Raw genomic sequence first — 144,179 nt, 5'->3', positions numbered from 1 at the left:
GACGTTGGGTTGACGTCCAAGGGTTATATATTGGAGTTAAGTAATGTAGTTCCCAAAACCTGATTCCAATGCCCCAAACGACTTACATTGTTTACCTAAAGAGAGAGTAAGGAACACACCTACCACTTCCACCCACCCTGCCATTCCCCATACCCAACCCTGTCCCTATGGAGGTTTGAAACCTTATACCCTAAACCTGTAGATGGGGTGTGAGTGGGGGTGGGTGGTGGTTCAGCTTCAGTGTGCCCCCTCCCCTAACAAAAAACATGGGATGCTGGAGCACAGGAGGATCCAATAGCTCCACCAGGTCATAAATCAGAAGACAGCCCTTTTCACTCCCCTCTCTCATGTGACCTTCGCTCCCTGGGGTCAGGGAGAGGAGGTATAGTGCGCCCCTGTGGGAAACCTGACCAGGAGACACCAGCACACACAGCTAGCTCCTCTCCACAAGATGGATTGGCGTCAGCAAAGACAACGACGATGGGGGATGGAAGGGGTTTGGGTTTGGCTCGTAGGGAAACTTGCAGGAAGAGCAGAGATTTAGGTGTTTTATTTTCTGTATGTGGTTGTGAGGTCAAAGGTTGGCTAGTTCTTGTTGAACCGAAACCGAAACCAAAGGTTATTGAGATGCTGGTGGGTTGGCTTGGTTGCGGTCAGGAGTTTTGGAACTTTAGTGGGCTTAGTCAAAATGTCCCACTCAGACTCAGTAACACCCCCTCACACTCGCTGCTTTGCATCAGCTGTGAAAATGTGATCATGTCATTAGTGACAGCTGCAAAGCCTCAGGAGTCAAAGTTGCAAATTACAATACAAACAGTTTACTAAGTCATCCAAAACATGTCATATAAAAGTGGCCTGATATTGACTAATTTCATCTAATTCCATGTTGATTCAGTGATGTTTTTACAGTGACTGAGAAGACCAAGGACCATGGGAGGTTAAAGAGTAGGTGGTGACCAGCTAATGCCTTATTACTGTGTAATACCCTTAGCCACATCGTAATACGCTGGCTAGCTACCACAATACGCTAATGGCATTACCAGACACAGTACCAGAGGATAGAGTGCCAAAGGAGAGAGGTGAGAAAGTAATGAGCAACACTGTGCCGGTGAACCCTTGTGTTTTGTCCGGGTGGTGCAGAGAGGAGCGAGAGACAGTGTGGTCAGGAGTTGTGAGGTTCAGGCTGCTTTGATGACATGACAGCGTGAAAGTGGAGGGGAAACACAATGCTGGAACCAACGGTGGAACTAACCTGGGTTAGCCTGGGTGTGTTGGGTTTATCGGCTCTGTGAATGTGCAGTGAACTCAAAAGGGATCTGTTAAGACGTGACCCTTATATGACAACACTTATGAAACACGAACAACTGAATTTTCTGAAAGAAAACAAAATATGGTGTAAATGTACTAATTCTTGCTATGTTTGGCTTACATCACTCCTAAATTGTCAGTCATAATATACATTTTATTTACGAGACAAAAAAAATAATCATTGCAACTTGGGTTTACTATATAGTATATTGCTAAAATATACAGCAGCATTCTTAAACCTAATAGTCCGTTAAAGAGGATCTGTGGTGAGGAGAGTTGGCTAATCACATGTTCTGATCTATTCCTATTCATGTGGGAACTAACGTGGAGAAAACATCAGGCAGACAGCTGCTGTAGATGTGTTAGTAGAAACATTCAACTAGACGTTTCATGCTTTGACATTCGACTCCTAGGGAGTTTAAAGTTCATACTAAAACCCTCACAATACAATCTTACTTATTGCCCATTTTATTGTATCCCCGCTGTTTTCGTTTACTCTGTTTCACTTCCAGTTCTTGATGTTTTCTCAGAGCCGGGTTAAACTGTCACTTATCCCCCATATGTTCACAATATGGGCCCGCCGTAACTAGTGAGTGACTTGCTCCTTTTCTTGGTTTGAGCTTTGATGTGTTACCCAAGCCGTTCAATTTGTTTGTGAAATGTACAAAGATGAAACAGGTCTGACTGAGAAACTGTAATATAAAGTCTCCCTATAAAAAAGGGGGGGGACAACAATATTTCTGCTCATAAGAGGAGAATCCATCTAGGCTTACAAGGTAACTTTGGGATTTTGGCAAATGAACTCGTGGATACCATTTTTATGCCTCTGCGTCCAGTATGAAGGAAGTTAGAGGTAGTTTTGTTATGCATGCTAGCAGATACCATAGACTTCCAGTCATTGTGCTAATGCTTGTTAGCACTACTGCTGGTTAACAACTTCCTTCAAATGGCACGCAGAGACATAAAAATGGTATCCACGAGTTCCTCTGACTCTGGGGAAGTAGATAAAGGGACTCATTGCCAAAATCCTGAAGTATCCCTTTAAGACTGTGACCTTGGGGCAGTGTGAGAGAAAGGAGACCAACCACTCTGAAATGTCCTGATTAGAAAGCAGCCAGACTTAGAGGACTGGCCGGCAGGGAGGATTTGGTAGTAATTTACTGTCTTCTGTTTCGCTCCCTCTAATTGTCGACTGTTTATCTGCATGGGACGAGTTGACACATATTCCCACGGATCAGGAAGCTAGGCCAAGTTAGGGCCCAGGATAGGGGGTAGAGAGTGTGACTTCAAACACAAAACTCCCAGGCTTTTTACAGGGAAGTAGGTCTGTTGTCCACTGTCCAATTTAAGTGAATTACTCCGTTTCTGGAGCAAACGAACGTGAGGAAGCCTCGGAATCTAAGCTATGTGTTAAAGGGCATGCTAGTAGATACCATAGACTTTCAGCCGTTGCGCTAAAACTAGTTAGCATTGGCTCGCCAAACGACCTCTAACTTCCTTCATACTGAACACAGATGCATAACAATGGTATCCACGAGCTCCTCCGACTCTGGGGAGGTAGACAAAGGGCATCATTGCCAAAATCCAGAAGTATCCCTTTAATAAGATGTCTAAGCTCAACTTAGAGACAGGTAGTGGAGGTGGCTTTGCGTATGATCCCCATGGGTAAGAGAGTGAGCGTATAGACGGAGAGCAGAGTGTGGTGTCACTCCTCCCGATGGGGTTTCTCCTTAGGCTCCTGTGGGATTGCCTGCTGTGCTCCAGCCCCGACTGACCAACATCAAAACAGACCCGACCAGACCAGACCAGTGTTTGTGTGTGTATGTGACCTCGCCCACAGTCTCCCACTGCTCTGGGGTTTCGCCGTTCCTTATTTAACGCCCGCCTGGTTGGCACGGAGCGGAACGGCCCTCCACCACGGCGCCATGCTGCTTAGGACCTCCCCTGAGATAGCAGCCAAATATGGGCACCATAATATTAGAGGATATCTGCTCACCACACTGTCCACTGTTGAAAACGAGCTCGAGTTAGTGTATGGCGTCCATAGTAGGAAGTCATCAGTTCTCAGGCAAAACTCCAATTGTCCATCATAAGTCACTGATGACCAAGGGATATGTGTCAATGAGTGATATATAGGGATGCACAATCTGAACATCTGCGGGCACTGACAGGGAGGAGTAGGACCCTGATATAGAGCGGAGTCAAGCCTCCTCTCTAATTACTGTATATCTGTGATTAGAAGTCGTCATCTTTGACTTTTTAATTACCTGGATGGCCAGTGAAGACTTCTCTACAGTGTCCTACAGAGGGTAGCTCTATATGTATCAAGTTCTCCAGGGTAAACCACAAAATATTATTTTTATTTCTACATTTATATACAGTGCTTATTCAATGATCAGCGGGAGAACATGCACTGTGGGGTAACTGTATACACCGAACCTCCAGTTCACGAGAAGAAACCAGCACAGAGAGGACAGGAAGAAGAGATGCATAATGCTTTGCAGGGAAGTCTATTTATATGCAACGCTCTGAGCAATTTTGTTTGCTTGGCTGAGAAATATCCTTCATTAACGTGGAAACAACAACAAACATTCCTGTTGCAGGAGATTCGCTCATTTGAACTGGAGAATGAATGTTCATTCAATGGAAAGTAATGTATTGCCTGTGATATTCGTGCATCAAGGCAAACCAAAATGAGCAAACAACAACTGTGCAAAGTGGCCCAAAGATAATTACTCCCTCTAAAATGAATACAGGACATTTAATTCTTCAAATTACAGACAGGAGATGGCTTTGTCTATGCCTTTCTGCAAATGACCCTCAGGCACAGTACGGACGGGCTGGGCTCTGTGTGGTCATGTGGTGTCCTCAAATGACATGGAGGGCTGGGCTAGAGACCGCCCCGAGGGGCCAGAGCTTAACCCAGGTGTCTAATTGGTTAATTAACCTGTCACTCAGACAGGTGTAAAGTTCTTGAGTGACTCAATTAGGCCTTCCTCAAAACAAGTCACCTGCATGACGTCACCTTAGTATGTTGACTGAAGGGATTTGCACAGCACTACTCCAAGCCTTTTGACTCCGAGAGCAGTCGCTCTGTCCAACGTTTGGCCCAGTCAATCTGGGCTCAAAGTCTGGTTTAGAACAATATACAATGAGAATACCAAAAAATTTGGAGCACCTTCCTAATATTGAGTTGCACCCCCTCATTTGCCCTCAGAACAGCCTCAAGTCGGTCGGGGCATGAACTCTACACGATGCCTTTACAGGATGCTGGCCCATGTTGACTCCATTGCTTCCCACAGTTGTGTCAAGTTGGCTGAATGTCCTTTGGCTGGTGGACCATGCTTGATACACACAGGAAACCGTTGATGGTGAAAAATTCAGCAGCATTGCAGTTCTTTACACAAACCGGTGCGCCTGTTACCTACTACCATACCCAGTTCAAAGGCACATACATTTTTTGTCTTGCCCATTCACCCTCTGAATGGCACACATACACAATCCATGTCTCAATGCCTTCTTTTACCCGTCTCCTCCCCTTCATCTACACCGATTGAAGTGGATTTAACAAGTGACATCAATAATTGATCATGGCTTTCACCTGGATTCACCTGATCAGTCTAGGTCATTGAAAGAGCAGTGCGTTAATCTAAGTAACATAATACAAACATCCCCATAAAAATCTGTCAGTTTAAACTAGAGATGTCTTTTTTCTTTTTTTGCAATGGAGGCATCTCAATCCACAGCATCCGCACTTCCCCTCTCTGAAAAGGGGAGACTCTCGCGAGCACGAATGGCGGTAGTATCCGTTCTGACCAGGTACCCAGGTCAGTCCGACATAGAGGCGGAGGAGCTAGTTGGCATGAGGAGGAATTCCTGTCAGGGCCCATGGAGGAACGACTAGCAGACACGCAGACCAGGGCTTTTAATGACAACTTGATGACAGGCGGGACGGACGGGGGGGTATTCATGGCTACCGCAGGAGCAAGGGGGAGTGTGAGGAGGAGAAGGGGTGGAAGACGAGCCCATGGATATATAGGCCTATCTGTCCCCGCCATCCATAGGCTGTTCCAAGGCTCTGATCTCAGACAAGATATGAAGTATTGAAGTATGAATATTATCATCTGGTTCTACCATTCGGAAGACTAACATGACATTTCCTCCTTGGCTCGCTATGTTGAGGATGATGACTTGTTGGTTTGATACTGCCGTATCTTTATGCTAGGACTAAGCATATTTCTATTAGCTGTGGTGGTTCCTTCTCCCTGTGGGGTTTAGGAAGGGGAGAGGGCTGGGTTTGAAAGGGAGTGGGGGAAGGGGAAGGGGGGGGGGGGGGTTCTAGCTGCAACACGGGTGCAGAGCAAAGAGCAACATCCCAAACAGCTGTAGAAACAGAAATGTGACACGGACAGGGATTTTGTGAGGGGTTTCTGAACTCATCCTGCATTCTAGAGCCACCATGTTCCAAATATACAAAGCAAAGACAAAAATTCATAACACCACTTCACGTCACTTTTGTATGTCCAACAACAACCATGACACTGTTTTGGTTTTAATTGCATGATTGAATTGAATAAAATGAATCGTCCTTATTAATTGTCGGAGAAAGATGTCAGTTGCAGTTCAAAGATGGTTTCACTGTGGATTAAATCAAGTTTGCAATAATCCGTACATTCTTTTTCTTAACAGATAGCAGTTCTCTGCTCTAACTCTTTATGCAAAAAAAACATCATGGCCGAGGGACAGTCAATATATCCATGTTAAGCAGGCAGCAGGCTTCAAGACGGCAAAGATGAACATGTACATAATTGACTGAGAATTTATTGACTCGCTGGACATTTAACAGTCAGTCCCTCGACCCCTCGACCCTTGTTACAGACCAATAATAGTCACCACAGACAAATCAATCGGTTTACAGAGCACTGAGGCACCGGTCCCAAGTTTGGGAGGTGGGATAAAATGTCCCAGTGAAAGAGTGGAGGAGGAAAGAGAGAGACAGAGAGGTGGGTGATGGGGGTTGGGGTGGTCGGAAGGGTGGAGAGGCTGGGGGGCTTCTAAAGGCTTGTGTGTGTTGTGGGAGTTTTGGGGGAGGTTGAGGGGTATGAGATGATGGGGGAAGGGAACTTAATGGCGAGATTACCCCTCTGATGGAGATAGTGGGGTAGATATAGAAAAGGGGAGGGGTGTAGGGGGTGTCCCAAATCCACCCCTAAAGGCCCGGGGGATTACAGAGGCTGAGATTGAGTTGGCAGATTACGAACTGAGAGCTGAAAACTCTGCCACTCCAGTTCTGGTGAGAATCCCAGGGTAACGAGAATGGGTTAGAAGGAACAGAAGAGGGTGTGTGTGAATAATTGAACTCCTTTCCACCTTATTTTTCTCTTCAAAACTTTGGAGACTTCTTCACACTCAGCCAGGCCACAGATTTCAGATCAGCTCTCTGGGTTTAAAAGGAAGACAGGAAAAGCAATAGCTGTCAACTCTATGTTTTTTCATATGACTGCACAATTATTTAACACACACACACACACCACACACACACACACACACACACACACACACACACACACACACACACACACACACACACACACACACACACACACACACACACACACACACACACACACACACACACACACACACACACACACACACATCTTCAACACATTATCACTTCTGGATTATGGGTGCGTGACAGAGTTCCTCTGAGTGAGACAGAGGCCAGAACTCAAAACGAAAAGGGAAAGTCAAGTAAACCCTCTCTCGTATCTCGGCAGAACACTTTGATTGGGAGTATGAGTGTTCTGGCTCACACTACTTTGGCTATCTGCTGTTTTTCTTTGATAAGAGCGTTAAGGAGCTGATTCTGCCCATCTGGCAGGTCATCTACCCCTTAGCTGAAATAACTACAACATCAATCATATTTTAGAACTATAAACTGTCAAATAGGAAAACCTGTGAATCCAAGAGTGAATCCAATGATTGGCCTGTGCATGTTACCATTGGAGATGGAAATGTTTAATAAAAGTTCAATTAAAAAGAAAAAGCAAAGCTATTCAAAGGTGACCTCTTGTGAACTGAAGTGCTTTGTCCTCTCCAAGCTGTTATGGGATTATTCCCCTGATTGGCCCTGAGAGTGAACAGCAGGCCAGGTAGACGTCCACAGGGGAGACCCAGGTGAACAGGTCAATAACATACCCTGTCCTCCTCACATCTGTTTTCCCTAAGTGCTTTGTGTGTGTGTGTGTGTGTAGGTGTGTGTGTGTGTGTGTGTGTGTGTGTGTGTGTGTGTGTGTGTGTGTGTGTGTGTGTGTGTGTGTGTGTGTGTGTGTGCGTGCGTGCGTGCGTGCGTGCGTGTGTGCGTGCCAGCGTGTTGTTTCACACACCTTGTTCACACAGGTAGGTTTCCAGATGGGACTGCTGCCTGTGTGTGTGAGTCATCAGGTCTACAGAGACGCCCACCCCTAGTCTGACTGTCACCCGTGGGTGCTTCTAGGGATGTCTGTCTGGTGGAGGGAGGAAAGCTCCTTGTGGAAGAAGTGTGTGAGCAAAACACTGGCTTTATTGTTTGTTTTTACTACGCTTGTAAAAGGAGAGACATTAGAGCCAAATTCAAAAAGGTGGCCTAAGTGTGAGCAATATCATTTCAATATTTTTCCATGTGAGACGAAGACATGAAAGCTTTGGTCATTTTCAAGGTCTGTTTCATACTTAGGGTAGCCTAGTTGGAACTTGTCGAGGTTAAAACAGACAGCCCGTTTGCCTATGCTTGAGGTGTGACTCAAACTGACCAGGACGACTTACAGACTGGACAGGATGAAAATGCAGCGTCAACTTACAGCTATAATCACATAGCAATTTGATTCATACCAATCATTTTGAAATATGTTCTATAAATGACCACAGACGGAATAGTCTCCTGCTGAGCTCATCCTATGATGGATTTAAATAGCTGACCAGTAAAGGGCTTATGGGTAATATCCTCTTCACTGTGTTTGAGTGGATCAGTTTGAGCAAGGTGAGGCACAGTATTACTAATCTTCATCACATTATGGGCAGTTATTTGGGATGCAAGGGGATTTGTGGACCAAGGATTATGCACAGTCTGACTGCCATTTTGTTCATCTCAAACATGAAGTATGTCTACTGCATTGGTCTATGTGCCAGTAGCATTACAAACTGTACTTAGTTAGGTTAGTAGCATTAGATTAATAATTACATTTGCGTTTTTTAGCATTTTGATTAATGCTATAATTAACCAGGTGTAATTTTACACATAATGATAATTACAAAGGGATCCTCACCACAACTGGGCATTCTGGGTGAGAAAGAATCCCTTACAAACTCAGCTCATTAAACTTCAAAACTACCTGCTCCCTTCTTCTCCTGATCCAGGAAAGAGTGGTCAAATAGTGTGGGGTTAAGTGCACCAATTAACACACGCTCACACTGCGTTTGTGGCCTGCTTTTGTTGGCTGTTCTTACTTTATGGAAGAACTCAGGCAGTGTTGTGGACAGGAGTGTTACTGTTAAGTCGTCATTGTTCAGTCATTCAGCGGTTAAAAACGAGAGACAAAAAAAGACCCAGCCTCTGCTGTTCTGAGATCAGGTCTTGGAATGTAGTAGGGAGGGAGGTAGCGGTAGAGACACACCTGCAGGCATGGGAGGCCCAAAGGGAACAGAGCAGGAAACACAAGGGGACAGAACATACATGGGCCATATGGCACAGGACGCAGGGTTGGTAGGGTCATGTTCCAGAGAGAAAGAGCGAGACGGACAGAGCGACAGAGAGAGAAAGAGGGTTTTTAAGTGTCTCCATACACCCCTATGAAAAGGCCTGGTGGTTTGGGTTACATATTTAAACGGGGATGTACAGCTCTCAACAGGGCAGGGCGTCAGACAAGACAACCTGTATGCCTGGGCATCTGTGAGTCATGTAATGTCAAGATAAGATTGAGTACTTCAACCTAAACATCCTAATCTAGGGGTTGGGCTTGTTGTGACTCACTCTGTTACAACCTTCAAAACCCTTCTGATTTTGCTTGCTCTCTTTTTTTTTATCTCTCTCTTTCTGTCACTTTCTCTGTCTCTTTCTCTCAGTCTATCTCAGTCACTGTTGCTGTTGATGTTGCTCTCTCTCTCTCGCTCTCTCTCTCTCTCTCTCTTTCTCTCTCTCTCTTTACAATTTCTCAAATAAGTAAATGAATAACCACCCATTTGAACATATCCACACATATATACACGACAAAACCTATTCCCCCTCAGGAGACTGAAAAGATTTGGCATGGGTCCTCAGATCCTCAAAAGGTTCTACAGCTGCACCATCGAGAGCATCATGACAGGATTTCATCACTGCCTGGTATGGCAACTGCTTGGCCTCCAACCACAAGGCACTACAGAGGGTAATGCGTACGGCCCAGTACATCACTGGGATCAAGCTTCCTGCCACCCAGGACCTCTATACCAGGCGGTGTTAGAGGAAGGCCCTGAAAATTGTCATAGACTGTTCTCTCTGCTACCGCACTGCAATCGGTGCCGGAGAGCCAATTCTAGGTCCAAGAGGCTTCTAAACAGCTTCTATCCACAAACCATAAGACTCCTGAACATCTAATGAAATGGCTTCCCAGACTATTTGCATCTCCCCAATTACCTAGACTAATTGGTGCCCCCGAACATTGACTCCGTACTGACACCCCCCTGTAGGTTTTCTCACTGTTGTTATTTTACTGCTGCTCTTTAATTACTTGTTACTTTTATTCTTATTCTATTCATATATTTTTTTAAACTGCATTGTTGGTTAGGGGCTCGTAGAGCTATTGTTTTCGGCGCATGTGACTAATACAATTTTATTTGATTTGATTCGGGGACCACTATTCCTGTGTACATTGTGTATTGTATGAAATCACTGTTGACTTGTCTTTGATGCACGTTCCCTTTGAGGGACTCAAACATGCTTATGTGACCCAATGCTCACTGACACATATTTGAAGCCTAGACATCCAGTAAACTTCAGCCCACCGGAGATCTGACCTCAACCTCGTTGTGCCCTCATCTCCCCTCACTGAAGAGTACTCTCAGTTCAAACTGTGAACGCAGTCTGTCAATGTGCACTTTGTGATTCCCTCATGCTCTACAAACTCCATGCCCACAGAATGGCTGCATCCTGCGGTGTTTAGTGTCAGAGAGTGCAAGCACGTTACTAGGTTGTGTTTTCATTTGTTTTAACATCAGATAGGCCTATGGTTTGAATCTGGAATAGTCATTTGAGGGAGGGAAGGGGACATGAGGGGTGGGAAGGGGACATGAGGAGTGGGAAGGGGACATGAGGAGTGGGAAGGGGACATGAGGAGTGGGAAGCGGGCATGGAGGGTGGGAAGGGGACATGGGGGGTGGGAAGGGGCCATGGGGGGTGGAAAGGGGACATGAGGGGTGGGAAGGGGACATGAGGAGTGGGAAGGGGACATGAGGAGTGGGAAGGGGGCATGGAGGGTGGGAAGGGGACATGGGGGTGGGAAGGGGCCATGGGGGGTGGGAAGGGGACATGAGGGGTGGGAAGGGGACATGGGGGGTGGGAAGGGGACATGGGGGGTGGGAAGGGGACATGAGGGGTGGGAAGGGGATATGGGGGGTGGGAAGGGGACATGAGGGGTGGGAAGGGGACATGGGGGGTGGGAAGGGGACATGAGGGGTGGGAAGGGGACATGAGGGGTGGGAAGGGGATATGGGGGGTGGGAAGGGGACATGGGGGGTGGGAAGGGGGAAGGGGGCATGGGGGTGCCTTGTTGTGATTCAAACATAGGCTGACAGCTGTGGCATCACCCTTTCTCTGTCAGCTGTCACACTGCCACACGCTACAGAGGGATTGTCGTATAGCCCAGTGACGAAAGGGAATCAATATAAATGGATTCTCTTTTCACTATCGAGAAATAGAGCAAGTCCATAGGGGAAATAAATAGGGGTTGATTGAGGATGTGTACTACTTTTGACCAGGGCCCATCACACTGGGCACAGATGTCAATTCAACGACTATTCCACGTTGGTTCAACGAAATGACGTTGAAACAACGTTGGTTCAACCAGTGTGTGCTCAGTGGGATAGGTCTCTGGTCAAAAAGAATACACAATATAGGAAAAAAGGGTAGCATTTGGGACACAACTCAACCAACTCACCGATGGTTCAAAATCAATTCTCCAGTTGGAAGTTACCGTTACTTCTCCTTTGCCAGTGGATTGAAATGTTTTCAACATAATTTACTAACATTTTGAGACAGGAAGTGTGTCGGTTAGACAGGAAATGGGATTGAGAGCAGACAGAGAGGATATGGAGGAAACAGAATGCTGAGAGGGGAAATAGAAGAGGGGAAAGGAAAAGAAAGAGAGAGGAAAGGAGAGGTACTGTCGTCTGTCCCTGTCTGTAAATGACAATAAAAGCTGTCCATCTGGGAAGAAGTGACCGATAGGGAATATGGGCCGGCCTGTATGTATTTTGGATAGATTATAAATATTAGGGGTTGGGGTTAGGGTTAGGAGCTAGGGTTAGGGTTAGGTTTTCGGGTTAGGGAAAATAGGATTTTGAATGGGACTGAATAGTGTGTCCCACAAGGTTAGTTATACAAGACTGTGTGCGCATATATGTGTGATAGAGGGAGAGAACTTATCTGACATTAAATAAAGAGTAATTGAGAGATATACGGTTGCATAACAGATGACTGCAAGTGAGAACCATCCAGAGTACTTTCCAGTAGTACCATACTCACTGTGAAGTTCACCCATGACTTGGCAAAGATCGCCCCCTGCTGTCGACTGCAGAGTACTTCCCTCTAAAGCACAACCTTGTAGACTCTTCAAACGAACCCCATGCTCTCCTCTCATATCCCCACTTATCTTCTGTCCAACAACAAGAAAGGTTGTGACTTCACTGACCCTGAGGGTGAGCGGTATGAGACAACGGTTGGACCCGTGCCATAGTAACCAGGCCATGATCACAGACAGACAGACGCACAGCATGACCAGCACGGCCACAAGGCTCGAGGTGTGTCTTAGATCTGCCCACACTAGTCCCATAGACCTCATGTGGTCTTAGCACGTAGAAGAGTTCACATGTAAGTGAATGACTCTCCCCGCCGGTCTGGCTGTCATTTGTCTACAATCCTCTGTCATGTTCTCACGTGTGTATTGGCTATGATGTGGTTTGGGCTCACATGCAAGCGTGCATCTTACAGGGTCAATATTAAACAAGAGGCGATATTGTCCCATGTCCCCACCCCAATGTTGAAGTCAGACCTACGCCCTTGCTTGTGCTCTGCCTCATTGACCTGTCATTCTTTACGGCAAATTATTCTCTGTGTTTATTAGAGCACAAGAGGTAGCAACACATCAGAACAAAACTTTTGAAAAAGTGTATTGAAAACAGAAAAGACAGACAGAAAATAACAATATGGACACGTTACTGTCTTACAGACAAGTGTCACAGAGGGACTGCGGTAGGGTCACACTGCAATTGTGTTTTGTTAGGGGCAATAGAACAAGTTACCAGTCTCATGCCCATATAAGTTCATCCCAAGACACTCAAACTATGACCTCCACATACCAGTCAGCCAAAACAGTTAGCCAAATATTATGTCCTGAAAGGCCATGTAATTCCAATCATTCCAATTTTGCACATCCTATTTCCACCATTCTTAATTAACTTCACAAGAAAACATGAGATATTTCCTATAGACATTGCAAAATTGTTTTTACAGTGAAAGCAAATTTGCATCAGCTATGAAATCCCTTTCCAAATTGGTGCCATAATCTCTGTGTGTAATCTGTAATCTCTTAATCTGGTTTTGTTGGTTAATTGATCTAACCCAGCCTGTTTGTTGGTGTCATTTTCAGGTATGAGTCTTATGACATGAACTAAATGCCATTTACTGTATGGGTGCCAGCGCTTGTTCAAATGCTGTACAGTTCAACACTATGGAGAAGGTATGGAAAGGGAGGTGAGAGCTAAATTCCATATCGACCCCTAGTCCCTATTCCCTATACACTCCCTTAGATCTGAAAAGTCAATTGCTACTGGTGTTGGTGTGGTGGGTACAATCTACACCTGAGCAAGTAGAATGAATATGATAACTGGTTAGGAGGAGCCTGGTCCCAGATCTGTTCATGCTGCTTTGCCAACTCCTATGGTCAAAGTCATGCAATGTTTACAAGACAGCATCAACCGATCTGGGACCAGGCTAGGCTAGGAGGGCATTCGGCCCCATGTACCCCCTCATCCCCTGACCCCACTCAACCCCTGCCCCAGACCCCATCCCACCCCCTTACAGCTGGCTTGTTAGTCTTCCTGGCCAGACATGCTCTTGGTCTTCAACTCAGCCAGCTTGCCTGTGACAAAGTTCCACTTGAAGGGCGTGTTCTCGCTCCCTCCTCCAAGCATGGCGTATCTGGAGAAGCTGGTGTTGCTCCCTCCTCCTCCATCTTGACTCTGCTCTCCCTCCGTGTTCTCCCCCTGGAAACTCTCCCCCCCTCCCTCACCACCTCCCTCCCCTGCCGCCTCCTGACCCTCCTCCATCGTGCCCGTCTCGTTTGCTGCGGCTTCAGCCTGTTTTGAGGCGGCCATTTGTTTCCAGTTGGTGGCGAAGCTACCCCAGAATCCGGAGGGTCTGGCCGGTCTCTGCGGCTCCTCAGGCGTCACTGCTAGTGGACTGGGGATACAAGGGATGGAGGGGGACCGTCATTTTGTGTATCATTATATGTTTAACTCAATTAATATAATTACTTTATTTATTTATTTATGTATTTAATTAAGCATTAATTCATTAGACATGGCTGACATTCCCATGTTCAGGAAGAGGAGGTGGAAGAGGAGTGGGCAGGGGAATAGAGAGCTGTGTAGAAGAGTAGAGTCCCACTGACTGGTCTGGGACAGGCGGGCTCTCAGTCTCCTCCAATAGCTGGTGCTCATCCTCTTTGTTGAAGAGAGCTGACATTCTGTTCCAGCCTTTAGCCCCAGCACCCTGCACCTGAACACAGTGTCAAAGGTGTGTGTGTGTGTGTGTGCGTGCGCTGGAGCACTGTCCAATGCCAATCCTTCGGAATGTGATTCATGTGTAACGTCTGCATTAAGTTCCATGCCGTGTCTCTGTGTGTGTGTGTGTGTGTGTGTGTGTGTGTGTGTGTGTGTGTGTGTGTGTGTGTGTGTGTGTGTGTGTGTGTGTGTGTGTGTGTGTGTGTGTGTGTGTGTGTGTGTGTGTGCTTACTCTCTTGGCCAGCTGAGACACTGCATTGGGCCCCTCATCCTCCTGGACAGGGCTCATGTCAATCTCTGCATTATTGACCTGGGAACACAAGCCCAGCAATGACCATCACACATGTATATTGTCAGCCTCAGCACAGCAGTGTTGGTAGTGAAGTATTGAGCTCTGTGTAAAAACACATGCTGTACTCGGCGACCCTGCTTTTCAGTGCATTCGATTTATTGGTAGTGGTTGCCCTCTAGTGGGTTAATATAGACACTACAAGCAATTTCCAGAAAAATAATTACACAGAAAATGTCAAGGAAAAGTCTGTAATTGAAAATGCTGGACAGTGCCCAAATGGAACACAAAATCCTCATTTGTAGCAACATCATTTACTATATTGAAGAAGTCAGATTGGAGTAATCCCTGTGGATTCCTTTTAATCCATTATGCCGAAGACAAAAAACTGAGGGAGAATATACAGCCTACTGTATTTCTGTATTCACTTTAAGAATAGAAAAAGCTGCCACAGAGTTCATTTCCAAGAGGGTAAATATTCTTCGCTTGTTTCAGACATACAGTAAGAACGATGACAGCTTAAGTCCCCCCATAACTCAAAGAACTCTAAGTAAGCGATGTTTTCAGACATCATTCTAACGCAGTATCCTTCACACAAGCCCTGCCACCATGTCAAGGACATAATAATGAAATGTAATATTATTCATTATGATCTACAAGGCAAAACTGATCCTAGATCAGCACTCCTACTCTGAATATGGGGGCTTTCTGTCTTCGTCTGTCTAATCCCCTGTCACTGGAATGCCATCTAATCCGTGTACGCAGCTCCAGTTCGGGATCAGGTTTCCCGACGTTCCGAAGAACTGGGTCATCCTTGTTCCAACAGCCTGTACCAACCCCGGACACATCGGGGGTGTCGAGACGAGAAAAAATCCTGAGAACTCAATCATCCAAAGACCCTTGGATTTTTTTTAACCTGATAGTATGTCTGATAGCACTGATAGCTTGTCTATCATATTAGCTAACATAGGTTACAGTACGAGGGGTGGGTGAAAGTTCATATGAATAAACCAGTAGCTACTGCAGACAGAGTACTATAGCAGCGATTTGGGTTTCGAATTTGTAATTGAAAGCCTATGCTACAGTGATTAGCATGTTTTGGCCAAAACTATAACAAAGCACAAGAGGAACTGCTCTGTAGTTTCCTCAAAGTTCCAGCAGAAATAAGCCTTTGTGAGCGGAAACAAAATGATATAAGTCAAACTTCAACAACAATGAATAAGCAAACCAACAGATCTGTCGCTGTGAGAAGCCACAGCGATCCTAAATGAGAGGTTGTGTGTATCAAGCGTCTCAGGGTAGGAGAGCTGATTTAGGATTAGTTGTACCTTTTAGATCACAGAACAAGACATCTGCAGGGGAAATCTGCAGATGAAAGATAAGCTTTTTATATTCTCTACCTCTTCCTCTGTGTACTCCTCTTGGTCCGGGTTCAGGGTCTTCAGCACTTTGCTCTTGTACACTTTCCATATGGGATTCATGCTTGTTCACCCTAAAAGACCTCTAGAACTGTTGAAACAACTCTCAGTAAGGCCTCACAGCTTTGTGAGGCAGACCGCCCTCCACCAAGTCCCCTCTTCAGGTCTTCTCAGTTTGGCTAATGCCCTTTTCCCATTCGTACACTTCCAGCTCTTAGACAACGACTCAGCCTCAACGGAACTTTGACCTGACTCACTCTAGGCCTGTCTAGAGTGTTGTAGGCCTGTGCTGTTTCATGTTGTATCCTGATTAGATTGTCAATGACTCTTGTCAGGAACACGGGTTGCTGGTAACATCCCTGTGAAGCATCTGATCAGTTAGAGGAATCAAGCAGTTGCCAATGTGAACACACACACACACACACACAACCCCATGCATGTACGCAACCACACACACACCGTCACGGTTCAGGATTCAGGCTGCATCGGTTACCTGGAAACAGGTGTGGGTTTCCTCATGTATTTTTCAGCAGGGCTCTTTCCCAGAGGTAGTGGGCCATTGTCGGATGGCACCGCTAGACTGGACGCTGTAACCCTAACCCAGTGGGCGGTGGCTCCACACTGGTGCCATATTTAGATGCCCGTTACACTCTGATACTGATTAGAGTGTATGTCCCATTTGACCAACATTATGAGAAGACAGGCCCAAAGCCCAATGATGCTCCTGTTCAGTAGATCAGTACACAGGGCTTAATCTTCCTCCTAATTGATTGTTGTTCATTTCTGTCACACGTTATCATGTGGTAGACGACAAGCAAGATCAGCTCAGTATAACATTTGGCACAATTATGGCAGAAAGTTCAGGGCAGACTACTGCTACCAAATGAAGTTGTACCATCGCAACATGTACGTCGATACACGTATAGTTTTGTTAGGGTGGGGTGACTAAAGAGTAGAGTACTTATTGGACTCCAGATGCATTTGAAAAGTGTCGAGTGACAACACTGTATCATGTCTTTCTTGTTTATTTTTTTAATCATCTACCTAATTTACTTTTAGTGCGTTTGTACACAAACTGCAAACTCCAATCCTTACCTGTTCACTTCCTTGGAGAGCTGGTTTTCAAGTACTGGTTTGTTGGCAACCTGAGGAGGGCTTGCCAGTGTAATGTAGATGGAGACAGATATCATAAAGCTTTGATGACCTATACGGTTTCATTGAATACTGAGCATAATACAACCAGATATTTAAAGAAAATATGTTTCTGACACATTTTAATAAACTCTTCTAACAGTTTTTCAAAGTTTCATTATCTATCATCTAACAAAATGTTTTTCTAATTTTCTTTCTAATTTATTACCAAAAAAAAGTGTTGTAAAGTTTTGCATACACCAATCACAATCATAGTAAACATTGCCTCAATCCTAACAGCGCCTCTTCAACCTCAAGAGGCTGAAGAAATTTGGCTTGTCACCTAAAACCTTCACAAACTTTTACAGATGCACAATTGAGAGCATCCTGTCTGGCTGTATCACCGCCTGGTACGGCAACTGCACCGCCCACAACCGCAGGGCTTCTCCAGAGGGTGGTGCAGTCTGCACAACGCATCACCGGGGGCAAACTACCTGCCGTCCAGGACACCTACAGCACCCAATGTCACAGGAAGGCCAAAAAGATCATCAGGGACAACAACCACCCGAGCCACTGCCTGTTCACCCCGCTACCACCCAGAAGGCGAGGTCAGATGTATCAAAACTGGGACAGAGAGACTGAAAAATAGCTTCTATCTCAAGGCCATCAGACTGTTAAACAATGTAATATTGGCAGCCTTGACGATAATCTTGATTATACTACACAGTGGTGTAATCTTAGCATACCTGTAGTTCTCGTGTTGCCAGTTTTGATTACCATATAGAGTTCCGCTTTAATGAGGGGATTGCATACTTCTAAGATAAACTTCAATAATGTATGGGCTTGTATGGGAGAGGCACGTACACACGCACGCATGCACGCACACACACGCACACACACACAGGAACACAATATAGGCTTGACTGCTGATGGATGTTTCCTGTTTGAACAGCAGCCACTGATCTCATGGCTGCCCGGGGTTGGATTTCCTCCTGAGATGGAGATACCCAAATATTTACCTGGGTCGTATTCATTAGGGCACAAGGTTTTTCACTGCTAACCTGTGAACGTTATACAGGCCTAAAACTCACTGATCCCCTCCACTCACAGTGTGTTGTTAGTGTTTGCTGCACCTGATCATCTGCTGAATGGTTGTGTCCTTCTACATTAAAGTTCCATCTGCATCATTCAACAGGGAGACTACTGGCACAGCAAATCAACTCCTGCAGTTATTATGGATTTAGGCTGGGATTCAATCCGAAGGTGTGTTATGGAGCAGTGCACTATACACCCAACACTGCTGCCTTTCTAAGGCATTTTCCCTGATGTGAGCAGAGATCACATTCATGGTAAATGCTGCGCAGATCAGCTCAAACATAATTTAGTTAACGTATCTAGGGGCGACGTCAACTGTATCCAGTTCTAGTCAAGGAATGATCAAACTCACTCATACTGTAGGCATGTAGCCTAAGCTATGTATTGTAGGCTATATGGGCCTTCTAGTTCATGCATTGTCTCCTTATAGACTATAGGCCATAACCCTCCACTTAGCTCCATCCTAAATCAATCCTAAGACGTCAGACTGACCTGATGGCACTTGCCATCTGGAGGTGAAAGAAGCAGCATTGAGTTTCCCTTTACCTTGCGCTCAATCTCACATGGGCCTTATTCCATTAGATGTGCAATGCATCATTCCTTCTTCCCTTCCTTGAAGTTATCGCTGATCTTTAAGTGATTGGATTGGTGTAAGCAAGGTTACCACCGTATTACTTTGACCAATCCAACCAATTTAGATCTGTGATAACAACGAACGTATGAAGGATCTTACATGTGTAGTACATCCTTTGGGCATTGCCTTTCATGGCCACTAGGTGACTCAGGAAGTCTAAACTTTTATATTTCACACTTATTTTTTTGTTTGACTTTATGGATAAGAATGTATTGATTTACCTTATCCTGTTTTACCACTGCTCCTTGCCTCAGGATGCTTTACCCTTTATGTTATTACATATGGGGTATGAAACCAGTTGAAACCGGTGTGTATGTATGAGGCTACCAAACCAAAATTCAATTGTGGTGGGCTGAGAATTTTGAGGAGAAGAAACACCAAATACTATTTTTGCTGATTGTTTAAGGGGATGTTGCATGTGTATGTCGGCTAAAAAAAAGTTATAAAGGACCCTGCATGGATGAAGTGTGTTACACCTTGACAGTCGCTTACTTTCTGGTACATGTCCGCTTAAAGGGGCAATCCGCAGTTGAAACAATAACAAAGCATTGACCCTGCCCCTGTTTCGGTAAAAAAAACTGTGGGGTGGGGCTGGAGAAATGTAACCACTCTCAAATTCATAGACAGAGTTATAGTTTTAACCTTGTTTTGGCGGCCTTATAGTGTTTGTTCACGTTTACTTTGTTTACAAACAAAGCTTATATTTTGACAGTTGAACTAAGCTCATGAGGCATTTATAAGTGATATTCTTCAACAATCAATAGGTACATGTCATTCGTTTATAAGCCCAAACATGTAGCAACTGCTGATTTCCTCTTTAAAAGTCTAAAGTAATCGAAGGAAGGATGTTGGGGTGACATTATTAGTATGGAGAGTATCATATCAAGCTTTGCGAGTAAATGTTCACAAATCAATGTTTATGGAACAATGCCTGCCTCTCCATATGTCGACAAGTAAAGTCCAACCACATAGCAGTAATCGTAATAGGTCATCTAATTCCTGGGACTAGGAACATCAGTAAATGTATAACATACTGTGTGTGTGTACACGTGTGTGCCTGCTTGCCTGCCTTTTTGTGTACATATGTGTGTATGTATGTACAGTACATTTTAACCTCGAGGGCTCAGGGCAGATGCATTTCCACATCCCACCACCACTTGGCGACAGGGAGCCATGTCACTCCTCTTAGCTCTGGGCATGAAGCGCTACCCTAAATGTAGAACAAAATGTACAGAACACAGAGTTCCATCCACACACACACACATCCCAGAGCTTCCCTCCTACCTCGTCTTCCTCCAGACACGCACATGTCGCAGTGTGGATGTGTATGTGTTCAATGTGATCACAGAGAGGGAGAAAGCCTCTGCTCTCTGCCCTCTGCTCTCATCATGGCAGGCAGAGCCACCTTTAACATAGATCCATAGGGCATTGTGATGTAAACATTAGTTGTTCTTAGATTGTTTTACTTGAAATGAAAATGAACAATTCAGTTATGAAAATTAATCTTTTGATTGGCCCAGGATGGCATTTTGGAACGATATACAATGTGTGTATGTATATACAGTACCAGTCATAAGGGGCGGCAGGTTGCCTAGTGGTTAGAGCGTTGGGCCAGTAACTGAAAGGTTGGTGGATCGAATACCCGAGCTGACGAGGTAAAAATCTGTCGTTCTGCCCCTGAATCAAATAAAACATATTTCTATAGCCCTTCTTACATCAGCTGATATATCAAAGTGTTGTACAGAAACCCAGCCTAAAACCCAGGTGTAGAAGTACGGTGGCTAGGAAAAACTCCCTAGAAAGGCCAAAATCTAGGAAGAAACCTAGAGAGGAACCAGGCTATGAGGGGTGGCCAGTCCTCTTCTGGCTATGCCGGGTGGAGATTAAACAGAACATGGCCAAGATGTTCAAATGTTCATAAATGACCAGCATGGTCAAATAATAGTAATCACAGTGAACAGGTCAGGGTTCCATAGCCGCATGCAGAACAGTTGAACCTGGAGCAGCAGCACGGCCAGGTGGACTGGGGACAACAATGAATCATCATGCCCGGTAATCCTGAGGCATGGTCCTAGGGCTCAGGTCCTCCGAGAGAGAGAAAGAGAGAAAGAGAGAATTAAAGAGAGCATACTTAAATTCACACAGGATACCGGATAAGACAGGAGAAATACTCCAGATATAACAGACTGACCCTAGGCCTCCGACACATAAACTACTGCCTGAATAAGGCAGTTAACCCATTGCTCCCCAGTAGGCCGTCATTGTAAATAAGAATTTGTTGTTAACTGACTTGCCTAGTTAAATAAAAGTACATTTGGACACACATACTCATTCAGTGTATTTTTCTTTATTTTTGCTATTGTCTACATTGTATAATAATAGTAAAGACATCAAACTATGAAATAACACATATGGAATCATGTAGTAACCAAAAAAGTGTTAAACAAATCTAAATAGATTTTAGATTTTAGATTCTTCAAAGTAGCCACCCTTTGCCTTGATGACAGCTTTGCACACTCTTGGCATTCTCTCAACCAGCTTCACCTGGAATGCTTTTCCAACAGTCTTAAAGGAGTTCCAACATATGCTGAGCATTTGTTGGCTGCTATTCCTCCACTCTGTGATCCAACTCATCCCAAACCATCTCAACTGGATTGAGGTTGAGTGATTGTGGAGGCCAGGTAATCTGATGCAGCACTCCATCACTCTTCTTCTTGGTCAAATAGCCCTTACACAGCCTGGAGGTGTGTTTTGGATCATTGTCCTGTTGAAAAACAAATGGTAGTCCCACTAAGCACAAACCAGATGGGATGGTGAATCGCTGCAGAATGATGTGGTAGCCATGCTGGTTAAGTGTGCCTTGAATTCTAAATAAATCACTGACAGTGTCATAAGCAAAGCCCCCCCACACCATCACACCTCTTCCTCCATGCTTCATGGTGGGAACCACACATTTTGAGCTGTTCTTGCCATAAAATGGACTTGGTATTTTACCAAATAGGGCTATCTTCTGTATACAACCCCTACCTTGTCACAACACAACTGATTGGCTCAAACCCATCAAACCCACAAATTAACTTTTAACAAGGCACACCTGTTAATTTAAATTAATTCCAGGTGACTACAGCTCTACCCTTTAGCTCAGTGCGAATGCTGCTTGTAATCCACGGCTTCTGGTTGGGGTATGTACGTACGGTCACTGTGGGGATGACGTCATCACTTATTGATGAAGCCAATGACGGATGTGGTGTAATCCTCAATGCCATTGGAAGAATCCCGGAACATATTTCAGTCTGTGATAGCAAAACAGTCCTGTAGCTTAGCATCTGATTCATCTGACCAATGTCACACATTTAACATGCTGATAGTAATTTGGTAAAACTGATTTACGTTTCCCAGCATTAAAGTCCCCAGCTACTAGGAGTGCCACCTCTGGGTGAGCGTTTTCTTGTTTCCTTATGGTGGAATACAGCTCATTCAATGCTATCTTAGTGCCAACCTCTGACTGAGGTGGTATGTAAACAGCTACGGAGAATACAGATGAGAACTCTCTCGGTAGGTAGTGTGGTCTACAGCTTATCATGAACCAGGAGCTGTGCTGAGGTTTCTGAGGAGTCACTGCCAGGACCTGCAGAGGGAGTGGCCCGATTCCTTCACTGGGTGGAGTATGCCTAGAATTCATTGCGTCACTTCTCCACTGGGCTGACTCCCTTTCAGTGTGTTCTTGGTTATCAGCCAACCTTGGCTCCGTGGACCCTGAACCAGACCGAAGCTCCTGCGGTGGAAAAGTGGTTCAGGCGCGCAGAAGAAGTTTGGAACAATGCCCACAGGAGGCTCCAGCGCACCATCTGCCACCTGAAGGCGGAGCAGGCGGATTCGCCACTGCAGTAAGGCTCCCATGTTCCATCCTGGTGATCGTGGCTGCCTCTCCACCAGGAACCTCCCACTTCGCCTGCCATGTAAGAAGCTGAGCCCCCGGGTTTGTGGTGCCGTTCAAGGTCCTTAAGGAGGGTCAACGAGGTGACATATAGATTACAGCTCCACACTAACTACCAGATCTCACCCTCTTTTCATGTTTCCCTCCTCAGGCCGGTGGTTCCTGGTCTCCTGGTTGAAGCTATCCCACATCACACCTATCCATCTCCTATCGAGGGAAGCCCCGCCTACGCCGTCAGATCCCTCCTGCACTCCTAAAGTCATGGGGGTTGGCTTCATTACCTGGTGGACAACATTCGAGATCCCAACTCAATATTAGAATGTCTTCCTAATGTTTTGTACGCTCCGTGTAGATAGATAATAGGCTTCTTGTGTTTGGATTCTTTATCAAGACAAAAAATGCTTACATAGGAAAGTGAACCAAACAGAATGGGTGGCATGTTGATGACTGATGGTGGTCTGTGGTGGGTCACCTTAGCCTGCTGGAGATCTGTGACCCTGGACATTAGGGCATCTCTGTTTCTCTCTACTAGGCTTTATTCAGTAAGGGACACAGTCACACCATGACAAACGTGACTAACGACTTGGAGACTGAAGAGACAGTGAGACAATTTAAGAGCGTTGGAGTCATGGGTTGGGGTTAGAAATCTCCACTAGGACAATGTACTGTATAGCCTTGAGAAAAGCACATTATTGCCTCAAATATGTTATATGAAGAGTACGTTGATCTGTAGGCTAAGGGATATACAAGCCCATTTTGTGTTGGTATCATCTCTCGGACAGCTGATGTGTCCCTGGAGAATAATGACTAACAGATCAACACATCTTTGAGGTACTTTATCCCAAACCCATCTCTTTATCCACACACACACGGATCCTCAGACTACCGATGTATGGTGCGTTTCGCTCATCACCTCAAAACCAAAAAACTCCAACCAAACTGAAGTCATCTGATGACTCACCGTGCATTCACATACACCATGGTCCATTACCCAGAATGCATCTCAGAGTTAGCAGAATACCCACACACCATGGGCTACTGTAAAACCAGTCATTGTTTATGGCTGTGCGCAAAGTATCCACTTCCATACACCTCTAAATTGGTATGAGGACCTTTGCAGATGTCAAAACATCTGCGCTTGTCCCTTTTCCCTCTCCCTTTCGTTATCTGAATTCCTAATCAAACCCCAGCTCCTTTCTAGTCTCTAGGCCCTAATGGACCACCATCAGTCACCAACATGCCACCCATTCTGTTTGGTTCACTCTCCGTAGCTGATGTGAGAAAGACCTTTAAAAAGGTCAACATTCACAAGGCCGCGAGGCCAGATGGATTTCCAGGACGTGTGCTCCGGGCATGTGCTGACCAACTGGCAGGTGTCTTCACTGACATTTTCAACATGTCCCTGATTGAGTCTGTAATACCAACATCTTTCAAGCAAACCACCATAGTCCCTGTGCCCAAGAAAACTAAGGAAACCTGCCTAAATTACTACAGACCCATAGCATTCACGTCCGTAGCCATGAAGTGCTTTGAAAGGCTGGTAATGGCTCACATCAACACCATTATCCCAGAAACCCTAGAACCACTCCAATTTGCATATCGCCCAAACACATCCACAGATGATGCAATCTCTATTGCACTCCATCCACACTGCCCTTTCCCACCTGGACAAAAGGAACACCTACGTGAGAATGCTATTCATTGACTACAGCTCAGCGTTCAACACCATAGTACCCTCAAAGCTCATCACTAAGCTAAGGATCCTGGGACTGAACACCTCCCTCTGCAATTGGATCCTGGACTTCCTGACGGGCCGCCCCCAGATGGTGAGGGTAGGTAGCAACACATCTGCCACGCTGATCATCAACACTGGAGCCCCTCAGGGGTGCATGCTCAGTCCCCTCCTGTACTTCCTGTTCACCCACGACTGCGTAGCCAGGCACGACTCCAACACCATCATTAAGTTTGCAGATGACACAACAGTGGTAGGCCTTATCACCGACAGCGACGAGACAGCCTATAGGGAGGAGGTCAGAGACCTGGCCGGGTGGTGCCAGAGTAACAACCTCTCACTCAACGTAACCAATAAATCAGGAGGCAAAAATAAGCCTGGATGAAAGGTAAAGAGATTGAGGGAGTAAACAATGGAGCATTCTGGGTGAGAGCCTAAATGGCTGACATAAGTGCCCTTTCCATCACAATAATGACCACTCACAGAGTCACTACAAACATAGGATACATTCCTCAAGGCCCCAGCTACTGATCTGTAGAGGTAAACTCAAACACTGGCCAGCCTTCCCGCCCCTCCCCCCTTAGAGCCCCTGTGAGTTACATTATTAACCTTCCCCCATCTTGTCCACCTTGACGTGAAATGTATGTAGCCTACAGTTGAAGTCTGAAGTTTACATACACTTAGGTTGGAGTCATTTAAACTTGTTTTTCAACCACTTCACACATTTCTTGTTAACAAACGATAGCTTTGGCAAGTCGGTTAGGACATCTACTTTGTTCATGACACAAGTAATGTTTCCAACAATTGTTTACAGACAGATTATTTCACTTACAATACACTGCATCACAATTCCAGTGGGTCAGAAGTTTGCATACATTAAGTTGACTGTGCCTTTAAACAGCTTGGAAAATTCCAGAAAATTATGTCATGGCATTAGAAGCTAATCAACATCATTTGAGTCATTTGTAGGTGTACCTGTGGATGTATTTCAAGGCCACCTTCAAACACAGTGCCTCTTTGCTTGACATCATGGGAAAATCAAAAGAAATCAGCCAAGACCTCAGAAAAAAGGTTAATCCTTGGGAGAAGTTTCCAAAAGCCTGAAGGTACCACGTTCATCTGTACAAACAATAGTACGCAAGTATAAACACCATGGGACCACGCAGCCGTCACACCGCTCAGGAAGGAGATGAGTTCTGTCTCCCAGAGATGAATGTACTTTGATGCAGTAAGTGCAATTCAATCCCAGAACAACAGCAAAGGACCTTGTGAAGATGATGGAGGAAACCGGTACAAAAGTATCTATATCCACAGTAAAACGAGTCCCATATCGACATAACCTGAGAGGACGCTCAGCAAGGAAGAAGCCACTGCTCCAAAACCACCATAAAAAAAGTCAGACTACGGTTTGCAACTGCACATGGGGACAAAGATCATACTTTTTGGAGAAATGTCCTCTGGTCTGATGAAACAAAAATAGAACTGTTTGGCCATAATGACCATCATTATGTTTGGAGGAAAAAGGGGGATGCTTGCAAGCCGAAGAACACCATCTCAACCGTAAAGCACAGGGGTGGCAGCATCATGTTGTAGGGGGTGCTTTGCTTCAGGAGGAACTGGTGCACTTCACAGTATAGATGACATCATGAGGAGGAAAATTATGTGGTTATATTGAAGCAACATCTCAAGACATCAGTCAGGAAGTTAAAGCTTGGTCGCAAATGGGTCTTCCAAATGAACAGTGACCCCAAGCATACTTCCAAAGTTGTGGCAAAATGGCTGAAGGACAACAAAGCCAAGGTATTGGAGTGGCCATCACAAAGACCTGACCTCAATCCCATAGAACTGATAAAGCGTGTACGAGCAAGGAGACCTACAAACCTGACTCAGTTACACCAGCTCTGTCAGGAGGAATGGGCCAAAATCCACCCAACTTATTGTGGGAAGCTTGTGGAAGGCTTCCCGAAACATTTGACCCAAGTTAAACAATTTAAAGGCAATGCTACCAAATACTAATTGAGTGTAAGTAAACTTCTGACCCACTGGGAATGTGATGAAAGAAATAAAAGCTGAAATAAATCACTCTCTCCACTATTATTCTGACATTTCACATTCTGAAAATAAAGTGGTGATCCTAACTGACCTAAGACAGGGAATTTTTAATTAGATTAAATGTCAGGAATTGGGCAAAACTGAGTTTAAATTTATTTGGCTAAGGTGTATGTAAACATCCGACTTCAACTATATATGTATATGTGAACTTGTTGACATGCAAGGGAAACGTCTGCATAATTAAATCCTAGCCAGTCTCCATAGGCATGAGGCATGCAGCGACTTGCACCTTAACCTCCGCGAGTCCAGGCTGCGAGCTGGAGCATTTCTCATACTCCTGGTAAAATGTTGTCACTTAAAGTCAAGCCCCTGAGTAACTTTCACCCCTCTTACATAGAACTACAAACACTTGGGAGAGCTTGTAAAAAGCACTCCAATTTGCCAGTGCTTGTAAGAAGCACTATATCGATGTATATTTTACCATTACTCTCTTTTTAGATGCAATGCAATAGAAGTTCTCTTGTTGGCCTTCTAGGATAACTAATAGTCCTTCAGGGATTGCTCCTCTGTCACAACTGGCATACATTCATATCACCATAATGTTTCTGGCAGGTCAAAAGAGAACATTGGCGTCAGGTTTGGCTGGGGAAAGCAGCTCAACCTTTGTGGGGGGTGTTTATTTTCAGTGGAGTTTACTGGGGTGCACACTTGTGTTCCTGTGTTCCTGGGCAAGCTGGAATGACCTTTTGCACTAATTTGCCAGCTTGTTGAGGGAAAAAAAACGGGGGGAGATTCGGGGGTCGCAGTTGCAAAATAGCCCACAGTGAACTGAGAGACTCTGTGTTGGCATCTCTTCTGCTTTTAAACATATTCACGATTGACAGCTCTCTGGACCAATAAGGAGGCAACTCGGCCCATAGGTATCGGCATCCAGTGAATGGCTGTAAATCCTTTGGGCCCACTTATAGAGTTCCCTGCTGCTGCTCACATTTGGCTACTCTCCCCGGGTGAACACCAATGCCTCTCCCTCGGCATGCCTTCCCTACACACGGGTCTGATCCGATGTCTCTCAAATGGCCGTCTGCGCCTGTCCCCTTCAAATGTGCTTTCTTAAATAAACCAGCGCTGGTGTGGAATAAATCACTCAAGGGAGAAGTGCCTGGGTAGAGAAACTCCACTCCACTTAACTGGGCAAGTCAGTTAAGAACAAATTCTTATTTTCAATGACGGCCTAGGAACAGTGAGAAGAACAACAGATTGTCAGCTCAGGGGTTTGAACTTGCAACCTTCCGGTTACTAATCCAACTCTCTAACCACTAGGCTACCCTGCCGCCCAATACAAAACCCACCCAATCCCGGCGGACTATGTGCCTTTGTTTTCCCCTTTGTCAGCAGTGAGGAAACCAGAGCACTCAGCAATGTCACTCTTTGTCACTCATTTTGGGGAAAAGACTGACTGGCCTTGGGAGTGCTATATACTGCACAATGGTTATACAATGATCATTGCTTACTGCTGTCCTTCATTTTTATATAGAGGGGAATGTTGTTGTAGCGATGGATGTTGTGAGAAAAATCCTCAGTTTATGAAGCAATGTGAGTATTACCACCCCAATGAAAGACTGTAATTGCATAATGAGGGGTTATGGCAAGTTGTGCTAACCACAACCACCTCAGCCACACAGTAATAAAAGGCATTGGTGCCACAGCCCAAAATAGGCCCAGCCTCCCAGGGGGTGAAATGGTTCTAGTACCATTAGTAGAGACTACCAAGTCCCTGAATCTGCAGTTTAGCAGTATGTTAGATTCTACCACATGTACAGTATATACAGGTGAAGTTCTACTCTATAGCCACCACTCTCTGAGCTAAAACTATTGCTTGCCTTTGCTCAAGATCCATAGAAACCGTACATTCTAAGTATATGTCCTGCAAGTATAATGTAAACCTTTCTGTAACTAGGCTGACAAGAAGTATAGGGTGTGGTTCCATTTGATCGTATTAAAACAAATATAAGTCACATGTAGCAGGTGTGAGTGAGTGAGTGCTACTGTCATGTCATAACCAAATCAACTGGATCCTACCCTACTGTAGAAACTAGGCTGTCTTCCTAAAGGGTATGTGGGCTAGGTAGGTTCTGTATAGGTCAGCTATTGAAAATTACATGTTTTAGTCAAGGGGGAAAGATCCAGGCTGTATCACAACCGGCCGTGATTGGGTTATCCCATAAAGTGGCCCACAATTGGCCCAGCGTCGTCCGGGTTTGGCAGGTGTATGCCGTCATTGTAAATAAGAATTTGTTCTTAACTGAATTGCCTAGTTAAATAAAGGTTAAATACAAAAAAACAAAAACTATTTTTTAAACTGGCTTCGCTTATCTCCCTGGCAAGCCACATCCTGCTCCCACTTTGCAGAGACTTTTCAGTAAACTCTTTGAACTGCGCTGGACAAAGCAAACGGTTGCTGCTGTAGCCTAGAGAACTAAACAGGCAGAGAAACTGTTGAAAGTTTGGACACACCTACTCATTCAAGGGTTTTTCTTATTTTTTTTTTGTTTACTGTTTTCTATATTGTAGAATTAACAGTGAAGATATCAAAACTATGAAATAACACATATGGAATCATGTAGTAACCAAAAAAAGGGTTAAACAAATCTCTTCAAAAGTAACCACCCTTTGCCTTGAGGACAACTTTGTACACTCTTGGCATTCTCTCAACCAGCTTCATAAGTTAGTCACCTGGAATGCATTTCAATGAACAGGTGTGCCTTATTAAAAGTTCATTTGTGGAATTTCTTTCCTTCTTAATGCATTTGAGCCAATCAGTTGGGTTTTGACAGTTGTGTTTTGTCTCGTCATTTTAGTGTTTTAAGTCTTTGGCTTGTAGTGAGATTTTGCTGGGTGGTATACAGAAGGGTGGTATACAGAAGATAGCCCCATTTGGTAAAAGATCAAGTCCATTTTATGGCAAGAACAGCTCAAATAAGCAAAGAGAAATGACAGTCCATCATTACTTTAAGACATGAAGGTCATTCAATCTGGAAAATGTCAAGAACTTTGAAAGTTTCTTCAAGTGCAGTCGCCAAAACCATCAACCGCAATGATGAAACTGACTCTAATGAGAACCGTCACAGAAATGAAAGACCCAGAGTTATTGCAGCCCAAATAAATGATTCACAGAGTTCAAGTAACAGATACATCCCAACATCAACTGTTCAGAGGAGACTGCGTGACTCAGACCTTCATGGTCGAATTGCTGCAAAGAAACCACTACTAAAGGACACCAATAAGAAGAAGAGACTTGCTTGGGCCAAGAAACCCGAGCAATGGACATTAGACCGGTGGAAATCTGTCCTTTGGTCTGATGAGTCCAAATTTGGCGATTTTTGGTTCCAACCGCAGCGTCTCTGTGAGACGCAGAGTAGGTGAACGGATGATCTCCGCACGTGTGGTTCCCACCGTGAAGAATGGAGGGAGGTGTGATGCTGTGGGGGTGCTTTGCTGGTGACACAGTCAGTGATTTATTTAGAATTCAAGGCACACTTAACCACATCATTTAACACATTATTCTGCAGCAATACGCCATCCCATCTGGTTTGCACTTAGTGGGACTGGCATTTGTTTTTTTGTTTTTCAACAGGACAATGACCCAACACACCTCCAGGCTGTGTAAGGGCTATTTGACCAAGAAGGAGAGTGATGGAGTGCTGCATCAGATGATCTGACCTCTACAATCACCCGAACTCAACCCGATAGAGATGGTTTGGGATGAGTTGGACCGCAGAGTGAAGGAAAAGCAGCCAACAAATGCTCAGCATATGTGGGAACTCCTTCAAGACGGTTGGAAAAGCATTCCAGGTAAGCTGGTTGGGAGAATGCCAAGAATTTGCAAAACTGTCATCAAGGCAAAGGGTGGCTACTTTGAAGAATCTAAAATATATTTTGATTTGTTTAACACCTTTTTGGTTACGACATGATATGTGTTATTTCATATTTTTGATGTCTTGACTAGTCGAAATAAAGAAAACCCCTTGAATGAGTAGGTGTGTCCAAACCTTTGACTGGTACTGTATATCAAATGTGTGTTGGTTAGAAAGAGAAAGAAAGAGCGAGCAGGGGAGAGAGGGAGGGGGATAGGGAGAACATTTATTAAAATGCTTCTGGCAACCTAGTCTGCCCCAATGTAACAAATTAAAAGTGAAGAGGCTTGTTACACGAATCCATTGAGATTCACACAAAGCCTCCAACATTCCTATCTACAGTGCAATGCTAATGACCCTACTTAGAAACAGGAATATAATTTGACTTAACGGAAAACGGAATCTTAAAATGACTGCAAGCCACAATGATAAGACTGTGTTGATGCTATACTCAACATCGCTCCACTGGGAACTTGTGGAGAGTAAAATTCTCTAACCACTGTCTATCCCTGGCACCAGTGTCTATAGCCACAAGTTCTGACAAACAGTATTCCCAAAAAAATCTGGCCTGTGAGACAATCAACTGTTGCTTTAACTCCCTTCGCTTCCAGTTGTGAAATGACAGGACCTGTAAAGAAGAACATGGAATTGACCTACATTTCTTTGTGTTTATTTATTATTATGAACAGGTTTTAGTATGAATCAAGGTGTGAGTCCAGGTTTAAGAGAATAGACAGTGTGTACCTGACAGATGATACTCATAACACTTATGACACCAGTCATAGCACCTTTCAGTGTTTCAATATCGTTCAGAACAACCTTCATAACGCATTTATTCAACATCATTCATAAGGTATCCTCCCCCAGTAAATTGTTACATGTCATGTCAGAGCGCTTCCTGATCAGGTTTAGCAACATCTCCTTGCAATGTCTCTCTGCCCCTTGTGTTTTCTCTCATTTCATGACATGTCTGTGGTGAAGGATTTGTCTAAGCTTAGCTAATCCATACACAGATATCTGTGAAGTTATGGGAGGGCAACCCAGATGGTCACGTTTAGTATGCTCATTCTTACATACCTCAGTGCATGAATTCTTACGGAGAAACAGGGAAACATTGTAAGGACATTTCCCAGCCCAACATTGACATAAGATGTTTGTCATGTGGAATTTTTGTTAAGGATGGGGTTATCCATGCCAAAGATGACAACTGGCAAGACCCCATTCTGTCCTTAGGCCAATCTGGACTTAGTTTATTGTTGGGGTAGATTTACAGCTAACCAAGAATCACTTTTATAACTATTATCTTGATGCTCTTGGGCTCCCAAGTGGCGCAGTGGTCTAAGGCACTGCATCTCAGATCTTGAGGTGTCACTCCAGGCTGTCTCACAACCAGCCGTGATTGGGAGTCCCATAGGGCAGCACACAATTGGCCCAGCGTCTTCAGGGGTTTAGCCGGTGTAGGCCGTCATTGTAAATAAGAATTTGTTCTTAACTGACTTGCCTAGTTAAATGTAAAAAAGAATGCCCAGTACGCTTTCTTTTTCCAGTAACAGGTACCAGACCGTAGCAGGTACCAGACAGTAGCTAACAGTAACATCCACCAGACACGAGCTAATAGTAGCAGGTACCAGACAGTAGCTAATAGTAGCAGGTCCCAGACAGTAGCTAACAGTAGCAGGTACCAGACAGTAGCAGGTACCAGACAGTAGCTAACAGTAACAGGTACCAGACAGTAGCTAATAGTAGCCGGTACCAGACAGTAGCTAACAGTAGCATGTACCAGACATTAGCTAACAGTAACATGTACCAGACAGTAGCTAACAGTAACATGTACCAGACAGCAGCTAACAGTAACATGTACCAGACAGTAGCTAACAGTAACATGTACCAGACAGTAGCTAACAGTAACAGGTACCAGACAGTAGCTAACAGTAACAGGTACCAGACAGTAGCTAACAAGTCTAAAAAGAAAAAGCTAAAAAGATATGTATACATTTACATACATGGTTCTAATAAAACCATGGAAACACCATAACAGGTCATAAATAAACAAGAAAAAAATGTTTGAGTCCGGAGAGATAAGCAGCTTTCACAAAATCCAGATGAAAAAGTAGTGATAGAGAGATGGTAAAAAAAACAGATAGATTATGAAGGGGAACATGCTGCCCTATATTAATGGCTCACCAGGCCAAAGGCTGCCATGGCAGAGGGTGGAAATGATCTAAGGGAAATTTTTGTATTTCACCAGCTAATGTCAAGATTGGGGAGAGTGCACTGATCCTCGATATGTGCCTTGGTAATGGAGTAACAGTGGTGGTGATGCCGCCAGGGTCGTATTCATTAGGGCCCACCGTAGCAAAAATGTTTTGCAACGGAAAACGAAAATGGGCATGTCTTATTGGACTAGTTTAGGTAGTCACTCCCCTTTTCTGTCCCTAAGGACAAAGAAGGGCTCAGTTCAGTGTGTTCCGGACAGAGTGGCAGACTGCAGTCACAACACTGGCAAACTGTCAACCCGGGCACTGACTAGCCCCACTTCTACCCCAACTCATTACATGCACCAGCCCGACACGTGCATCTCGCCATCTCTTCAGCTCCACCACACTGCTGCTAGCAGTGGAGGCTGCTGAGGGGAGAACGGCTCATATTAATGGCCGGAATTGAGCAAATGGAATGGCATCAAACACCTGGAAACCGTGTGTTTGATGTATTTGATACCATTTCGCTGATTCCGCCCCAGTCATCACCACAAAGATATTCTCCCCAATTAAGGTGCCATCAACGTGCTGTGGATTCTAGAGACTGACCAGATGGGGCGAGGGTGCATATGTGAAAATAAAAAGGTCCTATAAAACATTTATAGAATTAATAAGTACATGTCTGTGAGCAGATACTGTGTCCTTTTGAGTGGTATTCATTTTGCAAGCCTTTTCACTGTCCCAGTAGCTGTTAGTTAACTTCATCCATTTGTTTGAGCCAGGTTACAATTTGGAAATAACAAAAACTCAGGACTAGAATCAATGATCACAGAAACAGAGGACTAGCAATACAACAAATAATTTAGTAGGGAAAGGGACTGGGGTTGGCCAACCCACTCAGGCACCACAAAGCATTTGCAGAAAACACACACCCTTTCCTTCATCCCATCTTTTGGGGTGGTGTATATGGTGCTTACACACATTGGTGCCAAAGAGGCTGGGCTAACAGAGGAAGACCGATACTTAATGAGCTAGACAGGGCCATTTGAAACATTTGTCATTTAGCAGACGTGCTTAACCAGAGTGACTTACAATTAGAGACCGCCTAGAGACACCCTTGTGGATTATTCAGTGTTGGCAGTACAAACCAAATTCCCCCAAAACTCTCTCCATACTTCTCATTCAAACTCCACTGCTCTGTTTGGGCAGAGTCTTTTACACAACTACAACAGAGAACAAACTTTTGACGTTGCAACCACAAAATCTATACCATTCACACATATTTCAATGTCTGGGGATAGTTACTTCATTTAGAAATAGTTCAATGTGTTGGATACAAACATAAGTGGATGCATTTCAATGATTGGATACAAACATAGGTGGATGCATTTTTGCACGTTTTCCTTTTACCCCTTGGCTTCATGCGATTGACAGTTTTAGCCAAAGCTAAGCCACTTTTACATGAGTGAAATCGGAGGTTGAATTTACATACCTACAAAACATCTACAAAGCCATTTCTGGAACCTTAACTTACATATCCTATCCCTCAAGAATTGTTACAATTAGACCACTTTGTTCTCACTTCTCTCCTAAGTGCTATTCTTTGATCTCCTCCCTCCCTTATGGTTAAAAAGGAAACATGTTGGAGCATAATAGCAGTAGATGTTTCCCCAGCCCTGAATTTCTCCCCCACCAACCTGAACCCCATCCCTTTGTCTCTGCTGCTCATATCTGGGCTGATTTCTGTGACGCATCACCGGATAGCCAATGAGAACGCTTCTTTTAGGTTTGTTGTTCCAGGCTTGCGTCATGGAGACACCAAAGTGGTGTTTTTGCCCAGTGATGGGCGACACAGGACGTAGGGCGGAGGGGGAGGATCTCGTGCCATGGGCAGAAGGGCACGTGTCACCCAACGAGGCCCCGTCTCTGGCCTGTCACAGGGCATCACATCTGCCAGAGAGCATCTGAGCGAGCAATGAGCATGCATTCTCTAGCATTAGCTTTCGCCCCCGCCCTGACTCGTTAAGGAGGAATCATGCAGAATAGCAGGCTCCAATCTGCCTTCTCTGGGCTTGCGACGAATAAACAAGAGCGATTTTGGTGTGATCCCCAGTTGATCAAGCTATCCGCCTGACTGAAGATGATTCAGGGGGAAAGCGACAATATTTTGCTAAAAGTGTTAACAGTTCCCTTATTGCTATTGGTGGCTTGGGCATAAACAACAGGGGCTAATCTATCAGACTGGTTTCTAAAAGACAACCAAAACAATGACAATTCAGACTTCTCTATTAAGTGACAGGTTAAACCTAAACTATTTGAACACAAATTCAACATGGAACATTCTAAAACAACACATACTTTCTCCTAGTTCTGACAAACATCACTTAAAAGCAAGCAAGCCAACAAGCAACCAATGACCCTTTGATCATAAAAACATTCTTATATCTTTCACATGTTTTCAGAGCTCAATATCTATCTCCTTAATACTCATCATCCTAAACTTTAGGAGGGGGACAATGAGGAAATAAACTATTCCTCAGATCCATTGTGCCAACTCTTGATGGCGCCATTCAAACAATTTTCTTATTTAGTACTGACATTCTTCAGCATTCTTCAAAATAATCTGTATAAAGAACTGGACTTGTGAATCAACAAGCCGTACACAAACAGCTTTCAACCCCTGTCCCTCTTATCTGAAGTCCTCACCAGTCACCACTACCCTCTCACCCTCCCGAACATGGCCATGCTATAAGTATCTAAGACGCATAGCTTCTATACAGTCTACCCAGCTATAGAAGAGAACATTCTGTAGAGATAACATGGAACAGACAAGGAGGGGCCTCAGAATTGCTGATGCTTAACTGGTGCATGAGTCTACCTCCATCCCTCAAATATACTGGGCTGGCAGGATCTCAAAACATGGATTTTGTTTAGGGATTTGACCCTTTTTTTCTCTCAAATTTTTGCCTAAAACGACACACCCAAATCTAACTGCCTGTAGCTCAGGACCTGAAGCAAGGATATGCATATTGTTGATACCATTTGGAAAGGAAACACTTTGAAGTTTGTGGAAATGGGAAATTAATGTAGAAGAATATAACACATTAGATCTTGCAAAAGATAATATAAAAGAAAAACACGTTTTTTGTGGGTAAAAAAAAAAAATTCTTTGAAATGCAAGAGAAAGGCCAATATATGACTTGGGAATCTAGGCACAATTTAGATTTTGGCCACTAGATGGCAGCAGTGTATGTGCAAAGTTGTAGACTGATCCAATGAACCATTGTATTTCTGTTCAAAATGTTGCATCAAGACTGCCCAAATGTGCCTAATTGGCTTATTAATACATTTAAGTTCATAACTGTGCACTCTCTTCACACAATAGCTTGGCATTCTTTCATTGTCATAGCTACTGTAAATTGGACAGTGCCGTTAGATGAACAAGAACTTAAGCTTTCTGCCCATATCAGATATGTTTTTGTCCTGTGAAATGTTCTTGTTACTTACAACCTCATGCAAATCATATTAGCCTATGTTAGCTCAACCATCCCACAGAGGGACACTGATCCTGTAGAGGATAATCTGTACACATTCTAAAATGAGTGCCATTGGAGAACATAACAATTCAAATTTGTGACTGTCTGACAGTTACAGCAAAATATATGAACAAAAATATAAACAATGTAAAGTGTTGGCCCCATGTTTCATGAGCTGAAATAAAAAGATCCCAGAAATGTTCCATATGCAAAGAAAGCATATTTGGGCACAAGATTTGATTACATCCCTGTTAGTGAGCATTGCTCCTTTGCCAAAAGAATCCATCCATCCACCCAACAGGTGTGGCATATCAAGAAGCTGATTAAACAGCATGATCATCACACAGGTGCATCTTGTGCAGGGGACAATTAAAGGACACTAAAATGAGCAGTTTTGTCACACAACACAATGCCACAGATGTCTCAAGTTGTGGGAGCGCGCAATTAGCATGCTGACTGCAGGATTGTCCACCAGAGCTGTTGTCAGAGAATTGAATATTAATTTCACTACCATAAGCCGCCTCCGTCATTTTAGAGAATTTAGCAGTACGTCCAACCAACATCACAACTGCAAACCCCGTGTAACAACGCCAGCCCATGACCGCCACATCCTGCTCCTTCACCTGCGGGATTGTCTGAGACCAGCCACCCAGACAGCTGATGAAATTGAGGAGTATTTGTCTGTAATAAAGCCATTTGTGGGGAAAAACTAAATTCTGTTTAGCTGGGTCTGGCTCTCCAGTGGGTGGGCCAGTCTCCCAAGTGAGACTTGCCAGAGATTGCCCAGCCATGTGACATCCATAGATTAGGAATTCATGAATTTATTTCAAATGACCGATTTCATTATATGAACTGTAACTAGGTAAATATTTGAAATTGTTTATATTTTTGTTCAGTATAGATTAAAACATTGCCCTGTGATTTTGCCACCACTGTTAAAGTGGTGCAGCAGTGGCTACGGATTTGAGGGCAGACTGGTACAGAGACTACAGACAGATACAGATGCCCCAGTTATGAAAAAGATAACGGCTGTTTGGAGGCCTGAACACTTCCTGTTCTGTGCAGCCATCATGCTCCTGCAGACACCCTATGATACAGGAAGTGGTGCTACGACACAGTCTAATATGCCAAATCCAACCAAACAGCTATTGAGTTGAACTGGTGTGGCAACAGCGTCATTTCACAGAGAAATTTAGAGATTAAGAGAAGTTTCCCTTAGTGAAAGATAAATATTGTGATAAAATGGAGCTTGTTCACATCAGTTTTTCCAGAATTCCCAAACACCTTAAAAATCATTACTAAACTGCCCCTGTTCTTATCATTCAAGTCACAGCTTTATTTGATTTTTCTAAACATCACAGAAATATACATTCATGTTATGATTCTTTAAAAAACTAAAAGTGACAGTATTAATGAAATCTTAAGTTTTATGTAGACCCATACAACGTTTACTGAAGTTAAAATATTCTGTGGTAACACCTAGTAGCTATTGCAGATCGAGTTCTTTAAAGAAAGCCAATGTTCTTTATCAAGACTCAAATCGATTAAACTGGAAACATTGTGGGAAAAACAAAGTTGTTATTTGGATAAAGTGCCTTTTCATAGATTTGGATAAGCAAGTTCCTAAAACGTTCAAATACTGCATTTCACTTTCACTGTTTTTTTTTTGTGTCTGACATTAACAGATATTAAACATGTGTGGAATTATTGACCAGTTTGAGACTCCTCCTCCACATCTACTTCACATGGCTCACTTTTATTTAACTATAAGAAATGACAAAAACCTAAGAGAGTTGCTTTCTCCTCACACTATGGGCCTGCCTTCAGTCATTACCAGATACATCTCAAATGCAGATAGCCTTCCCTTAAAAAATGATTACTGTTCAGTTATTTTACACACAGTCATATGCTTGGAGCACTGGCAAGTTTCACAGTACATTGGAATAATTAGTTTGGCATTTTTCTATCCCTTTTTAGCGCAGAACAGTATTGATGGCATCTTGCACGCATGTACCTTGGCAACAACTAAAGCTCAGGCCCAGCCTTACCATAGACAGCTGGTAGTACTTTTTACTCCCCCCCCCCCCAACCTTATCAGGACCACACGAACCCCACCGTGGGCCTTTCTTCACACACACACACACACACACACACACACACCCCAAATTGGTGTGAAAAATTAACAAGATACCGTTAAAAGCAGCAGCCCCCAAACTCTCCTCGCATTGAGAGTGATCCCAGTAAAACTCCAGTGTGTGAACAACGTGACTATGACTGATTGGTTGTGAAAAGGTGTTGTTCTGGACACCGACATCTCCATGTCTCCTCTCCGCAACATCTCTGCGTTGGTTCGTCTTCTCTCCAGGTTCAGGGTGTATGGGGATCTCTTCTCTTCTGGAGCCTCTGGACCTTCTCGGTCATCCGTTTGGCACTGTAGTAGGACAGGCTTAGGCCCATGATGGCCAGCATCATGGCTATCTGGTTGACCACGCGGTCCTGTGGCTGGGTCTGCACCTCACCCGCCACCTGTCTCTAGAGAGAACACACAAAAGGCAAAAAAAAAGGTGAGTGATCAATGCATGGGTCGGAGAAAATATCTGAACCAAATCTGGAAAAAACAATGCCTAAAATTTTGCCTAAGTCAAAGATTGTATAAAAAGATAATTGAGGGAAATGTACAGAAATAGAGGTAATAAAAGCGTCTTCCTTTCATAAACGATACCAAAACCCCAACTTCCCCAACACCACCAGCGTTCCATATATACACAGTGCCCTGTCATGTGCCTAGGGTTGTGTTTAGAACGGTTATTAAACATTTAGAGGGCAAGGATAGATTTGAGCAAAAAAGGGGGCACAATGTTCTTGGTACACGAGACCAAACTCCTTGCACGCTATACCAAAGGGCAGGTGCAGAAAGTTCCCTCACATCAGGAGGGTGTGTGGACTCCGTACAATACAGTCTCCCTCTTTGCACTCCATTATCCCTGGAGGGCCTCAAAGCAAATAAGATAGGACTCCATTTTAAGCTCAGGCGTTTAGAGAGCACTGCCATATCTTCAGTGAAAAAGGCCTCTGGATACACCTGCAAGATAGCAACTACACTACATGGACAGAAGTATGTGGACATCTGCTAGTCGAACATCTCACTCCAAAATCCTGGGCATTAATATACTGTTGGTCCCCCCTTCGCTGCGATAAAAACATCCACGCTTCTGGGAAGGCTTTCCACTAGATGTTGGATCATTGCTGCGACGACATGCTTCCATTAAGCAAAAAGATCACAAGAGAGGTCGTGCACTGATGTTAGGCGATTAGGCCTGGCTCGAAGTCGGCATTCCAATTCATCCCAAAGGTGTTTGATGGGGTTGAGGTCAGGCCAGTCAAGTAATCTACACCGATCTCGACAAACCATGTCTGTATGGACCTCGTTTTGTGCACAGCGGCATTATCAAGCTAGAACAGGAAAAGGGCCTTCCCCAAACTGTTGCCACAAAGAATCGTCTAGAATGTCATTGTATGCTGTAGCATTAAGATTTCAGTTCACTGGAACTAAGGGGCCTAGCCCGAACCATGAAAAAACAGCCCCAGACCATTATTCTATACAGTTGGCACTATGCGTTCGGGCAGGTAGCGTTCTCCTGGCATCTGCCAGATGGTGAAGTGTAATTCATCACTCCAGAGAACATGTTTCCACTGCTCCAGAGTCCAATGGTGGCGAGCTTTACACCACTCCAGCCGACACTTGGCATTGCGCATGGTGAGCAGCTCCCGACCAACAGCTATTGTGCTGACGTTGCTTCCAGGGGCAGTTTGGAACACGGTAGTGAGTATTGCAACCCCTGACAGGCGATTTTTACACGCTATGAACTTCAGCACTTGGCGGCCCCGTTCTTTGAGGTTGTGTGGCCTACCACTTCGCGGCTGAGCCGCTGTTGCTCCTAGAAGTTTCCACTTCACAATAACAGCACTTACAGTTGACCGCGGCAGTTCTAGTAGGGCAGAAATTTGACAAACTGACTTGTTGGAAAGGTGGCATCCTATGACGGTGCCACATTGAAAGTCACAGAGCTCTTCAGTAAGGCCATTCTAACGTTTGTCTATGGCTGTGTGCTCGATTTTATATACCCGTCAGCCTTGGGTGTGGCTGAAATAGCCAAATCCACTCATTTGTGGGGGTGTCCATATACTTTTGTATCTATAGTGTATATATGGAAGTGGGATTGGAGAGGTCTGGGGCTCAGAGGGGTTGGGTTAAATGCGGAAGACACATTTCAGTTGAACTGACTCGGTTTCCCCACTTTCCCTTTCAATGAGGATGTTAGAGACATCTGATTGCCTATGCCCACCTGAAAGCTCTCTCACTAATGGAGAGTATTGATTTAATAACCACATGGATAACTTATTGTATCTGAAAGCATTTTAACCATCATAAATCCAACCATAAATCCAATCAAGAATGCAGAGAAGTCCTCACTTCCATCACACATATTCAAATCCTCCAACTACAAAGGAAATCAATTGTCACAGCAACATGTGGAATTTCACATAACAGCGAGTCACTTTCTCCTAAAGTCTGTACTGGGGTCTTTGTTTTCCGAATGTGTTATTTTTACTGAGAAAACACTTTACACAAATGATGACATGCGTCACATTCATGACTGTAAAGGACTATTGCGGTGGAGGAGGAACAAAAAGGGGGAGGAAATACTATCGCCAACATTAGCGTCGATGCTAATCATATCAGTGGCTTTGTTGATGAAAGCAGATTGTGGGTGTCAGATGGGGGGGGGGGGGGGGGGGGGGGATCCTGGGGAAAGCGGCTACCATTATACACCAGGCCCAGATTCCCGCCTGGCTGAATTCAACATGGACTGACAAGTTAGTGTTGGTAATGCCGTTTTAACAACTGGTCACTTGCCTCGTTTAGAGTCCACAGTAGAACTCAGGCAAAAAGGGGGAAAACACTACTTACATTTTAAGAGGATTAGAGAGGTAGTTTTAATTTGCTTTCAGCTACTGGGTGTGAGCAGGGAACCCATGGCCTTGGAGTAACACTCAAATACTCTGAAGTGGTCCATTTTTCATTTTGCTTACATCCACATCTGAGCCAGGGGGGGGGGGGGTTAAACCTTGTCACACTGCTCTTACATTCCAAGTCAAGTGAATCATCGGAGCTGGCATTTCCTAAGTCAACAAGTACTCTATTGAAAAAAAATCGGTCATGGCCATTATTGTTATTCAAGCCTAAAGACCAGCAAATACAAAACTGTTAAAGGGAGAATAGGAATTTCATTGACTGGGTGGGAATGGACATGGTGCCCAGATGATTGATTACTAATGTATCTGCAACTCTACAACACAATACTGGTAATCAGTTTTTCTGAAATGGAATGTTTTTTTGTACAATCAAGTGTTGACGCTTCCATTTGGACTGCATCTTTACAGGATTCAGTGCTGACTCACCGTAACAAGTCATATCAATAAGTAGACAGAATCGTCAATATATTTCCATGAATTCATACAGTATTAGACACACCCAAAACGAAAAGGTCATCAACGGTTTACAAACCTGTAGGAGGCGGAAGTATCCAGGTGTCAGTCTGCCCAGTCTGATGATCATGTCTGTAGTGGGTCTGGGGTTGGTTTCTTTGTGCGGTGTGTTGATGCAGCTCTGGTCTGGAGACCTGCAGAGAAAGAGATAATGGAGTCACTCCATCTGACCACTAAGCCAATAGGAAACCATAATTCATCCCATGTGTAGAGGCATACTGATGTTTTCAGAACCATCCAAGCAGAAAACAATAGCATCAAACTAACTTTGTTAAAACACTGAGCCCCCCCTCCCCGGGGGGGGGGGGAGAAATGTGCTTACAAGTTAAACCAAAGCCTCTCTTCATGTTTGATACCGGCGACAGACTGGCATAATGAGAAACGAGGCCGTTCTCTATGCTTGCAAATGAACTCAAACCATTTGAATGGCTTCGAGAAAGAGAACAGTTCTTGCCTGAGGCAAAGACTAAGAACAAACCCAGTCTCCCTGATCCGGTCCACTGCAGTCTAGTCTCATTACAGACAAACCCGTCCAGAAAAGAGTACCGTCGTCAGGACTAACATCTGGTCTGGTTTTGGACCTGACACCGTTTCTCAGAACCTTTAAAAATGTTTTAATAATAATCTCAATCAGCACATCTGAACTAGATCTGACGAGGGCAGCAATGCTGCTATTCACGAAGCCGTGAACTTGGCCCGAAAAACGTTTGGGTGGAGGGACCAACACTAAAGAGATCCTAATTAACTCGTTATGCCATCATCTAAATGCATCTCTCCATGACCAATAACATGTGTCCTATGTCGAAGTTCACCAATCCGTGAACATCGCATCAATAACAACAATTTCACTGGGGAGGCCAGGGGAAAAGCTGGCAGTGTGCAGGGAAGGTAGAAACATGTGAGGTATACATCTGCCAACCTGGTTGTGATTACACCCTTTTGTTCATGCAAAAAAGGAGGAATGCACAAAAAAAATTACTAGAAATTTCAGGTTTCCGACTTGCTCCTGGGAAAAAAAGCGGTCCGGAATGCAGTCGTAAAACAAAACAAAAAAAAAACAGTTGGATCCTCCACACCTTCCACAGGCTCTGTGTTAAAGATCCTGTAGCTGCTACTCCAACTGGCCAATCTAAATTCCAACCATCTAGCGCCCAGACAACCGAAGAGCACCTGGTAGTTTGGGTACCCAACAGTGTGACTGGAACTACGGAGAAAGCTTCGGCTTTATGCTCCGCCCTATTATATAGCCCAGTCTCACCCAACCAGATCTGCAGACTTGCCCAACACACACACACAGCTGTCAAAATGCATCACTCTCTGTGGCTTGCGCTCTAACACACTCAAGCCCAACCCTCCTCCCCACCACAATAGTATAAAAACTCTGTGACCTGTCAGATGGTATTTGCTCATCCAGCCAACACATTGGAAAGAGAGAGGAGGAAACGTGTTTATAAGCTCAACAGCACACGTCTAAGGAAACGTGTGTGTCAACGCGTTGGATTATGTAACAACGTTGATCTGCCCTCTTAATCTCCAACAGTAGCAGAAATATCAGGATTTTCCTTCCAGAACTGACCACTCCTTGTTCATGTTGACTTGGAAGAACAACATCATTCACATTAGTGGGTCATTTCGCCTTTATGATTGTGGAGTCTGTGTTACATAAGCTCCTTCCATTTCACTGGGCTAATATTTGCTGTTTCTCTTCCAGAAATCTTCCAAACAATGATGTAACCAATGTTGACTCCACCTAATCGTTGAGTCTTCACCAGAATCTTACTTTTAATTATGTTCATGGCTTCATGCCAAATTATGGCATTGCTCGACATCCATACTGTTGATGGACAATGACCTCACAACCTTGTAGTAGTATCCCATCGTGCCATGCTAGATCAATGTCCTTTTGGGCAATGCTACTTGATGTGTTCTATATCTGAGGGGTTCCTTCACTACTCAACTATCAAAGATGTGTTACTACGGAGATTCATGGCCAAAGCCAGCTCCATCACTTTGTGGCCAAGATCACACAGTAGACCAATCAAAAGCCTTCTTTAAATCTGCCAGCAAAGCAGGGGTCCGATAAACAACCTTAAAATAATCTGATTGTTGGGTCTCCATTCAAGTAATCCAATTAAGTCAATCTATGGTTTTGAACAGGTTCTCTGTCGACATTCTCAAAGCTAAAAAAAATAACATACCGATATCAATTTATCCAATGTAATTAAATTTACAAAATCAGGGACAGTTGTCTGGTGAACCAATTTTGGGAATTGGAACTCTGGAAAGTTTTGAGGTCGAGGTTTGGTTATCGGCTAAATCTATTAAAAATATGAGTACAGTGAGAAGACATCCACCCTCATCAATACATCCTCTCAAATGACATGGGAATTGCCTGCCCTTTTTGGGTTCTGATCTTTGCAGTGGACATGGCTTCGGATCACGCTATAAAATGCCTGCTTAAGAGCTGCTTTCAGACCAGGAAGAAAGGGACAGAGACTGCGAAAACACACAAAAGGAAACTCTCTCCAGAAGTTCAGTGAGGATCTCTGAATGATCCAATGTTGACCTAAAAGACTAATGATGATAAATACAATCCACCTGTGTGTAATCAAGTCTCCGTATAAATTCACCTGCACTGTGATAGTCTCAGAGGTCCGTTAAAAGCACAGAGAGCATCATGAAGAACAAGGAACACACCAGGCATGTCCGAGATACTGTTGTGAAGAAGTTTAAAGCCGGATTTGGATACAAAAAGATTTCCCAAGCATTAAACATCCCAAGGAGCACTGTGCAAGCGATAATATTGAAATGGAAGGAGTATCAGACCACTGCAAATCTACCAAGACCTGGCCGTCCCTCTAAACTTTCAGCTCATACAAGGAGAAGACTGATCAGAGATGCAGCCAAGAGGCCCATGATCACTCTGGATGAACTGCAGAGATCTACAGCTGAGGTGGGAGACTCTGTCCATAGGACAACAATCAGTCGTATATTGCACAAATCTGGCCTTTATGGAAGAGTGGCAAGAAGAAAGCCATTTCTTAAAGATATCCATAAAAAGTGTTGTTTAAAGTTTGCCACAAGCCACCTGGGAGACACACCAAACATGTGGAAGAAGGTGCTCTGGTCAGATGAAACCAAAATGGAACTTTTTGGCAACAATGCAAAACATTATGTTTGGCGTAAAAGCAACACAGCTGAACACACCATCCCCACTGTCAAACATGGTGGTGGCAGCATCATGGTTTGGGCCTGCTTTTCTTTAGCAGGGACAGGGAAGATGGTTAAAATTGATGGGAAGCTGGATGGAGGCAAATACAGGACCATTCTGGAAGAAAACCTGATGGAGTCTGCAAAAGACCTGAGACTGGGACGGAGATTTGTCTTCCAACAAGACAATGAATCAAAACATAAAGCAAAATCTACAATGGAATGGTTCAAAAATAAACATATCCAGGTGTTAGAATGGCCAAGTCAAAGTCCAGACCTGAATCCAATCGAGAATCTGTGGAAAGAACTGAAAACTGCTGTTCACAAATGCTCTCCATCCAACCTCACTGAGCTCGAGCTGTTTTGCAAGGAGGAATGGGAAAAAATGTCAGTCTCTCGATGTGCAAAACTGATAGAGACATACCCCAAGCGACTTACAGCTGTAATCGCAGCAAAAGGTGGCGCTACAAAGTATTAACTTAAGGGGGCTGAATAATTTTGCACGGCCAATTTTTCAGTTTTTGATTTGTTAAAAAAGTTTGAAATATCCAATAAATGTCGTTCCACTTCATGATTGTGTCCCACTTGTTGTTGATTCTTCACAAAAAAATACAGTTGTATATCTTTATGTTTGAAGCCTGAAATGTGGCAAAAGGTCGCAAAGTTCAAGGGGGCCGAATACTTTCGCAAGGCACTGTGTATATATATATATTATTTTAAAGACATGAGGAAAGGGTGCCTCCTACTGGCCCTCCAACACCAGTTCCAGCAGCATCTGGTCAGTCCCTGGAAAGGAGACCAGGACCAACCCTGCTAAGCTTCAGAAGCAAGCCAGCAGTGGGATGCAGGGTGGTATGCTGCTAGCAAGAACCAGCATTCAGCAGTTTCTCCAAAACAGTTGCACCATATTTCATAAGCTGTTGAAACAAGATGCTTTCCAATTTAGCAGACATCAACAAAATACAATGAATACTTTTAGATAAGCAGTGCTGCAGAGTAATTGGGATCCCGAGTGGCGCAGCGGTCTAAGGCACTGCAACTCAGTGCAAGAAGCATCGCTACAGCCCCTGGTTTGAATCCAGGCTGTATCACATCCAGCCGTGATTGGAGTCCCAAAGGGCGGTGCACAACTGGCCCAGCGTCGTCTAGGTTTGGCCGGGTTAGGCAGTCATTGTAAATAAGAATGTTAACGGACATGCCTAGTTACAAAATAATTGCTAATAAACTGACAAAACTAAGGCTGTTCACACAGGCAGCCCATTCTGATCTTTTTTTCCCCACCAAATTGGTATTTTGACCAATCACATGAGTTTATTTTTACAGGGACAGTGCACATTAAATCAACGTTTCAGTAAATGTTCTGGTTTTAGCCAGCCGGCTAATTTTCAACCGCAGTCCCTGGGCAGGTTATTAAAAACAATTACAATACAGACAATCAGTGAGCAGTGAGCACACGCAGAGAAAACATAGGACAAGCAAGACGTAGCATGCAGACAGAGCAACATAGCACAAAAAGCAACAAGACAAAATCAATTTCCAGACATGGAAAGCAACAGTGTTTCCACACCTCACAAGCAACAGACATGGAAAGCAGCAATACACAACTAGGGATTAGGTTCACTAGTCTGACTGGCCTTTAGCCATGTCTTCATGTTTTTGTGAAAGTGTGATAGGTGGTGCAGTTATGTGTGTCTGATGGCAGTGAATTCCAAACATGGAAAGCGCTCACAGAGAAAGCAGATTGACTAAAGGTGCTTTTCCATAAGGAAACTATACAGTCACCGCTCATGGCAGACCTTGTGGATCTGCTGCCATATGTTTGGGTTTTCTGATTACCAAAAGTACTGAGTGGAGGGGGAGCCAGGCATTTAGGATCATGAATACAAAACATGCGTCGGTGTATTGCACAAGATTTTTCTGAGGATGTAACAGTGATGGCTATTGGGCTTCCTATCAAGCGCTTTGAGAGCCTGTTCATAGACAGACACTGGGTTTAAATGTTGTACAGCAAGCTTGGGCCCAACTAGTCAAGCAGTATGTTAAGTGGGGGAGTATCATAGATTTGAACTACAGTTTTGCTACCTCAATAGTCAAACAATTTCGTGGTCAAACATAGTCCGCGGCCCTAGCAGAGTAAGAGGAACAACTACTTCAAGAACTACTCAAATCAAATCAAATTTTATTTGTCACATACACATGGTTAGCAGATGTTAATGCGAGTGTAGCGAAATGCTTGTACTTGTTACTTCAGAGCGAGTGATGTCACCGATTGAAACTATTAGCGCGCACCCCGCTAACCAATTCACATCGGTTACACATGCACATATATCACTGTATAATCTGCATACATTTGAACTTCAGACCCAGTACATACAGAAAGCAGCTCATTAATGTACAGGCTGAACAGGACGCCCACATCATTGCTAAGAGTGGGAGACAGCTTTAACAATCTTCGACACCACAGGTAGTATACTAGTGAGCCTGTAGTTACTCACGTCAGCAGGGTCACCCGATTTAAAGATTGTCGTTATTATGGCCAAATTCCAGACCCATGGAAACACCCCCTGACCAATAGAAGTGTTGGTGATCTTAGTAATGGGGCCAATGAGTGAATGTAGTTTGTAAGAAAGGTAGAGTCCAGCCCAAACACATCTTTGGCTTTAGAGTTCTTTAGTGACCTAATCACCTTGCTCCACTCTGACTCAGAAACCTCCCTTGGGCTCAGTGCTAGTGAATGACACTCAACCTAAGAAACCAGTGGAGGGGTTCCGTGTCAGTACCCTGACAGAGTCAACAAAGTAGGAATTGAAGGCTATTGCGACTGCATCCTGTGTTAGACTGTCATTCACAGTGATATTAAGTCTTTTTGCAGTGTTACTATGGTCTTTCCCTGTTAACTTTTTTTTTTAGATTCTCCCAGATCAAATTAGAATTTCCCTTCGCTTCACCAATTATGTTAATTTAAAAAAAAGGTTTGCCTTGGCCTGTCTGATTTCTTTCATCACCTTATTTCTCAACATGGTAAACCTACATCTGTCATGCTCTAACTTGTACTTTAAGGATATTTTTAGAGCATGATCTCGTTCTGTCATCAGTTATCAGATTTCTCCATTTAGCCAAGGAATAGTGCTCTTTTGGCCAAGTTTGGATTTGATTTTCTTTAGGAAGCCATTTGTTGTAGTCTGGATTGTGGATAGAAGTATTTGTTTCCACATCTGTATAGGACAAGAGATCATTCCAGTTCATTTCCTTAATTACGTTTTCAAAATCATTAATAATTCTTAGAAAGCCTGGTCAACTCAGAATACCTAACAGTAGAGGTTAAACCTGTTCTTAGAAAGCTTTCTGGCTATAAGTGTCAGAGTATGATCAGATAGCCCAGTAACCATATTGAATGATTTAGTCAGTCACTCTCTCTGGTTTAATTACTGAACACCAGATCAATCTGTGTTTTAGAGCAACAAGTCACCCTGGTTGGCCCTTTAACTAGCTGTGTAAGGTTAAAAGGTATTAGTGATCAGTTTGAGGGTTTTCCTACAAGACATTTACTCATAATGAATGTTAAAATCTCCCATTAAGATTACCTATTTCCCCAAAATCACTTTCCCTAAGCATGTTATTAAACTGATCAAAAAAACACTTTTGGTAGAAGGCGGTCTATACATTCCAATAAGGGTCAAATACATTTGGTGAGATAGTGTAACGTTTAGGCCAATACATTCTAGTTCATTTTCACATGATCACTCAATTTGTTTACATCTGATGTGTTCTTTAATGTAAATCTGACCCCCTCTTCCTTCAATCCTGTCTCTCCTGAAAACATTGTAGCCAGGCACAATCAAAACAGCATATGGAGTTTTTAAATGGAGCCATGTCTCTGAAAGGCAGAGGAAGTCAAGGTTGGAGTCTGTGAGAAGATGTTGAATATATCACTTTTTGGAGTGACACTGGGAATGTTTAAGTGCCCCCTTTTTAGTCCCTTGGGCTTAGCTCGTGGGTCCCAGATAACTCGAGTGATTGACACATTGAAAAAAAAAAGTTACATTTTCTGTTTTCTGACGGCTGGGTTTGGGCCAATTCGGTAGTGCAATAAATTATCCCTTCTGCTTGCACTGGATTCAGGAACTAATCGCGTGCGAGAAGTTGAGTCAGGGATCGCGTATATCGACTTGGATATGTTTGTAGAGTCAAATTCCAACTTGGAGCCGGGTGACTCGAGAGAAACCATGGGACCATAGCACTCACCCACTTCCGCAGCGGCGACGATCAGTGGATCCATCCACTGCGTTCCACTCCGGTGAGTATCGTTGGCTCGGTGATGTTAGGCCCAGGGTTGAGTTGCACATCCCCGGAGGAGAGCCGGAGGGTAGTGAACAGGTAGTTTAACAGTTTCCAGTAAATGTTGGGACTTGTTTGTTACTTCAAAATGGTTCAGTGGAATGGGGAGCGAGGTATACTTGGCCACTATTCAGAATGTTACGGTATGCTGTGTACTTACTGTCCGCTCCCGTGGAACCAATGTGTTTGGTGTTGGTCTTCTCCGGCAGTAGATTGATTGTGTCATCCCAGCAAGGACTCACTGAGATCAGTAGGACAGCTACATAAATTTACAATCGTGGCAATGTACTGGAGAAAAAAAACGCATAATTGCGCTTTAAATCTTTGCATTAGTTACTTAGCTGGAGTCGGCGTACACCTGATGTTTTAGATAAAATAACAGCATCTGTAGAAGCCTCCTTTCCGTCTGCCGTCTATTACGTCAAATATTTTTTTATTAACTGGATCTGATGGCCAAAATATAAATTGTGATGAAAAACAATATTGGGCTGCCTGTCTAAGCAGCTTAAGTGGCTCCATCACCAAATTAAAACCCACACCTATTCATTCCAAATGAAGAGTTAAATTTAACCAATCAATAATATCTATCCCATTGAACGGTTATACTTTAATTACAAAAATCAGTTTTAAAAAAAAGTATAAAATAACTTTGCCTAGCTGCTCCATCCATATTGTTAACCAACCAAGTCATATTGTGGCGTAAGAATCAGCTAATTCCCCCCAAAAATGTTATAACACAATTCAACAATTTTTCTACCCCTCCAGTACGTGCTCATTTCCATTGTTAGTTAATTAATAATTGAGTCAACCAATTACAAACAGTTGGAAATCAATTGTGGACACAAACTAATTTTCGCGCAAAAGTGTCATTTAAAAAGTTGTAGATTGAACTGACCTGCAACTGTGCTCGGATTGAGCTGGTTGAAATGTGCTCAAACGAGGGAGTACAAGCACACGATGGTCACGTATCAAGCTATATAGGAAGCCAGGCCAGCCTATGGTGGGTGGGGAAATCTGAGCCATGAGTGCACAAGACATTTAAGTGTGCATACAAGTCACACAGACCCCTCTGAATAGAATGTGCTCAGCCCGCCTAGTGTGATCGATAACACGTATTTCTAGTCAGAGAAAGAATGTTTCTTTATTGGTAATTAATAAGTTTGTCCTATACATGAAATGTATGTTGTAGCCCTGATGAAACATAAACAGACCGCGTTTGGTCGATGTGGTTGCGTTTTATTTCGGTTTATAGGCTACATAATTGATTGACTGTTGTTGGAGTATTGCTTTCGTTGACTGAAGATAGGTTATTGGCCCAACGAGCAACAGACAGACATTTAGCACACACATGGTTAGTTTAGTGCTCTGCTGCGTAGGCTAGTTGTATGTAGTTGAACTCTAGTCTAACGCAGGGCTGGGCAACTCCAGTTCTCGGGAGCCTGATTGGTGTCACACTTTTGGCCCCTGGTCTAATGCCATGGTGATGGAAGACAGAAGCTATACATTATTATAAACTGGGTGCTGATTGGCTGACAGCCATGGTATATCAGACTGTATACCACTGGTATGACAAAACATTTATTTTTACTGCTATTTTTACGTTGGTAACCAGTTTATAATAGCAATCTGGATACCACGGCTAAGGGTGGTATCCAGGCACTCCACATTGCGTTGTGCATAAGAACAGCCCTTAGCTGTGGTATATTGGCCATATACCACAACCCCTCATGCCTTATTGCTTAAATAGACCTAAATACATTTGTAATGTTCATATCCATTCCTCTTGTCAACACTATCCTAGAACAAATAGCAGAACTCTCAGAACCCCCCACCTTCCTCTTAGGTTGCTTTCCCCTCCCCATAATTTGTTCTCCTTGTGAGAAACTTTCCCACTCCCTCCTCTTCCCAGCTAGTCCCATTTGGGTAGTCACCCTCAAATAACTGCTAGTAGGCCTATGTGTATAGCTTAACGTTTGTCTTTGAGGATGCCATCCCCTCACCCTTCATGCTCGTCACATGAACTCAGCGGATGAGGTTTGCAGGGTGGAGATGGACTACCATCCCTTGTGATGTCTGGCTAGTGGGTTTTTTCATAACATATTTACAGTGGATGTTTCTTTTCAGTTGAAAAGTCTGCTTTCACATTGTTTTCATGTTAATTCCCGTTTCTTGTCCATTAAGTGCCTCCTGACTATTGGGAATTCCAATAGGCCTACAGTATTTGAAAAGGGCACACCAGTCCAATGTGTGAGACCTGCGCGATAGAGAGCACCTTCACTATCCCTTAACAGAATGACAGTGGAGTGTGAAATCCTCATCTGTTCATTTTGATACATGACACACAGGCCAACCCCTCGTATAGACAGCGTCAAGGCCACGTTTCAATGTTTTGCTTCTTTGCTGACTGTTTGTACAGTCCTCCACTGACTCAGGTTTGTACTGTATAGGCTTGTGTTGTGGATAGCGACACTCACAGGTTTACATATTTTTGCCAGTGGGGCGAGTGTTGTGTCTGTGTGTGACATCCCACTGTAGGGAGAGGCAGATCATACACTCTCCTATTTGGTTGAAAAGATATAGCCACTTGCTTCGGCTATTTTTCCTAATTCCCACATTGGTGTGGGGAGGCTATCCTTCTAATTTACCAAAATGTGTTAGAGCCTAGCCATGCTGATGTTGCAACGTTTGGGATGCAAATGGTTGGATGTATATTAACTCTAAGTACAATGTATGCAAATTGAAAACACTAACAGGTCTCTCCTTCTGTCAATTCTAAAGTGCTGGAGATAAGAAAGCCATCTAGTGGTCAGGGAAGCCACTGACTAAAGTCCCTTAATTCTGGTCAGACACTGCCCTCTATTGGAGGCTAAAAGAGATCACACTGATGTCTCATGTCAAATTAAAATCTAGTCAGATTCTAGTGCATTCGGGAACGTATGCATCTCTGCAGCACTCCACCAATCAGGCCTTTATGACAGTGGCCAGAGGGAAGGCACATGACAGCCTGCTTTGAGTTTGCCAAAAGGCACCTAAAGGACTCTCAGACCATGATAAACAAGATTATCTGGGCTGATGAAACCAAGAGTGAAATCTTTGGCCTGAATGACAAATGTCACGTCTGGAGGAAACCTGGCACCATCATGGTGTTGGCAGCATCACGCTGTGGGGATGTTTTTTAGCGGCAGGGACTGGGAGACCCATTAAGGATCGAGGGAAAGATGAACGGAGAAAAGTACAGAGATCCTTGATGAAAACCTGCTCCAGAGTGCTCAGGACCTCAGACTGCGGCGAAGGTTCACCTTCCAACAGGACAACGACCCTAAGCACACAGCCAAGACGTGGCTTTGGGACAAGTTTCTGAATGTCATTGAGTGGCCCAGCCAAAGGCCGAACATGAACCCGATCGAACATCTCCGGAGAGACCTGAAAATAGCTGTGCAGCAACACTCCCCATCCAACCTGATAGAGCTTGAGAGGGTCGGCAGAAGAATCTCCCCAAATACAGGTGTGCCAAGCTTGTAGCGTCATACCCAAGAAGACTCTAGGCTGTAATAACTGCTAAGGTACTTCAACAAAGTACTGAGTAAAGGGTCTGAAGACTTACACTACCATTCAAAAGTTTGGGGTCACTTAGAAATGTCCTTGTTTTTTAAAAGAAAAACACATTTTTCTGTCAATTAAAATAACATCAAATTGATCAGAAAGAGTAGACATTGTTAATGTTGTAAATGACTATTGTAGCTGGAATCAGCTGATTTTTAATGGAATATCTAGTCGTACAGAGGCCCATTATCAGCAATCATCACTCCTGTGTTCCAATGGCACGTTGTGTTAGCTAATCCACGGTTATCCTTTTAAAAGGCTAATTGATCATTAGAAAACCCTTTTGCAATTATGCTAGCACAGCTGAAAACTGTTGTACTGATTAAAGAAGCAATCAAACTGGCATTCTTTAGACTAGTTGAGTGTCTGGAGCATCAGCATTTGTGGGTTTGAAAATTGGCCAAAAACAAATAACTTTCTTCTGAAACTCATCAGTTTATTCTTGTTCTGAGAAATGAAGGCTATTCCATGCGAGAAATTGCCAAGAAACTGAAGATCTTGTACAACGCTGTGTACTACTCCCTTCAAAGAACAGTGCACACTGGCCCTAACCAGAATAGAAAGAGGAGTGGGAGGCCCCGGTGCACAACTGAGCAAGAGGACAAGTACATTGGAGTGTCTAGTTTGAGAAACAGAGACGCCTCACAAGTCTTCAACTGGCAGCTTCATTAAATAGTACCCACAAAACATGTCTCAACATCAACAGTCAAGAGGCGACTCCAGGATGCTGGCTTTCTAGACAGAGTTCCTGTATTATTGGCCAGTCTGAGATATTGCTTTTTCCTTTGCAACTCTGCCTAGAAGGCCAGCATCCTGGAGTCACCTCTTCACTGTTGACATTGAGACTGGTGTTTTGCAGGTACTATTTAATGGAGCTGCTCTTTGAGGACTTGTCTGTTTCTCAAACTAGACACTAATATACTTGTCCTCCATTTTAGAATAAGGCCGTAAAAAGTCAAGTGGCCTGAAATACTTTCCTAATGCACTGTATAACCCCTAAACCATGCACTACCTTTATGGACATCAAAGGGATGGATTGGTTAGGCCTCAATATTGTAATCCAAGTGGATGGATTTTATCTATGTATTTTTCTTACAGGAAGAAGAGCGGGTTCCCCATGAGAGGAAGAGGTTGATGTCCCTGCCCAATAGGAAAGTATCAGATCTAGAAAACGTGTGGATTTGTACACAAACTGCTGAATAATGATTTGCTATGTTATATTGATGTCTAAATTAAGCAAAAAATAGCCTTTTTATCATTTTATTCAAGAACATTTAAAATTTCATAGGCGTCACAATAGCTCTTTCCACTGTTTTTACAGAACAATTTAATAAAATAAACAATAGAACAAATGATTAAGTTCACATTATTAATTTTGTGTGTTGACCTAATACAAGTTAGTGATTACTTTCAAACGGTGTCTTTTGTCTCCTGAATGAGAAGATCTGATGTTGATTCAAAACATTTGGTATGTAATTAATTCATATTACTTGTACAATAAAAAACTAAAAGGAGTGGCAAAAACCCTATTCCTCTTAAACATTTTAGAAACACACTTTAGCTGCCTTTAATGTTTAGATTTATGTTGGAAAATAACATTCAGCAGTAAAAAAAAAAAAAAAACAGGGTTAGAAGTTTTTGTGTGTGGTTTTTTAAACTTGGACAGGATATGGACGGTATTCATTTAAACAAGGCATAAAAAATGGATATGAACGTGACAACCCCTTGGAACAGCTTCATTACGTCAAATGTAAGCCCACAATGAACTATAAATGATATCTTTTAATATAAAAAAAACTTGGTAAAAAATACTTATTTTAAACTGTACAGTCACCAAGTACACAGAATGATCACAACTTCAAACAGTTCTTCATTTGGCGTCTCCAGCAGCTTCAACCTTCGCCTAGAAATGGGAGGGAAATGGACTTATTTCAGACCTACAAAAATAATTAAAACAAAAACAAAACGTTTGTATGCCATAAGAAAGTTACTGTTGAGCAGTTATTTTCAAGAGAATAGAAAATAAGAAACAAACTAAATACGTATATTTAAGTGCATCTAACCCCATAGGCCTACTGTATTGTTGTTGTGAATATAACCCCCCCCCCCAAGATGAGTTATTTACATGCACTAATTTATGCCAGCAGGGCAGAAAGCAAATAGATTACATAGCGTCCAGAGGTTCTATGTAATAACAGCTTAATAACAATTTCCACAGAACTGCTTGGTTAATATCATTCCACAATTCACACATAATTGAGTTGAGCGCCCATTAAATAAGTAATGCATGTAGAGGTGGACTGAATGAATCACATCCCCATTAAGGGACACTGTGGTTTATTTGTGGTAAGGGTGACTGATGGATTGCAGATAAAGTAATGTACAGCCTAAAGCGAAACCAAATCTAAACCCTAATGGGGGAGAAGAATCACATTGAATAGATAGCAAACAGATTCTTTCAGGACACAAACCTCAGCCTTGGCATCACCGTTCTCCGCTGCCTTCTTTCCTTTGACTGGCTTCTGAAGAAGAAAAAACATGTTTGCCACTGTTGACTATTGAAAGAGTAAGTGGATTCTCTCCCCTCTCACTTCCTTCAAGATGTTATGCATCTTGTCAAATGCTCAGCAGTGACAAATATTTGAGATAATTTTTTCTGATGCTTTCCCTCATGTGGCTGTTAAACAATATAATAAATAGGACAACTTCTGAGTTGATGCCAAAGGTCATGAATCAATAAGGCTTAGGCTAAGAGTTAACACAACCGCTAATAAACTCTAGATGCGAAAACAGCACATTGAAGAACTCCAAGTTTAACTTTATTAAAAGACAGATTAAACAAATATTTAACATACTTTGGGTGCTGCCGCTTTTTTGGGTTTGGCCGCCGGCTTTGGCGCAGGTCTCTGCAAAAAAATAAATAAGACGGTAATTAGTGTAAGTAAGACATAAGTTTGCAATAAAAAAATAAATGTACAGATCCTAAAGTATCCTATGTCAATGGTACTACTTACAGATGACAAACGTGCTGAACGTCTTGCAGGCTAAAAAAGAAACACATGTTACATATCTAGCAATGACTCAGTTACTACTATAACGATCCCACTTTAAACAAACTACAACTTTTAATGAATAAAGATGATATAGATGTATCCGCAAATTACAATTCATAAGCAAATGTCATGCTTTATAAAGGGGTTCAAAGATGTAATGGCACATTTGACAAAGCACCAACCTTTCATATCACCCTTCATGTATATAAGTGTTAACAAATGATCCGTGAAGCATTTATGTAGACCTAATTGCTGAAGACTTTACGAACATCCTATACAGCATTTATAAGTTGTAGTTCAGTTAAAGTGTAAAAATTATAACGAATACACAAGCTAACAGTTTAGAATTAATATTGTGAATATTTGTATGCATACCTCATCTCCCTTGGTAGCACTCTGAAAACAAGAAAAAGCAGAAGGAAAATCTTTAGAAACTGTGAGGAAATTAATTCAGAAAGCAAATTTGAAATATGCTGAATAATAAATAAATGTAGCTAATGTATCATGGTACAGCATAGGTCCTTTTCAAAAAGTAAGAACTGGAGCAGGTGTTATGTCCATTGTTGCCCTCTCTTATTCTATGGAGGGCCCCTTTGATCAAAATGAAGCATCACATTCCCAGAGAACATGCTGGGCTTTTGTATAATGTATATTTTGCATAACGGATTACATACACCACGGTGGGCGAGAGAGCCATACATTTTTTATGACCTACATTTCCGCTGTTCTTGGCTACTTCTGACTTCGAAGGAATTCCCGCGCATATTCAAATTCAAATCTGTCCTGTCACAACAGTCGGGCGCGCTTGGCACTTCCTTTGTTTTGCGTCAATTCGCGCTCGACAGCCGTCAACAAGATGAAGTTCGCGCTCAATAAATCTACCTAGCAACATTATTTCGACGAAGTTAATGCGGCTAAAGATGCAGTGATGTGTTTAATTTTGAAAATATTGTTTTTATAACTTTGAGGTTCAACGATAAACCCAATAGAAAAGGTCATTGAAAAGCACCCGCGCATATGCTGCTTGTGCATTCACATTAGAGATGCTAACTAATGTTGGCTATGCAAAGATGGCAGCCTGACGTTGAAATTTGCAGTGCCAGGGTAAATGGACTGAAGTTAACGTTAAAAACACCAGCTAATGTTAGTTGGGGGGGGGGAATGCATTAGCAAGGAATTAGTATTAGCTGGTAAAGTAGAGGATTCATATGATTGCATTTAAGCGTTGCGTCGGGTGCAAACTATTGAAAAACGGCCAAGCATCTTTTCCCACCTATTTTTGTGGCTCACTGATTCAAGCCTGCCTCAAAATGACTAGAAAACTAGACACCGAGATGCTCACAGGCAGCACATTGAACTACACATATTAATAGTTAAATCGTTTACATGGATGAAATATCTCAGTTGAGCCCCGCGAGCTTCTGCACAACTTCCAAGAAGCACCAAGCGCGTGATGCACAAATCGTACTTAGCTTTTGAGTGCATGGACTAGTCATAGGTATGCTCAATGTAGGACGAATAATCTTAATAAATATGGTTCATATCTTTACACCTTATTTCTTATGTAATTGTATTTTTTTTAAAGGAATATATTTATGACTGCGTTGAGAGGATGGCCCATTTTGCCGCCATTTCTAAACGACGACATACAGTACTGATGAAGAGACCAAATGCAATTTAAAAACGGCAAGATGCAAGCAAAAAAATAATAATACAAATATATTTGTTAGCCGTAAAATTAAGGATTCCTTACCTTTCTTTTAGGCATATTGATGATTGTTCGGGAATTGCAACACAATTTTTTTTTTTTATGTGAGTTGTTGGCTATCTCACTAAGCTCTTCTAGCCACGTTAGCAATGCAACAATGGTGAATGTAAAATAATGACCGAATGTAAAATATAAGATAGAAACCGGTTTGAACCAGTTTTTATATTTTAAGTCATACATTGGATGAAGACAAATCACGTGCTTGTGGGCGTCTCCATTTTCTTAAAGAGATAGTGCATGATAAATACCACGGCTGTAACAAGGTGGCGTGGTTTCTGCAGCAAAGACTGTACAGTATAGGGAGAAACTGCTTCTCCAATCAAAATCCCCGATCACGCTTGTAGGCGATGTCATGGAGACGTTGGCTTGCTAAACTCATGCGCAGAAACACAATCTTGTCTCAGGTTTGTCTCGCGCCGAACTGCGCATTTACAGGCCATCAAATCAAATGAAAACGTGTCAATTGATCAATTGGTAATATGTTCAACTACTTAATACATTGGGTCGTTTATAGGTTGTACCTACATTTCCAGAAAATTAACAGCTAAAGAAGAATGTTTCACTACTCTTGACTTCTTTAACCCAAAACCCCGACCTTGTTTGCTTGATCTGCTTCACAAGCATTCCCGGCCGTCTCGCGATGTTGCCCCTCTGGGTTTAGAAACTTTGTGTCTGCAGTGTGCATCACCCCGTCAATGATACAATATAAAACAGAATATAAAAAGTTTTTAAAAATCCTCCATTCGGATGTACAATTTGTTATGAATATAAGTAATGTAATGAACATTAAACTAAATTAACAAATCACGTTTATTCAGCAAGATAAAGAAACCTGGTAAAAATTTAGTTGTTTTACATGTGGGCATCCATGGCCATAACAGTTATTGCACAATGACATTAATTGAAAATTTGACTTGACCAGTCCAGCACACATACACTATAAACTCAGCAAAAAAAGAAACGTCCCCTTTTCAGGATCCTATCTTTCAAAGATAATTCGTAAAAATAAAAAAAAACTTCACAGATCTTCATTGTAATGCATTTAAACACTGTTTACCATGCTTGTTCAATGAACCATAAACAATTGATGAACATGCACCTGTGGAATGGTCGTTTAGACACTAACAGCTTACAGACGGTAAGCAATTAAGGTCACAGTTATGAAAACTTAGGACACTAAAGAGGCCTTTCTACTGACTCTGAAAAACACCAAAAGAAAGATGCCCAGTGTCCCTTCTCATCTGCATGAACGTGTCTTAGGTATGCTGCAAATGTGGCCAGGGCAGTAAATTGCAATGTCCAAACTGTGAGACGCCTAAGACAGCGCTACAGGGAGGCAGGACGGACAGCTGATCGTCCTTGCAGTGGCAGACCACGTGTAACAACACCTGCACAAGATCGGTACATCCAAACGTCACACCTGTGGGACAGGTACAGAATGGCAACAACAACTGCCCAGGTTACACCAGGAATGCACAATCACTTTACAGTCAGTAAAGAACAAATTCTTATTTACAATGACGGCCTAGGAACAGTGGCTTAAGTGCCTTGTTCAGGAGCAGAACGACAGATTTTAACCTTGTCAGCTCGGGGATTCGATCTAGCAACCGTTTCAGTTACGGGCCCAACACTAACCACTAGGTTACCTGCCGCATATTAATGCCCACGAGTTTGAAATTAGATGTTCGACGAGCAGTTGTCCACATACTTTTGGTCATGTAGTATAGCTGGTGCTGTGGTAACTGGTTGCCTCCGATGTGTATCTTCTCTGGGAGCGAGTACTCCGATTTCATTGTGAATATCAATCCAACAAGAATATCTATGGCATGCATTTGACGGACAGATTTTACAGAACTTATAGCTCTTTACCAGACTTCTCTTTTTATTAGACTTTGATCAGACTTCTCTTTTAGAATATACACATAAATATTCCACATACAGCCCCATAGGGGTAAAATCACTCATACAAAATAAGAAGTTTAAAACCACTCAGCCCTTTAGGGAAGAGGAAGAGAGATGGGATTGCTCCCCCAATTCAAGATGGGGAGCATTATGTTCCTCTCATCCCCTCTTTATGCCAGAGCAGCTTGGCTGGTTAAGTCAGTAAGGAAGGAGTCTCTCTTGTGCTGGAGTGCACCAAGGAAGTCCTGAACCCGTTCCTCTCGGCTGGCAGTGTAGTTGAGCAGTGCTTCCTGTCTCCTCTGGGCATCCAGGGGCTTTCCATTGCCGTGGTGCTGTAGGAGGTCTGCTAAACAGGCCCGGTCTGCCTCCTGCTGCTGTAGGGCCTGTCCCTCTCTGTGTTGATCTCTGGCTTTCTGCAGCATACATAGGGATCAGTCATTCAAGCAGATCACAGTGTTCCATACAACACAGTAGTTTACTACAGGTATTCAGATGATCCTTCTAATGAATTCTCGCTCAATTCTGGAAATGCAACTTGAAAGAATGTGGCAAAAGTGCACACACGTTTAGAGATTGGATAAATATCATACGGTGGAATGTACTGTATGTGGGGGATGAATGAAGGAAAGAGAGAGATCATACCTGAAGAGGTCTGTGATTGAGCTGATACTGCAGAATGGCATCACACAGGTTCCAGAAGGAGTACTCTGGCCACAGGACTGACTGGAACACTAAGCAGGAGTGGGACGTCTGCAGAAATAGCACAGACAAAAAATATTCAATTTCTGTCTGCAGCATTCTATAAACATTTCACCCCACTGAATAATCCCCATGGGTAACACCAGCCAGTCTACATTTACAAAGAATAAGTCACAAGGTAGTGAGGGAGGCAGCTAAACCAGAGGGTCCATTGTCTGTCAGTGAAGTCACTGAACAGGAAGTAGGTCTTGTCCTTACCAAAGAGGATGCTAGGCAAGAGGCTAATCTCATTAGCATTCAACATCACGCTGGAAACAGTAAGGAGTGTCTTTCTCCTTACCTGCCACAGCAAGAAGTCACTGAGTCGCACCTCTCCAGACGTGCGAATGAGCAGGTCAGGATTGGGAGAGTTACTGCTGTACAGACACAGACTCAGCAGGGCCTCCGATACATCACTGGACACAACAACCGAGACAAGACAATAGAAACGAGCAGAAAAAACAAGTCAGAAAACAAATCTAGATCTGTGATTATGCAAATGTAACAATTATATTTGAGAGGGCCATGAATGCACTCTTATGTAATATTCCTCTTCTGAATCTCTGAAGTAGTTTACCTGGATTTGATAAGTCCCTGCTCCACGCCCCAAGCCATCTCTCTGACGGCATTAGCGATTTCATGTCTTGAGGTGTAGGCAAAGCACACGTTCAGAAAGCATCTGTTGGCAAAAGAGGGTGGGCCGTTAATGAATGAGTTATTACAGCTGTAAGTAGCCACTCCTGAAGACATCTTAGATGACTGAACAGAGAAGCCCATGTGTTGTTTTATGCATAGAGAAATTGCATTGCATTATAAACAACTGCAGTCCAGCATCTGCAGTAAACCTTGACGCATTTGTCAAAACGGCAATGTTTTTCAGATGGCTGCACACAAGCTCACAGCCACCTCAGAGAAGTGAGGAGCAGCAGGATGATGAGGTGGCGATGCCTACTTGTTATGAGTCCTGGTGGCCACCACAGCCCGGGCTATGTGCTGCTGCAGGTCCAGAGGCAGTAGTGTCAGGTCTCCCAACACCCGGATGCACACCCCATGCTTCTCCAGGTTATCCCTGGATTGGAAGAGAGCAGACATGACCAAGTCAGGGTTTCCTTCAATTGCTGGCTTTTAGTTCCCCCCCAAAAAAGGAACAGATGATAAATAAAAAAACTGTTACTGGCCAAAATGACCCCATTGTAAAATAATTTATGGAAATACCAGGCGGTCTATAGGTTAATTTGCATAATTTTGTGGAATTAAATTGGTGTGTATTTTCGTTAGTCGTCATGTTAATATTAACGTCATATTAATTCAACAACTACCACACGGACACAGCATAAAGAGACTATTTTGAGAGGGATGTCTCCTGCGACTACTCAGCTGGTTGCTGCATTTATAAGCCCATTCCATGCGCAACAATTCTAAATGCAAACCTATGTAAAAAAATATAGAAATTATATTTCTCAACAGATAATTGAAGCGCGCCTCCCATTCAGCATTTAAGTGCAGGCAACAGGATATCAGCGATTCAACATGTAAGCTGGAGGCAGTATGCATTTTGAAAACATACTTAAATTGTTTGAACTCTGCATGTTTTACTTCATATTATGAGGCATGTCCCATAGGATTTGGGTTTGGCCGGGGTAGGCCGTCATTGTAAATAAGAATTTGTACTTAACTGACTTGCCTAGTTCAATAAAGGTAAAACAAATAAATACAAATAAAAGATTGCTGCAATGTAGCCTATAGCCAAAATCCGACCATGGAAACGCAGAGGCAATTCTTTTACAAATATTTTATAGACAGCGCGTGATAAGTTTGGGAAAGCTTAAAATTTATCCAACCATTTCTACCAATTCTGATTTTTATATGCGCATTTTCATTTAACAGTTTCATTTCAATAATAACGCTTTCGTTTCTCAAAATCATACAAATCTAAAATTAAAATGATAAAAATCTAAGTTAAAATTCTACTAATGCGAGAGCACCAGCCTCTGCCATATGGACACATTGATGATCCATTGGCAGCTAAATCACTGGGTCTGGCCGGAAGCTTTCGCTAGTGAACTTGCAACATCTTATCAACTAGCCTATTCCAGGCCCTTAGAGTTTCCCGCACTAGTGAGACAGCTGCTTTTGCCCAAGGGAAAAGTGTTCAGGTGTTTTATGAAGTTATATCTAGTTCTATGGGCTTATCCGATCATTATATTTTGCTCTTTCACACCGACGCTTGGTGATTATCGAGGGAAAGATTGTTTAAAATAGCCTACTGTGAGGAACTATAGTTTTAGTAGTCTTTATTATCATTTGCAGTGGTTGTTAAAAAACGATTTCGTTGACTTTGATATATTTCTGTATTTATCCCCCCGCCCTTTGTCTCAACATTTTAAATTATACCCAAGACACTTTATCTTCACACATATTTTAGCTGCTTTTCACTGACAACCACAACTCAATATTCAGCAAGGCCTTTTCCCACACTCACTGCCCACATTGAATGAGTCCCAAATAGGCATACTAGCTTGTGATTTGAAACAATCCACAGCAATTTTTTAAAGAAGATAATGATCCTCGATTCTTCTGCGGCTAAGTCATGCTTTCTGGTGAAGTATTTTTAATGATTTTTATTAATTTCTGTATAGACAGGAGCAGTTTATATAATTTTGGCACATTTACTTTCCTAGTCATAGCTCCAGTAAATTTCTCAAATGGCCGGTGAATTTAAATCTTCCAGGTCACGTTGTCTGGCGCCAAGTGACACCCTGGGCCAATTACTGAGACATCCTCCTTGTCGAGATTGTAAGGTAGCTATATTGCTTTCTCTCCCACTCACTGGGTCTCCAACACCTATGCATCTTTAATGGCAGCACTCTGGCTCCTCGGTTCTGACACTCACTGTTCTTCTAGCAGTCTGATGAACTTCTGCTTGGCCAGCTCCATGAGGCCGTCCACCTCGTCTTTAGACCGCTTGAAGTTCTCGATGCTGAAGGCATACACTGTGACCTCATGGATGCTCAGGTTCAGGCACCAGCGTAGTGTCTAGAGGAAGGAGCCACCAAGGTTGATCACCAGTAAAGCCAACATGAGTAGAATGTACAGTGGGGAGAACAAGTATTTGATAACCTGAAAAATCAGCAGTGTTTCCTACTTACAAAGCATGTAGAGGTCCGTATAGGTACACTTCAACTGTGAGAGACGGAATCTAAAACAAAGATCCAGAAAATCACATTGTATGATTTTTAAGTATTTAATTTGCATTTTATTGCATGACATAAGTATTTGATACATCAGAAAAGCAGAACTTAATATTTGGTACAGAAACCTTTGTTTGCAATTACAGAGATCATACGTTTTCTGTAGTTTTTGACCAAGTTTGCACACACTGCAGCAGGGATTTTGGCCCACTCCTCCATACAGACCGTCTCCAGATTCTTCAGGTTTCGGGGCTGTCGCTGGGCAATACGGACTTTCAGCTCCCTCCAAAGATTTTCTATTGGGTTCAGGTCTGGAGACTGGCTAGGCCACTCCAGGACCTTGAGATGCTTCTTACGGAGCCACTCCTTAGTTGCCCTGGCTGTGTGTTTCGGGTCGTTTTCATGCTGGAAGACCCAGCCATGACCCATCTTCAATGCTCTTACTGAGGGAAGGAGGTTGTTGACCAAGATCTCGCGATACATGGCCCCATCCATCCTCCCCTCAATACGGTGCAGTCGTCCTGTCCCCTTTGCAGAAAAGCATCCCCAAAGAATGATGTTTCCACCTCCATGCTTCACGGTTGGGATGGTGTTCTTGGGGTTTTACTCATCCTTCTTCTTCCTCCAAACACGGCGAGTGGAGTTTAGACCAAAAAGCTCTATTTTTGTCTCATTAGACCACATGACCGTCTCCCATTCCTCCTCTGGATCATCCAGATGGTCATTGGCAAACTTCAGACGGGCCTGGACATGCGCTGGCTTGAGCAGGGGGACCTTGCGTGCGCTGCAGGATTTTAATCCATGACGGCGTAGTGTTTTACTAATGGTTCTTTGAGACTGTGGTCCCAGCTCTCTACGGGTCATTGACCAGGTCTTGCCGTGTAGTTCTGGGCTGATCCCTCACCCTCCTCATGATCATTGATGCCCCACCAGGTGAGATCTTGCATGGAGCCCTAGCCCGAGGGGGATTGACCGTCATCTTGAACTTCTTCCATTTTCTAATAATTGCACCAAAAGTTGTTGCCTTCTCACCAAGCTGCTTGCCTATTGTCCTGTTGCCCATCCCAGCCTTGTGCAGGTCTACAATTTAACCCTGATGTCCTTACACAGCTCGCTGGTCTTGGCCATTGTGGAGAGGTTGGAGTCTGTTTGATTGAGTGTGTGGACAGGTGTCTTTTATACAGGAAACAAGTTCAAACAGGTGCAGTTAATACAGGTAATGAGTGGAGAACAGGAGGGCTTCTTAAAGAAAAACTAACAGGTCTGTGAGAGCCGGAATTCTTACTGGTTGGTAGGTGATCAAATACTTATGTCATGCAATAAAATACAAATGAATTACTTAAAAATCATACAATGTGATTTTCTTTTGAGATTCTGTCTCTCACAGTTGAAGTGTACCTATGATAAACATTACAGACCTCTACATGCTTTGTAAGTAGGAAAACCTGCAAAATCGGCAGTGTATCAAATACTTGTTCTCCCCACTGTATTTCTAATGTATTTGGTGACAGCCAAATACAAATACATGTTATGGTGGTAATGGTGAAGAATATGGTTGAAGTGCAGTTGCCTACTTGTGAATGCTCATGCAAAAGAGACAGCATGAATGAGAACAACTACGATAGAACGAACAATAACTACATCATGACATGACACCGATGTCCCCTGGGAACCTCACCTCTGCCAGTTTGTCAAAACCCTGTGTGTGTCCCTCCTGGCGCTCCACCTGACGCTTGCGGGCGTAGCGCCGGTTGCCATCCATGATAAAGGCCACATGTTTGGGCATCGGGCCAGCCTGGGAGAGACCAGGGGGTGGAATTCCATACAGATAGAACCATATTACATATCATGAAAATGTGGTTGAAATTTCATTAATTCAAATATCCTCAGAAGGGATGCATTTGCAAATAGTGAGTCATACCTTCAGTATGTTGGCTGAGAGCTTCTCAATGAGGTTCAATTCACCTTCCCTTATCCACGACATATTTAAACTCTGACACCCCTGTGGAGATATATGCATTACATACAGTAGAGATACACATAAACAGATACCTATAAAAAAGCAATTTATGAACAAGGTTAGCCGTTAGGCTTGTATGACAAATCCAGCAGTCCCTGGTTTGTATAGCCATGGGCTGCATGAGACACAGTAGTGAGAGGTATGTAGCATAGTTACATATAGAGCATAGGCCTAGTTAAGTGGGGTGCAACAACAAACGTAACAGCAGTGCATTCATCGACAGTTAGAAGGATAAGGTCTTCAGAGGCCACTACTTTCTAGTCTTGAGCTGTGCTACAGGGGACTTTTACCACATACCAGATGTACAGGGAGGTGTAAAATGACACCCTTGAATGAAAATGACACCCTTGATAAAGAAGAGCAGAAATGACTGTATAAAATAAATAATTCAAATACTGAGCTATATTGTATGCTCCAAAAAAATTGGGAAATTATATAATTTTATACTAACACAATTGCTCAGAGAAAGCTATTTTGTTTAACAAGTAATATTTTTTTTCTCAATAAAAAGGTAGGGGTCAAAATGATTGACACCCCAGTTGTGAATACCTTTCAATACCTCAACTTGCGGGGATAATGGCACGGAGCCCTTTTGGAGAAGACATTGGGAGGGATCTTAGACCATTCCTCCATACATAATCCTTCCAGATCCTTGATATCCTTTGTCTGCGCTTATGGACTGTCCTTTTCAATTGACCCCCACAGTGGAGGTGTCATAATACCTAGAGGTCAAACAGGGAAATGGTGCTGAGCAAAACGATTGGAACCATTTCCCTGCTTGACCTCTAGGTTTTTGGGTATTATGACTCATACTGTGGTACTCTATTCAAACCACAGGTTTTCAAATGGGGTTTATGTCCAGAGACTGAGATGGTCATTGCAAAATATAGATTTTCTGGTCAATTAACCATGTCTTTGTGGATTTTGAAGTCTGGTTGGGGTTATTGTCTTGTTGGAAGATTCACTTGCAGCCAAGTTTTAACCTCCTGGAAGAGGCAACCAGGTTTTGTTGTTGACCTTAACAAGGAAGCAGTGGAAGCAAAATAGCCCCATAACATCAAAGACCCACCACCACATTTTACCATAGGGGTTATTTTCTACTTATGCGTTCTCATTTAGACACCAAACCCACCACTAGTGTGTGTGTGGCCAAAGAGCTCTATTTTCATGTCGTCCAACAAATGTAAATGCCTTGAGTTTGCTAAACAGCACTGGCACTTGGATTGGAACAGGTGCTTTGGTCCAATGACATGAACATAGAGCTATTTGGTCACGCACACACCAGTGGTGGGTTTGGCGTAATGTTGTCATGATACCAGAATTTTGACTTTGTTCGATACCAGGTTTAGTATCACGATACTCGATACCATCGCGATACTTGCTACCAAAACGATACCACGGCAAAACAAGAAGGCATATTAGCCAAAGTCACAGAATGGCACTTGATCCAGACAGATCTTCTGAGTTCAATATCATTACATTTGAAATGTTTCATTTAAATTTTTCAAAGACAGCCATGCATGCAATAACACAGGGCTCTCCAACCCTGTTCCTGGAGAGCTACCGTCCTGTAGGTTTTTGCTCCAACCTTCATCTAGCGCAAATGATTCTAATAATTAGATGGTTGATAAGCTGAATCAGGTTAGTTGCAACTGATGTTGGACGGAAAACCTATAAGATGGTAGCTCTCCAGGAACAGGGTTGGAGAGCCCTGCATTAATGAATCAATGATAGTATACAATCAATTGGACTTTGTTTTTACCAATCTAACTACATAACAACATAATGGTAATCATTTATTTGAATTGTAAATCACAATTGATAAACGGGGTAAATCAAGATGTAGTCTAGGCCTATTCACAATAAAGGTGAATGCATATTCAATAGGATTGAGTTATTGAGGGTTAAGGTTAGGAGTTTTATTTTACCTTTATTTAACCAAGTAGGCTAGTTGAGAACAAGTTCTCATTTACAACTGCGACCTGGCCAAGATAAAGCATAGCAGTGTGAACAGACAACAACAGAGTTACACATGGAGTAAACAATAAACAAGTCAATTACACAGTAGAAAAAAAGAGTCTATATACATTGTGTGCAAAATGCATGAGGAGGTAGGCGAATAATTACAATTTTGCAGATTAACACGAGTGATAAATGATCAGATGGTCATGTGCAGGTAGAGATACTGGTGTGCAAAAGAGCAGAAAAGTAAATAAATAAAAACAGTATGGGGATGAGGTAGGTAAATTGGGTGGGCTATTTACCGATGGACTATGTACAGCTGCAGCGATCAGCGATCGGTTAGCTGCTCAGATAGCAGATGTTTAAAGTTGGTGATGGAGATAAAAGTCTCCAACTTCAGCGATTTTTGCAATTCGTTCCAGTCACAGGCAGCAGAGAACTGGAAGGAAAGGCGGCCAAATGAGGTGGCTTTAGGGATGATCAGTGAGATACACCTGCTGGAGCGCGTGCTACGGGTGGGTGTTGCCATCGTGACCAGTGAACTGAGATAAGGCGGAGCTTTACCTAGCATGGACTTGTACATGACCTGGAGCCAGTGGGTCTGGCGACGAATATGTAGCGAGGGCCAGCCGACTAGAGCATACAGGTCGCAGTGGTGGGTGGTATAAGGTGCTTTAGTAACAAAAAGGATGGCACTGTGATAAACTGCATCCAGTTTGCTGAGTAGAGTATTGGAAGCTATTTTCTAGATGACATCGCCGAAGTAGAGGATCGGTAGGATAGTCAGTTTTACTAGGGTAAGTTTGGCGGCGTGAGTGAAGGAGGCTTTGTTGCGGAATAGAAAGCCGACTCTAGATTTGATTTTAGATTGGAGATGTTTGATATGAGTCTGGAAGGAGAGTTTACAGTCTAGCCAGACACCTAGGTACTTATAGATGTCCACATATTCTAGGTCGGAACCATCCAGGGTGGTGATGCTAGTCGGGCGTGCGGGTGTAGGCAGCGAATGGTTGAAAAGCATGCATTTGGTTTTACTAGCGTTTAAGAGCAGTTGGAGGCCACGGAAGGAGTGTTGTATGGCATTGAAGCTCGTTTGGAGGTTAGATAGCACAGTGTCCAAGGAAGGGCCAGAAGTATACAGAATGGTGTTGTCTGTGTAGAGGCCTGTTAAAGGTTTAGGGGAAGGGTTTGCTAAAAGGGTTAAGGTTAGGCTTAGCTAACATGCAAAGTAGCTAAAAAGTAATACGTAGCTGATAATTAGCTAAAATTGTCCATGATGAGAATCGAACACCCATCCACCTCAACCAACCACCCTGCTTTCGTGTTTTCCTACCTTATGTAACCATACCAAACATAACATCATACTAATTTGAGTGTCCTGGATTCATGTCTAGTCTATGAGACCAGCCTGAGCTACTGGTATCTTATTGCATTGTAAAGTGTTCTAGCCTGTAATGAACATTGTTTTGTGAACATTAATTAACAGTTGCAACATTTCTAAATGCTGTGTTGCATTATTTAAGTGTGTTAACTTCTGTGCAGCATAAGTGTGGCGCTAACGTGATGCAGCCAAGACTCCCAGGGAGTGCAGTGGTTCCTCAAGACAGGCTAGAGCTAGCAATGAGTAAGTGAAGCAGGCATGAAGCGCTCGCGCTATAATGGGACATCAGCTGATAGACAGACTTGTTCCTCTCTCAATCAGTAGATGACGTGAGACAATTTATATAAGTACCGAAAGTTTAAAACAATTATAGTACCAAACCTTTTTTCATGTTCTAGTTTTTTTTTAAGTACTGAAGTTTCGGTTTACCGTGCAACACTAGTTTGGCGTCAATGAGAATGCATCAGCAGAAAATAACCCCATACCTACTGTAAAATATGTTGGTAGACATCCACATCATCGGCTCCCGGGGGGCAGTTTTTGTTGGGGGTTAACTGCCTTGCCCAGGGGCAGAACAACCGATTTTTACCTTGTCAGCTCCGGGATTCAATCCAGCAACCTTTCGGTTACTGGCCAAACGCGCCTACCGGCCAGGCTACCAAAACAGGGGAGTCAATAATTTTGACCCTTGCCTTTTTGAGAAAAACATGTGTTACTTGTTAAACAAAATGTATTTCTCTGAGCAATTGTATTAGTATATAATAATATAATTTACAAAAAATGTTGAGCATACCATATAACTCAATATTTGAATTATATATTTTATAGCCATTTCTGCTTATCTCTATGGGTGTTAATGATTTCGTACCCCACTATCTGATTAGTTCTGATACACACGCCACTAGTCTCCATGCATGCACGCATAAACGGGATATATTTAACAATTAATATTCTGATAACTAGCTATATGACTATGCATCTCTGATTCATGTAGATCAAGTCTGGGATAGCTACATAGTTATCATAGCTACGGTAGCTAGCTAACACAACTCAATCAAACCGGACAGGGAGCGATAACCAATGATGAACACTGTTTGAAATGTACAAAGCAATTGCACTTTGCACTAAAATGGTCGATTTCATTCATATTGTTGAAAGAGATCATGAATTATCAACATTATGAGCCGTATTTTTTTACATATTTCACAAACCTTCCAACTCACAGTTTAAGATGACGTCCCCTTCCTTATTCGACGGAGTGACGTAATCAAAAGACCGACCATTTCCGCCTGGAACTGTTTGTACAGATTTCTCTGCATGTGGATTGACAGAAAAGTTGTTCGGGTAAATTGATGTTCTGTGGGTCAAATAGGATATTTAAACATTTACTGGATAGGTTTCAAATTGGACTCAGTGCTATCTGGGATCTTGGGACGTCCCTACTGAAGTGGAATTTAAAATAGGTAAGGGTTAGGTGTATCCCAAACTCCGTCCGGGGGACCCCGTTTTGTTTTTTTTCCCCTAACACTACACAGCTGATTCAAATAATCATCAAGCGTTGGTTGTTTGAATCAGCTGCGTAGTGCTGGGGCAAAACCCAAAACTTAGACCCCTTGAGGTCCTCAGGACCGAGTTTAGGAAACGTTGATTGGGTAGGGACGTGCCAACAATTCCGGATAGCACTAACCATGTACAGCTCAGCTGCTACGCCAAGACAGCAGACATCCAGTAGAGGGCGACTACAACAACTCGTGTACAGAATGCAACATCATTCAAAGTCAAAGAAGAGGTTTCAGAATTCGGGGAGGGGGGGGACTGACCCTTTTTTTTTTGTTCCACTGGAGAATCGTTCTTGAACAGTGAGCAGGAGCATAACAGACCGATAAGAAACCATAGCGCCACGGTTAATCTTATCAGGCCAGGTAAAGAGAGGAAAGAAACCCGATGCAAGGTATCGCACAAGAGCCGTTCAGACAGCGATTCTCTGGTCATCAGACAGGCAGCTTTTGTCGTTACAACTCTGCGTGTCTGGGGTACTGGAAGGGAAGGGGGTTTGGCGAGTACGGAGAAGACTACACGCCGAGAGGAGGGGGCTGGAAGTCTGCAACTCTTCCAGCCTGGAAGGGCAGGCGCTGTGGCCATAGAACCCTGGACTGTCTAGTGCCCGCGCGGTTAAGTGGATGGGATGGAGCCGGGACCGTCTGGCGCTGGTATGTCTCTCTCTTCTCTGTCAAGGGTGGAATTTTTGCTTATCTTCAGCTATAGCATCATATGGTAACATGCAATTGCCCATATTTGTTGAATATCTGGTGCAGCATTCTCTTATGCTAGCTAGCTGGCTGGCTGAAAAACTCGTCCATCACAACGATTGTGGGTATTTTTCAACCATAGCTCGTGGACTATACGAAATTAGTTATCATACCGAGAGACGGCTCTTTTGGTGCACTGAAAATGTCCAGGGTCAGGGGCGGGGGCAGGGGGGCCGTGGGAATCTTTGGCGTGGAGACACGAGGTAAAGCCCGCCTTCACTACTCAGCACCCCTCTCACTCACACACCCCAAATACCAGGCTCTCTGTTTTGGCAGTCTGTCTTCAACATACAGTTTTTGGAATGATAGAAAAGTGCACCGATCCAAATAGAATTTCTTCACACCCTACCAAAATGAATCCACAATGAACTAACTCATGTCTATGTGAACACCCCAATTAGTTATGTTTTTGAATACTGAAATGAGTAGCTATTGGACAACCTCCGTACATTGTGATTATTATTTAGATTAGTACATGCTATAGAAATTAAACCGCCATGGAACCTCCTGTGTCAACATTTTTACATCAAGGTCATTCCAATTGAATGTTCATATTTGGTAATGCTAGAGTTATTTACATCTTAGTAATTTAGCAGACACTTATCCAGAGCGACTTACAGTTTATGTATTCATCTTAAAATAGCTAGGTGGGACATCCACATCTTAGTCATGGTAAGTACATTTTCCCTCAATGAAGTAGTTATCAGCGAAGTCCGTGCTAGTAGGGGTGGGAAGTTAAGTGTCAGTGTTAGTTCACGAAAGGCAAGTTATGGCATATCAAAAAGCATGTGGTGTTTCACTTTTGTTACTTAAAGTGGGCAGACAGCCATACTATTGTAAATATTATGATGACCTGTGATATGATGCTGTGCTTTAGTCTGGTCTGAATTCCAGTCTGCATAATCAAATCTTTTAGTGACTCCCTAACCAAGTCTGAAGTTGATCACGAACATAGAAGATTTAGTGACCAATGGAATGCGAAAAGTTGATATCACAAAGATTGGTCCCCAGGTGTTAGTTATGTTAGCTAAAATTCACTGTCATTCAAATGGTGAAGGCCAATCGTTTGACAGCTTGTTGACACTTAAGTATGGAGTTGTTTGTTTTTAGAGAGGGGGACGGGGACAAACAGCTAATGACCCCCCCAGACCCACCCATCTCCAGAAGTCTTCTTCTCTGACCAAAGCTACATATTCTTTGTTGTGTATCTTTACGCAACTACGTTGACTGACTGGCCTCCAGATATGGGACTAGTAGGATTTTACTGAACCTGTATAGGAAACCATTTACACTTTCATATTAGTCAGTTAATCAGCAAAAAAAAATCCACTTTCTTTTGGTATTTCTTTCATTAGTCCACTGTTGATCATATGATACAAAACGCAGCATACTTTGACACTTTCTGTATTTTGAAAGTTCTATATCTAGAAAACCTGATTGATGACATGCAAAACATTTTGGGACTGTATCAACAGTGGATTAATGAAACAAATAGCAAAATATAGTTTGAGTGGTATTTTCCTTTAAAGGTCCAATGCAGCCATTTTATCTCAATATCAAATCATGTCTGCGTAGCAATTAAGTACCTTACTGTGATTGTTTTCAGTTAAAATTGTCAAAAATAAACCAAAATATCTTCTTAGAAAATTGTAATATCTCAAGCAAAAATTTTGCTAGGACTGTCTGAGAGAGGGGCCTAATTGGAGGAGCCTAATTGGAAGGATGTATAACCTGAAAAATAGCTGTTATTGGCAGAAAGGACAAACTGTCTTTGTTATTGGCCTATTAGCTTATACCATCTGGGGATGTCACCAGGCAGTCCAAAAAAAACACCCATCCAAACAAGTTGACATTTTCAGGCGGTCTTTTCAAACAGCTCTTATACTAAAATGCATTATCATAATTTTCACAGTATTTTTCTTTTCAACCTCCCTGTGGAAATGTAAAAAAACACAGGAAAATCACATGTTTTACTGCAATGCCCCATTTAACACAGACCCTGTCCTCAGACTAGAGTTAAGCTACTAGAATGTTTTATACCTGTACCTCAGGACAGCATTTTAATATTTATTTAAACTTAAACCTATAAATGGTTAACGCTTAGCTATATCACCATTCCAGACTGCTATTAGACATGGGATCATCTCTAGTGATGTCAGCAGGGAATAGTGTGTGTAATTCCATGTTTCAAAGAAAAAGGACCCTGGCCTAAACCAAACTCCAGGGAGAAACACACACAGTTGACATGGAAAGGGCCCCAGTGCCAGGGAAAGACTGCTATTGTCTGGGGATGTGTGAGCCCTGGCTCCACTTCTCACCATCTGCCTACACTGGGGTGGGGCGGGCTGCCTGTGTGTGTGTGTCTCTGCAATTGTGCGTGTGTGTCAGTGTGTTTAGCCTACTCGGTGTCAAGACTGTTGAGACTTATGCCGTAGGCGTAACAAACACACCTCCAGTAGAATCTTCCTAGTCTTATGTGGTTTATCATGCCAGATTTGCCAGTCCGTAGTTGGCTGCTTTTTCAAGGCCTAGTGAGTGTATACATCCTTGACTGACTGCTATGCTTGACTACAGGATTTCCAATACTTGCCTTTTAAACCACAAGCTCTCCGCTAAGCTCAGCTATAGGCCTCGCATGTGAGAGAGGTTAATGACTGAGGAGGAGGCCGCTCGGACATAATGTGGAAACACTAACGCTGCTTCAGGATGAAAAAGGCCAAGGTCCACACACACACACACACACACACACACTCACACTACCCCTCCACCCACCCACTGCCCCTCCCGGTTTCCTGATCTCCATGACAATGCAAGTGTTGCTGTGGAGTCTCCATGGTAAGCCTGGGAATGTTGGGGGGGACCCCTGTGTTTGTGTGTGGTAGTGGGGGCTCTCTCTCTCTCCCCAGCCCCCCTATCTGTGTGATGGAGGAGGAGGGCAGCTGGGTCTTTGTTGTGATTGTGAGAGGGCTGTTCTCTGGGGAAGCAGAGGTTAAGACATGGTCTGGACAGGGCTGGGCTGGGCTGGGCCTTCTCTCGGGCAGGGAGGAAGGCAGGAGTCTCACATTTTACCAGGCCGATCTGAAGTCATACACCTCTCATACTTGTTTTCCTCACTGCAGTTTGTGTATTGTATTCACTCTCTGCTCAATAACTAAGTTTCAAATGATGTTTGACAAGAGGCTAGCAGTAGCATTCATGTCAAACAAAAACATCTCAAATGCAGGCTTTTAGTTGTCTTCTGTGACCGTTGGATTGTATGCCTATGCTACTGTCGCTAACTAGCTAAGGCACATTTGTGATCATTCCATCTTATGTCGGCAGAGGTCAAATGATTATCTTCAATACAAAATCACACTAGAAGCCCTTGTGAGGCTAGCCTACTCCTCTGCTACCGGTTTCTCACCCTGCCTGCATGTTTAAGGAAATGCCTGAATCTTTATCTGTCTGTCCGGCTTGGTGTATCCAGCATCGCCCTAATGTATTCTTTTTCTCTCTCTTACCCTTTAATTATCATTGAACCACCAACCACCCCTCTCCCTTCCCTTTCGTTCACACCCTCCTTCTTCTCACCCTAATCGCTTTGTTCCTCCTCCCCTCTCTCCCGCTTTTCTCTCTCTCTCTCCACATACCCCTATTCCTTCATTCATTATCCCCATACTTTGCCGCTCAACCTTTTCCTTCCTGTCCGTCTGTTGCCCTTTTCTTCCTCTCGACTTCTTCCCGTCTCTTCCTCTGACTCGTCATCCAACTTATGACCCCTCTCTCTGCCCGTCATCCATCTTATGACCCCTCTCTCTGCCCGTCATCCAATTTATGACCCCTCTCTCTGCCCGTCATCCAACTTATGACCCCTCTCGCTGCCCGTCATCCATCTTATGACCCCTCTCTCTGCCCGTCATCCAATTTATGACCCCTCTCTCTGCCCGTCATCCAATTTATGACCCCTCTCTCTGCCCGTCATCCAACTTATGACCCCTCTCTCTGCCCGTCATCCAATTTATGACCCCTCTCTCTGCCCGTCATCCAATTTATGACCCCTCTCTCTGCCCGTCATCCAATTTATGACCCCTCTCTCTGCCCGTCATCCAATTTATGACCCCTCTCTCTGCCCGTCATCCAACTTATGATCCCTCTCTCTGGCCGTCACCCAATGCCCCCTCTCTCTGCCCGTCATCCAACTTATGACCCCTCTCTCTGGCCGTCACCCAATGCCCCCTCTCTCTGCCCGTCACCCAATGCCCCCTCTCTCTGCCCGTCATCACATGCCCATGCTCACTTTCCTTTCCTCATTACTCCATTTATTTCATCTCCCATACCCACATCCCTACTGTTTCTGCCCTTGCCTAAACCTCTGACGCCCTTTCCCTAAATTGCCCATGTCTACCACTGCCCCTCCAGTGCCCATGGGGCCATTCCCCCCACCTCTGCAGCAGGTGTTCCAGGCACCCCGCCGGCCGGGCATGGGCACTGTGGGCAAGCCCATCAAGCTGCTGGCCAACTACTTTGAGGTGGAGATCCCCAAGATGGACGTGTTCCACTACGAGGTGGACATCAAGCCTGACAAGTGCCCCCGACGGGTCAACAGGTAGAGTAACGTGTCACCCTACATAGTCTCATGTGCCAGACCTCGTCCCCTGTGGGCAATAGCCTGGGGAGTGAGGTTACCCAACTCAACACCTTTCACCCAGGTGTCCCCTACTATAGGTGATGCAGTGGTCCACTTGATGGCTAACATTTTCCCAATGTTTTTTTAAGAACCACAGAATATGGACTGTAGAACTGAGCCATAGTCAGAACTTGGAGGACCACACAATGTAGAAGTTTTAGTCTGCAGAGGTCCAACAACTTCTCAAGGTGATTCAGAGAGAGACTCACAGTTCATTAGTGCACCATGACTATGACGCTCTAGTCCAGTGTCCACCATTACCTAGCCAGGACATGACTTCGAGAGATCCCCATTGTAGGGTGGTCATCATTGGCCCAATATATTCTAAACCCCAGACATTGTTTTCAATGTTTGGCCAATTGAGCTGCCTGCGTTTCTTTCTTTCTTTTGATTTGACTGAGGATTTCTTTCAGCCGTTGTACAACCTCATAAAGTGTAAGTAACTCCAGCTCTTTTATCCCAGAAGAGAAGCTTCTCTCTTTCACTCTCATTTACTTGTTTAACAGAGAAGCTGAGTTAAATGTGAAGTTTTTCCTTTGGATGATGAAAATGTACGAAGTATACACACACCGAATACACGTCTTAGAGCTTCGTTCTTACTTAGTAGGAGTTTTTTTCAGACAAAGCGTCCATGCAGGCATACGAAAGGTCAACCCAACATGACCTCTCCTTTTCAACCCGTCCACTCTACCCCCCACACTTAGACGAAAGCCAAGGCACCATGTGTTCAGAGGTGCTGTGGCCCCACAGCTACCTCCCCTACTTCCCTTTGTCCGAGGGATTCCCCCACGACCATGAGACATCACTTCTCACCAGCTGTATCCTGCTTGATCCACAACCAATCGAATCGGGTCATCCCTGCTCCCCAGAAAACACCCATCCTAAATCCAGATTTCTGATAGGATGTTGGGTTTAATTTGGAGCACTACATTTGTTGACAGATGGTAGTCTTTTGTGGTTTTGTCACCTCTGGTGGCCATGATGGTGACCCTGGTGTGTCTGACTCTGTGTCGCCCCCTGCAGGGAAGTGGTGGAATACATGGTGCAGCACTTCAAGCCCCAGCTCTTTGGCGACAGGAAGCCGGTGTACGACGGCAAGAAGAATATCTATACGGTGCTAGCGCTTCCTATTGGAAGTGAGAAGGTAGGCATAAGGGAGAGAAGTGTGTCCTGTACATTTCAGCAAGTCCCGTTCTACTTCTGTCTATATCCTTTCAATCGATGTATCCTGTAACCCATCTCCCCTCCACCTAAACTCTCCTCCATTCCTCTTTCTCCCTTGAGGTGGACTTTGAGGTGACTATCCCCGGGGAGGGGAAGGATCGTATCTTCAAGGTGTCTATCCGCTTTCTGGCCACGGTGTCATGGCGTCTGCTCCAGGAGACGCTGGTCAGCGGGCGCCTGCAGGTACCCCTGGACTCTGTCCAAGCCCTGGATGTGGCCATGCGCCACCTGGCCTCCATGAGGTACGGTACACTAAGCACACACGTGCACAGACGGGTAGGAGGGCACGCGCACACGCATGCAAACACACACACTATGAAAGCAAGGGCAGAGAAGCTTGTGGCTAATTTCAAGGATCTATGATGCACAAACAGTCAAACACACATGCCACAGGACAGCACTCTGTGTGCATGTTGTCTTCAAACTAATTGAAAGGCATATGTTTGCCTTGAGGTGTGAATAATTTGTTATTTTAGCAAGACATTCCTATCAAACTTGTTGAACAGCGATTTAGTTTTAGATTCTAGTATATTTACATCTCTAGAGTTGATGAACAGAACAACAGATGCCTGATAGCTGAGAACTGTGTAAAGGTGTCCCATGAACAAAATCTAATAATCATACAGTGACTTGGAGGCTTGACTAGATCACAAACACAAGCTGTTGAATCATTCTATTGGGCTTATGTCTGCAAAGCCTTATAGGTGACACAGAATTACTGGACATTGAATCATGCTGCGGTGCTGAGACTCAAATGAGTCATTCTCCATAACGTCATTTTTTTGTCATCCAGGTACACTCCGGTGGGACGATCATTCTTCTCCCCACCTGAAGGATACTACCATCCCCTGGGTGGGGGGAGGGAAGTGTGGTTTGGTTTCCACCAGTCTGTACGCCCCGCCATGTGGAAGATGATGCTAAATATTGATGGTGAGTCGGCTGAGTCCCACCAGGCATGATCTACTCGAGGGTATGAAGTCACAGATCATAAAAAGTTGCATCTTACATGATGGAATGAAAATCTCATCTTAGGTATGCTCTTAAAGTTACATTCACAGTGGTCTATGATTTAACATCTGTTTTGTGTTGTGTACAAATTCACTGCAGATCAATGCTTAGAAATGACTTCATTCTATAGTATTGGGTTGTGTTCATTAGTCACCAAATGGAAGAAAACAGACCGAAACAGGCAGGATCTAAGTTGATTTGTCCTACAAGAAACTAATTTTCCTTTTCCTCTGAAACCATTTCTTATATGTTTTCACTTGCATGCCCTAGCGAACACAACATCCACCTCTTGCCCAGATGACACCATTCTGTATACTTCTGGCCCTTCTTTGGACACTGTGTTAACAACCCTCCAGACGAGCTTCAATGCCATACAACTCTCCTTCCGTGGCCTCCAACTGCTCTTAAATACAAGTAAAACTAAATGCATGCTCTTCAACTGATCGCTGCCCGCACCTGCCCGCCCGTCCAGCATCACTACTCGGGATGGTTTTGACTTAGAATATGTGGACAACTACAAATACCTAGGTGTCTGGTTAGACTCTAAACTCTCCTTCCAGACTCACATTAAGCATCGCCAATCCAAAAATGAAATCTAGAATCGGCTTCCTATTTTGCAACAAAGCATCCTTCACTCATGCTGCCAAACATGCCCTCGTAAAACTGACCATCCTACTGATCCTCGACTTCGGCGATGTCATTTACAAAATAGCCTCCAATACCCTACTCAATAAATTGGATGCAGTAGATCACAGTGCCATCTGTTTTGTCACCAAAACCCCATATACTATCCACCACTGCGACCTGTACGCTCTCGTTGGCTGGCCCTCGCTTCATACTCGCCGCCAAACCCACTGGTCCAGGTCATCTACAAGAACCTGCTAGGTAAAGCCCCCCTTATCTCAGCTCGCTGGTCACCATAGCAGCACCCACCTGTAGCACGCGCTCCAGCAGGTATATCTCACTGGTCACCCCCAAAACCAATTCTTCCTTTGGCTGCCTCTCCTTCCAGTTCTCTGCTGCCAATGACTGGAACTAATTGCAAAAATCACTGAAGCTGGAAACACTTATCTCCCTCACTAGCTTTAAGCACCAGCTGTCAGAGCAGCTCACAGATCACTGCACCTGTACATAGCCCATCTATAATTTAGCCCAAACAACTACCTCTTCCCCTACTGTATTTATTTATTTTGCTCCTTTGCACCCCATTCTTTTTATTTCTACTTTGCACATTCTTCCACTGCAAATCTACCATTCCAGTGTTTTACTTGCTATAATGTATTTACTTCGCCACCATGGCCTTTTTTTTGTTGCCTTTACCTCCCTTATCTCACCTCATTTGCTCACATCATATTAGACTTATTTTTCTACTGTATTATCGACTCTGTTTGTTTTACTCCATGTGTAACTCTGTTGTTGTATGTATCGAATTGCTTTTCTTTATCTTGGCCAGGTCGCAGTTGTAAATGAAAACTTGTTCTCAACTTGCCTACCTGGTTAAATAAAAAACAACCCAATGATTAGGAATAACATAATCCTATACCACTGCGCTTCTGTTTCTGCTGCACTTCACTTCCATTGACTGAATGCATTACTTACTGCTCTCTTTCTCCCTCTAGTGTCTGCCACGGCCTTCTACAAAGCCCAGCCGGTGATCGAGTTCATGTGCGAAGTCCTGGACATCCGCAACATAGACGAGCAGCCCAAGACCCTGACCGACTCGCAGAGGGTCCGCTTCACCAAGGAGATCAAAGGTGGGCCGTTGAACAGTGAGTGAGTACCTTCCACACGCCATGCCGCCTGCCTCTCACCCCCCCCCCCCCCAGACGATCCCCTCACACCACTCCTCACTCATCTCGCCACTCCTTCCTTCCTCACTCACTCCTTCTCCCATTACTCATTCCTTCCCCACTCACTCCTTCTCCCATTACTCATTCCTTCCCCACTCACTCCTTCTCCCATCACTCATCCCTTCCTCACTCACTGCTTCTCCCATCACTCCTTCTCCCATCACTCATCCCTTCCTCACTCATTCCTTCTCCCACTCACTCACTCCTTCTCCCACTCACTCATTCCTTCTCCCACTCACTCACTCCTTCTCCCACTCACTCACTCCTTCTCCCACTCACTCACTCCTTCTCCCACTCACTCACTCCTTCTCCCACTCACTCACTCCTTCTCCCACTCACTCACTCCTTCTCCCACTCATTCTCCCATCACTCATTCCTTCCCCACTCATTCTCCCATCACTCATTCCTTCCCCACTCATTCTCTCATCCCTTCCCCACTCACTCATTCTCCCATCACTCATTCCTTCACCCGTCTCTTCCCCACTCATCCCTTCTCCCATCACTCATCCCTTCCCCACTCACTCCTTCTCCCATCACTCATCCCTTCCCCACTCACTCCTTCTCCCATCACTCATCCCTTCCCCACTCATCCCTTCCTCCATCACTCACTCCTTCTCCCATCACTCACTCCATCTCCCACTCACTCACTCCTTCTCCCACTCACTCACTCCTTCTCCCACTCACTCACTCCTTCTCCCACTCACTCACTCCTTCTCCCACTCACTCACTCCTTCTCCCACTCACTCACTCCTTCTCCCACTCACTCACTCCTCCCACTCACTCACTCCTTCTCCCACTCACTCACTCCTTCACCCGTCCCTTCCCCACTCACTCCTTCTCCCATCACCCATCCCTTCCCACTTACTTCTTCCTCAATCTCTCCACCCCTCACTTCACTCCTTATCTTCTCTTACGGACTCACTCACTTCTCCATTTCCTTTTCTCCACCTTCTTTTGACATTCATCCTAATGCATCCTTCTCTCCACCATGCCCCCTGTTATTTTCTACCCCAGGGCTCTCCCCAGAATGTTTTCATAGTGTAAAGCTCATCTTCAGTTAGTAGAAATCCTTATCACCTCTCTGTCGACTCTATCCTCAATTCTGTATTCCTGAATTTCTATAAAATGGCGTGATTGAAAGCAGTATTATACTTTTTCATAAAGAAATACATTTGAAAGTCCACATGATGGCGCTAAAGAGTAAAAAGTGAAAGACTGGTGGAGCAGCGCTTCTGTGCACACAGCCTATGGGGAGAACTCTGTCCTTCCCTTCTCCTCCACCCTCTCCCCATCTACGTCTGTCCCTGTGCCGTCACTACTGCTGGTTCTTATCTTTGTGTCTGTGCCCTGCTGTCGGTGGGCGTTACCAGGTCTGAAGGTGGAGGTGACTCACTGCGGTCAGATGAAGAGGAAGTACCGCGTCTGCAACGTCACGCGACGCCCCGCCAGCCACCAGACGTGAGTCGCGTCACATGGTTGATCCTACAGATGCTTCCCGGAGAAGGGATGTTTTGGGTGGATGATATGTCTGAGATAATTCCAATAAAAGTCATGACTAGAGGTTGACCGACTATGATTTTTCAACGCCGATACCTATTATTGGAGGACCAGAAAAAGACTATACCGATTAATCAGACTATTTTTATTTTTTATTTATTTATAATAATGACAATTAGAACAATAATGAATGAACACTTTTATGTTAACTTAATATAATACATCAATCAAATCAATTTAGCCTCAAATAATAAAGCATGTTCAATTTGGTTTAAATAATGCAAAAACAAAGTGTTGGAGAAGAAAGTAAAAGTGCAATATGTGCCATGTAAAAAAGGTAACGTTTAAGTTCCTTGCTCAGAACATGAGAACATATGAAAGCTGGTGGTTCCTTTTAGGTTGAGGTTATTATAGGAATTATATAGAAATTATAGGACTATTTCTCTCTATACTATTTGTATTTCATATACCTTTGACTATTGGATGTTCTTATAGGCACTTTAGTATTGCCAGTGTAACAGTATAGCTTCCGTCCCTCTCCTCGCCCCTACCTGGGCTCGAACCAGGAACGCATCAACAACAGCCACCCTCGAAGCATCGTTACCCATCGCTCCACAAAAGCTGCGGCCCTTGCAGAGCAAGGGGAACAACTACTCCAAGTCTCAGAGCAAGTGACATTTGAAAAACTATTAGCACGCACCCCGCTAACTTGCTAGCCATTTCACATCGGTTACACCAGCTTGAAGCATTGCGAAGAGCTGCTGGCAAACACACGAAAGTGCTGTTTGAATGAATGCTTACGAGCCTGTTGCTGCCTACCACCGCTCAGTCAGACTGCTCTGTCAAATATCAAATCCTAGACTTATTTTTAACATAATAAAACACAGAAATGCGAGCCTTGGGTCATTAATATGGTCAAATCTGGAAACTATCATTTCGAAAATAAAAAATTTATTCTTTCAGTGAAATATGGAACCGTTCCGTATTTTATCTAACGGGTGGCATCCCTAAGTCTAACTATTCCTGTTACATCGTACAACCTTCAATGTTATGTCATAATTACGTACAATTCTGGCAAAGTAGTAAGTAACGAGCCAGGCGGCCCAAACTGTTGCATATACCCTGACTCTGCGTGCAATGAACGCAAGAGAAGTGACACAATTTCCCTAGTTTAAAATTTCTGCTAACAGGAATTTATTTTAGTTAAATATGCAGGTTTAAAAATATATACTTCTGTGTATTGATTTTAAGAAAGGCATTGATGTTTAAGGTTAGGTACGTTCCTGCAGCGATTGTGCTTTTTTCGCAAATGCGCTTTTGTTAAATCACCCACCGTTTGGCGAAGTTGGCGGTCTTTGTTAGGAAGAAATAGTCTTCACAGTTCGCAACGAGCCAGGCGGCCCAAACTGCTGCATATACCCTGACTCTGTTGCACAGAACGCAAGAGAAGTGACACAATTTAATGTTAGCAGGCAATATTAACTAAATATGCAGGTTTAAAAATATATACTTGTGTATTGATTTTAAGAAAGGTGTTGATGTTTATGGTTAGGTACACTGCAACTACAGTGCTTTTTTTTTTTTTTTGCGAATGCGCTTGTTAAATCACCCGTTTGGCGAAGTAGGCTGTGATTCAATGATTAATTAACAGGCACTGCATCGGTTATATGCAACGCAGGACAAGCTAGATAAACTAGTAATATCATCAACCATGTGTAGTTAACTAGTGATAATGTTAATTGATAACAGTAATTGATTGTTTTTTTATAAGATACGTTTAATGCTAGCTAGCACCTTACCTTGGCTCCTTGCTGCGCTCGCATAACAGGTAGTCAGCCTGCCACGCAGTCTCCTCGTGGAGTGCAATGTAATCGGCCATGATCGGTGTCGGTGTCCCGATTACCGATTATGAAAACTTGAAATTGGCCCTAATTAATCGGCCATTCCGATTAATCGGTCGGCCTCTAGTCATGACCCATAAATCATCGGGGTCAGTTGGGATATTGGTCTTTGTGATTCTAGTAAAAGTAAAGATATGGTCCATGACAAGGATGGATGTTTTTTTTTATTATCCACTTTTTTTCTAGCATTTAGTGAAGACACCAGCGCTTTTCTAGAGGCACTTGCATGTGGTGACTATTATCAAGTCGCTGTGTTAGTCAGTTTTGACGTCTTTATTACACATTCCCTACCAGGTTTCCCCTGCAGCTTGAGAGCGGACAGACGGTAGAATGTACGGTGGCCCAGTACTTCAAGCAGAAGTACAATCTGCAGCTCAAGTATCCCCACCTGCCCTGCCTCCAGGTTGGTCAGGAGCAGAAGCACACCTACCTGCCCCTGGAGGTGAGAAATATGGGACCGCTGACTCTTCTAGAGTGAATACATTTAATCCAGTCCAGTTGCTTTATGTGTTTGAGATGGAAATTCCTGCTTATATAAAAAGCTCAATGGTTTTTGGTTTTGTTTTGCTGCAGGTGTGTAACATAGTAGCAGGGCAGCGCTGCATCAAGAAACTGACAGATAATCAGACGTCCACTATGATCAAAGCCACAGCTCGCTCTGCACCTGACAGACAGGAGGAGATCAGTCGGCTGGTGAGTGAGTGGCGCCGCCTGGTGTCTGGAGGCTGCAATGCGAAACTACCAGCTATGAGCATGAGAATTGGCATTAATGAATTTAACACAAGACCATCCAACACAGATTAACACACTACTACTAGACTTGAGGGAAAAGACAATACATAGTAAATTACTTCCTATTATTCTCTCCACAGATTAGATGCGAATTGACAGCACAGCAGTGTGGATGTGACATGCGAGAATGTATAACATATCTTATCTGTTGTCCCCGTCTATCCACAGATGAAAAATGCCAACTTTAACCTGGACCCGTACATCCAGGAGTTTGGGATCAAGGTGAAGGATGAGATGGCGGAGGTGACGGGAAGGGTGCTGCCTGCCCCCATCCTACAGTATGGAGGACGGGTAAGAGACATCGCACTTATAGTACAGCCACATTAAGCATCCTTTCAATTGTGTGTACTTGGTGCAGAAAAAATGTGTCCAGGAAAGTAAATGGAGGAGTAATTAATTTGCTACTCGCATTGGGCTATGTTTTCTTTAGCACAATTTACTGTCCAGATTGTGTGTGTGTAGTAGGCTATAGAGTGGTGAGGAGGACTTCACCATTCATTTTATGGTTTCAGGTTCACTCGAACATCGTTTTAAGCTTTGTTTTACTATTGTCAGTTACTGCTAATTTCGGGATTGTATATCGATTCGCTCTCAAATATTTGTCATCTGATGTAATCGTTTTAGTCTCTGAATTGCTTAATCAAACTTTTTGCTGCCAGCTTCTGATACCAGGGTATAAAAACTGCAATTTATGTCCTGAATTAATCGAGTGTGCATGTGCGCCCAGCTATATCCTGCTGGCTAGCTGAACTATGCTAGTTTGTCCTCATTGCCAAACTTCATAAATACTGCACCCTCAACTTCAAAACTCCTTTGCTGGTTATACAATCATGTAACTAAGAAATTAGCTGAAACGGATTGTTTTGTTGAATAAGCGTGAACCAGTCATGACATCTGTCATAATAATGCTACTTAAAACTGATCCAAGTTCAGTTTTGAGATCCACCATCATTGACGTAGGTTTAGCAGGACGTTTCTGACGGGTCTTGGAACTGTGACAAGGGGCGGCCTCTCCCCGCTTTGCTTGATGGGATATGTAGTGATTTTGCCAACACGGCCATGTACACAGTCCTGTACCCTTAACTTTTTTTTAAATTGACTACTTTTTTTTGTTGCTTAAATCAGACTCTTAGTTTTGAGTAATCCAGCAACATCACAAGTTAATTGACAGGAGACAACCCAAGAAAATAGCAACTCTCCAGAGCACCAACAGCTACAATGAATGACTAAATTACTTCCAGACACAAAGGGTCCACAGAGTTCCTCCTCACCACTCTATATCAAACCAGGCTTCTGGCTTCAGAAGTCAGTCCCCACTATGGTAGATGTGGATTTCACAGAGTGCAAACAGCCCTGACATTGATCTGGTTCTGAAGCTTTTGTCTCCCACCTGTTCCACCTCACAGAACCGGGCCATTGCCACGCCCAACCAGGGGGTGTGGGACATGAGGGGAAAGCAGTTCTACAACGGCATTGAGATCAAGGTGTGGGCCATTGCCTGCTTCGCCCCCCAGAAACAGTGTCGGGAGGAGGTGCTCAAGTAAGTGCCCTGCTTGGAGTGGGGGTAGTATGGGAAGTGGCGGCTTAAGTGGAAATCTTCAGGCATCGTATTAGAGATTCCTGTCAGAGTGCAACAGTATTTATCTAAAGATAAAATATGTACTGTTCTTGGCTTCGCTAGGTAGTTTTGTGTGAGCCCCGGGCTCAGCATACAGAACCACCATGTGAACCAGGTTTCTTTCCTAACAAAACATTTTCACCACTCTCCTCAGGAACTTCACAGACCAGCTGCGTAAGATCTCCAAGGATGCTGGGATGCCCATCCAGGGCCAGCCGTGTTTCTGTAAATACGCCCAGGGAGCCGACAGTGTGGAGCCCATGTTCAGGCACCTGAAGAACACCTACTCTGGACTGCAGCTCATCATTGTCATCCTGCCCGGAAAGACCCCCGTCTACGGTAAGATTCATGCTGAGTTTGCATTTGTTTATTCTTGCTCACAGATAAAACTAAAGAAATGCAGAATTTGCATTACTAATAATTGCAAAACACTCATTTAAAATACATAACACATAATACGTGACATAAATAGAATATTGAGCAATTGAAAAAAATTACAGGACATTTTTCATAATGGAAATGTAAATATTAAAATGTGACAAAAAAAAAAAAAAAGCTAGAGTTATTATACAGTCTGATAGCAGAGGGTAGAGTGGCGTTTCGCAGGCAGTTCGTACGGGCAGTTATACAGGACTATAATGCATTATCTTTACCTTGACATATTGCAGGAACCGAGACATCTATGATACACTGAGTGTACAAAACATAATGAACACCTGGTCTTTCCATGACATAGACTGACCAGGTGAATCCAGGTGAAAGCTATGATCCCATATTGATGTCACTTGTTAAATCCACTTAAATCAGTGTAGATGAAGGAGACAGGTTAAAGAAGGATGTTTAAGCCTTGAGACAATTGAGACATCGATTGTGTATGTGTGCCATTCAGTGTGAATGTATGGTAGTAGGTGCCAGGCACACCGGTTTGTGTCAAGAACTGCAACGCTGCTGGGTTTTCCACTCTCAGCACTTTATTTTTTATATATTTTTTTAATTAATTTGACCATTTAAAAAAAAAAAAAACAAGCTCACATAACTTGAAAAAGCCATACATGCACATGAGTAAAATAATCAAGGATAACAGACAAAGTCTGGGACTTATTTCCATTGTGGTCCTCTTGAGACAAGATCGAACACTGTTGAACACCGTATGACAGCGAGATAAAAAACCGAAGAAGAACATCGATCTCATCATTGCAGTTACTTTCCCGTGTGTGTCATGAATGGTCCACCCTCAAAGATATCCAGCCAACTCGATATTAGGAAGGTGTTCTTAATGTTTTGTACTCCGTTTACAATAGCTTCAGTTTAGCATTTATGGATCTGTACTTAATTTCTGTCTGTTAATGGTCCTGTGTAGCGGAGGTGAAGAGGGTGGGAGATACTCTCCTAGGAATGGCCACTCAGTGTGTCCAGGTGAAGAACGTGGTGAAGACATCCCCCCAGACCCTCTCCAACCTCTGCCTCAAGATCAATGTCAAGCTGGGGGGAATCAACAATATCCTGGTGCCCCACCAACGGTAAACTTTCACCAACTCTCTCCACTCGGTTGGGTTCGTTTACGGCACACAAAGTCCTTTCCTTTTTCAGTCCGTTTTGTTCTGTTTGGGACCTAATGGATACGACCTTGGTCTGAATGTGCTCTGGATGGAAACCCATTTATGTTTATGAGCACTCTTTAAAACCAGACAAACTCCTGTGAGTTTGACTGAATTTGTCCCTTCTCCCTTCCTGTCTCACAGGTCAGCAGTGTTCCAGGAGCCTGTCATCTTCCTGGGGGCTGATGTAACACACCCCCCTGCTGGAGATGGGAAGAAGCCCTCCATTACCGCTGTAAGGCTGCTTCTACAATACTACCACTACACCATGTTAACTCAAATTATTATGTATTAAGATACATTGTATTTTAAGAGGGAGGGATGAGGAAGCGAAGAAGAGGTGGAGAAGGGGAAGAGAGTGGCTCAGTGCTGACTCACTGACAGGGAGGAAATTACGTCACCCCGATCCTCGCTGTCCCAGAACCCGGGCCTGGCTGTGGTTGGCTGTGTAGTTGCCAAGCAATCATGGCTGTTGAGTCACACAGCCCTCTGCTTCTCTGTGTGTGTGTGTGAGCTTATAGAGGTGGTCAGGAAGGATGATCATTTTTCTCACAATAACAAGCCATAAGGCTACAAGGTTACTGTTATAGATGCTGACGACACCGCTTCCCACACTGCCTATCCTATGCCTCTAGAGGATGCTAGTACTCACATTGTATCATTAGCAAGAGGTGAATCATAGAACACTGAATTAAATATTGATGTTTTGGGTTGTCTATCTGGTCTTTGTTTTTCAGCTCATCTCTGTATTTCCAAAGCTTTTGCTTTTTAGGAGTGGTTTCTGAGTTTTGGGCCTGGATTCACAACGAGTCTCAGAGTAGTAGTGCTGATATAGGATCAGTTGCCTTTTGGCTATTCGTGAATAAGATTACGTGGACAGGAGGACCCGATGATAGAGCATCACATTTATACGCTTTCTGAATACAGGTCCTAGTCTCTGTCTGTATGGTTAGTCCCCTCATTTCTCTCTTATTCTCACCCCTCTCTCTGTTCTTTCTCTCCCTCGCTCTCTCCAGGTGGTGGGCAGTATGGACGCCCACCCCAGCAGGTACTGTGCCACAGTCCGGGTCCAGAGGCCCAGGCAGGAGATTATCGAAGACCTTTCTTACATGGTCCGAGAGCTGCTGATCCAGTTCTACAAGTCGACCCGCTTCAAGCCCACCAGGATCATCTTCTACAGGGACGGAGTGCCTGAGGGGCAACTGCCGCAGGTACTTACTGGTCTCTGTCATTAGGGGCAAAAATAGTTATCAATAGAGATGGGGATCCATTTTTCATTATTTATAAGTGACAGAGTTGGATTGGCCAGATCACTATATTTTTTCCCAGCACTTTGACCAATAGGCCTAGTAGTTTATAGCAGTTAAATAATGGTACATAGTTAATCTCTAAGTATGATTTGATATTATTTAGCATGTGACAATAATGCACAATACTGGGAAGAGTTACAGAAAGAGGTGAGCAATGCAACTGCCTCTAAAGATATCAGTTGGACAGATAACGAGTAAATATTTTATTTTTCTGCATAGATACTCCACTACGAGCTTCTGGCCATCAGGGATGCGTGCATCAAGCTGGAGAAGGACTACCAGCCTGGTATCACCTACATCGTGGTCCAGAAGCGCCACCACACACGCCTCTTCTGTGCCGACAAGTCTGAGAGGGTGAGTCAACAGTCAGCTATTCTAACCATAACTGTATCATGCTTTATAGGTTTCACTCTAGAACAGGGGTCTCAAACTATCGGCGCACGGGCCAAATGCGGCCTGTGAGCTTATTTGAGGTGGTCTGCGGTTGTAATGTTAGGATTAGCGTTTGGATTTAAATATTGTGGTCCTGTATTGTCTTTCCTTTTTCTGTAGATCGGGAAGAGTGGTAACATTCCTGCAGGGACCACAGTGGACACCAGCATCACTCACCCATTTGAGTTTGACTTTTACCTTTGCAGTCACGCGGGTATACAGGTGAGTGGGGAGGTGCTTCCTGCGGCTGTCCAGCTGTGTTTGTCTAACCTGAGCCATTCTAAACCTCCTGGCTCTGGAGTCACATGCAGCTCTTTAACGCTCCTTTGTGGCTCCATGGCGATTTTAATTTGTATACTTTTATTTATTTAACCATAGAAATCACGTTGAGATTTACATCTCCAACAAAACAACATGCATATATTTACACGATACATAACAATGAATGTAAGTTAAAACAGCGCGTATGAAAACTTTAAAAGAGCAGGTTTAAAAACATATAGTTAGGGCCCTGTGTTTTGCACAATCATGTGACGACATAAGATTATATTCTGTATTTTAATCCTTATTCAGAAATGAGAATTACACCAAAGATTAAACAATTGTCAGAGGATGGTGCTGGACCATCTGACATGGAAATTTTTAAATCCAGGCAAAACACAGGGCCCTAATACTAGTTATTCATGTTTTCAAGTAATCCCCCCCTCTTGAGTGTTGAAATGGTCTTTCCACTCTGCAGGGGACTAGTCGGCCCTCGCATTACTACGTCCTGTGGGACGACAATCGTTTCACCGCCGACGAGCTGCAAATCCTCACTTACCAGCTGTGCCACACCTACGTGCGCTGTACCCGCTCCGTCTCCATCCCCGCGCCAGCCTACTATGCCCGCCTTGTGGCCTTCCGTGCCCGCTACCATCTGGTGGACAAGGAGCATGACAGGTGAGCATAGTGGTCTAGTTAACATTTAGAGGGACGTTACACTTAAATCTGTTGTCAGATGTTGACTTCAAATGTAGTCTAATGTTAAGATGAATTCAAGTTCCATGCCATCGGTTTTGTAGATCCAGCTGTATGCCTCAACCTAAAATTAATGAAAAGGGTAAGCACCATAACATTTCCAGATCTTATTCGGTACTTATTGCGTCCTGTGTCTTTCTGTCCATACTGTAGTGGGGAGGGGAGCCATGTCTCTGGTCAGAGTAACGGTCGGGACCCCCAGGCTCTGGCCAAGGCGGTGCAGATTCACCACGACACGCTGAGGACCATGTACTTCGCCTGAGCACCACCCCACACCACCGCCACCACCACTGTCCTTAAGACTCACCATCCCTCGGTGAGGGGCCTGGGAGCCCACAGGAAGCCTTCCACCTTTCCTCCTCCCTCCATGGCTGTGACCACCCACACACTCCACATACCCTCTCATGACTGACCCACCACAGCCAAACCACCCCAGTACCAGAACTATACATCCCTCACCTGATCAACCCAGGCAGACTCTGCAGCGTCCTGCACTACGGTTATTATTATCATTATTGATATTATGTTTATTTTTTATTTACTTTCCCAGGACTGTGTTTTTATGTTGACTTAAAAACAAAAAGAGGGTATTATTGTATTGTATGCGACCTTCCACACTCCTATGTATGCAATACGGAGGGGAGGAAAACGGGCGCTGAGCTGCCCCGAGACTTTTGACTGCCACCACAATGCTGCCTCTTACCTATCCGCATGGCGGATGCCAGTGTTCTGTTCCAAGCCCCTGGTACAACAGGAGTCATGGGAACCCTGGGCGGGGGAAGGGTGACAAAAAGGTCACACTTATTATTGTTAACTTTTTATCATGAACTCCATTCTTATGTTGCCATTCTCTCTTTTTTTTATGGCCTTGATGCGCGCAATGGGATGTATGGTACATTAGCACTTAGAGATTAGCATGTAGTCAACGCCGCTCACCCTGCACCTATATGAAGTGTTTATGTCTGTGTGAGACTAGCCCTCTGCTCTTAATTGTGGAAATAGAAAGAGCAGGTGTAGCATGTTGTAGATACATTAGACTAAGTGCTTCTTCACTTCATCTGTGCAGGTTGGGAGTCTCCTCTTAGAATTAGCCAGTAGAGAGAGGTCAATGTAGAAGTTAGAGGGACCATTGCATTGAGTGTATTGAATATACTCACACCCCATGCACCTAAACCAGCATTATTATTATCCAGCCTAATGTGATGCTTACCAATGGAAAATGGGCACCTATGTAAACAGGAAGAAGATAATATTTTGTGTCAGAATGCATTTACTCTACGGAGGAATTACGAGGCACTTTCTTTACCTGATTGGTTTATGTTACTTCAGAATGGGGAGATTTGTCTTCCCTGAGGCTTCACACACAGGCCTACACACACCCCCACCTACCTACCTACATAATACACATTCTCACACCTACAACCTCTAAGCTTGCTGAACAAATAGAGTAACAGTAGCAATACAAGGTCTTCATCTTGTCTTTGTAGGTGTGAAAGCTGCAAAAAGACGTGGGCCAGAGAACACTGAATGAAGTGTTTCTCCCTCACTTTTAGCACTTGACCTTGGCTACATGATCATTCTACACATTCTAGGTACACATTCCAACCTATGTCAATGGAGACGACGTACACCAAAACACTACGTTGACATACACACACACACATACTGTACGCGCACACAGCGTCTCTATTTTTAATATTGTAAATAGCTTGTCCTACCTACAGACATCGACCACAGCATCGTCAACACAAGCACACTCATGCCTCCTCACCCTGTCACATTCTCCTACGGAGTGTGTACCGAGCCGCCTCCACGCATGCACTTGCCCCCTTAAAACTCCCACATGAATACTTGCCCCCTCCTTCCAACACCACCACCCATTTTTCCCCTATCCATACCCCGCTCAACCCTCTGCCTCAGCTCCCCTCCTCCCAGCCTAGTGTATGATTCCCCATTGGTGCGCTGTGTGCATGGACAACACAGATAGGGGTTTGCTACACAGGTTATTGGGGGTTACTTACTCAATATGCTCTGCCTTCACTTCTGATCACTTTCTGAATTTATGAAATGCATGAAACACATTTTTATTATGACTGGGTATTCTGAGCCACCTTAGTTTTCCTAGGAGCTTATTATGCTCACTTCTGCCTTTCAGTCATAGCCTCTTTTGTGTAAACGGTGAACTGAAAGGCTGCTTTTTGTTTTCTGTATTGTGTTGAGTAGTGTCAGAGTGGATCCTCAAGGTACTATGCGAAAAGTAGTCTGACGACTTTCACTTCTTGGCCTTCAAGCGCCTCCAAACATGTCTGATGGGTTGTAGAGCCCCTTTATGTTGGAAGGGAATGACGATAGAGATTTAATGATATGCCATTTTTGGGGGAATTCATGTTTATGAATTTACGCAATCAAAATGCTTTTGTACACCATTTTACTGACCCCACATGTCCCAGGTAATTTGTATATAACCTGTAATGAATTTGGGCTCACCAATGTAGCGGGGCCTTTGCAGTTGGGGTTAGTCCCCCCAAGCCCCTCTGTGTTCAAATTCAGCTTGGGTAAGCCCAGCGCTACTGATCCAGATGCAGTTCTTATCTTCACTCTGGGAAAAGCATCATGATGAGGACACAAGCGAATCCGCTCCACACTGACTAAGCAATATAAAAGCCACTGATCAAGAACAGTCTTTGTCATAGCACTTCCCAATAGGTTGAATGAAAGGAAATGGAAGCAACTTATTTAGGCTCTGTATGGTGTAATAGTATGGGGACTCTGTTGGGGAGGGCTATTTTTTTAAAGAAAATACATTTGTTTTTTATTACTCTTGTTGATTGTTGTTGTTGTACTGACAAACCTAATGGATTTATGGTCAGTCCTGAAAGACCCATGTGTATGCAGGTTTTTATTTGTTATTATGACAGATACCGACACTTCTGTAGCCTAGCCTAAATCACATCATAAAGCTTCAACCACTATCTCTGAAACCTTAATCCATTTAAAATAAATGTACGTCAGTCTGTAGAGAGGAAAAGGGAAACATTTTAACATAAGAACTTACATGGTTTCTGTGTTATCTGTAATATAATTAATTCCCGTTGGCTAGTCAAAGTCGAAGCACAGAGTTTGTAAACAGAGGCGCAACATCGCGAGACTTGCAGGAATGCTTGCGAAACTGGCCAAGTAGACCAGGCCGGAGTTTGGGGTGAAAAGTCAATGAGAGAAGTGAAAAAAAACTTCCTTCGTTGTTAATTTTTCGAAATCTAAAGGCACAACCAAGATTCGAGCCAATGTCTTAAGTAATTGAACATGTTATTACTATAACCTCGTGAAAGTGACAAACGGACTCGTTTTCATTTTCGTCAAAAATAACTTAATGAAGGGGGTGCTTTTTGATTACGGCGTGCACATGCGCAATTAGCCGCGAGACGACCGTTAGATCCAATAACGTATTTCTGCGCATGAGCTTAGCTAGCTAACGTGATCGGGGATTTCTATTGGAGAAGCAGTTTCTGCCTATCTTCATACCGTACTGTCTTTGGGCGAAGTGCTTCATTCTGACGTTTGGCGTTTCCTATTGAGATAGAACACACCTCTTCCTGTCGGTGTCAGAGTAGTAACTTCACCATATTTAGTTGGTCAGAGCCCCACAGAGTTGAGCACAGACAACCGGGCTGAAAATCTTAGTCATATCGGCGAATGCAACCGGGAGTTGACAGCCTAGAAACAGCGAGACTGGCCGCTTTTGGAGAGTGACATCAGTGGAAACAAGGCTGCACATCAAAACGGGTGCAAGCTGCCTATCGAAAGCAGACTTTGAGTGATAAGTAGCTGTTACATTTTCGGATGAGAATTCTAACTAGGAGTCGAAGATGGCTAGCTAGCTTATTATCGCCCAGCCTTAAATTCGATTTCTGCTGTACGTAAAACCGAATTTCAGATTTTTATAAAGCGAACTGGTAAGAAACTAAAGAGCCCAGTGAATCTGCAATTATGATATCTTGACAAGTGTCAGTTAGCTATGTTTTTCTCAATCCATTTGCTAATCTAGCTAGTTGCTAGCTAGTTTATCAGCGTCGGTGAAGCTCGAGCAAGTATCGCCGTGGCAGTGAAATCTGATTGGATACCTTGATCGTGTGAACAACTTGCAGACGCTGGGTCGAGGAAGACCCTCGTCCAAAGGGACTGGAACAGGGGCTCGTTTGACAGTGAGCGGAGAGAAGAACTCTGGGGAACCCGTAACTACTCGGCTGCATCGCCTGTGAGGCGTTGAACTGCTGATAAACCAGATTGAACCAAGCAAGAGTTCCTGACGTTTGACATCTGTGATCCGGGGAGTAAACCGGGTAGGGACCTCATGAATGGAAATCGGAACTACAGGTAACTAATTGGTTGTCATTGCTCTTATGCCAAAATGATCTACTAAATTGTTGCATGTGATGTTTCCCAACACTGACATTGCAACACAAGCAACCAACCTTCCTGCACAGTAAGTTGAAATGGAATCGTATTTAACTTCTGGCTTCACACGGATTGCTTTTGTTAAATACAATTGAAACTAGAGGTCGACCGAATTATGATTTGTTTTTAACACAGATACCGATTTATTGGAGGACCAAAAAAAGCCTATATCGGTTAATCTGCTTATATATATATATATATATGTATATGTATGTGTATATATATGTGTGTGTATGTGTAATAATTACAACAACACTGAATGAACGATTAACACTTTTATTTTAACTTAATTTAATACATAAATAACATCTATTTAGTCTCAAATAAATGAATCATGTTTAAATAATGCAACAACAGTTGTTGGAGAAGAGTAAAAGTGCAATATGTGCCATGTAAAAAAGCTAACGTTTAAGTTCCTTGCTCAGAACATGAGAATATATGAAAGCTGGTGGTTCCTTTTAACTTGAGTCTTCAATATTCCCAGGTAAGAAGTTTTACTTTGTAGCTTTTATAGGACTATTCATCTCTATACCATTTGTGTTTTTTAATATTATTTATCTGTTATTTTACCAGATAAGTTGACTGAGAACACGTTCTCATTTACAGCAACGACCTGGGGAATAGTAACAGGGGAGAGGGGGATGAATGAGCCAATTATAAACTGGCGATTATTAGGTGACCGTGATGGCTTGAGGGCCAGATTTAGCAAGGACACCAGGGTTAACACTCCTACTCTTACGATAAGTGCCATGGGATCTTTAATGACCTCAGAGAGTCAGGACACCCGTTTAATGTCCCATCCGAAAGACGGCACCCTACACAGGGCAGTGTCCCCAATCACTGCCCTGGGGCATTGGGGTATTTTTTTAGACCAGAGGAAAGAGTGCCTCCTACTGGCCCTCCAACAACAATTCCAGCAGCATCTGGTCTCCCATCCAGGGACTGACCAGGACCAACCCTGCTTAGCTTCAGAAGCAATTTCAGAAGCAATTTCATAGACCTTTGACTATAGGATGTTCTTATAGGCATTTTAGGATTGCCAGCCTAATCTCGGGAGTTGATAGGCTTGAAGTCATAAACAGCGCTGTGCTTCAAGCATTGCGAAGAGCTGCTGGCAAACACTGTAAAGTGTTGTTTGAATGAATGCTTACGAGCCTGCTGCATTCTACCACCACTCAGTCAGACTGCTCTGTCAAATATCAAATCATAGACTTAATTATAATAAACACAGAAATACGAGCCTTAGGTCATTAACATGGTCTAATCAAGAAACTATCGAAAACAAAACTTTTATTCTTTAAGTGAAATACGGAATCATTCTGTGTTTTATCGAAGGGGTGGCAACCCTAAGTCTAAATATTGCTGTTACATTGCACAACCTTCAATGTTATGTCATAATTATGTAAAATTCCGGCAAATTAATTACGGTCTTTGTTAGGAAGAAATGGTCTTCACACAGTACTCAACGAGCCAGGCGACCCCAAACTGCTGCATATACCCTGACTCCGAACGCAAGAGAAGTGACACAATTTCAGGCACCGCATTGATTATATGCAATGCAGGACAAGCTAGTTAAACTAGTAATATCATCAACCATGTGTAGTTAACCACTTATGTTAAGATTGATTGTTTTTTTTATAAGGTAAGTTTAATGCTAGCTAGCAACTTACCTTGGCTCCTCGCTGCCTGCACTCACATAACAGGTGGTCAGCCTGCCACACAGTCTCCTCGTGGATTGCAATATAATCAGCCATAATCGGCTTGCAAAAATGCAGATGACTGCTTATAAAAAGTTGAAATCGGCCCTAATTAATCGGCCATTCTGATTAATCGGTCAACATCTAATTGAAAGCAATGCTAGTGCATGTAAATACACCCATTGTTGCTAAAAACACCAAGGTATATTCATGAATGGCCACTGGCTACTATTTGTTTAACTGTAGCTAGGGGAGTTCCTCAACAGTTGTCTGTTGGCCATGTGTGAGTCACAGGTGAAATGTAATGCAATACATACACAATGTGGGAGTACAGTGTCTTTGATGAAGTCTTGTAGTTAGTCATAAGTGGAGCAATGCTAAGAAATGGAGACTTAACAAACGTTTTGTGGCATCACACTTCAACCTTCATGGGTATCTTCATACTCACGTCGTTTAATCGTTAGTCATAGAAAAGTCCACATGGTTATGCATGAGTCGTTCAGCACACGTGATTGGCGGCATCTTAATTGGGGAGAATGGGCTCGGGGTAGTATCAAACACATGGTCTCCTGCCATTCCATTTGAGCTGTTCCGGACATAATTATGAGTCGTTCTCCCCTCCGCAGCCTCCTGTGGTTCAGCAGTAGGGTCGTCTTGTTTGTCACAGCAGACATGTGCCACACTGTTTATCAGAGGTCAGTAGGGCCCTATAAAATCACTTCCGGAACATGAGGACAAAATCCAGACATTAAAACGGAATTCAACAATATTCAAAAATGTATTGAACTTATTAGAAAAGGTATTATTTTGCTCAAGTTAATCATAAGACATGAACAAAATGCATCAGTGATTTGTATTTTCCTTCAACTTTCTGAAACGGGAATTCCCCTGTGTGCCTTTTTAAAAAATAAAAAAAATGTATCCCTTATTTTACCAGGTAAGTTAACACGTTCTCATTTACAGCAACGACCTGGGGAATAGTTACAGGGGAGAGGGGATGAATGAGCTAATTGTAAGCTGGGGATGATTAGGTGGCCATGATGAGGGCCAGATTGGGAATTTAGCCAGGACGCCAGGGTTAACACCACTACTCTTTTGTAAGTGCTATGGGATCTTCAGTGACCACAAAGAGTCCGTACACCCGTTATTAAAGTCCCATCTGAAAGACGGCACCCTACACAGGGGAACGTCCCCAATCACTGCCCTATAGACCAGAGGAAATGGTGCTTCCTACTGACCCTTCCATTGTCTCTAGCTGGTGCACACTTTTGCATTAAAGGGTAACTACATCAACATTTCTTAGATTTTTCCCAGACTTCAAAAGTGGTCTGCTGATGTTTGAGCATTGTTATGGACTTCGAAAAAAATGAAATAACTATCTTCTATTAGAAAAGTTAGATTTTATTTTATAGGGGCCTAGTTCAGGAGAGGCAAAGTTACTGACTAGTTTTACTTATTCTAAGCATTTCAGTTTGAATAGTAAGTGGGACTGCATGGTCATCTTCTCTCATGACTAGACTGCAAAACAGTGGTGATGTGTAGGATAGGCCTAAATCAAAAGGGAAAGCATCCATAATAGAGGAGACCCTGTATAACCTAGATGGTAGCCTAGGTCAGACAGTTCCTTCTTGCCGTTTACAATGACAGGCAGGGAAACTGTTTTTTACAGTTTGCTTTGTCTGTTGTCGTAACGGAAGCTTTCCACTTCTCCTGCAACGATACCCTAGCAGGTAGACCCAGTGAGTGACACCTGATACGGTCATGCCAGACAGAGCTATATTGATTCCCGAGTCGTCGTCCCCCCCCCCCCCCCCCAGCAACTGACCTCCGAATCTCCTCAGGCTGTAGAGTTTAAAAGGGGAATAACTGGGGATTCGACTGATAAGAAGCTAAGAAGCTCTCTTTTTGCTTTCCTGTTTTAAAACATTTTGCTACAGTGTTTATTTTACCTTTATTTAACTAAGCAAGTCAGTTAAGAACAAATTCTTATTTTCAATGACGGCCTTTCAATAATTGCCTGTTCAGGGGCAGAACGACAGATTTTCAGCTCGGGGGTTTGAACTTGCAACCTTCCGGTTACTAGTCTAATGCTCTAACCGCTAGGCCACCCTGCCGCCCTTAAACAAATTAATTCCAACGGCAGTCTGGCATCATGCAAAGATTAGCTAGAGCTCATAGGATATGACTTGAGCTTTTAACCCTTAAAATCTTGTCCATCATACACGTCTGTATGGTATTTGAAAGGCAACACATGATCATAAATCTTTGTTCGTATGAGGTTGGATATTACACTGAACAAAAATATAAATGAAACATGTAAAGTGTTGGTCCCATGTTTCATGAGCTGAAAAACCCCCCCAGAAATCTTCCACATGCACAAAAAGCTAATTTCTCTAAAATGTTGTGCACAAATTTGTTTACATCCCTGTTAGTGAGCATTTCTCATTTGCCAAGATAATCCATCCACCTGATCGTTGTGGCATATCAAGAAGCTGATTAAACAGCACGATCATTACACAGGTGCACCTTGTGCTGGGGACAATAAAGGCCACTCTAAAATGTGCAGCTGTGTCACAACACAATGCCACAGATGTCTCAAGTTGAGGGAGCGTGCAATTAGCATGCTGACTGCAAGAATGTACACCAGAGCTGTTGCCAGGGAAAGCGACACAAAGCGACACCACACAGGCAGTACAGGGGACCCCCCCCCCCCCCCACACTCTGTCCCCTTACACCTCAGGCTAGTTACCAACTATGAAGGGGGTCTTCTAGGTAAATGTGGTTGAGGTACTTAAAAAGTTTGTTAGCAGTAGCTAATTTTGAATGGGCATATATAGCAGTTCTGTCTTTCTGATTCACACTTTCCTTCCTCTTGTTCTTCCCGCTTTTGTTTTGTTTCACTTAACCCCCACGCCCACCACCTTTCTTATCCTCACTCTCTCTCTCTCCCTCTCTCTCCCTCTCTCTTTCCACTTTACTTGAAGAAAAAAGGTGGGAATTCGAGAACCACCTTTTTGATTTTCAAATCCTTGTCCAAAGATGGCCCATTTGGGACACATTGCACCACTCACATTAGGATGATGTTGACGATCAGCTGGAATATTCACATACAGGCTAGACCTGAGTAGTTAGTATTCATTAGGAACCAACTGGAAGAAAACAGACAAACGGGGAGGGACAACCTGGAGTTGTCATATGAGAAATACTAAATTTCTCTTTACCGTTGCAAGGCGTTTTTTGTTGCGTGCCCTAATGAACACGGGCCTGTGTTCGTTAGGATCTTGCAGCCTGTGTCCCCATAGCCTAGAAAGGAATGTTATTCTTTACTTCTAATAAGTTTTAATTAAAACAGCCCATGCATGGGTGCTAGATTGAGAAGCGTTTGTCTGTGTCGACCTTCACATGTTGTGAGCGTGGCTAGAATTGAACTCATGAGGGGGAGGGAGGGCGATAAATAAGCGGAAGAGAGAGTGGGAGAGCCAGAGAGGGTGAATCACTGAGCCAGAATGGGAGGGAGAGAGTGTGGGGATAGATGGAGAGGACTGACTGAGTCAGTAGGTGGGCCCAGTTAGGAGTGGGCTGTGAGGCTGGGGGATGTCTGTTTCAGCTCAGTGGGATGAGGGGGAGGCCTGGATTGGACACTCTTCTCTCCTTCCTGAGCTCTGTTTTGTGAGGACCATTTAGCCTAAATCTATAGGGGGAACACAAGTGGCACAGTGCAGGGGGGGGGGGGGGTTCAGACAGGAAGAGAGGGACCCAGGGCTGATGTGAGGGGTGTCTTAAAGGGGTAACCAACTTTTTTTTGTGTGAGAGAAGACAGAGCCTGATGTTGTTGAAAGTGAGAAATTACCCCAGAAAAGTAATCTTTTTGTGTGCTGTCTTGAAACAACGCATTTGATTGGCTGGCAATAGGATGTATTTTTTTTTGTATCACTGACTGATTTAATTGAGATAAGCCTTTTGAGTTCATAAATCTTCATTTTCAAAACGCAGACCATCAAAAACCTGCGTTTTTAAACAATTTCACCTGTGTTTTGTTGGAAGTTTTCACTTTAATAGAGTGATTAGGGGTCTGCGACTGTAGTTTTTCTTCACAGAAAATGCATTCGAGAAACACCATTCAGCAGAAAATGCCTTCAGAAGTGCATTGATGCATGGCCATTATATTTCTAATGTTGATCATGGAAAGAATGTAGCCAGCTAAGTTTTCAAATATTTTGCTAGATGTTCATCTTGCATTTTACCGGAGAAAATTAGCTAGACATCAGTCAGAGCTCTGTCTGCTGATAGAATGCCCTTTCATGAATTCTCATCTGGGAGAAGTGCAACTGAAGCACAAAATGAGTCTGATGTCGAGCAGAAATTACAATAAGAAGCATTTTAGATCTGTGTTTACAAAACACTGCAAGATATTTGTTCTGCGTTTAAAAAATATATATATTTTCTGTTACAAATACATCATTCTGGATTAATGCAACTGTCTGCTGTGACTGATGCCTTCTGCTCCGCATCGGAGCGCTCGCCCTGTTCCCACAGCCCAGGCCTGTCCAGATTAGACATACAGCTGTGTGTGTGTGTGGGTCTGCCCTGCGTCTGTGTGAGTACGTTTGCAGCCAATCATTGTTGAAGGCAGCGGGAGTGAGGAAGGGAGAGCCCAGACTTCATGTGTATTGGTAACTAGGTCATGTTCATTAGTGCACACTGTTGCAATATGTTTTAAGAGTTTCTTGTTGGAGTTCATTGAGTTCAGGTAGCAGAATGCATCTCTGAGTCTGTTTTTATCCATTCTGTGCCTACTGAACATGACCCCAGTCAGTGTGGGTATCCATTGCTTTTCAGGGATGTGGCAACTGGTTTCTCTCCTAGCCTGTAATACTATAGCCTAGTACTTTTTCACCTCAGAACGTTAACCAGTGTCCAATCTTTGAGTGTGGCAAGCTAAGGTCGCCTGAGATCGAATGCCGGCTTGCTCATAAAAGACACTTAAATAAAATAAATGATGGAACCAACTTGGCAGAGTTTGTTGCTTTGTACCCATTTTGGCACATCCACTTCAGTTTGACTGAGAAATTGTCATAAGGTCAGTTCAGTGATGCCTCCTCATCTCTCCTCATACCCACTGACTTTTTCTTTCTAATATCAGGGGCATATTCATTAGGCACCAAATGGAGAAAGCAGTTATTTCTGTTTCTGACCATCTGACCTTGTCCAATAACGCTCTTTTTTTGTTTTCTGTTGTACGCCGTTTTCCTACGGTATGCCCTAACGAATACTACCCAGTTAGCTGCCTCTTTTTAGTTGGTGTCTGTACTGTAGTCCGTAACATGAAGGTCATAGGGTCAGGAAACAAAATGAGACAAAGCGTTGAAAGACTTGAGTACCTAGAATTTTTCTGTTTGGGAAAACACGTTCTTCCTTTACAAATCTTCTGACCGCACAGTCTTTCTGAGTAAACACACGAGTGGTAGGTTTCCTTGAACCTGCTACCTCTCTCACCGCTAAATGACGCAGACCACAAGCCTTTGATTCCTCCACATGGGCTTTTGAGTAGGCCATCTGTCGTTGCCGGAAATCTTGTTATGTCTATGGGAAGGCCTACAGGTCATGGTATTCCAGGATAGGTGAGTACTAATTTTGGTGTGCAGTTTAGGCCTCAACTTTTTTGATTTGTAGAGTTTGACATTTTTGGTTGATCCTTTGGTGTGTTTCTCAGGTCGAGTTCATTGGAGCAGTTCAGCTTCACGTGTGTGTGTGTGTGTGTGTTCCTCTGAGACACTGGTCTCTCTCTGCTGTGTTGCTTGCATGGTACTGAACATGCCTTATATGGGCAGTGGGTGACCTGAGGACAGGGCCAGCTCGGGGCCACTGGGGCCGACAGTGTCAGAGAAACCTCAGACTAGAGTAGTCAGCTCCCCCCCACTACGTAACTCCCTGCCCTGGCCCCTGACAGCCGCATCCCTCCAACGTTCCCCTCACTCTACAGTTCCCAGGGGCGTGCTTGTACTTGTTTTGTCTGCAAGGGGCTGAAATAGTTTAGACGGGGGGAGAATTTAGATACTAGGCCGTGTGTGTGCTTGAGAAGCATTCTGAATGATCAGTAACAGAGAAAATACGCTAGCATACCTTGAGGAGCATTCTGAATGATCAGTAACAGAGAATACGCTAGCATACCTTGGAAGGGATTTTGCGACAAGGCTTTTTGCCGTCTAGTTTAGTTCTGCACACGAGTGTGTTTTGAATCAATTTCTCTGAAAGTCTGAATCAGAAATGGGCAGGAGGGTTAGGTTATATAACCGGAAGCGTGGAAATGTTGAGTCGTTTCTGCCACTTTTTTAGTGTTTGTTTTGCAGTGTTCTGAATTTCTGATCCGCTGTTTGTGGGTGTGTGTTATCCTTTTCTCTCTGTGGCCTTGGTGTTTCTTTGTGTCTCGCTCGCTGCATGGTGGGATGATGACGTTGCAGCTGCTTTCCTGTGTGTGTGGTTGTTCGTGCTTGCTTGCGTGTTTCGTTAAGGGCGTGTCAGAAGGCACCTGTGTGTGTGTATGTGTAAGACGGCATCAAATTGTATTTGTCACATGCACCGACTACAACAGGTGTAGTAGACCTTCATGTGAAATGCTTACACACACATCAGGAGGACATGTGTGTGTGCGCGCGCAAGGTCTTGTCAGAAGGTTGGGGGCAGGGGGGTACAAAAGAACATCAGGACTAGGAGGAAAGTGTCGTTTTACATTTTGAGAATGCCTGGCACAGTGTCCAGAGGCAGGACACTCCTCCTCCTGTGTTTCTTTCTCTCTGCGTTGGCCCAGTGACTCATGCAGCGTGGAGGCTAGTTCTACGATATGAGTGCCTGAGAGGAATACCAGCCCTCCCTGCCCACTCCCCCAGCCATCCTACTCCTCCCTCTCCTCCTCCTTGGCTTACTCACCCCCACCGCAGCACAGGAAAAGCTCTGTTTTTGTGGCGGTATGTGTAAACTAGTCTCCCACCGGCCCCCTGGATAATTTCCATCACAAAGGGCTGGTGTGTGTCCGTGGGACAGCTTCGGCTGGAATTCCAGACGTCTCTAACGATCCCCCTTTCTCTGCTGTCATCGTGACCCACCGAGGTCTAGCCTTAGCCTACACCCAACCTGCATCTGTCACCCCTGTACCTACCCCTCAAGGTCCACCAGGCGAGAGAAACAGAAGGGGAGACAACCATGAACGCTCCGGCTTCTGAAAGACAGCCCTAAACAAACATCTTCACTCGTGCACCAATCCCATGAGCTGGCGGCACCTGAGAAAGGGTTCTGTTATGTTTTTTTTTATCCCCCCCCCCTGCGCTGGGGCTCTGAATGAACTGACACCCACTCATGTATGCTCATCATGACTCAATAGGAGGTGAATCATTCATAGCACTGACACTCATTGATCAATGACACATTGGGGCAGTTTGGTTTTGGTGGTGGAGAGTCAAATCAAATCAAATTTTATTTGTCACATACACATGGTTAGCAGATGTTAATGCGAGTGTAGCGAAATGCTTGTGCTTCTAGTTCCGACAATGCAGTAATAACAAGTAATCTAACTAACAATTCCAAAACTACTGTCTTGTACACAGTGTAAGGGGATAAAGAATATGTACATAAGGATATATGAATGAGTGATGGTACAGAGCAGCATAGGCAAGATACAGTAGATGGCATCGGGTACAGTATGTACAAATGAGATGAGTATGTAAACAAAGTGGCATAGTATAGTATAAAGTGGCTAGTGATACATGTATTACATAAGGATACCGTCGATGATATAGAGTACAGTATATACGTATGCGTATGAGATGAATAATGTAGGGTAAGTAACATTTATATAAGGTAGCATTGTTTAAAGTGGCTAGTGATATATTTACATAATTTCCCATCAATTCCCATTATTAAAGTGGCTGGAGTTGAGTCAGTGTCAGTGTGTTGGCAGCAGCCACTCAGTGTTAGTGGTGGCTGTTTAACAGTCTGATGGCCTTGAGATAGAAGCTGTTTTTCAGTCTCTCGGTCCCAGCTTTGATGCACCTGTACTGACCTCGCCTTCTGGATGATAGCGGGGTGAACAGGCAGTGGCTCGGGTGGTTGATGTCCTTGATGATCTTTATGGCCTTCCTGTGACATCGGGTGGTGTAGGTGTCCTGGAGGGCAGGTAGTTTGCCCCCGGTGATGCGTTGTGCAGACCTCACTACCCTCTGGAGAGCCTTACGGTTGAGGGCGGTGCAGTTGCCATACCAGGCGGTGATACAGCCCGCCAGGATGCTCTCGATTGTGCATCTGTAGAAGTTTGTGAGTGCTTTTGGTGACAAGCCGAATTTCTTCAGCCTCCTGAGGTTGAAGAGGCGCTGCTGCGCCTTCTTCACGATGCTGTCTGTGTGAGTGGACCAATTCAGTTTGTCTGTGATGTGTATGCCGAGGAACTTAAAACTTGCTACCCTCTCCACTACTGTTCCATCGATGTGGATAGGGGGGTGTTCCCTCTGCTGTTTCCTGAAGTCCACAATCATCTCCTTAGTTTTGTTGACGTTGAGTGTGAGGTTGTTTTCCTGACACCACACTCCGAGGGCCCTCACCTCCTCCCTGTAGGCCGTCTCATCGTTGTTGGTAATCAAGCCTACCACTGTTGTGTCGTCCGCAAACTTGATGATTGAGTTGGAGGCGTGCGTGGCCACGCAGTCGTGGGTGAACAGGGAGTACAGGAGAGGGCTCAGAACGCAACCTTGTGGGGCCCCAGTGTTGAGGATCAGCGGGGAGGAGATGTTGTTGCCTACCCTCACCACCTGGGGGCGGCCCATCAGGAAGTCCAGTACCCAGTTGCACAGGGCGGGGTCGAGACCCAGGGTCTCGAGCTTGATGACGAGCTTGGAGGGTACTATGGTGTTGAATGCCGAGCTGTAGTCGATGAACAGCATTCTCACATAGGTATTCCTCTTGTCCAGATGGGTTAGGGCAGTGTGCAGTGTGGTTGAGATTGCATCGTCTGTGGACCTATTTGGGCGGTAAGCAAATTGGAGTGGGTCTAGGGTGTCAGGTAGGGTGGAGGTGATATGGTCCTTGACTAGTCTCTCAAAGCACTTCATGATGACGGATGTGAGTGCTACGGGGCGGTAGTCATTTAGCTCAGTTACCTTAGCTTTCTTGGGAACAGGAACAATGGTGGCCCTCTTGAAGCATGTGGGAACAGCAGACTGGTATAGGGATTGATTGAATATGTCCGTAAACACACCGGCCAGCTGGTCTGCGCATGCTCTGAGGGCGCGGCTGGGGATGCCATCTGGGCCTGCAGCCTTGCGAGGGTTAACACGTTTAAATGTCTTACTCACCTCGGCTGCAGTGAAGGAGAGACCGCATGTTTTCGTTGCAGGCCGTGTCAGTGGCACTGTATTGTCCTCAAAGCGGGCAAAAAAGTTATTTAGTCTGCCTGGGAGCAAGACATCCTGGTCCGTGACTGGGCTGGGTTTCTTCCTGTAGTCCGTGATTGACTGTAGACCCTGCCACATGCCTCTTGTGTCTGAGCCGTTGAATTGAGATTCTACTTTGTCTCTGTACTGGCGCTTAGCTTGTTTGATAGCCTTGCGGAGGGAATAGCTGCACTGTTTGTATTCGGTCATGTTACCAGACACCTTGCCCTGATTAAAAGCAGTGGTTCGCGCTTTCAGTTTCACACGAATGCTGCCATCAATCCACGGTTTCTGGTTAGGGAATGTTTTAATCGTTGCTATGGGAACGACATCTTCAACGCACGTTCTAATGAACTCGCACACCGAATCAGCGTATTCGTCAATGTTGTTATCTGACGCAATACGAAACATCTCCCAGTCCACGTGATGGAAGCAGTCTTGGAGTGTGGAGTCAGCTTGGTCGGACCAGCGTTGGACAGACCTCAGCGTGGGAGCCTCTTGTTTTAGTTTCTGTCTGTAGGCAGGGATCAACAAAATGGAGTCGTGGTCAGCTTTTCCGAAAGGGGGGCGGGGCAGGGCCTTATATGCGTCGCGGAAGTTAGAGTAACAATGGTCCAAGGTCTTTCCTCCCCTGGTTGCGCAATCGATATGCTGATAAAATTTGGGGAGTCTTGTTTTCAGATTAGCCTTGTTAAAATCCCCAGCTACAATGAATGCAGCCTCCGGATAAATTGTTTCCAGTTTGCAGAGAGTTAAATAAAGTTCGTTCAGAGCCATCGATGTGTCTGCTTGGGGGGGGATATATACGGCTGTGATTATAATCGAAGAGAATTCTCTTGGTAGATAATGCGGTCTACATTTGATTGTGAGGAATTCTAAATCAGGTGAACAGAAGGATTTGAGTTCCTGTATGTTTCTTTCATCGCACCATGTCACGTTAGTCATAAGGCATACGCCCCCGCCCCTCTTTTTACCAGAAAGATGTTTTTTCCTGTCTGCACGATGCGTGGAGAAACCTGTTGGCTGCACCGCTTCGGATTGCGTCTCTCCAGTAAGCCACGTTTCCGTGAAGCAAAGAACGTTACAGTCTCTGATGTCCCTCTGGAATGCTACCCTTGCTCGGATTTCATCAACCTTGTTGTCAAGAGACTGGACATTGGCAAGAAGAATGCTAGGGAGTGGTGCGCGCTGTGCCCGTCTCCGGAGTCTGACCAGAAGACCGCCTCGTTTCCCTCTCTTTCGGAGTCGTTTTTTTGGGTCGCTGCATAGGATCCACTCCGTTGTCCTGTTTGTAAGGCAGAACACAGGATCCGCGTCGCGAAAAACATATTCTTGGTCGTACTGATGGTGAGTTGATGCTGATCTTATATTCAGTAGTTCTTCTCCACTGTATGTAATGAAACCTAAGATGACCTGGGGTACTAATGTAAGAAATAACACGTAAAAAAACAAAAAACTGCATAGTTTCCTAGGAACGCGAAGCGAGGCGGCCATCTCTGTCGGCGCCGGAAGTCAACTAAAAGAGACCAGAGAGAGGCTGAGGGGAAACTCCCATGGTTTACTTTCTGCCTGACTGAGATGGAAGTGTTGAATAGGGGTGATGAGGATATGTGTACTGAACAAAAATATGAACGCAACAATTACAGTTCATTTAAGGAAATCAGTTATTTGAAATCAATTCATTAGGCCCTAATCTATGGATTTCACGTGACTGGGCAGGAGTGCAGCCCTGCCAAGTCAATCTGAATTTTTCCCCACAAAAAGGGCTTTATTGCTGAAACCGAGGGGTATTTCTGTAACTGTCCGGTGGCTGGTTTCAGACGATCATGCAGGTGAAGAAGCTGGATGTGGAGGTCCTGGGCTGGCGTGGTTACACTTGGTCTGCAATTGTGAGGCTGGTTGGACGTACTGCCAAATTCTCTAAAACTATGTTGTAGGTGGCTTACGGTAGAGAAATTAACATTCAATTATCTGGCAACCGCTCTGGTGGACATTCCTGCAGTCAGCATGCTAATTGTGCGCTCCCTCAACTTGAGACGTCTGTGGCTTTGTGTTGTGTGACACAACTGTACATTTTAGAGTGGCCTGTTATTGTCCCCAGCACAAGGTGCACCTGTGTAATGATCATGCTGTTTTAATCAGCTTCTTGATATACCACATCTGTCAGGTGGATGGATTATTTTGGCAAAGGAGACATGTTCACTAACAAGATTGTAAGCCAATTTGTGAAATAAGCTTTTTGTGCGTCTGGAACATTTCTGGTATCTTTTATTTCAGCTCATGAAACACGGGACCAACACTTTACATGTTGCGTTTTTTAAATATTTTTGTTCAGTTTAGGATGGACAAACAATATACTGACTGACTCCCCTCATCTGAACTCAGTTAGACTGAGTGTTGCGCAATAGTTAAGCAGCTCACTCAGGCCAGCGGAGCAACGTCATAGCAAATGTCTGGCTAAACCAGCACAAAGCTTCAAAAGGCGAGTCCCCCCCCCCCCCCCTTCCACCTTCACATCAACTGCCCCTGATGTTGATGGGCAGGCCACGAGACGGCAGACCCAACATGGCACTGGGATGAGTGTGGCACATCGGGTTGTTTTTAAAATGACTGTCTACTGGGTTATTGTTACTCCTGTGTAAGACATCCATAGCATTCCTCGCTGTCTCTGTACTTTCTAAAGTGGTTCCTTCCAGTAGATTATTTCAGCCGACATCTCTATCTTCTTGACACACAGGCAACAAGTGATTTTACATGTCATTTTTATATAACTAGGCAAGTCGGTTAAGAGCAAATTCTTATTTACAATGACGGCCTAGGAACAGTGGGTTGCACCTTGTTCAGGGGTAGAACGACAGATTTTTACCTTGTCAGCACTGGGATTCGATCCAGCAACCTTTTTGTTACTGGCCCATCGCTCTAACAACTAGGCTACCGGCCGCCCCATTTAGACCTAACTTTTTAGTTTAAAAAAAAAAAAAAAAAGTGTCCACGTCAAAGCCGATTTTTAGCAATTTACTAATCTAAGCCTATTTCTCAAAGAGCTGGTCTGTTGTAATGGAAGTTGAATTATTGTTATTTTTCCATTTCCCTCCTTCCATCTCTAGGAGCCGTTGGAGCCCAGCCCCTGTTCACTGTGCCGCGGCGGCCTGGCTATGGCACCATGGGAAAGCCCATCAAGCTGCTGGCCAACTGCTTCCAGGTGGATATCCCCAAGATAGACGTCTACCTCTATGAGGTGGACATCAAGCCTGAGAAGTGCCCGCGCCGCGTCAACAGGTATGCCTAGAATAATGCCTTTCGCTAGGATCTCAAAATGTTTCACGTGGTATCAGATTATGGCTTGTTGAAGTGTGACTAGAGGTAATTGTATGTGTCTATTCTACTTCTATTATATTTTATGTATTATTACTTTGAATACTAATTATAGAGCTACATATGGGTCGTTTAAGAGCCGCATGTGGCTCCAGAGCCACAAGTTGCAGACCGTTGGACAAGTTTAAAAAGAGGTTAACTTGTTTTGGTCTTGTGTTCTGTAGGGAGGTGGTGGACTCCATGGTGCAGCACTTCAAGGTTACCATCTTTGGGGATCGTCGGCCAGTCTACGATGGGAAGAGGAGCTTGTACACAGCGAACCCGCTGCCTGTGGCAACCGCAGGGGTAAGATTGAATATTGACTGACACCCAGCCACACACACACACACACACACACAGTCAAACCTACTCTACCTGGTGCTCCTACAAGGGTAAGACTGAAAACACACACACTCTCTCTCACGCTCCCACACTTCTTGATCTGTTAACGCACACACACAGGTGGATCTGGACGTCACTCTACCGGGTGAGGGGGGCAAGGACCGGCCCTTTAAGGTCTCAATCAAGTTTGTGTCCCTGGTGAGCTGGCACATGCTGCACGAGGTGCTAACGGGCCGCAGCGTGCCTGAGCCCCTGGAGCTGGACAAGCCCATCAGCACCAACCCAGTACACGCTGTGGATGTAGTGCTGCGACACTTGCCCTCCATGAAGTGAGTTGGACAGTCACCGCCCAAGTGGTCATAATGGGGAATGTTATAACTTTGTGATTGGGTTAATTATTTGATCAACAGGATGCATGTATTTCTGAAAAGTTGAGAATTTATTCCTGGAAACCTCAGTGAACTGATTTTTAAAAGCAAACGACGCAACTCTGCTACATGTTAATTTGACTTTCAGATTTATTTACTGTAGATGTAGGCCTAATAAATAAATAATGCATTTCATTTGCTGGCACGCAAGACTGATTTTTATTCCAAGATAATTTCCTAAAATGACAAATTAAGTAGAGGTCGACCGATTAATCTGAATGGCCGATTAATTGGGGCCGATTTCAAGTTTTCATAACAATCGGAAATCTGTATTTTTGGACACCGATTTTTTTTAAAAACATTTATTTTAATTATATATATATTTTTACACTTTTATTTAACTAGGCAAGTCAGTTAAGAACACGTTCTTATTTTCAATGACGGCCTAGGAACGGTGGGTTAACTGCCTTGTTCAGGGGCAGAACGACAGATTTGAACCTTGTCAGCTCGGAGGATCCAATCTTGCAAACTTACAGTTCAGTAGTCCAACGCAATAACGACCTGCCTCTCTCTCGTTGCACTCCACAAGGAGCCTGTTACGCGAATGCAGTAAGCCAAGGTAAGTTGCTAGCTAGCATTAAACGTATCTTATAAAAAACAATCAATCATAATCACTAGTTAACTACACATGGTTGACGATATTACTAGAGATTATCTAGCATGTCCTGCGTTGCATATAATCTGACTGAGCATACAAGTATCTGACTGAGCGGTGGTAGGCAGAAGCAGGCGCGTAAACATTCATTCAAACAGCACTTTCGGGTGTCTTGCCAGCAGCTCTTCGTTGTGCGTCAAGCATTGCGCTGTTTATGACTTCAAACCTTTTAACTCCCGAGATGAGGCTGGTGTAACCGAAGTGAAATGGCTGGCTAGTTAGCGCTCGCTAATATGTTTCCAACGTCACTCGCTCTGAGCCTTGGCGTGGTTGTTCCCCTTGTTCTGCATGGCTAACGCTGCTTCGAGGGTGGCTGTTGTCATTGTGTTCCTGGTTTGAGCCCAGGGAGGAGCGAGGAGAGGGACGGAAGCTAAACTGTTACACTGGCAATACTAAAGTGCCTATAAGAACATCCAATAGTCAAAGGTTAATGAAATACAAATGGTATAGAGGGAAATAGTCCTATAATTCCTATAATAACTACAACCTAATACTTCTTACCTGGGAATATTGAAGACTCATGTTAAAAGGAACCACCAGCTTTCATATGTTCTGAGCAAGGAACTTAAATGTTAGCTTTCTTACATAGCACCATATTGCACTTTTACTTTCTTCTCCAACACTTTGTTTTTGCATTATTTAAACCAAATTGAACACATTTCATTATTTATTTGAGGCTAAATTGATTTTATTGATGTATTAAGTTAAAATAAGTGTTCATTCAGTATTGTTGTAATTATTATTACAAATAAATACAATTTAAAAATCGACCGATTTTTATTTTTATTTTATTTTTATTTTTTTTCGGCTTTTATCTGCTTTTTTGGTCCTCCCATAATCGGTATCGGCGTTGAAAAATCATAATCGGTCGACCTCTAAAATCAAGTACTGAATTTCAGTGAAGACTCACTTCTGCTTAGTGCCACATTGGAAATGAAACGCGTGAATGTATGCTCTTGCAAAACAAGTGTGCTTGTTTTCACGGCATGATGATAATTCGGCAGGAAACCAGATGTATTCCTATGCCGTCCTACCTGACTTCACTCATAGCCTCCTCCACTCAAAAGCAATGTGTTATCAGTGTGCCTACCAATACTGAATGAGAACCTTTTTTAACCTCTTTGGGCTGAGATCCTGCTAACGGGATCGATATGACAACAGCCGGTGACAGTGCAGGGCGCCAAATTTAAAACGACAAGTCCTATAATTAAAATTCCTCAAACATAGAAGTATTTTACACCATTTCTGGTTAATCCCACCAGTGTCCGATTTTCAAAAAGGCTTTACAGCGAAAGCAAACCAAACCATTATGTTAGGTCAGAGCCAAGTCACAGAAAAACACAGCCATTTTTCCAGCCAAAGAGAGGATTCACAAAAAGCAGAAATAAATTAAACACTTACTTCATGTTACACAAAAACATGTATGTTTTGTTCGATAAAGTTCATATTTAAATAAAATATTTTTACATTGGCGCGTTACGTTCAGTAGTTCCAAAACAACCAGTGATTTTGCAGAGAGCCAGATCAATTTACAGAAGTACTCATAATAAAAATTTATAAAATATACAACTATTATGCACGGAATTATAGATACACTTCTCCTTAATGCAACCGCTGTGTCAGATTTTTTTTATAAACTTTTCGGAAAAAGCACGCCATGCTAAAATCTGAGTACGGCGCTCAGACCAAAACAACCCAAACAGATATCCGCCATATTGTGTAGTCAACAGAAGTCAGAAATAGCATTATAAATATTTGCTTACCTTTTGATGATCTTCATCAGAATGCACTCCCAGGAATTCCAGTTCCACGATAAATGTTTGTTTTGTTCGATAATGTCCATTTATGTCCAAATACCTCCTTTTTGTTTGTGCGTTTAGCCCAGTAATCCAAATTCATGAGGCACGAGCAGACAAAGTAAAAAGGTCCCGTTACAGTCCATAGAAACATGTCAAACGATGTATAGAATCAATCTTTAGGATGTTTTTAACATAAATCTTAAATTTTCCAACCGGAGAATTCCTTTGTCTATAGAAATGCAATGGAACTCAAGCTAACTCTCACGTGAATGAGCATGGCCAACTCGTGGCTTTCTGGCAGACCTCTGACTCAGAGCCCTCATTCCCCCCTCCTTCACAGTAAAAGCATCAATAAAGGTTCTAAAGAGTGTTGAAATCTAGTGGAAGCCTTAGGAAGTGCAATATGACCCCATAGACACTGTGTTCGATAGGCCAAAAGTTGAGAAACTACAAATGTCAGATTTCCCACTTCCTGGTTGGATTTTTTTCTCAGGTTTTTGCTTGCCATATGAGTTCTGTTATACTCTCAGACATCATTCAAACAGTTTTAGAAACTTCAGGGTGTTTTCTATCCAAATCTACTAATAATATGCGTATATTAGCAATTGGGCCTGAGTTGCAGACATTTTACTCTGGGCACCTTATTCATCCAAGCTACTCAATACTGCCCCCAGCCATAAGTTTATTTATTTCACCTTTATTTAACCAGGTAGGCTAGTTGAAAACAAGTTCTCATTTGCAACTGCGACCTGGCCAAGATCAAGCGTAGCAATTTGACACATACAACAACAGAATTACACATGGAATAAACAACATAGTCAATAATACAGTAGAACAAAAGAAAACAAAGTCTATATACAGTGAGCGCAAATGAGGTAAGTTAAGGAAATAAATAGGCCATGGTGGGGAAGTAATTACAATATAGCAATTAACTGGAATGGTAGATCGGCAGAAGATGAATGTGCAGGTAGAGATACTGGGGTGCAAAGGAGCAAAATAAATAAATAAATACCAGTATGGGGATGAGGTAGGTAGGTAGATGGGCTGTTTACAGATAGGCTAACTACAGGTGCAGTGATCTGTAAAATGCTTTTTGCAATTCGTTCCAGTCATGGGCAGCAGAGACCTGGAAGGAAAGACGACCAAAGGAGGAATTGGCTTTGGGGGTGACCAATGAGATATACCTGCTGGAGCGCGTGCTACGAGTGGGTGCTGCTATGGTGACCAGTGAGCTGAGATAAGGCGGGGCTTTACCTAGCAGAGACTTGTAGATAACCTGTAGCCAGTGGGTTTGGCGACGTGTATGAAGCGAGGGCCAACCAACGAGAGCGTACAGGTCGCAATGGTGGGTAGTGTATGGGGCTTTGGTGACAAAACAGATGGCACTGTGATAGACTGCATCCAGTTTGTTGAGTAGCGTATTGGAGGCTATTTTATAGATGACATCACCGAAGTCGAGGATCGGTAGGATGGTCAGTTTTACGAGGGTATGTTTGGCAGCATGAGTGAAGGATGCTTTGTTGCGATATAGGAAGCTGATTCTAGATTTAATTTTGGATTGGAGATGCTTAATGTGAGTCTGGAAGGAGAGTTTATAGTCTAACCAGACACCCAGGTATTTGTCGTTGTCCATGTTTTCTAAGTCAGAGCCGTCCAGAGTAGTGATGCTGGACGGGCGAGCAGGTGCGGGCAACGATCGATTGAAAAGCATGCATTTAGGAAGGAGAGTTGTATGGCATTGAAGCTCGTCTGGAGGTTAGTTAACAGTGTCCAAGGAGGGGCCAGAAGTTTACAGAATGGTGTCGTCTGCGTAGAGGTGGATCAGAGAATCACCAGCAGCAAGAGCAACATCAGTGATGTACACAGAAAAGGGAGTCGGCCCGAGAATTGAACCCTGTGGCCCACCCATAGACTGTCAGAGGTCCAGACAACAGGCCCTCCGATTTGACACACTGAACTCTATCAGAGAAGTAGTTGGTAAACCAGGCGAGGCAATCATTTGAGAAACCAAGGCTGTCGAGTCTGCCAATAAGAATGTTGTGATTGACAGTCGAAAGCCTTGGCCAGGTCTATGAATACGGCTGCACAGTAATGTCTCTTATAGATGGCGGTTATGTCGTTTAGAACCTTGAGCGTGGCTGAGGTGCACCCATGACCAGCTCGGAAACCAGATTGCATAGCAGAGAAGGTATGGTGGGATTCGAAATGGTCAGTGATCTGTTTGTTAACTTGGCTTTCGAAAACCTTAGAAAGACAGGGTAGGATAGATATAGGTCTGTAGCAGTTTGGGTCTAGAGTGTCAACCCCTTTGAAGAGGGGGATGACCGCGGCAGAATTCCAATCTTTGGGAATTTCAGACGATACGAAAGAGGTTGAACAGGCTAGTTATAGGGTAATAGGGGTTGCAACAATTTTGGCAGATCATTTTAGAAAGAGAGGGTCCAGATTTTGCAGCTCTTTCAGAACATCGGCTATCTGGATTTGGGTAAAGGAGAAATGGTGGGGGCTTTGGCGGGTTGCTGTGGAGGGTGCCGGGGTAGGGGTAGCGATGTGAAAGCATGGCCAGCCGTAGAGAAATGCTTATTGAAATTCTCAATTATAGCGGATTTATCGGTGGTGACAATGTTTCCTAGCCTCAGAGCAGTGGGCAGCTGGGAGTAGGTGCTCTTATTCTCCATGGACTTTAGTGTCCCAGAACTTTTTTGAGTTAGTACTACAGGATGCACATTTCTGTTTGAAAAAGCTTGCCTTAGCTTTTCTAACTGCCTGTGTATATTTGTTCCTAACTTCCCTGAAAAGTTGCATATCACGGGGGCTATTCGATGCTAATGCAGAACGCCACAGGATGTTTTTGTGCTGGTCAAGGGCAGACAGGTCTGGCGTGAACCAAGGACTATATCTATTCCTAGTTCTAAATTTTTTGAGAGGGGCATGCTTATTTAAGATGGTGAGGAAGGCACTTTTAAAGAATAGCCAGGCATCATCTACTGACGGGATGAGGTCAATGTCATTCCAGGATACCCCGGCCAGGTTGATTAGAAAGGCCTGCTCGCAGAAGTGTTTCAGGGAGCGTTTGACAGTGATGAGGGGTGGTCGTTTGGTCGCAGACCCATTACGGATGCAGGCAATGATCGCTGAGATCTTGATTGAAAACAGCAGAGGTGTATTTGGAGGGCGAAATAGTTAGGATGACATTTATGAGGGTGCCCGTGTTTACTGATTTGGGGTTGTACCTGGTAGGTTCATTGATACATTTGTGTGAGATTGAGGGCATCAAGCTTAGTTTGTAGGATGGCCAGGGTGTTAAGCATGTCCCAGTTTAGGTCACCAAGTAGCACGAGCTCAGAAGATAGATGGGGGGGCAATCAGTTCACATATAGTATCGAGGGCACAGCTGGGTGCAGAGGGAGGTATATAGCAAGCGGCAACAGTGAGAGACTTGTTAATGTTAATGAAAGTAGTTTCCCAAGTCTTAAATAAAAACTGGCTTTTGTGTATCGACACCTGCCATAAGGCTATGTTTGCTATAGCTTCAGGCTACTGCATTGACAGAATGTGTCCAGTATACGCTGTTATTAATGAGTCTTTGCCCCTCAGTGATCAGTTGTCGATAAGGCCGTGTGGAGTTTTCACCCTCTCGTTTCGTTGTTGTTCAGTGTCAACTGGGAAAATAGCTTGTTGTCAGACTGTCGTTGTGCAAAGAGCCATTGACCAAGATCTTGGTCCAGGTTGTGGATACTAACTTCCCAATTCTCTTATCTGTCTGTCGCCCTTCTATTTCTCTCTCCTTATTTTGTCGCTCTTCTCTCTCCCCCTCTCCAGGTACACCCCAGTGGGTCGCTCCTTCTTCTCAGCCCCAGAGGGCTACGACCATCCTCTGGGAGGGGGGAGAGAGGTGTGGTTTGGTTTCCACCAGTCTGTACGTCCCGCCATGTGGAAGATGATGCTCAATATTGACGGTGAGGACAGCGCACATCACTTTGCAACCAATCCTAACCGTAACCATTTAGGGGGATAAAAAAACACTGAGAAAATGTACCAGTACATACAGTGGGGCAAAAAAGTATTTAGTCAGCCAACTTATTTTCCACCATAATTTGCAAATAAATTCATTAAAAATCCTACAATGTGATTTTCTGGATTTTTTTTCTCATTTTGTCTGTCATAGTTGAAGTGTACATATGATGAAAATTACAGGCCTCTCATCTTTAAGTTGGAGAACTTGCACAATTGGTGGCTGAATAAATACTTTTTTGCCCCACTGTAAGCAACAAACAAAAATGTGCTCTATTTAAAACCCTTTCATTTTCACACTCCCAAGAGTAATGTATCAGCACTCTCACAAACCGACATCAAAACAAACATGAAATTGCTGATGTCATTTCCTGTTTATGGGGATGAGAACCCTACTGTCTGTGTGGAGAGTGACCGTGACCTGCACTCCCCATCATTTCTAATTGCATGAATGCTCCGGTCGTCAGCGTCGCTGTCAGACGTGGCCCTGACGTCACTGTGAGCACAGTGTCAGTGCAGCATCTGTTTCCTCTCTTCTCATCTCTCCTTTCAGGTGGAGACAACTATTAGGGTCTTCATCTAGGCGCCAGCTTCCTCTAACGGCACATAAAGCCAGAGGGATGTTGGATGTTCCTCCTAGGCTTTATTTCATGTTTGAGAGCCGTGTTGGCGTGTCCCTGGCTACAGGCCTTGAGCTGCTGTACTTGGTTTGATTTGAGATATAGACCTAAATAGCTAAAAAAAATGATGATGGCTGATAATTGATGACAAATGGCTGCTTCTGGTGTGACGTATTTGGCAGACCAAGATCAATTCACATTTTGCATCTACAGTAAAGAGCTAGGGAGATTACTCTCGGTTTGGCAGGTATTGCCAGTGATTGGTAATTCTGAGTGAGTGTGAGCGAGTGTTTAATGGCCCTGTCTGTCCTGCAGTTTCTGCCACGGCCTTCTACAAAGCCCAGCCTGTGATCCAGTTCATGTGTGAGGTCCTGGACATCCACAACATAGACGAGCAGCCCCGACCTCTCACAGACTCCCACCGGGTCAAGTTCACCAAAGAAATCAAAGGTAGTGTATTTTGTGCGTGTGTTTGTCTGTGTGCGTGAAAGAGGATGTAAACTAGGCTTTTGGGCGTGCCTGTGTACACACATTTGTGTCATTGCCACGTCCCTGAGGTCCTAAAAGCTGTCCTATCCAGGTCTGAAGGTGGAGGTGACACACTGTGGAACCATGCGGCGGAAGTACCGCGTTTGCAACGTAACCCGTCGGCCCGCCAGCCATCAAACGTGAGTCAAGAGAGCCCCGGAGGGACGGTGGGGTGGGACAAGAAGTAATGAGATTGGGTGGAGTGGAACTAGGGAGAGAGTGAGGTGTGGTGGGACTAGGAGAGGCCAGAGAGAGACTGGGAGGAGACGCACATGGAGCCTGGGGTGTGGGGTGGGGCGGGATGGGATGGGAGAGGAGCGGGCACTTGAATGTAGGTTGACCTGTTCACAAGAATTCACCAGAACCACAAAATGTCTGAATCAGATCCTTGTCTCGAGGTCAATGGGTGTTAGTCATTGTTGGCCAATATGCTATTACATGCAGCTGTTTATCTACTGCTGCTGCTTCTTTGCTTTCCAGTATCTACTGATGCTCAACATTTTGAGAATGATTTGCTCAACGTTTTGATAGCTTTGTGAGGCCGTTTCTGTATCTTCACTGTATTGATCTGAACTAGAAATTGAAGACCACTTTAGCAGTTGATAACCTTAGTCTACGTAGACCCCTCATGCGCAGCCGCCCCTTTCAATGTTAGTAAAGATAGTTCTTAACCCTTGCCGTTCCCTCTACCTGTTGTGGTCAGGTTCCCTCTGCAGCTGGAGAATGGTCAAACGGTGGAGCGCACGGTGGCCCAGTACTTCAGAGAGAAGTATAGCCTGCAGCTCAAGTATCCCCACCTACCCTGCCTCCAGGTGGGGCAGGAGCAGAAGCACACCTACCTGCCCCTGGAGGTGAGAAATATTCATTTCTTTGCCTGATTCACACTATAGGACCGATCCAAACCGTACTGTGATGGCTCGGATATTGTCTTTTCACATTGTCCTTTTTAGCGTGGCTTCAGTTTGGCCAAATAGTGTGAATAAAATGCTTTGCAATATACTCAATGCTTTTGTGCTGTGTCCCTGCAGGTGTGTAACATAGTAGCAGGGCAGCGCTGCATCAAGAAACTGACAGATAATCAGACGTCCACTATGATCAAAGCCACGGCTCGCTCTGCACCTGACAGACAGGAGGAGATCAGCCGGCTGGTGAGTCAGTGGCGCCGCCTGGTGGCACGGAGTGTTATTTACAGTTATACAAGGGGTGGGTCTAATCCTGGATGCTGATTGGTTAACCCCATTCCAGCCGGTGTCTATTCCACAAGTTAACACTGGCTAAATCTATGAAGTTGAAATGCCGATTGACTCTGTTCCATCTGTCTGCGTAATCCAAGGTCTTGTCAGTTCAGCCAGGCCATTTGTGTACTAGATGTTCACTGTAAAAAGCATCTAGACATTATCTCCCATTTTTCTTTTAGACTTGCGTTTAGTTTTCAACAGCAAAGATTTTCAATAACCTTGCTGTCTGTCTCTGACATTTGCAACATTGTTTCAATATTGAAATTCGATCTCCAGTTGTCCTATGGTAATGACCGCTATCGGGGTGGGCGAGACACAGGCTGGCAACTTTGGACACCTACTCATTCAAGGATTTTTCTTTATTTTTACTATTTTCTTCATGATATGGAATCATGTAGTAACCACAAGTGTTAAACTAATCAAAATATGTTTGACGTTCTTCAAAGTAGCCATCCTTTGCCCTAATGACAGCTTTGCACACAATTGGCATCCTCTCAACCAGCTTCATGAGGTAGTCACCTGGAATGCTTTTCCAACAGTCTTGAAGGAGTTCCCACATATGCTGAGAACTTGTTGGACTGCAGAGTGAAGGAAAAGCAGCCAACTTATCCCAAACCATCTCAATTGTTTTGAAGTCGGTGTGATTTGTGGAGGCCAGGTAATCTGTTGCAGCACTCCCTCACGCTCCTCCTTGGTCAAATAGCTGTTACACAGCCTAGAGGTGTGTTGGGTCATTGTCCTGTTGGAAAACAAATGATAGTCCCACTAAGCGTGAACCAGATGGGATGGTGTATCGTTTCAGAATGCTGTGGTATGCATGCTGGTTAAGTGTGCCATGAATTCTAAATAAATCATTGTCACCAGCAAAGTACCATCACACCACCTCCATGCTTCACGGTGTTAACCACACATGTGGAGATAATCCGTTCACCTACTCTGCGTCTCACAAAGACACGGCGGTTTGAACCAAAAATCTCAAATTTGGACTCATCAGACCAGACATTTTCTGGATTGACTGACCTTCATGTCTTAAAGTAATGACACTGTCGTTTCTCTTTGCTTATTTGAACTGTTCTTGCCATAATATGGACTTAGCCCTATTTGGTAAAATACCATATTGTGTATACCACCCCTACCTTGTCACAACTGATTGGCTCAAACACATTAAAAAGGAAAGACATTTCACAAATGATTTGTAAAAGGCACACCTGTCAATTTTAAATGCATTCCAGGTGACTACCTCATGAAGCTGTTTGAGAGAATGCCAAGAATGTGCGAAATTGTCATCCAAGGCAAATGGTGGCTACATTGACGAATCTCAAATATAAAATCTATTTTGAACACTTTTTTTGGTTCCTACATGATTCCTACATGTGTTTACTACATGTGTTATTTCATAGTTTTGATGTCTTCACTATTATTCTACAATGTAGAACATATTAAAAATAAAGAAAAACCCTTGAATGAGTAGGTGTATCCAAACTTTTGACTGGTACTGTCCATGAGGAAATGTCCTTTAGAAAAACAGGAAATGCAGCTGGTTTACTGTAGTTTGGCTACACTGTTTGACGTGACTGTGTTAGCCAAAGTTGGCTAGCTAGCTAGCAAGCAAGTAAGGGATAAAAATGTTTGCCAGCCATCATGGCAACGGAACATTTAGAACAAACGACTGGGTTGCGTCTATAGATTTAGACCAAAAGGACTTAGCGACTGGGTGGCTGGCCGATAGAACGAAGCCTTTTAGATCATAAAGAACAAGATAGGGGACCTGATCCTAGATTAGCTCTCCAACTCTCAGACGTTTCGTCAAACCGAACCGATAGAACGAATGACCAGCCGGGTTGGGTAGCAACCCGACTATATCTTGTGGAAGGATGAAATTGAATGAATAAATTGATCAAAATAAAGTAAATGAAAATGTCAATCATTATTTGAATATGTTGGTAATGCCCTCAACCAGTGTTTTGGAGGATGTATTGGTACGGTTTGCCGAAACGTCTGAGAGTTGGAGAGCTAATCTAGGATCCGGTCCCCTGTCTTGTTCTTTATGATCTAAAAGGCTAAACTGATCATCGATCGGCACTCCTACTCTGAGACACTTAATGAATACGGGCCCAGGTCAGTTTTAATTGAGGTCAGTGAAAGCCTAGTTTGAAGATGGTATTGTTGGCTAGCTGTCACCAGCACACTGCCTGGCCATGGTGTTTTCTGGAGGATGAGAGAGGCTAACACCTCTGCCATTCGACTCCAATAGATGGCATTTCATTCAGGCTCTGCTTCGGCCACCTTATTAAACAGACTTCCGATCTCCCACCTGGGATTAAAACATACCTCTGGCTGATAGTACACTGCCAGAGACAGTAAACTTCTAATTTAGATGCAGAGAACCATCCGTGAATAGTAACTGAATTAAAGTGTGGGTGGAATAACTGAAATATGCATAACGATTGGACAAACCGAGAGGGAAATTTGACAATGTTTTAAAGATTATTTCAGGATGTTGCGTGTGATAGAATTCTGGGGGAAATGTGAACTAAAAACAATCTACATACTTGTGAGTTGTCTCAACATCATCAACCTCAAACCTGGGTCATATTCATTAGGGCATTCCATACCAAATTAATCTTTTATTTTTTGATAAGTTGAGTGTTTCTAATAGGAGTAGTTTGATTTTTCTTCTGTTTTAGTGCATTGTGAATATGACACTGCCTTCTGGATGCCAACTTACCTCACCACCCTAAACACCCCTTTCTCTGTCTCTGTGTGTGTGACCCCTGCAGGTGCGTAGTGCCAACTACGAGGCTGACCCCTTTGTGCAGGAGTTCCAGTTCAAGGTGCGCGACGAGATGGCCCACGTGACTGGGCGCGTGCTGCCCGCCCCCATGCTGCAATACGGCGGCAGGGTGAGCACAGAGCACTTTATGGTACCCTTCCTTTAAATCACGCTCCATACTCTGTTTGTTTGACACGCTACCTACCCTTGCTATATGAGGGAACTAACCCCCTTGCTTTGGTTTGATCCGTTTGTCATTCCCCTCTGTGAATCGTCTAGGAGCAGGTGTGCTGATCTAGGATCAGGTCCCCCTCTTCTTCATAGTGATTTCAAAGACAAAATTGATCCTAGATCGGCACGCCTACTCTAAGACAATTTATGAATACAGGCTTGTCTGTGTGGATTAATGTAAACGAGTAGTCTTTGCTCAAAGCTAACACGGCTACATAATTTTTCATTTCTGCTTTTATTGATTTTGTTTTGACTCAATTTAGCTTCCTTTTGTGGTGTTTATGCCTTTTTTTTGTTTGTTCTTTTGCAATTTCACTTTTTGCAATTTGTGAGAGTAGATGACACATTAGTGGGATTTTACTGGAAACAGTCAAATCAAATTTTAAGCCTTAATCCCAGACCCAGTTTTGTATTCAAACATTTTAAAGTGATTAGGACTGCCCAAGGAGAACTCCAATAAATCTGTTTTTCTGGACAGTGGATGAGGTCAGCTTAAACATTCTGGTTTCATTTTGTTAAGACACTCCAGGACCTGACTTGTTTTCGTATTTCTACCTTGTCTGTAAGTTACTAAACCATGTACGTAAACAGCATATTTGGTGCATATTTTCAAATAAAATGTTATCAAATTCAGATTTTTAACTATAAACACATTTTGTGAAGGCTAAATTTGGAGAATGCAGATGATTCTGAAGCTGGGGGAGTTGGAGTGTTGGAAGAGTCTGACTTTCAGGAAATAAATGGCCATTAAAGTGAAGTACAATGAATTTACCTTACCAATCGCAAAACACCTATTGAGACCTAATCACGATCTCTTCAAATGAAGTTACTACATATACAGTGCCTTCGGAAAGTGTTCAGACCCCTTGAATTTTTCCACATTTTGTACATTATAGCCTTATTCTAAAATGTATTAATTTGTTTGAGGAAAAACAATCTACACTACCCCATAGTGACAAAAGGAAAACAGGTTTTTAGAATTTCTTGCTAATTTATATATATTTCTTAATCACATTTACATAAGTATTCAGACCCTTTACTAAGTACCTTGTTGAAGCACCTTTTGGCAGTTATTACAGCCTCAATTCTTCTTGGGTATGACGCTAAAAGCTTGGCACATTGTGTTTGGGGAGTTTCTCCTGTTCTTCTCTGCAGATCCTATCAAGCTCTGTCAGGTTGGATGGGGAGCGTTGCTTCACAGATATTTTCAGGTCTCCAGAGATGTTCGATCGGGTTCATGGTCGGCCTTTGGCTGGGCCACTCAAGGACATTCAGAGTCTTGGCTGTGTGCTTAGGGTCGTTGTCCTGTTGGAAGGTGAACCTTCGCCCCCAGTCTGAGGTCCTGAACCTGCTTGAGTGCTTTCATCAAGGATCTCTTTGTACTTTGCTCCGTTCATCTATCCCTCGATCCTGGCTAGTCTCGCAGTCCCTGCCGCTGAACAAGAAACCCACAGCGTGATGCTGCCACCACCGTCATTCACCGTACGGATAGTGCCAGGCTTCCTCCAGACGTGATGCTTGGCGTTCTGTCCAAAGAGTTCAATCTTGGTTTCATCAGACCAGACAATGTTGTTTCTCATGGTCTGAGAGTCTTTAGGTGCCTTTTGGCAAACTCCAAGCAGGCTGTCATGTGCCTTTTACTGAGGAGCTTCTGTCTGGCCACTCCATAAAGGTCTGATTGGTGGAGTGCTGTAGAGATGGTTGTCTTTCTGGATGGTTCTCCCATCTCCACAGAGGAACTCTGGAGCTCTGTCAGAGTGACCATCAAGTTCTTGGTCACCTCCCTGACCAAGGCCTTTCTCCCCCGATTGCTCAGTTTGGCCGGGTGATTTGCTATAGGAAGAGTCTTGGTGGTTCTGAACATCTTCCATTTAAAAAATGGAGGCCACTGTGTTCTTGAGGACCTTCACTGCTGCAGAAATAGTTTGGTACCCTTCCCCAGATCTGTGCCTCAACACAATCCTATCTTAGAGCTCTACGGACAATTCCTTTGACCTCATGGCTTGTTTTTTTTTCTCTGACATGCACTGTCAACTGTGGGACCTGATATAGACAGGTGTGTGCCTTTCCAAATCATGTCCAATCAATTGAATTTACCACAGGTGGACTCCAAGTTGTAGAAACATCTCAAGGATGATCAATGGAAACATGATGCACCTGAGCTCAATTTCGAGTCTCATAGCAAGGGAGCTGAATACTTATGCAAATAAAGTATTTTTGTTATTTTTAATACATTAGCAAAAATGTCTAAAGCCTGTTTTGTCATTATGGGCTATTTGGTTGGTTGTTGAGGATTTTTTTTATTTTTTATGTATCAATTTGAGAATAAATGTAGAACATTTTGAAGCAGCTTGGGGGGGGGGGGGGAGGGACTCTGTATCCATAGTGTTGGTGTCTACATGCAATTTTGTGTCATTTCTACATGTGTGCCTGCATGAATTGTCTACATGTCCTACTCTATTGGGTGTGTGTGGTTACTGTGCAATTTTTCTATCCTCGTGGGGACCTGAAATCCCCAAATGTCCCCAAGGATACTAAAACATGGGTAATGATCCCTCATGGGGACATTTCCCACATCTCCATGATGACAAATGCTATTTTAAACGTAGGGGTTACGTTTCGGCTTACAATTAGGGTTAAAGAAAATAGGATTTTTAATGGAAATACATTTTTAGGTCCACACAAGGATAGAAAAACAAGTGCGAGTTTGCGCAAAAGTGTGTGTGTGTGTGTACACGCAGCAGATCAACCGTACTACACTGTGGTTTCAGAACCGGACAGTGGCCACCCCAAGTCACGGGGTGTGGGACATGAGGGGCAAACAGTTCCACACGGGAGTAGAGATCAAGATGTGGGCCATCGCGTGTTTCGCCACACAGAGGCAGTGTCGCGAGGAGATCCTCAAGTAAGAACCAGCCAGTCTTGTCTGTTTCACCCACTAACTATGTGTACAACTGGGTTATGCTCGTTAGGGCACACCGTGGCAAAATGTTCAACGGAAAACAAAAATGAGCGTTTTTTTATTGGTCCAGGTAGTCCTGCCCTGTTTCAGTACATTTTCTTCCATTTGGTGCCTAATAAACATAACCCTTCATTAAGCAGCTTCTCACATAGCCACATGGATATATGGAAAGGAATCCCTCCCTGTTACGGATGTGTTGGAGATGGCCTTCCAGATAAGAAAGTGATCCTTGTGTAACTAGTTTGTCCTCTACGCCTCCGATACAACCTTGTTAGAATTTACACAGCCACTCTCAAGGATGATGTTACTAAACCACTCCCTAACCAACCAGATTATATTTGGTCTTTACAACCTTCCTTTTTCCCTACTCTCCCTCCCTTATTTCTCCATTACTGTCTCTTCATTCCTCTTTCCCTCCCTAATTCCTCCATCCATTACCCACCTCTTATAGGGGTTTCACAGACCAGCTGCGTAAGATCTCCAAGGATGCTGGTATGCCCATCCAGGGCCAGCCGTGTTTCTGTAAATACGCCCAGGGAGCCGACAGTGTGGAGCCCATGTTCAGGCACCTGAAGAACACCTACTCTGGACTGCAGCTCATCATTGTCATCCTGCCCGGAAAGACCCCCGTCTACGGTAGGCGGCACCCATAGAGATACATATTCACATGATGTTCATTGGAATCAATCACATTTATTCATCAAGCCCTTCTTACATCAGCTGATGTCACAAAGTGCTGAACAGAAACCCAGCCTAATACCCCAAACAGCGCAGGTGTAGAAGCACGGTGGCTAGGAAAAACTCCCTAGAAAGGCTTGAACCTAGGAAGGAACCTAGAGGAACCAGGCTGTGAGGGGTGGCCAGTCCTCTTCTGGCTGTGCCGAGGGAGACTCTTTGCGTTCACCTTCACACTCCTGGGCCAGACTACACTCAATCATAGGACCTACTGAAGAGATGAGTCTTCAATAAAGACTTAAAGGTTGAGACCGAGTCTGCATCTCTCACATGGATAGGCAGACCATTCCATGAAAATGGAACTCTATAGGAGAAAACCCTGCCTCCAGCTGTTTGCTTAGAAATTCTAGGGACAGTAAGGAGGCTTGCGTCTTGTGACCACAGCATACGTGTAGGTATGTACGGCAGGACCAAATCGGAAAGATGGGCAGGAGCAAGCCCATGTAATGCTTTGTAGGTTAGCAGTAAAACCTTAAGGCTCGGGCTGATTAACAGGAAGCCAGTGTAGAGGCTAGCACTGGTCCTAAATGGAGCCTTGAGGAACACTAAAATGTACAGTCACCTTATCCATGCTGATTAATTTTCTAACATTTTCTGTATCTATATAATAGTTCTACCAAAGCATCTGCTATTCTTTGAAATTCTTGTGTTGCTGAAGCAGCTTTGATAAGGGATGTGTGTTACCAGACAGATGTACACTGTTATCTATCAATACCTTCCCTTTAAAGCATAGGTGGTACCTTACTCTTTACTTCCCTAATCTGACTGACTGTTAATTGCACAGAGATTGATTGATCACTGTCTGTTACTGGTCCTGTGTAGCGGAGGTGAAGAGGGTGGGAGATACTCTCCTAGGAATGGCCACTCAGTGTGTCCAGGTGAAGAACGTGGTGAAGACGTCCCCCCAGACCCTCTCCAACCTCTGCCTCAAGATCAATGTCAAGCTGGGGGGAATCAACAATATCCTGGTGCCCCACCAACGGTACGAGGCCACCGTGGCTGGAGGATAGAAGGACTGGAATGACCATACAAATATTTTTAATCAGCTGAAAGCACATTTAGTCATATTTCTCTTCCATTAGAAGTGTGCACCACTTCGTTTTGAGACGTGAAGTGGGGCATCTGTTTAAACAGTACATTTACTTTGTCCTTAGAACTTACTACAATGGTCCATATCTGTTTCAAATGCTGTATGTAGGAGAATGTTTTTGTTTTTTTGTACACCAATTACATCAATAGCAATCTCCCAATCAAGTGTCCTCCAATTTATGATTGACATAATGTACATAGTGTAAAATCTAAACCCTTAATCATTTTAGAGAACCTTTGTTTGAACTCTGTCCTCACTGGTCCTTCCCTCTTCCTCCACCCAGACCCTCAGTGTTCCAGCAGCCAATCATCTTCCTGGGGGCGGACGTTACACACCCCCCTGCTGGAGATGGGAAGAAGCCCTCCATCGCTGCAGTGAGTTCACTTAACCCCTATTGGCCTATACCAGGGGTCTTGAACTCATTTAGCCCAGGGGCCACATTTATATATTTTTTACTATTCCAACCATGGGCTACATTTTACTAAGATAACCGCATGTTTGAGACTTCTGTGGCCTGGTCTATACTGTATTGCCAATGCATTCGAGTTCATAATGTTTGTGTAGCGCTATTCAATTTGCTCAGCGCTGGTGTTTGTGTCTCACACACACACTCTCTCTCTCCCACCCTGTTTCTCTCTATACATCTCCAGGTGGTCGGCAGTATGGACGCCCACCCCAGCAGGTACTGTGCCACAGTCCGGGTCCAGAGGCCCAGGCAGGAGGTGATCCAGGATCTGGCCTCTATGGTCCGAGAACTGCTGATCCAGTTCTACAAGTCGACCCGCTACAAGCCCACCAGGATCATCTTCTACAGGGACGGAGTGTCAGAGGGCCAGTTCAGACAGGTGAGCAAAGGCCAAGTGACTATCCTGGGGGGAAAAATGTAAGTCGCTCTCTGCCTCCAGAACTTCAGAAACTAGAGGGTCAAAGGTTACAAGTCAAATGTTGTCCCTCTTTAATTAAACTGATGAAGTTAGGTAGATGCCCTATCTAAGTAAACCATTGATGCACATCATGAAGATCCACTAAGAGAACATTAGAATAACATGCATGACTGTGACCAAAACATGACAATGCTTATTCCCCCTTCACATTGTCAGACGGTGGCAAAAGGGTGTCGAGGCCTGTATCATCTACCTCAACTGGTGCGATCTAGAACAACTGCTCAGAGCCGAGATGGTGGACATCCAAAGTCATAATGTCCGTAATGGATGTTTTAACCCTGTTTTATCCCTCTGCCCACCCCAGGTGCTGTACTACGAGCTGTTGGCCATCCGTGAGGCCTGCATTGGCCTAGAGAAGGAGTACCAGCCCGGCATCACCTACATCGTGGTCCAGAAACGCCACCACACCCGCCTCTTCTGTGCCGACCGCAACGAAAGGGTGAGCGGGCCCACTTGACTTCCGGCCACCCTCCCAGCTACCTTACGGTCATTCTGACATGATACTTATGCCTGAGTCACACTATAGGGCCGACACCCACCCAAACTGTGCTGGCTCTTACATTTTCTTAGGCCAGCTCACTACAGCTTGGTTCAACTCTGTTTGGCACAGCAGTGTGAAAAGCCCTTTTATAGATTAAAGGGGGGATGGGGGGGGGGCTGTGTGTTTTGAGTTGGTCCGTGTTCTTTATTACCCCCTAGTTTATTAAGCGCTCTAAATGGTTGTCCTAATTATCCAATTACCCTGTTGTCAATGGGCCTGCTCTCTTGGTAATTATATTCCATTATAGCATTAGGCCTGATGTGAATTGATGGACCTGGAGTGCCACTCGAGGCCTGGAAGAGCAGGGCTTGTTGGCGTTTATCACCTTGTTTACAAGTGAAGTGCACTTTTACAGACGGGGAGAAATCTATTTTGTCATTATTCTGGTCATTTGTAGATTACGTCATTCAGAACTGTGGAGATGGGGCGGCTCACAATTGTCCCGGCGTCGTTGTAAATAAGTATTTGTTCTTAACTGACTTGACTTTAAATAAAACATTAAAACACTCTACACCTCCCTCCCTCCGTTTGTTCGTTCACTTTCTGCCGTGGTTAAATGAGTCCAAGGGATGGACGTGTGAAGCTTGGTGTTGAAGAAGAACAGGACAGATGGAAGGACGTTTTTAACTTTTGCCAGTTTATTAATAATAACCCCAAATCGACAACTTTTCTTTCAGGTTGGACGTAGTGGAAACATTCCTGCTGGCACCACGGTGGACACGGACATCACGCACCCCTACGAGTTTGACTTTTACCTCTGCAGTCACGCTGGAATACAGGTACTGGCTATCTGTTCATCTAGCCTGCTGCCTCACTGCACTTTACTCTCAGGAAATGACTTTATGAAGTCTCAGGAAATACGCCTGCTTTTTAGAATTTAAACAGTTTATTCACACTGTGTTTTGAAACAATTTTTTTACTGAAACTAAACTACCAAATACTCTATGGTTTTCAAGGTGAAGATAATTTGACAAAATGTGTAAATAAGTAGGCCTATAGTTCATTCTAAAAACCTAATTGTCACGAATTTTAGTTGAAAGCCATTGTCTTTCTACTACAGTCTTTATACCACATCTCTATTAAATCCCCATATTGAGGCTGTGTAGTATGTGTAACGTCTGCTGTCCCCAGGGCACCAGTCGGCCCTCCCACTATCACGTCCTGTGGGACGACAACTGCTTCACGGCCGACGAGTTTCAGCTGCTCACTTACCAGCTGTGCCACACCTACGTGCGCTGCACCCGCTCCGTCTCCATCCCTGCGCCAGCCTACTACGCCCACCTGGTGGCCTTCCGTGCCCGCTACCATCTGGTGGACAAGGAGCACGACAGGTGATTGGCAGGGGTGGGGGTTACTCTCACTGCACAAAACAGACTGATTTAGTCTTTCTGCATGCTTCGCCTCTGTTGTGCTCAACTCTACGTTTCATATTTCCTATCTATTTTGGGTGAGATGTACAGTATTGCAATACTGTTTTTTTCTGTGTTCTACTGCCCCAAGGCAATGCTAGGTATTATACTACCCCAAAGCAGCGCTAGATATTATACTGCCCCCAAAGCAGCGCTAGATATTATACTGCCCCCAGAAAGCAGCGCTAGATATTATACTGCCCCCAGAAAGCAGCGCTAGATATTATACTGCCCCCAGAAAGCAGCGCTAGATATTATACTGCCCCCAGAAAGCAGCGCTAGATATTATACTGCCCCCAGAAAGCAGCGCTAGATATTATACTGCCCCCAGAAAGCAGCGCTAGATATTATACTGCCCCCAGAAAGCAGCGCTAGATATTATACTGCCCCCAGAAAGCAGCGCTAGATATTATACTGCCCCCAGAAAGCAGCGCTAGATATTATACTGCCCCCAGAAAACAGCGCTAGATATTATACTGCCCCCAGAAAGCAGCGCTAGATATTATACTGCCCCCAGAAAGCAGCGCTAGATATTATACTGCCCCCAGAAAGCAGCGCTAGATATTATACTGACCCAGACAGCAGCGCTAGATATTATACTGACCCAGACAGCAGCGCTCGATATTATACTGACCCAGATAGCAGCGCTCGATATTATACTGACCCAGACAGCAGCGCTAGATATTATACTGACCCAGACAGCAGCGCTAGATATTATACTGACCCAGACAGCAGCGCTAGATATTATACTGACCCAGACAGCAGCGCTAGATATTATACTGACCCAGACAGCAGCGCTAGATATTATACTGACCCAGACAGCAGCGCTAGATATTATACTGACCCAGACAGCAGCGCTAGATATTATACTGACCCAGACAGCAGCGCTAGATATTATACTGACCCCAGAAAGTAGCGCTAGATATTATACTGACCCCAGAAAGCAGCGCTAGATATTATACTGACCCCAGACAGCAGCGCTAGATATTATACTGCCCCCAGAAAGCAGCGCTAGATATTATACTGCCCCCAGAAAGCAGCGCTAGATATTATACTGACCCCAGACAGCAGCGCTAGATATTATACTGCCCCCAGAAAGCAGCGCTAGATATTATACTGCCCCCAGAAAGCAGCGCTAGATATTATACTGGCCCCGACAGCAGCGCTAGATATTATACTGACCCAGACAGCAGCGCTAGATATTATACTGACCCAGACAGCAGCGCTAGATATTATACTGACCCAGACAGCAGCGCTAGATATTATACTGACCCAGACAGCAGCGCTAGATATTATACTGACCCAGACAGCAGCGCTAGATATTATACTGCCCCCAGAAAGCAGCGCTAGATATTATACTGCCCCCAGACAGCAGCGCTAGATATTATACTGGCCCCGACAGCAGCGCTAGATATTATACTGACCCAGACAGCAGCGCTAGATATTATACTGACCCAGACAGCAGCGCTAGATATTATACTGACCCAGACAGCAGCGCTAGATATTATACTGACCCAGACAGCAGCGCTAGATATTATACTGACCCAGACAGCAGCGCTAGATATTATACTGACCCAGACAGCAGCGCTAGATATTATACTGACCCAGACAGCAGCGCTAGATATTATACTGACCCAGACAGCAGCGCTAGATATTATACTGACCCAGACAGCAGCGCTAGATATTATACTGACCCCAGAAAGCAGCGCTGGATATTATACTGACCCCAGAAAGCAGCGCTAGATATTATACTGACCCCAGAAAGCAGCGCTAGATATTATACTGACCCAGACAGCAGCGCTAGATATTATACTGCCCCCAGAAAGCAGCGCTAGATATTATACTGCCCCCAGAAAGCAACGCTAGATATTATACTGCCCCCAGAAAGCAGCGCTAGATATTATACTGCCCCCAGACAGCAGCGCTAGATATTATACTGGCCCCGACAGCAGCGCTAGATATTATACTGACCCAGACAGCAGCGCTAGATATTATACTGACCCAGACAGCAGCGCTAGATATTATACTGACCCAGACAGCAGCGCTAGATATTATACTGACCCAGACAGCAGCGCTAGATATTATACTGACCCAGACAGCAGCGCTAGATATTATACTGACCCAGACAGCAGCGCTAGATATTATACTGAACCAGAAAGCAGCGCTAGATATTATACTGAACCAGACAGCAGCGCTAGATATTATACTGACCCAGACAGCAGCGCTAGATATTATACTGACCCAGACAGCAGCGCTAGATATTATACTGACCCCAGAAAGCAGCGCTGGATATTATACTGACCCCAGAAAGCAGCGCTAGATATTATACTGACCCCAGAAAGCAGCGCTAGATATTATACTGACCCAGACAGCAGCGCTAGATATTATACTGACCCAGACAGCAGCGCTAGATATTATACTGACCCCAGACAGCAGCGCTAGATATTATACTGACCCCAGAAAGCAGCGCTAGATATTATACTGACCCCAGAAAGCAGCGCTAGATATTATACTGGCCCCGACAGCAGCGCTAGATATTATACTGACCCAGACAGCAGCGCTAGATATTATACTGACCCAGACAGCAGCGCTAGATATTATACTGACCCAGACAGCAGCGCTAGATATTATACTGACCCAGACAGCAGCGCTAGATATTATACTGACCCAGACAGCAGCGCTAGATATTATACTGACCCAGACAGCAGCGCTAGATATTATACTGACCCAGACAGCAGCGCTAGATATTATACTGACCCAGACAGCAGCGCTAGATATTATACTGACCCAGACAGCAGCGCTAGATATTATACTGACCCAGACAGCAGCGCTAGATATTATACTGACCCAGACAGCAGCGCTAGATATTATACTGACCCAGACAGCAGCGCTAGATATTATACTGACCCAGACAGCAGCGCTAGATATTATACTGACCCAGACAGCAGCGCTAGATATTATACTGACCCCAGAAAGCAGCGCTAGATATTATACTGACCCCAGAAAGCAGCGCTAGATATTATACTGACCCCAGAAAGCAGCGCTAGATATTATACTGCCCCCAGAAAGCAGCGCTAGATATTATACTGACCCCAGAAAGCAGCGCTAGATATTATACTGACCCAGACAGCAGCGCTAGATATTATACTGACCCCAGAAAGCAGCGCTAGATATTATACTGACCCCAGAAAGCAGCGCTAGATATTATACTGCCCCCAGACAGCAGCGCTAGATATTATACTGCCCCCAGACAGCAGCGCTAGATATTATACTGACCCAGACAGCAGCGCTAGATATTATACTGCCCCCAGACAGCAGCGCTAGATATTATACTGACCCAGACAGAAGCGCTAGATATTATACTGACCCCAGACAGCAGCGCTAGATATTATACTGACCCAGACAGCAGCGCTAGATATTATACTGACCCAGACAGCAGCGCTAGATATTATACTGACCCAGACAGCAGCGCTAGATATTATACTGCCCCCAGAAAGCAGCGCTAGATATTATACTGGCCCCGACAGCAGCGCTAGATATTATACTGACCCAGACAGCAGCGCTAGATATTATACTGACCCAGACAGCAGCGCTAGATATTATACTGACCCAGACAGCAGCGCTAGATATTATACTGACCCAGACAACAGCGCTAGATATTATACTGACCCAGACAGCAGCGCTAGATATTATACTGACCCAGACAGCAGCGCTAGATATTATACTGAACCAGACAGCAGCGCTAGATATTATACTGACCCAGACAGCAGCGCTAGATATTATACTGACCCAGACAGCAGCGCTAGATATTATACTGACCCAGACAGCAGCGCTAGATATTATACTGACCCAGACAGCAGCGCTAGATATTATACTGCCCCCAGAAAGCAGCGCTAGATATTATACTGACCCAGACAGCAGCGCTAGATATTATACTGAACCAGAAAGCAGCGCTAGATATTATACTGACCCAGACAGCAGCGCTAGATATTATACTGACCCAGACAGCAGCGCTAGATATTATACTGAACCAGAAAGCAGCGCTAGATATTATACTGACCCAGACAGCAGCGCTAGATATTATACTGAACCAGAAAGCAGCGCTAGATATTATACTGACCCAGACAGCAGCGCTAGATATTATACTGACCCAGACAGCAGCGCTAGATATTATACTGACCCCAGAAAGCAGCGCTAGATATTATACTGACCCCAGACAGCAGCGCTAGATATTATACTGACCCCAGAAAGCAGCGCTAGATATTATACTGACCCCAGACAGCAGCGCTAGATATTATACTGAACCAGAAAGCAGCGCTAGATATTATACTGACCCAGACAGCAGCGCTAGATATTATACTGACCCAGACAGCAGCGCTAGATATTATACTGACCCCAGAAAGCAGCGCTAGATATTATACTGACCCCAGACAGCAGCGCTAGATATTATACTGAACCAGAAAGCAGCGCTAGATATTATACTGACCCAGAAAGCAGCGCTAGATATTATACTGACCCAGACAGCAGCACTAGATATTATACTGCCCCCAGAAAGCAGCACTAGATATTATACTGACCCCAGAAAGCAGCGCTAGATATTATACTGACCCAGACAGCAGCGCTAGATATTATACTGACCCAGACAGCAGCGCTAGATATTATACTGACCCAGACAGCAGCGCTAGATATTATACTGACCCAGACAGCAGCACTAGATATTATACTGAACCAGAAAGCTGCGCTAGATATTATACTGACCCAGAAAGCTAGCTTTCTCTGTAAATACATTTTTTTTAGCTTCAAATAAGTGCGTATCATAGTTGACTTGTCTTTCTGATCCATTCATGTATGTATCTGTCCTGATGAATGTCTTCTCTTCTCCCAGTGCGGAGGGCAGCCATGTCTCTGGTCAGAGTAACGGTCGGGACCCCCAGGCTCTGGCCAAGGCGGTGCAGATTCACCACGACACGCTGAGGACCATGTACTTTGCCTGAGCACCACCCCACACCACCATCACCGCACTTAAAACACACACCCCCACACCCCTGCCTGCCAGTCAAGGAGGGTTGCAGCCCCCCACAACCAGTCAATCCGGACCTGACACTGTGTAGAGGGAAGAGGATGGGTGGGGGAAGCCCCCCGCAATGGACTGAGGATGCAGACAGACGCTGCTTTAAAACAAGAGAGGAAGAACTTGGCACTATTATGCAATATTAAACCAGCCCCCTGCTTTTCCTGGGCACCCTAACTCCGCCCCCACTTCCTCCAGGCCCTCCCTCCTTTTCTCCGGTCATGAGAGATCTGTGGTTTTGATTCCGGATGTGTATGGTTGACGTTGCAGAGTTTGTTCCCTTTCGTCATCATGCCTTTTTTACCTCAAATCAGTTTAACGGCAGCACTTTCTGCCCTTTTTCGTTTGTTAGTTATGTTTTGACTTTTCTTTATCAAAGGTTGAGGAGAGAAGAAGAAAAGGATGAGGTGTTTGAAGGGTGGATCTCGATCTGTGCAGAACTATCACGGCACACTAGCTTGCCACTTATTTTCTTCCATCTTCTTTTTTTTTAGCCAATGGTGACTTATCAAAAGTGTGAGCGTGTCAATGGACACTGTGTACTAGGAGACTAACACGAGCTCTTATTTTGAGCACAGTGCCACCTGGAGTCTGAACGGTGTAAATGCTCTCTTCAAAAGTCCCAACCTCTCTGGGGAATAAGCTATGATGCTAATCATATGATTTCTTACTCTTATCATTTGACTTGACCCAGTAAGTGATGTGCGTATACAGTGGCACACATCTGTAGAGGGTAATACAATGATATCGAACCTGAAGGTCAGTCCCCTATGACATCGATCTAATGTGCTGTGACAGCAACATTGCAATGTGACCCTGTTTTGGAATTTTCTTTCCTGTACATCATGTTTGATATTTAAGATGCTTGTTTGTTTTTTTGTTTTTTTACCATTCTTTCCAGTATTTATTAGTACGCTCAAGATATAGTAATTTAATGAGAAGAGCATTTATTTCTGCATTCTTTCATTCTATCTGCTCTATTTGAGTTTTGTTGTGGAAGATCCTAAATTGAATGACAGATCATGTTGCTTTCCTCTAGTGCAATAATGTTTTAGCTGAGGGAAGGAAGCGTCTTCTAGAGGATACGACTTGAATGTCTGGAAGTCTGCAGCGGTGAGTTTAGGAGAATGTACTAGAACCCAGATCTCTTACGAGAGCTCTCGGGTAGTAAGAGAATGTTTTTGAGCCACACAATTGGCACTTACCCCGTTGCTCCTCTTTATGAAGGGAGTATCGGGGTTCATAGGTCGAAGGGTTATGCCAATGAGTGTGTTATGGGTTAAAAATCAAGTGCCTGGTTTTGGAAATGAACGGTTAAATGGCTGGTTGTATGGATGGATTATGACGTGGTGGTCTTAGCTTTCAAAATGTATTCGAACAAGGAAGTTAAAGGGCAAGGTTTAGCTGGAGAAAGTTGACTTCAAGCTACATTTTGCCTCATTTTTGACAAGTTGCATCACATTGAAATCCTTGCGATAGAAACTATATAATGTGTGTGTTTCTCCAGTCGTCTTTGCCTAATAGCAGCGGTATTTTAGCAGATAAAGTCGTGCTGCACTCTGCCTCTATCCTCATCAGACACGGATCTAGCTGCTATATCTACATGTACTCAAGGTGACTAAGAATCGAGGCATGCCTCAGTCATGAGCAGCAGGAGAGCTAAGCCGCTAAGACAAAAATTCAATTTCCCATATAACTGACCATCCAAACCAATAGTAGCTAGCTGTCTTCTAGAGTCAACAATTCGATGACTCTTGGAAGTCTGGGAGACTGAGTGAGTGACTTGTGTGGTCGCTGCTTAGCTCCTACGTGCTCTGTGACATGAGGCATGCCTAGTGGTGTTCAATAGAGACAATTATCTGCACTAAAATAAGTGTGTGTTGGACCGAACACATGCCTCTGGTGCTATGTACCGTAGTAAACCTCCCAATGAAGTAGACGAGAGGGTCTGTGTTATGTTGGGAACTGTAGGGATTTCTCATCCTAACTGTTAGTGGAAACGGTTGCCATTTGAGAATCTCTTGTTTTTGACGGTACAATGATACAAGGAGACAGTTTTCAAGGCAAGGACTGCCCCAATAGGTGAACGGTAGTGTGGTCCAATGGTAGAATCCTGTGTGTGCCACCCCCCCCCCCCCCCCCCCCATAGTCACGTTTGACTGCCTTCCCAACTCTAGCCTTCCCCTGGCTGAAAGCCAATGAGTTTGAGCCTTCATGATCTTCACTAGTGTCCAAAAAGCCTTTTTCAAAAGCCAGATTGGAAGAAGTGTATATATGTACATTTCACATTGTTGTAATGCACACACCACTTATTTTTGCTAACAAAAAATCTAACCTATGTAGTTATATAGTTATTCATCATTAAACGTGAAGGGTAATAAAATGTGGCAAGAGTTTTGAGTCAACTGTTGTTGACTCGTGTGCTGTGGCAATGTATACTGTTATTTGTGTATTTTGGCGTGCGTACAGTGGCGGTGGCTCTATTTCGACATGTAACGTGTGTCTGGGTTGTTATACTGTTATGGATCGGGATGCGGTGGACTTCTATAAGTAAGAGGTGCTTCTATTTCTGTCACTCTTGGCAGCTGTTGACAGCTCCTCCCTGTTGTCAAAGAATCCAAATGAAAATCATTGGCCTTTGTTGTTTTTTTGTTTTTTTAGAGCATAATTGTTCTGATCCTGCCTGATCGTCTTTCTCAGGCGGGAGTTGATGCCTGTAGAACAGGGGAGAGCGGGAGAAACCGGGGCTTGCTAAAGTGTTGTAGACCCACTTTAAAAGATGTAGTTGATTTAAAGAATGAGATGGTTACCTGGACTGGTCATCTTGAACGTTGAGTACCAATGTGGCCCGCGGTGCTTTATTTTAAGCCTTGTGGGCGATGAGGCCCCTATAGAGCGAGACTTGGCCTTTTTAACTGTTGTTGCTTTTCTCCTCTCTCCTTGCGCAACCACGGGCACTTCTTGTGCTCAGAAATACAAAGCCTTAAGGCCTCCGGTAAGTCTGCAATGTGACAAAGTATATAATCTCATTTCGTTTTTTCCACTTTCTCCTTACTTTTGATTCCCATTGCCAGAGGACTACATTCCATAGCCTGTAGATCTGCCATCTGATTCCCCTGAGAGCTAAGTGGAGAAAATATGGAAGACTAGAGGACAGAAGAAGTTAAGTTTGCTCCGTAAATGTATGATCCAATGGTGTCTTGGATCGGTTTGTTGGTGTGTGCTTGGTTTTTGTTAGATGGGTTTTTGTGCATGTGTCTGGTTCTGGTGTATGTAAAGTGAGAAGTAGGGCTGCTATTTGAGGGAGGTGGTGTGTATGGATCGGTACATGGTTTAGCAAGCGACAAGCGTAGTGATCATCCAAACTGACATGATGATGAACGTCAAGGACTGTATAGAACATTCTGATTTTCCTGGGCAAAAGAACACATGTTTACATATAGCAGATGTTAGCCTAACATCTTTTTACTTTTCAACTCGCTAAACCGTCAACAGTAACGTTTTTCAGATGTTTGTTTGTGTTCAGCAGTTTTCTTTTTTTTTGTCTTTTTTTTTTTTTTTGCTTAGTTTATAGATATTTATGAGCAAGGCCTTCTAGGTCTTAAACATCAACCCAGAGATTGCTATACTCTATGGAAAAGTAGCTATGTGTGTTCATTCCATTGCCTGTGACGCACAGATATACTGGATTTTGAGTTGTATGTTCTTTTCGGCGCGGAAGGTAAATCTATGGCAGAGTGAAGTCCACAGGAAGTGCCTTTCTTTATGGTGGTGCTGTAAAACAAAAGTCAAATGGCAAAGACGTTTATCTCATTTTTGAAGAAAAATATAAAAGCATTGCAATGCAGAAACACATGCACAGTACACACACATTATTTATATGTGTATATATATATATATATATATGCACGCATACCAAGATGCATAAAGACAGAGTATATGATTGTGGTTGAGCGTTCACTTAGTGGTGCATTTTGAGTTTGGACCAATCGACTCGGTTGGTTGGTACAGTGGAACTTGCGTTGACAAGTGAGGTCATAGTTAAAACCGATGTGTGTGTGACACAGCCTGGGCCACGAATGACGAACATAGCACAGCACTTTATAGACTGCCACTCTCACTCGGACACACAGCCACAACGTTTTCTGTCTTTGTACCTCGTCCAATCCCCGCCTCCCAGATACAAGTGGCGTGTCGAGGACTTGTTATGTGATTGAGGAGATTTTCCTCCTCTGGGAATTGGATTACGACACCAAACAAAACGGTTACTATCGCTACTAAGTGGTCATTTTAAAGGTGTGCCTCCAGCTCATGTGACTCCGCTGATGATGATGACTGTTTTGAGTCGGCCTGCGTTTTGTGGTTTCTCATTAAGAATCTGAAACCACCAACGGTTTTTTAAGTGTTCCAATGTAAGGAAGTTGGAAGTAATGGCATTCGCATTAGGATGTCGGCAGTTGTCTGGCCCATGGCATTGTCATCCCAGTGCAATGCCTCACCCTGCCGCGTGTCTCTTGTCCTTAATGGAAGGATAGTGGGCCCACTTTCATTGGGGTTTTGGGGCAGTTCGCGTGTGGAATAAGACTCAGAGAGGGTCTGTATGAGTCATTTGGGGTACCCATCAGTCCAGGGAGGTGGTATCTTTTTTACAAGAGATAAAAAAAACAATGCGCCTCACTTACCTTTATATGCTGCATACGTTATACTACATGAGAGGAGAAACCATATTGCTTTGGTTATTACAGTATAATGCTTGATTAATACCTGATTATGATATTCTCATAACTGTTTTAGAGACGGAAGTATAACTAAGATTCTCTTGTTTAGTTTCTTTTGTCCTAACACTTATCTGACTTGAGCCGAACATTTTATTTTGTCCTATTTAAATGTTCTTTTTAATATGTATATGAAATATATATTGCAAAATATTTTATGCTGTATTTATTGAGTGCATAAATGAGCATCTAGCTAGAGTCTCCGCAACATTGGCAGCATGGTGTAGGTGCAGCTAGGGGACGAGGCCTTAAACCCCTCCCCCCTCCATGTTGAAGACTTATCCTCCCCAAACACGCAAGCACAGCAACGTGTTGGAGGGCGGACGGAGGGGCACAGTTGAGCAGGGGCATCTGTTTTTAAATTAGGTATTACTTATGTAGACCCCTGCTTTTAGCTTTCTGTTTGGGGGAAGAGGCCTTCTCATATGTCCTCATCACCTTCTTGTACTCTCTAGTCCCTCTCTCCTCTCCGGTTCTCTCCTCCCATCTTGTTGATACCACCCCCACATGTTGCAACTCATCTCTGTAGGGGTAGGGAACCTTCACTGAACCACTCGGACTGAGCTGAGCCTTGTGAAAACTGACTTCTTCATCCAGAGCTGCTAATGTGTTAGCCATGTAAACTCCCCTGGCCTGGTGGAGTACAGGTGGGTGAGAATGGAGGGGGGAAGGAGGGAGGGAGGGATGGTGCTAAGGCAGAGGATGTATGGTTAGGTGTGGCTTCTGTGCTTTCATGCCTCCTCTGGAGTTTTTTTTTCCTTGTGCCAGAGACTTTTACACAGTAAGGAGTAGAGACTAAAGTCCCATTCCACTTAAAAATGCAAGCCTCAGTCTTAAGTGTGTTCTTACTTCGTTGTTGGGTTTTATTTACAACTACAGAATGCCTGAGTTGAGTACAAAAAAAGGCCCAACTCCAAAATGTCATCCTCGTGTTTATTTTCAAACCACTAACAGTGCTACAGTAGTTGGTGAGCCCCAACATACAAAAGTGTATGTTTCCCCACGTGTATGGATGTAAGAACAGGAGCCTGAGGGTTCTGTATGCTGTACTTAGACTTGTACCTGTGTAACGAATCAAGGTGTTGTAATAATGAGTTGCTGTTCTGTTTGCCCACTGTCTGTTAGTCGTTCCCACCTCACTCTAGGGTCAGAGGCATGGAGCTTTGAAGAGGTCGTCAACCCTGTTCAGAACTTCAATAGGCTTTTCCTACCTATTACCCACAGACAAATACTTTAAGACATGTTGACTCCATTTAGCTCTCTGTTTTGATGTGCAAGCAGACGTTGCTTGCTTTCAGTCCATTCGCAGTCCATGTTGAGGTTTTGAAATCCCGTTTGCTCGAGAGATTATCGGATGCTGTTTTCCCAGTGTTAAAACTGGTTTGAAGACCGATTTCGTCAGTGGCCAAGGATGCTGGACTTTTTAAAGGTTTTCCTATGTGTTTCATCTGTATCTTGAGGTTATTTTGTATTTGACGTGCGGTTGGTTTGTGTCATTACTTTTTAATTGAATGTCAGTCAGGATTGTGTGCTGTGATACCATTTTGAGTCCTGAGGCACCTGCTAAAATCAATGGGTGTTTGATGATACGAACAAGGTAGCCACATGAGTTCCATGCCTCTGGCTCTGTTTCGGTCTGTGTCTCTACTCTGTATGTTTCAAACTCTCTGTTGTACCAACAGGTCTTTTTTATTTTAGTTTTAAATGTCTTTCTTTTGTATTTCTCTTTAGGCCTTTTAGTGTTACACTTCAAAAACGTAAGCAAAGTATCTTTCACAAATACTTGCAATAAAAAGCTTTGCTTTCATACCTTTCGCGTTATGAAATTTGTTTCTAGACCACGCACGCACAAGTGATCACACACACCCACCCCGCTTTAGTTTATGTTGGAGTATAAATCAAATACTCCGGCTATTTGGCTATATCGCCGTAGTCACTAGCCAGTTCTAGTGGAAGGTAGGTTCAGCGCAGATGTAATGTTACTAAATGATTATGAGGTCATTACACATGGTCATTGTTCAAATTCTATTGTTCTAGTATTCTTCAGATTTTTCTGTTGCACCAGACAGTTCCCTGTTTTCTAGACCCATTGTGGTATTAGTCTCTTCATTTCAAGGAATGTGAAGAATTTGTCTTGAGAAGTAGAAGTCGGAACATATTTTTTGGTATGTAACTCCTGTATAGTGTGGCAAATGGAGTGTATATTACTGGAAACGTTCAAAGTTTTACAAGTAAACTACTAGAATTTTGGTAACTTTCAAGGAGAATATGGAATTTTATGACAGCTGGTGGCATTTTTGGGTACTTCGGGTTATCACAGGTGTCAAATCTCTGGCACTCTGTGGCCTTATCACATACATGTAAAATTATTTATCTAATAAGGATGTAAAATTAAACTTTGAATGACAACGGTATAAAACAGGAGCCCTAATTATAAACCAATTTAGTGAATTAATGAGGGTTTCACCATGATCTTTTAAAATTTGTATTTATTTTTTGACACTTTACATTGTCAGTATGTGTTATAAAAATGTTTTGTGGCAGTATTTGGAAGAGTTGCAGAGTTAATTATAAATAATGCCATTGTGGACAAGTTGCTTTAAATAATGTTTTTGTCAATTTTCTCATAAACCATATGGTTTATCCACTTGAATCTCATGGCAAATATAGACGCAGAATATATATATATATATATATATATATATATACACACACACACACACACACACACACACACACACACACACACACACACACACACATTCAAGCAAACAAATACGTATGTCGACAACCCCTTCAAATTAGTGGATTTGGCTATTTGCTGACCCTGTATAAAATCGAGCACACAGCCATGCAATCTCCATAGACAAACGTTGGCAGTAGAATGGCCCGTGCTGAAGAGCTCAATGACTTTCAATGAGGTACAGTCATAGGATGCCACCTTTCCAACAGGTCAGTTCATCAATTTTCTGCTCTGCTAGAACTGCCGTGGTTAACTGTAAGTGCTGTTATTGTGAAGTGGAAATGTCTAGGAACAACAACGGCTCAGCCGCGAAGTAGTAAACGGGACCTCCGAGTGCTGAAGCCTTGGTCCTTGTCCTTGGTTGCAACACTCATTAGCGAGTTCCAAACTACCTTTGGAAGCAACGTCAGCACTAGAACTGTTTGAAGGGAGCTTCATGAAATGGGTTTCCGTGGCCGAGCAGCCGCACACAGCCTAAGATCACAATGCCAAGCGTCGGCTGGAGTGGTGTAAAGCTCACCGCCATTGCACTCGAGTGCAGAATCACGCTTCACCATCTGACAGTCCAAAAGACGTATCTGGGTTTGACGGATGCCAGGAGAACACTACCTGCCCAAATGCATAGTGCCAACGGTCAAGTTTGGTGGAGGAGGAATAATGGTCTGGGGCTGTTTTTTCATGGTTTGGGCGAGTCCCCTTAGTTCCAGTGAAGGGAAATCTTAACGCTACAGCATACAATGACATTCTAGACAATTCTGTGCTTCTAACTTTGTGGCAACAGTTTGGGGAAGGCCCTTTCCTGTTTTAGCATGACAATGACCCTGTGCACAAAGCAAGGTCCATACAGAAATGTTTTGTCGAGATCAGTGTGGAAGAACTTGACTGGCCTGCACAGAGCCCTGACCTCAACCCCATCGAACACCTCTGGGATGAATTGGAAAGCCGACTGCGAGCCAGGCCTAATTGCCCAAAGTCAGTGCCTGACTTCTCTAATGCTCTTGAGGCAGAATGGAAGCAAGTCACATCAGCAATGTTACATCTAGTGGAAAGCCTTCCCAGAAGAGTGGAGGCTGTTAAAGCAGCAAAGGGGGACCAACTCCGTATTCATGCCCATGATTTTGGAATGAGCTGTTTGACGAGCAGGTGTCCACATACTTTTAAGTTAAGTATAAATTACAATCGATTACCTACTAATTACCTAAGATTACAGAAACTTTAGTAAATTACCAGTAGCTTTGCAACCATACTCCTGTACAATGCATTATGAATCTGTTATAATGTATTGTAGCCTACAGTATAGCCTAGCCTACTTTGGAAATCTGAACCTGTCAACGTTTCAGGTTAAAAACTTCTTATGGCTGGGGGCAGTATTGAGTAGCTTGGATGAATAAGGTGCCCAGAGTAAACTACCTGCTACTCAAGCCTAGTTACTAATATATGCATATCATTAGGAGATTTGGATAGAAAACACTGAAGTTTCTAAAACTGTTTGAATGATGTCATTGAGTATAACAGAAGAAAAAAATCCAACCAGGAAGTGGCATATCTGATGTTTGTAGTTTTTCAACTCTTTGCCGATCCAAGATAGGAAGTGCAATCGGACCAAATTTACACTAAGGCTTCCACTAGATGTCAACAGTCTTTAGAACCTTGTTTGATGCTTCTACTGTGAAGGAGGGGGGAATTTGGAGCTGAGGTCTGCCAGAGTGGCATGAGCTGATCACGTGCGTTCAGAGTTAGCTTGCGTTCCATCATATTTCTACAGACAAAGGAATTCTCCGGTTGGAATATTATTGATGATTTATGATAACTTCCTAAAGATTAATTATATACATCGTTTGACATGTTTCTATGGACTGTAACGTAACCTTTTGACTTTTCGTCTGCTCGTGCCTCATGAATTTGGATTACTGGGCTAAACGCACAAACAAAAGGGAGGTATTTGGACAGAAATTATGGACTTTATCGAACAAATCAAACATTTTATTGTGGAACTGGGATTCCTGGGAGTGCTTTCTGATGAAGATCATCAAAGGTAAGTTAATTATTATAATGCTATTTCTGATTTCTGACTCATGGCGGATATCTGTATGGCTTGTTTTGTTGTCTGAGCGCTGTACTCGGATTATTGCATGGTGTGCTTTTTGGGTAAAGCTT

The 144,179-nt window shown here is 43.8% G+C and overlaps 5 protein-coding genes and 1 long non-coding RNA gene across 18 annotated transcripts; 2 read left to right on the top strand and 4 right to left on the bottom strand.

Moving 5' to 3' along the window:
* Positions 1-13,632: 13,632 nt before the first annotated feature.
* Positions 13,633-16,095, bottom strand: LOC139380834 (uncharacterized protein C1orf232-like). Its single transcript, XM_071123928.1, has 4 exons — positions 16,015-16,095; positions 14,558-14,635; positions 14,214-14,320; positions 13,633-14,002 (listed from the first exon to the last, which is right to left on the bottom strand). The coding sequence occupies exons 1-4, from the start codon at positions 16,093-16,095 to the stop codon at positions 13,633-13,635; spliced, it is 636 nt and encodes a 211-aa protein (XP_070980029.1).
* Positions 16,096-38,400: 22,305 nt separating this feature from the next.
* Positions 38,401-49,647, bottom strand: LOC139366349 (putative transmembrane protein ZNF593OS). Of its 3 annotated transcripts, none has more exons than XR_011626749.1 (3): positions 42,731-43,029; positions 41,831-41,945; positions 38,401-38,793 (listed from the first exon to the last, which is right to left on the bottom strand). XR_011626749.1 is itself a non-coding variant. In XM_071103732.1 (3 exons), the coding sequence occupies exons 1-3, from the start codon at positions 49,365-49,367 to the stop codon at positions 38,629-38,631; spliced, it is 381 nt and encodes a 126-aa protein (XP_070959833.1). In that variant the 5' UTR covers positions 49,368-49,647; the 3' UTR covers positions 38,401-38,628. The 3 variants fall into 3 exon arrangements, 1 of the variants encoding a protein (XP_070959833.1); XR_011626750.1 differs by having other exon boundaries at positions 42,791-43,029; XM_071103732.1 differs by lacking the exon at positions 42,731-43,029 and adding an exon at positions 49,267-49,647.
* Positions 49,648-54,208: 4,561 nt separating this feature from the next.
* Positions 54,209-57,987, bottom strand: LOC139366345 (uncharacterized). Of its 2 annotated transcripts, XR_011626748.1 has the most exons (6): positions 57,769-57,987; positions 56,391-56,411; positions 55,977-56,006; positions 55,818-55,868; positions 55,434-55,484; positions 54,209-54,865 (listed from the first exon to the last, which is right to left on the bottom strand). It is a non-coding gene; the product is annotated as an uncharacterized lncRNA (long non-coding RNA). The 2 variants fall into 2 exon arrangements; XR_011626747.1 differs by lacking the exons at positions 56,391-56,411; positions 57,769-57,987 and having other exon boundaries at positions 55,977-56,173.
* A 588-nt stretch (positions 57,988-58,575) lies between these two features.
* LOC139366306 (dehydrodolichyl diphosphate synthase complex subunit DHDDS-like) lies at positions 58,576-70,241 on the bottom strand. Of its 8 annotated transcripts, XM_071103677.1 has the most exons (11): positions 70,201-70,225; positions 69,463-69,669; positions 67,563-67,616; positions 65,536-65,616; positions 65,293-65,409; positions 63,317-63,459; positions 61,376-61,492; positions 61,001-61,102; positions 60,725-60,839; positions 60,328-60,435; positions 58,576-60,098 (listed from the first exon to the last, which is right to left on the bottom strand). In XM_071103677.1, exons 4-11 carry the CDS (start codon positions 65,596-65,598, stop codon positions 59,856-59,858), a joined length of 1,008 nt encoding a protein of 335 aa, XP_070959778.1. In that variant the 5' UTR covers positions 65,599-65,616; positions 67,563-67,616; positions 69,463-69,669; positions 70,201-70,225; the 3' UTR covers positions 58,576-59,855. The 8 variants fall into 8 exon arrangements, with proteins under 8 accessions (XP_070959778.1, XP_070959808.1, XP_070959785.1 ...); XM_071103707.1 differs by lacking the exon at positions 67,563-67,616 and having other exon boundaries at positions 69,467-69,669; positions 70,201-70,215; XM_071103684.1 differs by lacking the exon at positions 70,201-70,225 and having other exon boundaries at positions 69,463-70,166.
* On the top strand, positions 70,228-93,021 carry LOC139366299 (protein argonaute-1). 2 transcript variants are annotated; one of them, XM_071103639.1, is made up of 19 exons: positions 70,228-71,187; positions 75,685-75,871; positions 76,976-77,096; positions 77,237-77,418; positions 77,970-78,106; positions 79,804-79,938; positions 81,405-81,492; positions 83,727-83,874; positions 84,006-84,125; positions 84,393-84,515; positions 85,631-85,764; positions 85,997-86,181; positions 87,203-87,362; positions 87,585-87,675; positions 88,457-88,651; positions 88,970-89,104; positions 89,303-89,404; positions 89,922-90,121; positions 90,353-93,021. In XM_071103639.1, the coding sequence occupies exons 1-19, from the start codon at positions 71,163-71,165 to the stop codon at positions 90,459-90,461; spliced, it is 2,577 nt and encodes an 858-aa protein (XP_070959740.1). In that variant the 5' UTR covers positions 70,228-71,162; the 3' UTR covers positions 90,462-93,021. The 2 variants fall into 2 exon arrangements, with proteins under 2 accessions (XP_070959740.1, XP_070959732.1); XM_071103631.1 differs by having other exon boundaries at positions 79,804-79,953.
* Positions 93,022-93,834: 813 nt separating this feature from the next.
* Positions 93,835-141,088, top strand: LOC139366293 (protein argonaute-3-like). Of its 2 annotated transcripts, none has more exons than XM_071103615.1 (19): positions 93,835-94,573; positions 108,878-109,049; positions 109,310-109,430; positions 109,587-109,795; positions 116,171-116,307; positions 117,298-117,432; positions 117,563-117,650; positions 118,214-118,361; positions 118,539-118,658; positions 121,529-121,651; positions 124,524-124,657; positions 125,166-125,350; positions 126,272-126,431; positions 126,823-126,913; positions 127,190-127,384; positions 127,788-127,922; positions 128,702-128,803; positions 129,156-129,355; positions 134,319-141,086. In XM_071103615.1, exons 1-19 carry the CDS (start codon positions 94,555-94,557, stop codon positions 134,425-134,427), a joined length of 2,583 nt encoding a protein of 860 aa, XP_070959716.1. In that variant the 5' UTR covers positions 93,835-94,554; the 3' UTR covers positions 134,428-141,086. The 2 variants fall into 2 exon arrangements, with proteins under 2 accessions (XP_070959716.1, XP_070959706.1); XM_071103605.1 differs by having other exon boundaries at positions 93,852-94,573; positions 121,529-121,672; positions 134,319-141,088.
* The last annotated feature ends 3,091 nt before the right edge of the window (positions 141,089-144,179 follow it).

The sequence above is a fragment of the Oncorhynchus clarkii genome, chromosome 2 (genome assembly GCF_045791955.1).
Source record: "Oncorhynchus clarkii lewisi isolate Uvic-CL-2024 chromosome 2, UVic_Ocla_1.0, whole genome shotgun sequence".
In the NCBI taxonomy this organism is placed as follows: Eukaryota; Metazoa; Chordata; class Actinopteri; order Salmoniformes; family Salmonidae; genus Oncorhynchus; species Oncorhynchus clarkii.
Note: the sequence above shows the minus strand (reverse complement) of the source record. Positions and strands in the feature narration are given on the sequence as shown.

Bases quoted from the DNA above. Each gene is read 5' to 3' on its own strand.
- LOC139366299 (XM_071103631.1), top strand. From the start codon at position 71,163: ATGGAGCCGGGACCGTCTGGCGCTG. The intron at 84,516-85,630 runs GTAAGAGACATC...TCCACCTCACAG, and splicing joins TCCTACAGTATGGAGGACGG to AACCGGGCCATTGCCACGCC. The intron at 87,676-88,456 runs GTAAGGCTGCTT...CGCTCTCTCCAG, and splicing joins AGAAGCCCTCCATTACCGCT to GTGGTGGGCAGTATGGACGC.
- LOC139380834 (XM_071123928.1), bottom strand. From the start codon at position 16,095: ATGAATCCCATATGGAAAGTGTACAAGAGCAAAGTGCTGAAGACCCTG. The intron at 14,636-16,014 runs GTAGAGAATATA...TTGTGTTCCCAG, and splicing joins AGGAGTACACAGAGGAAGAG to GTCAATAATGCAGAGATTGA. The intron at 14,003-14,213 runs GTCAGTGGGACT...TTGTATCCCCAG, and splicing joins AGCCCGCCTGTCCCAGACCA to TCCACTAGCAGTGACGCCTG.
- LOC139366306 (XM_071103653.1), bottom strand. From the start codon at position 65,634: ATGCATATATCTCCACAGGGGTGTCAGAGTTTAAATATGTCGTGGATA. The intron at 65,410-65,535 runs GTATGACTCACT...GGTCTCTCCCAG, and splicing joins TCTCAGCCAACATACTGAAG to GCTGGCCCGATGCCCAAACA. The intron at 60,099-60,327 runs GTATGATCTCTC...TGTATGCTGCAG, and splicing joins TCAATCACAGACCTCTTCAG to AAAGCCAGAGATCAACACAG.
- LOC139366349 (XM_071103732.1), bottom strand. From the start codon at position 49,367: ATGTGCAACTCAACCCTGGGCCTAACATCACCGAGCCAACGATACTCA. The intron at 41,946-49,266 runs GTGAGTGCTATG...CTTTCTCTGCAG, and splicing joins CGTCGCCGCTGCGGAAGTGG to GTCTCCAGACCAGAGCTGCA. The intron at 38,794-41,830 runs GTTTGTAAACCG...TGTTCTCTCTAG, and splicing joins GATACTTCCGCCTCCTACAG to AGACAGGTGGCGGGTGAGGT.
- LOC139366293 (XM_071103605.1), top strand. The intron at 117,651-118,213 runs GTGAGTCAAGAG...TGTTGTGGTCAG, and splicing joins CGGCCCGCCAGCCATCAAAC to GTTCCCTCTGCAGCTGGAGA. The intron at 126,432-126,822 runs GTACGAGGCCAC...TCCTCCACCCAG, and splicing joins ATCCTGGTGCCCCACCAACG to ACCCTCAGTGTTCCAGCAGC.